The 144,179-nt window shown below is 40.7% G+C and overlaps 1 protein-coding gene across 1 annotated transcript; it reads left to right on the top strand.

Moving 5' to 3' along the window:
• Positions 1-60,868: 60,868 nt before the first annotated feature.
• Positions 60,869-138,222, top strand: PELI1 (pellino E3 ubiquitin protein ligase 1). Its single transcript, XM_070732549.1, is given in 8 exon segments — positions 60,869-61,319; positions 116,426-116,567; positions 118,938-119,020; positions 119,023-119,066; positions 128,892-128,993; positions 133,974-134,171; positions 134,269-134,457; positions 136,714-138,222. Coding segments are annotated over 7 exon segments (1,254 nt in total). The 5' UTR covers positions 60,869-61,319; positions 116,426-116,496; the 3' UTR covers positions 137,281-138,222.
• Positions 138,223-144,179: the final 5,957 nt, after the last annotated feature.

Below are 144,179 nucleotides of genomic sequence, written 5' to 3'. Positions count from 1 at the left end.
GGTTCAGAGAATGGAAAGGAAATGGCAAAAGAGCATCTTTTGTCTTCTCTGTTGTTTTTTAAAATTGCATTCTTCATTTATATTCTGACAGTTCAAAATTTGTGATCCCAATATCATTATTTAAATTGTGCATTGGACGTTACTGTATAGCATATGGTAGTTTATTGGAATCAAAATGTTTTCTTTATTCTGTTACATTACTGTACAATTATAACTACACAATAACTATACAAAATGTGTTACTTATCTTCATTGGAGTGGTCATTCTGTAATGGCGTTCCATACTTATAGAGGATCTTTATTTGGAGTTGCATGGTGGTAAACAAAGGGACTTCTTACGTAGTGGAACAAATACACTGACATTTGTTCAAAACTTTTCCAGAAAAGGATTGTTTCTATACATTATGCCAGTTGTTACGCTCCCTTCCCCCACCCTTTGCTATTGGCTGAGGCTCCTACTCTGCCGTGATTTCAGAAAATGTGGAACATGTTTATTGCTGGCAAAATTTCATCAGACAATGAAAATATTCTGAGTTGTTTCCAGTAAAGGGAATTATATGATTAACATCTTAACAGATGCAGCTCTAAAACAAAACTTACCAACTGGCAAATTCTGGAATGATGAAAATGATTTTTATCAGATTTGTAGAACTTTACAAAATTTAAATCTGCACTAGATTTCAGAAGTGTATGCAAAATCTTATGTAATGTTACATTGGTTTAAGACATTTGTGATGATTAATAATCCAGCCAAGGTACCATGAAGTCCTATTGTTTTGAGGAATGTTTTGCCATAGGATCCCCAGCCCAATACCTCTGGGCACCAAAATGTCCTGGCACTTCCCTTGGTACCTACCAAACTCTTTCAAAAGAACATATATGATTAAAGAGCAAGAAAATGGCATGCTACTCATACAAAGCACACGTTTCCGGCTTTACTTTTATTTCCAGGAATACTTCTGGATATCACTTGGGAACTACGACATTCTTAGAAAATAAGTTGGCAAAACCAGCTTCAATAAATGAATTAAGAGCCAAAATTTGCTCGCAGCAACTTTTCTTCATGTGGAACTCAGCCTAAAAGTGAAGGGACTACCCTATCAACATGACTATACTCTAACCATGTATTTCCAGCAATCCTGGAGAGATAAAAGATTGTCCTACTCTGGCATACCTTTGAATCTAACTTTAGATAATAGAGTGGCTGATTATGTCTGGGTTTCGGATACGTATTTCCTGAATGACAAGAAATCCTTTGTTCATGGAGTTACTGTGAAAAATCGAATGATTCAGCTAGATCCAGATAGAACTGTTCTTTATGGTTTGTGGTGCCCTTTTCCTTCAGGGGGCCTGCATGTCAAGACTTGAACCACTTTGCTTCTTTCAAACCTTAATGCTTTTCAACTTGCCAATGAACTTGTGGAAGGGACAGGAGAAATGGAAAGTGGAGAATATATGCAGAGTTCATGAGACCATTGAAGCAATCAATATCACTGCTGCAGGTTCTTGCGAAAGAGATGGACTCTTCCCATATCAAAACAACTCCTCATAATTGGACAATGTGATCATCCAGGGGCATCGAGAAGAAGAAAGTATTGTTTAGCTGGGCAAACATTGGTTGTGTTTCTTCAGTACCAATGTGGTGCATCCAATAAAGTTTTACTTTTAGGGAGGGGGGGAAGAAAAAGAAAATAAATTGGTGAAAGAGAGAGATTGGCGTCCCCACTTTGTTTGGAAACATATCCAGACAAGGAAGTGGTAAGCTATTCTGGCAACTTCAGGAATTAGTGGGGAACACACACACACACACACACACACCATAATGATCACAGCAGTGATTTTAAGGCCACCCACACTAAGATTCCATATGTCTACCAGTCTCTAAAAATTGGTGCCCAGTGCTATAAAAATCAGCCATTTGTAAGCTATACCTCTAGCTAAGGATCATTCTTCAGAGTCTCCCCCAAAACAGAGGAAATAGATTGAGCTCAATTAAGAAGATCCTGATTTTAGGAGGTAGCCCTAAAAGAATTCCTAAGGAAACACCCATAATGAAATTAACAGCTGTAATCTACAAATAAAAGTTGAAGCTGTGTCAACCTTTTCATAAGCCTGAGGAAAGATCATAAATCCCATGTAACTAGATATTCTTTGTTTCCTTAAGTGGCTCAGATGAATGTGTGAGAGCTACACCTTACACAGACAGTGAGTAAGATTCAAATTGCAGTTTTAATAACTACTTCAATAGTTTGTTGGAGAGGGAGACATTGCCACCGCTGTTTTCTTCTTATTAGTTAGCTTGCATATAGAAATCAAGGTTAGTGTGTGTTGGTTGATGGTATGTCCTGCCCAAAATTCATTTCAGCAGAGTAAGCAGGTCCCAACATATTGAAATGTCATTGTCCAGATATATTATAACATATTATATGATAACACCTTCATAATGCATGGTGCTGCATTAATCCCTTTTATTTAAAAGAAAATGAAAGAATTTGGAATTACAGTAATCCCTCGCTACTTCACGGTTCATCATTCACGGATTCGCTATTTCACGGGTTTTCAAAGGGGGCTTAAATCCATTAAATCCATTAAAATTTTTAAATCCATTAAAAATTCGTAAAATTCTTCTGCAGTACTACTGTACTCTATTAAAGAAACTGGTGGCATATCACATGTAGTTCCAGCTGAGAAACATTATAGAATGACTTTTTAATGCAAAAGGTGGGTTTTAAAAGTCCAAATACTCGTTAAATACATTAAAAAATATCTTTCCTCTACTTCACAGAAATTCGTTTTTCACAGATGGTCTTGGAACGCATCCCCAGCGAAAAACGAGGGATCACTGTATACGTTTGACAATATGTAACAGTAAGACGCACTGAAGCAGAATAGATGCTGAGAAGCACAGAATAGTAATTTTAATTCATTTAAGAAACTCAAGGTGCAGATATAGACGAAAAATGATTCAAAGGGGACAAAAATAATCCAAATAAAAACATATTTAAAATATGTTGGGTAGGAAATTAAATATGATTCCTACCATGTGCACAGGGCGCGTTGAAACAATTTGAAGCTCCAATGCAAGCAGAGATTTGGATTCCTGCCAAATTGGACATTATAGCTATGAATCCAAAACGAATATCCATGAGGCATGAGCTGAAATTTAAAGATGTACCCTTCAGGATTATTGGATACAAATTTTAAACAGCAACTCTTTTAATTCTAAGACAAAATCTTTTCTTTTTCCAGCAAGTGAGATTGGAGAGGGCCATGCCTGGCTTTTGTAGCAGGATCTCCAATGGCTTTGGCAAGCATGCCCAGGGTGGCAGGATGTCTTGGTAATTCCAATAGCTGGCAAAAAAAGGTGATGCCCTGCTTAGTGATGCAGTGGGAACATGGCCGGGCATTGTCCAGACTGGTAGCAACCACAGAGCTAGGGTTGCTAATAAAATATTCCTCTCAGCGATGGGTTGCTACCGGTACAGCCCGGATCTACAAACTGGTAACGGCGGCAGGAAGTTCCGCCCACCTGCCCTGGATGCTTCTGTGCATGTGCATAAGTGTCGCACACTCGAGTGAACTAGAGATTACTTGGGTTCCTTTTTTAAAAGCAGTAAGCAAATTTAAACTTAGTTTGCCCCAAAGTCCACACTTAAGCAGTCAGTATATTCTATGCTAAAGACTTTGTCACACAGCTATATGATCATGTAACATATAAAATTATTCCAATAGCTATTTTTATTTATTTATTTACACGGGCTTTATTATTTTTATAAATAACTTAATGTTCTCTATGGTGAACTAGGTGGGCAGGAATTAAGGTGAGGCAGGTTGTGAGGAAAAAACAACCTTTATTACTAATGGCCAAGAATGAGGCATCTCCGAACGGCAACACCAACACGTGCCGTCTGACAGCTATTTATATATGAGCTCTCAGACAGGCAGATCAAAGGTGGGGCAGTAGTCTCCCACCAGCCAGCTGTATGCGTCTCGACCAATCAGGATGCCCTGCAGTTGGCAAATCTTCAAACGTCAGCATAACCCCAACTACTTAACACTTAAGACAGCACACATGCCTAGTACCCAGTGAAGGCCCTGCATTTTCAACATCTTTCAGTGCAAAATGGGTGCTCTGGGGTGTAGCTCCATTTTCGCTACCCGATTGCATTTGGCCCCATCCGGGCGGTAGCCCACCCTTACCAATACTCCTATGTCAGTTTTCTCCACAAAACCCCTGTGAGGTGAGTTGGGTTGAGAGAAGGTGACCAGCCCAAAGTCACCGAGCTGGGTTTCATGTCTAAGACAGGGCTAGAACTCACTGTCTCCTGGTTTCTAACCCTGGTGTCTAACTGGATCAAACTGAACAACAGATGGATCGGCCTTGCTTAATGAGGCGCCTATTTAGGGACCTTCTAAAGCACAGGTGTCAAACTTGGTCACATTGCATAACGTACCACAATGTTTTTTGCCTTTGCGGAGCTGAGAGGGGTGTGGCCTGCACGTGACACATCCAGCTCACAGACCACCAGTTTGACATGCCTGCTATAAAGTTATAACAGTGCTGAAAAAGTGACTATATGATTTTTCCTTACATTTCCATTTTGGAAAAATTATAATAAAATTATTTTTAAAACAACGACAAGAGTGTTCACATTACACTAAGTACCGTACAGCTGGCTTGAAAATTTTCTTCTGACTGTATGCCTACCTGAAAGCAATGGTATCCATTGAAGGCGTTATGTGGCTTATGGAGACATCTACCTATCTGGAACTTATTATTATTTATTTGACTCCAAATAATTCCAAATAAATAAACTTCCTCGAAGCCTCCAGTGGGTTTAGATATGGAAGATGTGGGAGATCAGACACTTGTTACAGGAGGACTTATATTATCAGTTATTGCAAATAAGTAAATAAGTATTTTTGAGCTAAATCTTGTAATTGGCTATGTTTGTGGCAACCAATAATGTGGTACATGGGAAGGCATAGACATAACATGATCATTTACAACAAAGGATAAATTTCCAACCCATAGGTGTGCAAAAGCAGGCAATTTAAAGTGTCAAGATTATAATTTCAGGATGCCCCTATCCATTTAACCATCCATGAGATGAGATGGCACCTGACCCACCTCATAGAATTTGGATTTAGAGGACATTAGATTGAACTCTGGAGGATTAGCTCCAGTAGGCGTGCAGCAAAATTGTTCCAAACAGCCCCTTTCATGAACTGAAAGATACAAACAAAAACGGGCCTAGCACTTAAGTTTTAGAATGGGGGACACAAATGACAAAGGTATTAATCAGCCAGGGCAGGCGTTTGCTGACCTTTGAATCCTTAACTGTCATCTCCTCTCTCTGCTGTATCTCCAGTTTTAAAAGATAATGTAATTATTAAGTACTGCCAGCTCCTACTAGGTGCCAGATTAATTTAGCTGGAGGAAGAAAGAAAGAAAAAAGAACACTGGAGTTCTATGAAAAACCCTGCTGCTTTTTCTAGCATTTTAACAGCACTCAAGGATGACTCACTCACAAATATATACCCCATATTATGCATTAGCAGTTATAAATGACTAAGGAATCTGGGAAATTAGCACTTTGTTTCTTCAGATGGTTAACCGAATGGTGTCCTCACATCTCAGCATCATCCACCTCCACGTTGTGTGGGCTGCCTGAAGAGAAAATTTTTGGCCTTGAAAATTAGGCACATGCTGATTTGTTCTCCCACTTAGTCTTGCATGGGAATCCTGTCCTGTATGGTTACATACAAGGGTGGGTTCCTGCCAGTCCCGGATGGACAGACCAGTAGCGACCCACTAGTGACGTCACGATGGTGTCACAGATTCAGTTCAGTCAGTGCCGGTCCATGAGTGCTGCCATCTTCTTTTGGGAATGTTTACTGTTTTGGGTTTTTTTTCTCTGCTGCTGCTTGAAAAAGGCCACTCCCAGTCGCCCCCTGGGTTTATACTACCTTTATTCTTTTGCCCAAAGCAGAGCTGATCAGCTCCTCAGCTGTTTTTTGGGGGGGCTGATTCTAGCTACTGAGCATGCACGGAAGCAGAATTGCACAAGGGGACATGCGCATTTGCGTGAGCGTATTGAGTGAGCACATGCAAAATGTCGCAATGTGAACTAGTGGCAAAGGTAGGTGGAACCTGTAGTAAACTCGACAGGAGACAGCTCATTGGAACAAAACTGTTTTATTTGCAGTCTGTTGGAATGGTAGCTCTGCAAGTGCTCTAAGCGATTAGGCACAAATAGCTGGGAGAAAGTGCGGGCGGTTGTAACTATACTTTCTCCTTTCTAGTAGGCTTAGAATAATGTGGCCAATCAGCGCCCGTTATTCAAATCCTAAACTTTGGGTGACCTTACCCTTTAACATATTTACATAGTCAACAGAACCCGTCCCTGGTTACATATGCTTAAGTAGCATCAGAGCCAAAAGAGGGCAATTGTCCTACCTTCCTGTCCTAGTGTCTCCAGGTATGTTGCTACCCAGTTTCAGTTTCAGTGTTATTGGCTGAGAATGCTGGGAATTCTAGTTTCCTAGTGCATTTTGAAAAGTGCCAGGATAGAAGCGGATGCTCCAGTGGCCCAACCCTGCATTGCAAGGGAGAACGGAGAAGCAAAAACCCTTACAAAATATATTATAGCCCCATGAGAGTAAATGTATTTAACTATATATCTTTTAAAAAGGCAAAAGGTTTAAAGAACAATAGAGTTTGGTTAAAATTGTCATTATTTTTTTGTTTTTCAAGTCATTGTTGACACCTGGTGAACACCTGGGCAAGTCCCTGCAGACTTTTGGCAAGGAGAAAAAGAAAAAGAAACAGAGATGTCATTAGCCATTGCCGCCTTCTTTTTAGAGCTGAGAACGAGTGACTGGCTCAAAGTCACCCAGCTTGCTTTGTGCCTTAGGTAGGACTAGAAGAACTCTCACAGTTTCCTCATTCATGAAAGCTTGGTGCCTTAATTATTACTCCAAACTGATTCTCATAGTTAAAATCTGAGCAGATAGAAATATATAAAAGTAACACAGAAACTGATAGAAACATGTATTCTATGTCTCTGTCGTAATGGTCTGATTCATTTCCTCATATCCCAGATTCAGAAGCTCTTACATATTGTCAAAACTATTTCCACTCATGTGAAGCCCCAAACTGTGTTTGAGATATTTTTCTGACTGTTATTATTATTATTATTATTTATTAGATTTGTGTGCCGCCCCTCTCCGTAGACTCGGGGCAGCTGTGGATTGGACCCTGCAGTATCTATATGTAATTGATTTGGTGGTTCATTTCTTTCCTTTGTATGATGGCTGGCAATGGGATATTTATGAGTTTTTTGTTATTTTAATTAATTTCAATTATTTATATGATTTTTTTTCATTATTCTTTTATTTGTGAAGTGCCCAGAGTCACTTAAGTGTCGTCAGGCATGGGGGAACTGAGATATTCCCTTCCCACTAGGCTTATAAAATTTATGCATGGTATGTCTGTATGTATGATTGGTTTCTTAAATTGGGGTTTTTTACATTACTTTTAATATTAGATTTGTTCATATTGTCTTTTTACTGTTGTTAGCTGCCCTGAGTCTACGGAGAGGGGTGGCACACAAATCTAATTAATAAATAATAAATAAATAATAAATAATCAAAATAAATCAATCACCCTGGCATCTGCAGCATAGGCACCTTAAAAAAAGAGCCAGGGACAAAGCGTTCAGGATCCTCTGTCTTGTTCTTGGCTGCTGATCGCTTTGCCTAATGAAAGGGCCTTTTGACTTCTTTTGCATATGGAACAGTCAGGCTAGAAAACCTTCCAATAATCATTATTTTCAATTTCATTTCATGGTCAAAAATATATTTTCTACAGACAACTTTCTCATATACTTGCTGACTTCTTCAAATTGGCTCCTGTTTCCGCTTGCTTTAAGAGAAGAGCATAAAAAGGAAGGGATGGATGGCTCAATCAGAAAACATTCAGGAATGTCTAATTTGATAGGGGGCTGTGGGACAAGTTTAAGCCAGGCATACACAGCATTTTGGGGATAGGCAGCATACAAACACAATTAATTAACTAACCTGTATGGTAGTCTCAATGCAGCATGTTGCCCTTCCCATGCAAACTTGAATGATAATTTCCAACATGCTTCCAGAAGGAAGATTCAGATTATTTTCTAATAACAGAAATGAAAAGATATTAAGTTTATGGGAAGTAATAATCTGAACTTTACTCCCCTTGATTAGTATTTTAAATTGCATTAGAAGTAAGTTAAATGCATTTCCTTTCCTTACTGTTTTCATACAATGCAGTAAGTGGAGAAAAAGTACTTGAGGAATTAGGCTTTGTGTTGAAAACAACAGACGCTACACTTCATAGCACTTGGGAAAACATCCTAATGAGTGAATTCTCATTTTAAAAAAGGGATCAGATGTCTGGCAATTTGGAAATTTTTGAAGTCCTCTGATTGGCATATTTTCATTTTCTTCTTTAAAGTATATGAAAGATTGGGTAACTCAGCCTTCTCTGCCACTTTGCTAAAGTTGTTATTATAGATCGAAATCCTCCCACACAAATCCTTAAAAAAAACACCTCTCTTTTATGATGTTGGATTGTGAGATTCGCTCTGCATTTATTAAGGGAAAGGCAAACTTGTCATCTTAAAATTTGAAGGAAAAATGTTCTAATTAATCAAACCATTTAAAAAGTTGGATTTCCAAGGTAATCCCTTACTAGGAGCCAGAGCAAGAATATTTCAGCAGACCTAAGTTACATACTATATTGCACCAAAAATAATGCATGGTTATTGGTTTTATGGGACCTACTATCCTTTTTCTATTCCATGCCACCTATGAAAACAATAGATGCACTAAGAATCCATTTGAAAAAATCCTGCTTCACTATTTTGGCACTTTAACATCTGACCATACAACCAATTTCTGGAAATGAGCATAATGGTCATTGTGAACAGTTATTGAAGAAATTCATGATTGCCCCCTCTTAACCTCCAGAAATCTGGAAAATCTGTGAATTCCTTAACATTCTGGCATCCCTTATCATTGCACAGAAGAGCTGAGTATATCACAGCTGTAATACAAACACGAGCAATAGAAATGCTGCAACAAAAATTCAAGAAAAGCCAGGTGTCCAATCCACCAATTGCATCAAAAATCAATATAATCCCCTAAATGCCACCTTTACAATTCCAGGAGTCAGACTAGAGTTTGAAAGCATGATGAATTCATTTCATATTCACAATAATCTGATCCACAAATGGTCGGGCAAATTGGTGCCGGATAAGAGTCAATGGACTTCAAGGAAGGCTGGTCTTAGTCTCTTCTGGTGACATAGTGACTCCAACCTGATGATACATTTGACCCTGCTCTCAGGCTCAGCATAGTCCTCTCCTACAGGGGTGGAGAAAAAGCCTGCTTTGGGATATGTGTGTCACAATGTGGGCATTAGTAAATCATTAATCTTTTAAATAAATCAATACTACATTGCTAAAGTTAGTGGTGTTAAATCAGTGGCTCTTCATACAATGAAGAATCACAGCTATTTGAAGCCCCAACCATTCTGAGCAAAGATAAGGGATGCTGGAGGTTCACAGCATCACTTATCAGGCCAATATATGTATATGTATCCAACGAGGATCAGAATTTGTTTCATTTTTTTCATTGGGTTATTAAAATATTTTGATAATCAAAGGAATATACGGTGCTTCGGAATATCTATTTTTCTTGAAGAATGATCAAAACAATATCAAAGCATGCAACAACATTTTTGAAAAGAAAACCCTAAGAGGGCAAAACCATCAACATAGAAACAAAATACCCCAGAACATTACCATAATTTTGGGAGCTTTGAGTGTTAATGAAAAACCAAAATGGAAAAAAGAAGGAAGAACAACTGGGAGAGGTAACAGATGTAGTAGAGGACTGGTAGAGGAATTTGCAGGGACTCTGAAGAACAATCCTGTTGGAAAGTGATGATTCAGCTCAACATTTTGTTGATGGCCCATTTGTTAAGAATTGGATAGAGAGGGCTTGAAATAAAATGCCATATATTCCAGTGCCTTGATGTAATAGTGCTATAAAGCAGCAGCGTCATCTGGAATATTAATAAAGTATATACTTAGGTATATACTATAAAGTATACCTCTGGTCTTTCCGTTTCTAGCAGGAGCAGAAAAAATGTACAGTAATCCAAAAATGTAATCCAAAGGATCAAGAGCATCTTTAGCAGGAAATGCTAAATCATTTTACAGCTTTTTTATAAGTCTATAAACGAGAATATTCTCAGAGGAACTTGCTTGTGGTTTACAAAAGTATAAACAGTACAGAGTACAGAAATGTTTTTCTTCACTTACAAAATTAGAACTTTGGAACAGCCAACGAAAATAATTTGTGCAGATTCAAACTAGACAAATTAAAGAATGTCATACGATATACAGTATAACTGATTCGCAGAATTTACTGCCACAATTTATAATTGACTATATAACTGCCTACAGATTATGTACAGTGTAATTTTGGAAACACACCATGCTGGCCATTATTTTATGATTTGTCAGTAAGTGGTTGAAATTTCAATTTTAACCATTAGGATCCCCCCCCCCCCGTTTTTTGAACACCTCTTTGTTGATATCCTGTTGCTGAACTCCCACCAAAATTGGAAGGTTTTGTATGACTCACTCCAATAATGTTGCTATCACTTAATAGCACAGGGAATGTTCACACACAGAACAAGTTTTATGGATTAATTGCAACTGTGGATATTTTGAAAAATCTTGTAGTAATGTAGGTAACTGTCAATGGTATTCAACATATACAAGATAAATTGCAAAAATCTTTTCATGCCATACATATGTTTCACAATATTTTAAGAGTCATTGTGACATGCAAAATGTAAAATCCATAAAAGGAACCCACAGTCATGCTATATATTTTAAAGAAATTTTAAAAAGCAAGATTTGGGGCCAGTACGGAGAATAATAAGGCAAAATATCAATGTCAACTTGCCATTATTTTGAAATACTGTAGCTATAGACATTAGCACTCAGGAGAGTGCAATGTACATATCTCACTGTGTTACTTATTATCTGTGCATAGATTAAAAGCAAACATGAAGTCTATCACCTTCTTTTATTGCCTGTATTCCGACTAATGGCTTTCATGACCCAGATCTACATGAGGGTACCCTCAACAGACAGATGTCAGAATAATCAGATAATCACTAAAGATGAAAAAGTCATAGAAAACCTTTGATCTTTGTTATACAGTGAAAACAATCTTTGATTTTTGTTATACAGTGGTACCTTTACCTAAGAATGCCTCTACTTAAGAACTTTTCTAGATAAGAACCAGGTGTTCAAGATTTTTTTGCCTCTTCTTAAGAACCATTTTCTACTTAAGAACCCAAGCCCGGAAAAAATTCCCAGGAAATTTGAGAGTGGCACGAAGGCCCACTCAGCTTCCTGCCATTCTCCCATTAATCCCTGCCATCTTGGGCTTTTCTGGGCTGCCAGAGGAGCCTTTTGGTGGCACTTAAGGAGGTTTTGGCAGTCCAGAGTGTAGTGTATTTGCCTAGCAATAAGCCGCTGTCATATTATTGGTTGCCTCTGGGTGGCGGGAGAAATGCGGTTATTCTATTGGTCTCGTAAGAGTTGGTGCCGGGTATAAAAATCCTGTCAGTTACCTTGTTCTACTTCTTGTTGTGTATTGCCTTCCGACTAATAAACATCTTCCTGTTCATCCGCTCCGGCTCCAACTTAATATTGGCGACAAAGGATTTTGTTCCCCACGCCGTGTCATATTGCCTATGGACAATTTAAAATTGTAAGCGCAATGTCCACCCAGCTTACGTTCGCTCCTTTCGACCCTCAAGGGGAAACTTGGGACTCCTACGTGGCCAGGTTCGATTGTTTTCTTATCTCCAATGAGTATGCCGAAATTTCGGGGGATTGGAAGTGGGCTTACTTTTTAAGTTTCTGCGGTACCGAAATGTTCGAGACTGCACGGGCTATTTTTGCTCCTACTCCTATTCATAACGTGCCATGGGACGAATTTCTCTCAACTTTACAAGACCATTATGCCCCCGCCCCCTCCCATTGTGCTCGCCGTTACAAATTCTTTCATCGCAACCAACTTGACGGCGAGTCTATAAATGATTTTGTGGCTGCCCTCCGTCGGGCTGCCCTTTACTGCGAATTTGATAATTTAGAGGACTATCTCCTTGATCGGTTGGTTTTTGGCGTAAAAGACGGGCGCCTGAAGCGCCATCTTCTAGCCATCCAGGATTTATCATTTAAAGTTGCCCTCTCAGAAGCGAGGGCTTTTGAAATGTCCACCCAATCCTTGGCTGCGATGGATGTAGTTGTGAACGCTACCTCATCGGCCCCGGCTAAGCAACTCATCAGCTGCCGCAGGACCTTGAAAATGCTTTGGCTCAGGAGGAGGAGGTTTGTCGCCTGGCTACCTCTAGGCCCCGGGAAGCCCCTCCTAGCCGGCCCCGCCCGCCTCCTTCTCCGTGTAGGGGATGCGGCGGCGATCACTTCCGTGCCGCGTGTCCTTTCAAGGATGTGACATGCCGCCGTTGTGGAGGCTGGGGACATATCGCCCGAGTGTGCAGGATTCGCCGTCCATACTCCGCCTCATCCACTTTCTACAAGGATCAGTTTCCTGGGGGTTCCTGAGCTCCACCGAGGGACTCTACTTATCGGCGTTATGATTGTAATGCCGTTTATTCCTCAGTTTCCTCATCCGGCAGCGGTCGTCCATCCGGAGCTTCCATCAAGATTGCCGCTACCAGCCCTTCTAGTGAGAAGATTTGCATTTCCGTCACCCTTGGTTGAGCCCCATGCTCAATGCAGGTAGACACTGGCTCCCCCCATTCGTTGGTGCCTTGGACAACTATCAAGCGGTGTTTTCCATGCCTGTCAAGACAGTCTCTTTCTTCATGCCCACTGAATCTCCGGGATTACCAGGGATCCCTGATTCCAGTTGTTGGGCAAGGCCATTTCCTGGTCCGTTTCAAACAATTCTCTGGTCATTTGCCGCTTATTATCGTCGATGGACCTTTTACTAACTTGTTGGGCCTGGACTGGTTTGAATCTTTGGGTCTTTCTGTTTCAGGGGTTAATTTTGTGTCTGGGGGAAAGGCATTCTCAGAGTTGGCATCACAATTTCTGGATGTGTTCGATAGCAGTTTGGGGTGCTACAAGGGGTCCCCTATTTCTTTTGGGCTAGATCCAATGGTACCACCGGTTAGAATTAAGCCTCGCAGGGTTCCTTTAGCCTTACGCCCTAAGGTGGATGCCGAATTGGACCGCCTTGTGGCCCAGGGCATTTTAGAGCCCATTGACCAGGCCACCTGGGAGACCCGTATAGTGGTGGCTGTAAAGGCGGGTGGCGGAATAAGGATTTGTGGGGATTATAAGTGTACTATCAACAAGGCACTAGCCCACCATTCCTACCCAGTTCCGGTCGTGCAACATCTGTTGCACTCATTGGGGAATGGCACTGTGTTTGCAAAACTTGACCTCTCCCAGGCATACCAACAGCTTCCCGTGGATTCCCAGGCTGCTGATGCACAGGCTATTACTACTCATAGGGGAATGTTTAGGTGTAAACGTTTGCAATTCGGGGTCTTCATGGCCCCTGGGATTTTTCAAGCACTCATGGAAAGGTTGCTATATGGAATTCCTGGCACGGTTGCATACTTTGATGATGTGCTGGTCTCCGCCCAGTCCGAGGCGGAGCTCCTCAAAAGGGTCAAATTAGTCCTGTCAAAGTTTAAGGAGGCGGGTCTTAAAATCAAAGCTCATAAATGTATGTTCGGAGTGCCACAGGTGGAATTTTTGGGGTTCATCATAGATAGGAAAGGAATCCATCCCACTCCTGAGAAGACCAAGGCCATCTGGGAAGCTCCCACCCCTAGCTCCAAGGCTGAGCTTCAGGCTTTCCTGGGGCTGTTGAACTTCTATGCGGTCTTCATCCCTCATAAAGCGTCGTTAGCCGAACCTCTACACCGACTCCTTGATAAAAATAGGAAATGGGTCTGGGGACCCCGGGAGGCGGGCGCTTTTACGGCCATTAAAGAGGTACTCACCTCTAACACTGTTCTAGCCCAATATTCCCCATACTTACCTTTGATCTTGACCTGCGACGCGTCCCCATATGGGGTGGGTGCCGTGCTAAGTCACAAACTTCCAAACGGGTCCGAAGTGCCACTGGCCTTCTTTTCTAGGACCCTGGCCAAGGCCGAATGAAATTTCGGCCACATTGACCGGGAGGCTCTGGCTCTTATAGCCGGGGTTCGACGGTTTCATGACTACCTCTATGGCCGTCCCTTTGATCTTGTAACCGATCACCAGCCTCTTTTAGGCCTTTTGTCAGGGGACCGCCAAAGTCCTCTTATTTTATCACCAATAATGTCCCAATGGATCGTATTTTTAGCCAATTACTCATATAGCCTTCTTTACCGACCAGGTCGGCACATTGCCCATGCTGACGCTCTTAGTCGTTGTCCATTACCACAGTTACTCCTGGACCCTGCCCCTGCGTCCTCTGTGCTAGCTATCACGGATCAACCCTTAGCCCTTTCCGCCTCCATTGTGGCCGAAGAGTCCCAGAGGGATCCATTCTTATCCACCGTCCTACAGTGGGTTCTGCGAGGGTGGCCCCCGGTAGTGCCCTCCACTGACTATATTCCGTTTTTCCATTGTAAAGATGAGCTTTCCGTCATTCAGGGCTGTTTACTGTGGGGCTGCAGGGTTTGCATTCCTCCACGCTTAAGGGACAAGGTACTTTTTCTCCTGCATAAGGGACACCCAGGAGTAGTTAGAATAAAAGCCCTGGCAAGAGGTTATGTCTGGTGGCCAGGCCTTGACCGGGACGTGGAGACCCGGGTATCCCAGTGTCTACCCTGTCAAGAGCATAGACCTTTACCTCCTCATGCAGTTCCATTAACCTGGGAACCTCCTTCGGGCCCTTGGACCCGGTTACATATTGATTTAGCAGGGCCGTTTATGGGGCATTTATTTCTTGTAACTGTGGATGCTTACTCGCGATGGTTAGAAGTCAACCTGTTACACTCGGCCACTTCCCTTTCAGTTATTGAGGTCTTGAATTCCCTTTTTGCTACCCACGGTTATCCGGATTTAGTAGGCTCCGACAACGGCCCTCAATTCACTTCGTCCCAGTTTGAGGGGTTCCTTGCAAGGGCGGGCATTTGCCACGCCCTCGTAGCCCCATGGCACCCGGCCTCCAATGGACAAGCTGAACGCATGGTCCGGACCACTAAAGATGCCCTAAAGAAAATGTCCCGAGGTACTTGGCAGGAAAAACTTGCAGAGTTTTTGTTCTCACAACACTCCATGCCAACTACCCCAACGAACAAGTCACCGGCTGAGCTGCTCATGGGCCGAAAACTTAGAATTAGCTTGGATAGATTAAACCCCATCTACTCTCGTGAGCCTCCATGGCCTGCCCCAGGTCGGTCTTTTTGTCTAAACGCACCGGTTTTTGCCCGCTCTTATAGCGGTGGGCCCCCTGGGTTGCGGGAAAGATCACTGTGATTAAAGGACCTCGGTCTTACGAGGTGGAACTCCCCGATGGTCGTTTATGGCACCGCCACATAGATCAACTAAGGCCTCGTAATTGCCCAACTCCTCCAGTAAATCCTAACTTAGACTTAAGTCCAAATGGGCAAGGGTTCGACATCCCTCTCTCACCTAGAGTAGGTGCCCCGCCTCCTACCGGTGCTTCCGCAGAGAACAGTTTTACAGCCCCCAGGGACCAGAGTGAGAGTTCCGACGATCGGCATCACTCAGGAGAAGAACCTCCCCTACGCCGTTCCGAGCGGGTTAGACGTCCCCCCATTTATTTACGGGATTACAAAGTCTCCAACTTAAGGGGGAAGGAGTGTAGTGTATTTGCCTAGCAATAAGCAGCTGTCATATTATTGGTTGCCTCTGTGTGGTGGGAGAAATGCGGTTATTGTATTGGTCTCGTAAGAGTTGGTGCCGGGTATAAAAATCCTGTCAGTTACCTTGTTCTACTTCTTGTGGTGTATTGCCTTCCGACTAATAAACATCTTCCTGTTCATCCGCTCCGGCTCCGACTTAATACAGAGCGAATGGAGCATTTTCCTTTTTCTGGGCACTTGGACAGGGAACAAACCTTTGCCAGTACCCAGAGAAAAGAAAAGCGCCCTTCACTCTGGGCAGCCGAGGAATCACCACAGCGAAGGAAAGGTGCTGGCTACAAATTGAGCGAGCGAGAGGAGAGGAGAGCCCTTCAGTATGGGAAGGAAGAGGCAGCAGGTAGCAGCATCAGCCAGTGTATGGGAGGCAATGTATGGGAGGCAGCCTTGCGACGAGCGTATTGGAGGCACGTGCTCCTCCTTACTGCCTCAGAGTTCCTTAAAGTTTTGGATTTTTTGATTCCCCTCACTTCACCTTCTTTCTTCGGCAGCAGCTGTCCTCCTCCTCTTCTTCTTCCTCCTCCTCCTCCCACCCAGATTCCGAGCTTTTATTTCTTTCCTAATGGGTTTCCACGCGTTATTTGCTTTTACATTGATTCCTATGGGAAAAATTGCTTCTTCTTAAGAAAGTTTCTACTTAAGAACCTGGTGACGGAACAAATTAAGTTCTTAAGTAGAGGTACCACTGTATTTTCAAAAATCATGGTTGATTTGTTCCTTTTTAATGCAATCTTGGGTATGTGCTGAAAGTGGGGGGGAATCACAATAGTGTATCTGCAGCTTGCCCCTGACATTTGATCAATTGGACTGAATTGTTGCTGTATCTTCTTAATCAGTGGTGGGTTGCTCCCAATTCGCCCTGGTTTGGCCGAATTGGTAGCAGTGGTGGAGGCTCTGCCCACCCATGCAGATGTCTCTGCACATGTGCAGACGTTCCATGTGCGCATGCGCCCAATACTGAACTGGTAGCGACGGAATTTGAAGCCCACTACTGAGTTATTAATCTTTTCCATTCATCCCCTTCCCCTTCTGGGTGTTCATGACAGTGATGGATTGCTACTGATTCACCCCAGATTGGGCGAACCAGTAGCGGCAGTGGGAGGCTCCACCCACCTGCCCGGACATCATCATGGACGCATGCGCAGAAGTGCCATGTGTGAATGAAGCAAGCACATGCATGCAGGCATTCACAGTTCCAAACCGGTAGCGAAGGTAAGTAAAACCCACTACTGGTTCATGATCCTTCATTGATGGCCACTACATTTGGGCTACAAAAACTCGAGTGACTCCAATCTAGTAGCTGTAATTCACTATCTTAACAATACTTGTTAGACATTATCCTGGCAGAATTAAAAACCTGGTAGGCAAAGATCCAGACACAAATATTTCATTATATTTATACAAGAGAGCTTGAAGAAGAAACCCAAGCAATTGCCAAGTATAAAATGCAAGCCCTACTCATAATATACTGCTCAAAAAAAATAAAGGGAACACTCAAATAACACACCCTAGATCTGAATGAATGAAATATTCTCATTGAATATTTCATTGGCACAACTATTCCATTTGCACAACTGCATGTGAAATTGACTGTCAATCAGTGTTGCTTCCTAAGTGGACAATTTGATTTCACAGAAGTTTAATTTACTTGGAGTTATATTCTATTTTTAAGTGTTCCCTTTATTTTTTTGAGCAGTGTAGAAACAATGTTTTGGTTCAACAGCTAATGCTCTTGGGAGGAGGATAATGGTTATTACGGCCTTGTTTTGGGAGAGTTGTCTTTGAAGGAAATATTGGACTCAAGGAAATTCTTTACATTGTTCTTTCTGTCCTTCTTATTGAAACCAGATCTTATTGCCTGAAGGGCAAAGGGAAGACTTTTCCTCGTTAAATGAACCAGTCAAGCAGTGAGTGTCTTAAAACAGTGTTTCTCAGCCTTAACAACTATAAGATAGATGGACTTCAGCAAGGCTAGCTTGGGAATTCTGGCGGTTGAAGCTCACATATCTTAGAGTTACCAAGATTGAGAAACATTGGTCTAAGGAAAATCAAGGCTTAACTCAGATTGCCTTGGAATCACCCTTGCTACTGATACGAGATGGTAGAGCATCTTTCTTCAAGCTGGCACCCAGCAAGCATGAATCCTGAGAGTTGCAATCCCATATGCGGATGGAGGATGTTACATTGGAGAAGGCTCTGGCAGATAATGGAGATAGTGAGGAAAGCAAGTGGAGGAGAACCACAACAGTTTATCTACACTTGGTGCGTATATTTTTACTTTTCTAAGTTTCAAGAAAAAGGCTTGGAGAAGAATTTTTAAATCGTATGCACAAAGTTTTGCTGAGAATAAAAGGGGCTCAAGATACTTCAAAACAAAGTAAGAAGGCTAGGAAATACTTGGAGTCTTATTAAGCTACTAGATCTGTTGCTGCAGGAAAGAGCTAATGAAAACTCTCTTTGCTGCTAATGGCTTTGAAAGTTTTGCAGCCTAAATCTAGCGTGCTTAGCTGTATGCTAAAGAAAGAAGCCACAGAGTACAAATGTAACAAGGGGTTCCGAAGCTGCTTCTAGTTTCAGATTAATATCTTTCCTATTGTGGCCCTATATGTTCTTCCCAGAACAAACAGTTTTTAAAAAGAGAATACCACACCAGATGACATATTACAGATTGTTCCTTTTAGCAGTGCAAATTACATCAGATGGCTGTACAAGTATTTCTCTCATTAAATATTCCCACTATTAAATTTGAGTGATAAAAATGAAACCTTGTGCCCGATTCTTAAGAAGGCATATTTGAATTAAGGTGCTTTTCACCTGAATGGTCTGAAATTTGAAAATATGTTCAAATTTACAGCCACATGAAAAGTTTATTTGGGAATAAAACAAACAAATATCTTGCATATCAATCCACCAATTGGGCCAAAGATGGGATTTTAGATTTGAATGCCCTCTCACAGTCTAGAACAATGATGAGGAACCTAGGGCATGGGTGCCACAGGTGGCACACGGAACCATATCTGCTGGCATGTGAGCCATTGTCCTAGCTCAGCTCCACCGTGCATGTGTGTGCCAGCCAGCTGATTTTTGGCTCGCACAGAGGCTCTGGGACAGCATTTTTGGCTTCCAGAGAGCCTCTGGGAGGAAGGGAGAGGGCGTTTTTACCCTCACCCGGCTGCAGAGAAGCCTTTGGAGCCCAGAGAGGGTGAAACACGAGCCTACTGGGCCCACCAGAAGTTGGAAAACAGGCTGTTTCTTGCCTCCAGAGGGCCCCTGGGGGGGGCGGGGAAAGCTGTTTTTGCCCTCCCCAGGAATTGCATTATGGGTGTGGGCACCGCTAAGAGCAATAGCATGTTCTTTTGGCTCCCAAGGAAAAAAAGGTTCGCCATCACTGGTCTAGAATAATAGAACTAAAACCGTGGTGGAGAAACTCAAGGACAACTCATGCTTGATGCCCGTACTTGCAGTAAAATTAGCAAATCTTCAATGAAACATTAACTCTGAGAACTTTATTTACTCACCCACATTAACACCAACTTTACATTATGGGAATCTGTGGATAGTTTTCAACTCACATTGTAAATTCCTAATGGGAATGTTGTGTTTCAACAGAACTTGCTATTCCTCTACTAGTTAACATGATGGCTAAACAGACGTAACTGCTAAAGAAAAGTCCATATATGATTATGTTATGTATCGGTATGGTTTACCACTGCTGAAGGACATTCAGTAGTCCTCTGGGGAACATACAACATGAATGCTTGCTGACTTCAAAATTTACAGTACACATTGAATCCGTCGGAGCTTCTTATTCTTAGAGGGTTTGAAGAGAACAGCAAGTGAGAAAGCATATTTCAAACAAAGAAAACCTGAAGTCCCTACCTCTTTCTCTATGAGCAAATGCTTGTACTGCACTGTTTATTGATTGATTGATTTGGATTTATATGCTGCCCTTCTCCGTAGGCTCAGGGCTACTGCACTGTAGGTAAATTTACCTTGCAGTCATAATTTAATTTTCTTAATTTAAATTTCTTAATTTAAAAAGGAGATCTTCTAAAGATTTCTAGTCACTTGATAGCTGATGGCTGCCTGCCTTCATGTCTCTCCACATGCAAGGAACAATTGCAAGAGGGGTGTTTATTTCCATTTTCTGCCTATTGTACAGGCCACTGTGAAAAAACAAAATGCTGAATTAAAATGCTTCCACAGATCTGTTTTCAGTATCTTTGACAGTTGCCTAAAAACAAAGGGTGATTATTTTCAAAGTAGGATTCTTTCTCCAACAGATTCTCACAGAATTTATTTTACCAAGATTTGTTGAGATGAATTGTATCAGCTGAACTATGAATTTACAGCCAATGTATTACTATATGCTTTAGGATGGAGACTTCCTTATTTTCTATCTAAAAATCTTCCAGGTTCCTGCCTTGACAACAAAGAAGCTTGCAGTAGCTGTTTACATATTTCTTCTGAAACTTTGAACTCACTGAACTCAACTTAACCCACTTTCACAGCTATGAAAAGTCTTATATTTCTTTCTTCCTCAGCCTATTTATTTATCAAGGTAACTTCACCAGGTATCTGGAGGTTAGTTACCTTCTCCAATAAATAATGCAGTATCTTCCTGAATAATTGTTTGCAACATAATCTCATATGATGGTATCAGAAGCATGTCAGTAAAACAAAGCTGCTAAATTCTGCTATTAAACAGCTGGCAATTGACTCTGCATGCTGGAAATAAATTGTTTACCAAGTAGAGCAAATATTGCAATATAATCTACATTAGAGCCCCTTTTACAGCTTGATGGTTATATCTTAAAGAAGGCAAATACAATATTTGCTATGTATGAGATTCAATAAAACATACTCAGTGCAGTGTCCTCTACAGTGTGAATAAAATCACATTGGTAAACACATGCCATAAGGTACCTGTAGCACATATATCATTTTAACCATAGGAATATCTTTGTTTGCTATTTATGGTCTTATCTTCTATATCACGTAACTTCATGAAAGCTTCTGCTGATTAAACATTAAAAATAAAGATCGTGTATTCACAGTTGTGCAGTTGTAACTGTACCCCCATAGGAAAAAAGATTCTGACAAGTTTAGTTTTATTTTTCTGATGTTAGAAGAAAAAGGGAAATGTAAGTAGAAACTTGGTCCTTTAGAACAGAGGTCCCCAACCGCCGGTCCGCGGACCAGGACCGGGCCGTTGGGGGTTTTCAGCCGGTCCGCGGCGCCGCTGCCCTCCCGGCAGAGAACATTATGCAGGACGGGGTGGGGCGTCGGGCGGTGACGCAGCCCTCCACACTTCTCCACAGGGCGGGGAGAATCAGGAGGCTCCTTTGGCGGCTGGGGGCTGCCTGGCTTTGTGATTTTGGCTGGGGGGGGGGAGTTAGGAAGGTCCTACTTCTCCTCCCCCAGCCAAAAATTCAAAGCCTATCTGCTGGATACGGGCGATGAGTGGGACAGAGCGGCGCAGAAGCCTCTTGCAGCAGCTGCCACAGCCACTGGCTTCGGCGCCGCTCGTCCCGCCCATCGCCCGTATCCAGCAGAAGCTACTACCCGAGTGCTCTTGGTCGGCGGGATTCAAAGTGCTGGGGTGGGGGGTGTCCTGACAGCCCCCCCACCCCAGTGCTTCGCCTCCCGCTGGGCGGGCTAGAGGCGGGCAGCGGCGGGGGGCGCGATGGATGAAGGTGCGCCGCTCCCCCGAGAAGCGCATTCGGCAGAGGAAGACTCCGCGAATCCCTCGCGGCTCTGTCGCGAGCGCGTCCTCCTGAGGAGGAAATGGAAGCGAGGGCAATGGAACGGCTGTTCGTCGCGGCCCCTGGTGAGTTATGCAGGGCAGGTCAGGGGCGTCGTTTGCCCGCAGTAAAGATGGTGGTGTTTCCTGTTTCGGGTTTTTTCCCCTCACTCATGAGAGAGAGGAGTCCCACGATTCTGGCCGCTCTTTACTCGCCGGCTTTTTGCCTGTCCCTGATCTCTCTCTCTCACACACACACACATACACCCCTTGCAGTGTCTTTGGGACACCTCCGTCTCTCCTTCCCCGAGCTGCTTCTCCTCCCCCCCCAAACCTGCTGCGTCACTAAGCTCCACCCCTCCATAACCCCACCCCCATATGACCAAAGCCCCCCCCCCCCACCGGGCCGTGGAAAACTGGTTTAACTTAAAGCCGGTCCCTGGTGTAAAAAAGGTTGGGGACCTCTGCTTTAGAAAATGGTCATTCTAATCCAAGATAAAATAGTATTCAGATATATTCATTCTGGAAGTTCACAAATTGAACAAAGGACAAATAGCTCTTTTCTTGGTCATTATTAGCTCATATTTAAGGTATTCTATCTGTGATAAGACCAGTAACTATTGAAAACTTTGACTTCCATGTTTTTCTATAGAAACGGCCTGTTTCCCAACTTCTGGTGGGCCCAGTAGGCTAGTGTCTCCAGGCTCCAAAGGCTTCCCTGGAGCTAGGGGAGGGTAAAAATGCTCTCCCCCAGTCCCCTGGAGGCTCTCTGGAAGCCAAAAACATCCTCCCAGTGCCTCTGTGAGCCAAAAACCAGCTGGACAGCATACACATGCACATTGGAGCTGAGCTTGGGCATCAGCTTGGGTGCCAGCAGATATGGCTCCATGTGCCATTTGTTGCACCCATGCCATAGGTTCGCCATCACTGGTTTATAGCATTTCTTATTAGGATGTAAGATGGGCAGTTTTGCTATTGTTGAGAAGCCTCATTGTATCCTGACTTCTGGTGATTCCCCCTTCCCTCCTATATTCAAATCAATAAATTTATTGTTAAAGCCATAGGTTGTAATAATGTGAAATGGAATGAAATTAGTAGCAAGAACAAGGAAGGGGGGGGGGTGATAAAGAATGGAGAGAATTAAGATGAAACCAAAAATACTTAAGCATTTAAAAGTTTAAATGCAAATTAGCAAAGATGGAAACCTAATTGTTAACATTTGGAATCACACCCATAAGAAGATAGTCCAATCATTCAGTACTCAAACCCTTGGTTGTATATCATCAATATTGGCCCCCTGATTTCATCATGGACAGAGCATAGAGAACATAATGAATAATGCCCTTTATTTAGCTAGCACTACAGGGCTCGGAGACGCTGTTTCACTGGATATTTACAAAATCTCCCTTCAAGGGTTGCTGAGATCATGGTTGGTAAGCAGAAAGATGGAAAAGTCTTTGTCAATGAATTGTTAGCACTGTTAATCAGATACTTGGAGAAGCTTCTATGTTTGTTACAGTTGTGATACCAAAGATGAAAACTTTGAGGACTATACTGCAATAGCATCTCTATGTGAACCTTTTTGGAAAGTTTATTTCTGATGTTGTCACTGCTCCAGGAGCTTGATTTTGCGTTTTTTTTTTCTGTCCTTTATCCTTCTCACTGTGAAATGTGCTGCTTTGGTCTTTACACAATGTCCAACAGGGGCTTCCTCCCATCTTTCCTTTAATTGGTAAGGTAAACAGTGCATTGTAAACAATGATGGTGTATAGCTTTCCTATGGAGAAGAGCAATGCTATCAATTTGCTTTGCTTTGTTTTCCTTTCGTTCAGAGTAAGCATTAATTAGTTTGCATTCTTTGCATTTTTTTTTAAATTGGTCAGTGGATGAAGCACTGATTAGCTCAGAATCAGTAAATGTAGAATAGGAACATATATTTGGTTCTGTCCGCAAAGGGTGGATAAAAAGAGACCACCCGAATCAAAGAGGGGAAATTTTTTTAACTTTAAGGCAAAACCAAATTCTAGGCTCAATCTTTGCTAATCTATTTCATTCAGTCTACCGTTTATTCATTTTATCTTCAAAATGTAGTCCTTTCAACATCTATTTACTTTTCATATTAACAAGATACAGTGTATGGCAAATTAAACACACAATGTTTACTTACAGTTATCTTCCACATTAATTAGAAAGCTCACATTATAGACTGTCATTCAAGAATAGTTGAGCATGCTGAAGTGTCATTGAAATTCATGGAAATGTGTTTAATTTTACTCCATACTCTGATACGGTTACTATTAATTTCAGTGGAGATTGCATTGAGTTTCCTAGTCTAAGATGTGTCATTTCTAACAATCAGCACAACCTGAATGTATCTCTTTCTCTCTTTTAAAACATACTGTTTCTGTTGACGGCACACAGCTTCCTCACTCCTACACAAAGTGCATCAATTCTAAATAGGTCTATTGAGGTATATTGCTCTTATAGTTTAGTGTACATCATAACATGAAAATATTTGCTTATGGCTAATTTTTGCTTGCTAGCGCCTCTTTACAAGTTAGTCGCACATTTTAAAAATCATTAGAATGAATGAATATATAAACATATAATCAATTTCTATAGTTATCCTTAAGTGTACAATTTCCTGGAGGTTTTGTTATTAAGGAAGCAGCTTTTGAACACAGATTGAGTAACTGGGAAAAGATATCAAGTTATTGAAAACGTATTTAACCTGTGCACCTTCACTGCATTCTGGGGATGTAATTTTCACAAGAGAAACATAGTATGTACATAATATTATATAAATATGCACGATATATTTATGTATTACATAAATACAGTGCATTCAGAAAGTATTCAGACCCCCCTTCACTTTTGCCAATTTTATTATGCTGCAGCATGATTCTACATTTGTTGAAATTCATTTTGTCCTCATTAATTGATACTTAGTACCCCATAATGGCAAAGGTAAAACAGAATTTTAGAAATGTCCAAATCTCTCATCCCTTTCTCAGTTGATCCTAAAGGGTTGGAAACACAGATTAAAGGTCATTAATACTGGAATTACAGACCTCAACTTTCCTATTATCATGCTCCCTTGTTTTTTTTAGGGAGAAAAAAGAATGTTAAGACTCTCCGCATATTTGCATTTCTAAACTTAATTCAGCTAGTTTGTTTATACAGGGTGTTCCTTGTTAGACATTCATAGTCAATCCATCTTTTAACAAAAATATTAGTTCATAATTAATGAACAGAACATTCTACACTTTTTAATTTTGCATTTAAAATACATACAAATGTTTTATTGTATAATAAATTTAATGAAAATGCAATTTAACATAAAAGCAAGATGAATTTGCCTTCCGTTCCATCTTCCTAGCCCATTGGATTATTCTCTTGATCACCACTACATTTGTTTACAGCTTTAAAGCCACACACACACACCAAAAAATTTCATAATATCTCATTCCCGCCTGATTTCTCCATGGCCTCTGTTTGGGCCCACATACTCCAGTGTGAGAACTCTTGCTTTGCAGAGAATCATGACCCTTGGTGACCCTTCCCAGGAATTTTTTTAAATGCAGTTTAAACAAATTCATTATGAATAATATTTGAAAAGTGGGGTTTAATTTTATAATAGAAACTGATCTATTAATAACAGTACTGTTTGTGTATGTACAGTTTTTGCATATGTCTATGGAAGTTTATTCAAAAGTAAAACCTATGTTCCATGGAGTTCTGAGTTTTTAGGACCTGTAGCCTTGGCATTGTTCAGTTTATAAATATTAATTCTATTTTAAATTAATTATATTTTCCTTTTCTTCTGGTAAAGTTTATATTTCCTTTCTGCAAATGTTTATGTAGTTAAAAAGATAAAACAACTAATACAAATATAACATAAAAAAGAAAAATAGCAAGTTCAGAAAAGAAAATATAAGAAAGAAAAAGTAAGAATATAGTGAAGAAAAAGAAATGTGTAAAGAAATTATTTCCCTCTTCATCACAAAAAGTATGCCAAATACTTTTAAGCAAAATATCAGCTTCTTTTAAAATGAAACAAATGAACTTTTCTTCCATATGCCATCTCTTATTTATAAATAAATCTTTAAAGCTCTCAGTTTCAATCCTGATCAGCAAAAGACCATTAAAGATTGCAGAGATAATGTATCTATTTTAAATTTGATCCAATAAACCAGCTTTATATTCTTTCCTGCTAACAATCCTGATATTTAGTCCCTTTAAGCAATGCCTTAGAACTTGATTTTTTATTATTATTATTTATTATTATTTATTAGACTTGTATGCCACCTCTCTCCAGGGACCCGGGGTGGCTCACAACATATAATGCAACAATAAGTATACAAATCTAATAGTTAAAATATAGACTAAAAACCACTTAACCTAAAAAACAGTCAATTTACTCAATTACACCACACATAAGAATTAATGGTCAGAACAAAAGGGTGGCATATACTAGTTGCCCCATGCCTGGCGACTTAGATTTTTTCTTTATCTCTTCTCTGAAAAATCTTCAAAGCTTTAACAAATCTTTTTTTGTAAATTTAATGTAAGAAAGTTATTCAGGTCATTCTGTTTGTTTTTCATATATCTCTTTAATAATTTTAAAAAACACATAAACCAGTTTATTTTGTATGTCCAGTGTAGCATCTTTTTCCATATCATTCTTGGAACCTGTCATTTTTAACAGTCTTAGACTGTTCCAGATCAGTCTTAGCCTGGTCTAGTAAAACTTGTATAACATCTTTTCAACATAATATCTATAGAGTTAGACCCTGTTAAAATTAACTTCAGAGACCATTGTTCAAAATTGTCCTTCAGTATATCTAATTTTATTCCTTGTGTGTCCAATCACACTTGGCCAATAAATAATTCTATTCTGTCTTAAAATATTTTGCTCCATTCTGTTTTGGCACAAAAATTTTAACTGTTCTACTTCTTTAATTGTAATCTTTAGTTCCTTCTCTAGTTCCCTCCAACCTTCAAAATCTAATCCTATCATTTATTTAAAGAGAGATCAAATCAAAAATATTTTCCCATGGGACGTATTCTTTTAATTAATTCCAAAATCTTATTTCAAAATCCATCGAGACTCTTGGTCCATTTATAACTTTCTAAAATCAAAGTTCTAACCATCATTTTGTAAATATAACTTTTTTCACTAAGGATTGAAGGAAACTGACCCAGAGACATAAAATCATATTTTCTTCCTCAGAAATACTCCTTTTAAGCATTTTGAGCATTCCGTATAAACTTTTAAGTAGGGTATCTTCCTGACTAATGAAGACTATATAATATATTGCAGAAGATTGTGTAACAGTTGTGAATATACTTTGGGTTAACTAAGGTCCCTATTAGAATAGCAACAGAAAAGACACATCATGTTCTTTGTTTTTCCTTTTTTTGTGTTTTGCCACCACTCATAGCAAGGGAAAGAAGTAGGCTGGTTGCTAGGGAGAACTGGGAAAGTGACCCATCATGTATCATCCAGGGTGTCTAGTGTCTAAATTTAGGATTCAGCAGTGCCTGAAAATCAAATCAGGCTCAAATACTGTTAAGTAACACAAAATAGTTCTGCAAGAAGCTATTGCTGGGGAAACATTCAACTTCCCTCAAGTGCATGTTTATGGCAACGCATATTAAGCTTTGTGGATTTTGTAAATTGCTAAAGTAGTGAATTGAAAAAGCTTCCAAGTGACCAGTACATTGTTTAATAGCTTGTCCTTGAAGAACTAAACTGGAAAGTGGATTTCCCATTTATTCCTTTATTCAACCATGCCTCAATATTGAAAGTCGAATCTTCCTGTCTCTCTAGACCAGTGATTTTCAACCTTTTTTGAGCTGCGGCACATTTTTTACATTTACAAAACCTTGGGGCACATTGAGGGGGGGGGGGCGCGGCTAAAAAAAGTTTGGACAAAAAAATTCTCTCTCTCTCTTCCTCCCTTTTGCTCTATTTTTCTCTCCCTCTTTCTCTCCCTTCCTCTTTTTTTTCTCTCTGTCTCTCCATCCCTCTTTCTTTCTCTCTTCCTTCTTTCCTTTTTTGCTCTCTCCCTCCCTACTTCCCTCTATGTCTTTCTCCCACCTTCCCTCCCTCTCTTTCTCTCTCCCTCTCTCTTGCTTTCTTTCTCTCTCTTGTTCTCTTTCTCTCTCTCTCTTTCTTTCTTTCTCTCTCTTGCTTGCTTTCTCTCTTGTTTTCTTTCTCTCTCTCTTGCTCTTTCTCTCTTTCTCTTGTTTTCTTTCTCTCTCTGAGCTTCGCGGCACACCTGACCATGTCTCGCGGCACACTAGTGTGCCACGGCACACTGGTTGAAAAACACTGCTCTAGACATTCAGTTACCAGAAAGCAGAAAGCCTTCACATGCAAGTTCCCAAATCATTTGTGACCCGCTTAGAAAGGTCCTCAAGGGAGAAGAGTTTAAAATAATATTTTTTAAAAACATCAGTAATATTAAAAGCTATGAGACTGATTGCCTTTGCCCTTGGAAGTGTTTAAAACAAGTATAAACAGGACAATTTACATGGATACAGTCACCATAGCAGCATGGTAACAGTAAAAGCTTGTTCTAAACATACCCAGAAGAAACTAAAAATAGTTTGATAGTGTCAAATTATCTCTGAGTGAGTGTGTGTATGTACAAGTATGTATGTATATATGTGTGTGTATATGTATAAACATAAACACACACACACACAAATCACACATGCTAGCTAAAAGAGACATGTCACATACTAAGGGTATGGTTTTTTTGGCAGTCCATTCGACTTAGCAGTTAGTGGACTCTACGATTTTTATCAGCATAAGCAGCAATGTAGATTATTCAATTCTTAATCAACAAGTACCAGTAAATTTGCTTAGGCCACCAGAGACACTATGCCTTTTTCCCGATGTGCACCAGTAGCGATAGTGGAACACACACTTGAATATCAATAACAGTCCAAATTAATGTCACTCTGGTATGAAGCATCCAGGAGTGGGTTCCTACCGATAGGGATGAAGATGTTGCACTGTTAGTAAAACTGGAGCTGCGCACACAGCATCTGGTCTCTGCATGAGCATATGTCCCTGTGTGATTTTGACTCTGTGCACGTGTGAGATTTCGGCAATTTTTTCCTCCTGCGCATGCTTCTCTGTTGCCCCCGAACAGGCTCACCCGGGTGCATGACGCATGTCCTCCCTTTCCTTGGAAAGTATTTGGGGGGGCGGGGTTTTCAGGGTTCCAAATAGCATCAAAAATTAAATCAGAGTCCAAGGCAGTGTATTTGTCAAAGTTCCAATTTATTAGCAGAGCCATGTTGGCACATCTGGGAGAAACCCAAATTTGATGTCCCAGGGGTTTCTCTAGCCATTTGAAAGTTCAAGCCCTTGTCCCCACATACCCCCAGGGCCATCGTGTTGACCAATCTTCATCTGCCAACTTGGCAGCAACTTTTTTGGAAGCATCTCTTTCCGTGCAGTTGCCGAAGGGTGAAGACAAAGGATGACCTTGACCCTCTAGAAGGAATTTGTTATGGCTACATGCAGGCATCCTTCATGCAATTACCTCTCCCAGATTCTCACAGCTAAGCATACATTTTAAAATAGTATAAAGTGTGGCAGGCCAAAGATCCCAACTAAAATGCTTCAGCCTTATTTTTGGGGTGGGGGATGGCTTATTTCAGCACATGCCCTGAAAAGTCCTGTTGGGCTTAATATCAGGACATGCCATGTTTTCAGGGGGACATGGTAATATTTATGGCTTCAGGGCTTTATGTACTGTATTTCTTGGAGTACAAGACACATCTTCTCTGTGGCGGCCCCGACCCTCTGGAACCAGCTCCCCCCAGAGATCAGAATTGCCCCCACCCTCCTCACCTTTCGTAAGCTTCTTAAAACCCACCTCTGTCGTCAGGCATGGGGGAATTGAGATATCCCCCTTCCCCCAGGCCTATACAATTTATGCATGGTATGTTTGTGTGTATGTTCGGTTTTTTAAATAAGAGTCTTTTAATTATTTTAAATATTAGATTTGTTATATGTTGTTTCATTATTGTTGTTAGCCGCCCCGAGTCTACGAAGAGGGGCGGCATACCAAATAAATAAATGAATGAATGAATGAATGAATGAACGAACGAACCAACCAACCAACCAACCAACCAACCAACCAACCAACCAACAAATAAACAAATAAACAAACAAACAAACAAATAAATAAATAAGACACACCTTAGTTTATGGGAAGCAGCATGAAGGAGTCAGCACAGCAAAGTGGTTTATTCCCTCCCCAGAGAAAGGAAAATGTTCCATTCACTCTGGGCTGCCCAGAGCAAAGGGAGCGTTTCTTTTCTCTGGGTTCTGGCAGAGGTTTATTCCCTCCCCAAGCACTCAGAGAAAGAAAAATGCTTTGTTCGCTCTAGACTGCCAAAGTCTCCTTAACACCACCAAAAGGCTCCTCTGGCAGCCCAGAAAAGCCCAATATGGACAGTATTAAAGGGAGAATGGCAGGAAACTGGCTGGGCATTCGAGCCACTCTCAAATTTCCTGGGAAATTTTTCCCAGCTCGGGTTCGTAAGTAGAAAATGGTTCTTAAGAAGAGGCAAAAAATCTTGAACATCTGGTTCTTATCTAGAAAAGTTCTTAAGTAGAGGCGTTCTTAGATAGAGGTACCACTGTACTACAATATTTGGTAAGTCTTGCTTGGCTCCTCCTATTCACATAAGCCAAACACCTAAGGAAACCTCTGTCTACAGTTTGTTTAATATTGCATGTGAACTAGGATCCTTGGCTTGTTCCTTTCTTAACAAGCCAAACTCATATGACAGAGTTTATTTTTATTATATGCCAACTGGAAGTGTGCCATTTTAAACTTTTCTTTCCTGACAGTAACAAGAGAATCAATTTCCTATGGAGAAAAGTTCGCATTTGTTCTGAGCAATATTTCCTTTATGCTTCTTTTGTTTCTATCTATTCAGCTGTTGCTGTGGTGATTATTATTATTTTTTTGCTACTAATATTATTTCAACTGATTTTTTTCTGAGTCACATGTAATGGTCTCCAATATTGCTGAGAAAAAAACAAGGGAAAACTACTTAGTCCAAAGCGGAGTAATCTCTGAATTCTGTTAAGAGTGTAGCAATGATTGATGAAAGAATGTCAAATTAATTTAAAATGTATTGGTTGAGTCTGTGAAGGTCACAGCTAAGTCCCTTGCTTAGCTTAAATCAGAATTCTTCCACTTGAGTGCCCTGCAGATATATACATCAGTTCTCCAAATTCTCCAACCAGTGTGGTCATTACTGAAAAATACAAAAGTAGAAGTCTTCTCAAATTTTGGATGGCAGGTCTAACCGTTTTTAAAAAAATATTTCCTTCTTATGTATCTCTGTGTACAGTGATCCCCCGGTTATTGCGTCCCCGACCATTGCGAACAGGGTAATTCGCGATTTTTCAACCCGGAAGTCAAAACACCATCTGCGCATGCGTGCCCTTTTTTCTATGGGCACGCATGCGTAGATGGTGCCCGGCAGATCAGCTGCTGGGCGGCTTCCCTGGGTCTTCCCCCTCTTGCTGGCGGGAGAGCGAGCAGCGGGCATCAGCAAGGAGTTTCCCCACCGCCCACGCAAACTCCTCGCTGCCGCCCGCCCTTCGCCCGCCCACACCGTTCATTCTCGCCGCTTTGGAGCTGAGTCCTGAAGCGAATTCGCTTCAGGACTCAGCTCGAAAGCGGCCAGAGCGAGCGCGGACAAGCCGTTCGCTGGCACTAGCTCTCGCCTGCCTGCCTGCCCGCTAGCGAGGAGCCGCCTGCCTGCCCGCTAGCGAGGAGCCGAAGATTGGGGGCGGCGCAGCTGTTTTAAAATGTCGCCACCGGCATGGGGGGCTTGCCAGCACCCCCCGGACCCCCAACCCGGGTTTGGGGGGCTGCTAGGAAGCCCCCCATGCCGGCGGGGACGTTTTAAAACACCCGCGCGACTTTCCAATGAGTCCCGAAGACAAACGCGTTGTCTTCGGGACTCATTGGAAAGTCGCGCGGGTGTTTTAAAACATCCCCGCCGACATGGGGGGCTCGCTAGCACACCCCCAAACCCGGGTTGGGGGTTCGGGGGTGTGCTAGCGAGCCCCCCATGTCGGCGGGGACATTTTAAAACACCCGCGCCGCCCCCAATCTTCGGCTCCTCGCTAGCGCTGCGGAAGTAAAAACACCATCTGCACATGCGCAGATGGTGTTTTTACTTCCACAGCGCTACTTCGCGAAAACCCGCTCGTTGCGGGGGGTCCTGGAACTGAACCCTCGCAACGAGCGGGGGATCACTGTATCTCCTTTTTATAAGCTCCTTAAAGGAAAGCAAGGATTCAAATACAAAAAATGGATAAATATAATGTTATTACACAATAAATTAGTAGGAACCTCAAATTACATTGAAGCAATTTATTGGAGGTTTTGCGGTTATTTTGAAAATACTGTCTATGCATTGATTTGTATAACATGTTGAAAGCTTTATTTTTTAAAAAAAAATTATTAGTTTGTTTGTTTGTTTGTTTATTTATTTATTTATTTATTTATTTATTTATTTATTTATTGTTGTGGTTAGTTCTGGCCCAGCTCCTGCCCCAAGGAATGTGCAGGTGGATGTGGGGGAAACATCCACATGCCGCAGGCCTGTTTTGCTCCCGATGGAATCTTCCGACCTGTTTTGCTCCCGATGGAATCTTCCGACGAAGCCTCCTCTGACCAAAGAAGCGTGAGTGACAGGGAAGAGGGGAGTTTGGCAGACAGCCCGGGAGGAGATCAATCATTTGTATCATCCTTGGATTCTGAACAAGAATTAATGACACATCCACGCATGCGTAGAGTGATGCATAGGAGACAACAACTGAAGGATTATTACAAGGGAAAATGAGGCCACCTGTGGTTGGGTGGGGCTGCTGTAATTAGTGCTACAGATAAAAAGAACAGCATGCTGGTTTAGCCCTGTGGCAGTTTATCTGATTCATAGTTTCGTCAAAATCGTGGTTTGTGTGCTGTTCAAGATTGTGTGTGGACTCTCTGGACTTTAGAATTGGACTCAATTTCCCAGTTATTGGATGAGCAATTGGATTGCATTTAACCTGTGCCTTGTGTGTACCAGAAAATCCCTTTGACATTTAAAAAGGGAGCTGTTTCTGTTTTTCTGTTTATAAAAACTTTTGGATTTTCCTTTCATCGTGTGGTGTGTGTCTTCCTGGACTAATTACTCTGTAATTATGGGCGGTTGAAACACGCCGGCAAAATATTATTTATTTATTTATTTATTTATTTATTTATTTTTACTTACATACTTACTTACTTACTTACTTACTTACTTATTTATTAGATTTGTATGCCGCCCCTCTCCGTAGACTCGGGAAGTGATGTACATAAATTGTATAGGCCTGGGGGAAGGGGGATATCTCAATTTCCCCATGCCTGATGACAGAGGTGGGTTTTAAGAAGCTTACGAAAGGCAAGGAGGGTGGGGGCAACTCTGATCTCTGAGGGGAGCTGGTTCCAGAGGGTCGGGGCCACCACAGAGAAGGCTCTTCCCCTGGGTCCCACCAAACGACATTGTTTAGTCGACAGGACCCGGAGAAGGCCAACTCTGGGGGCCTAACTGGTCGCTGGGATTCGTGCGGCAGAAGACGGTCCTGGATATGAAGGGCTTTATAGGTAATAACCAACACTTTGAGTTGTGAACGGAAACTGATCGGCAAACAATGCAGACTGCGGAGTGTTGGTGTAACATGGCCATACTTAGGTAAGCCCATAATTGCTCTCGCAGCTGCATTCTGCACGATCTGAAGTTTCCGAACACTTTTCAAAGGTAGCCCCATGTACAGAGTGTTACAGTAGTCGAACCTCGAGGTGATGAGGGCATGAGTGACTGTGAGCAGTGACTCCCAGTCCAAATAGCAGTGACTCCCACCAACTGGTGCACCAGGCGAACCTGGGCAAACACCCACCCACCCCGATGTCAAGCAGCATGTTAAGATAGATGAGTTCACCCAATCCCTTTTGCAAAGTCAGTTGTACTGAAGAAAGTTAGCACCAACCCCTCTCATAGAAAAATGAAATATACTAGGAAATATTGAAAAGGAAGAATATGTTTCCCTGGATGAGAAGAAACATGTTCTAAAGACAAAGCAGCTCCCTGCCCCCCCCCCTTCAGCTCCAGGGTGATGGGATTAAGACCTTCATCTTTAGGACATGATAGGATTAGCCCTCTACCCATCTCACCATATGGCACCTGGGAAGATTGCATCAGCCAGCAAGGCTCAAGCAAACTTGGACTCAAGACAGCATACAGAGTTGCCCCTGCATGGCCCCATGGGAGTCTGACAGTCAATCAGAGTGCATTTCTTGCACAGGAGTGGTAGGCTTGGGGCAAGGCCCAGGAAGGTGTCAGGAAATAAATCTGAAGTAATATAACAAGTACAGTAGAAGTAAAGTGAATGCTGAGTCATGGTGCTTCAGCAGAATGATGCAATCTGTTCTATGATCTCATTGGTCAGTACATGTATATAATGTAATACACCTTTTGTGTGGGTGTGGTCTGGTTTAGTGGTTTAGTATAGTGTGATCTGATAGTGGTTGGTTGGTTGGTGGTTTATTCTGTTATGTACTGTGAGTAAAGTTATTTTTTGCTATTTTTTGCTTCTGAAGAAAGAACTCCCACTGTCATATCTTTATTAAGAAAACTACCTTGTTCCTGGTATCCACCAAGTTTCCAACGCAAATTCAAAATAACTCTGACAGAGGGGGTAAAACCAAGGGACTCTCAGCATCTCTGCCTTTTGTTCTTCAGCCAACATCTGGAAGCATATGATCCACCTTTTCTCTTCAGGAGCTCAAGCCATGTGCTCCTGTCCACCATTAAACCTTCTTTCCAAGCAACTTCCATGAATCCATTGTATTTTTCCCCACTTGGAACTGAACCCAGAAGGATATTCCTTACAACAGTGCTTTTGGTTGATTTCCTATTACTCAGCATCATTGAATTACTTGAGATCCTGACTCTGCTAGAAGAGAGGGAATCTCTTTGGTATTTCCAGATACTGGATTCAGACAGATACTGACAAATCCTGTCAGCTCCTTTCATTGTGCCCTGTATAGTGGTAACCTCTCTTTTGCTTCTTAATTGTTCTTTTGCAAAAAGAAGAAAGATAGATAGAAAGAAAACAAAAGAAACTTATGACAGGAAATACAATCTTTAACTGGAGGCATATAGTTTTGTAAACTTTGATCCCATGCCCCATTGTGTCCTGTCAAGAGCAAAGAACATAAAAGTCTTGCTGGCCTTTGGCAATGATGAAGCTTTGGTTTGATTTGAAAGTAAAACTGCAAAAGTCTACTCACTTTCCCCTTGTGAAATCAAGTTGAAATTAGGTGGCTTTTGGTTTTTATGAGGGACTAACAAATGGCTCTCAACTCCTGTCTATTTGCTCAATTCACAAAAGCCTGCAGCAGTTCTCAAGTCTCTGCAAGAAATCTCAGAGACATGCATGAATACCAAAACCATTCTGGAAGAGCGGATGATGTCATATGGACCTTCTTAACCAATCATCCTACTTCTGAAATTCTGTATTCTTAGTGGAAACCTATCGCTATGCACAGTTCTTGGAATTCTATATATGGAGATTGGAGGGTGAATGTTATTCAGGCTAAAATACCTTTCTTGGGAGGATTTAGGTTATTAATACTTACCAGTAATGTAGTACAGTCACATGTTGTTGTTTTTTAAAAAAATCTTTCTGTTGGTTTCTCTCTGTTTTGACCTGGGTTTTATGTTCGTTTCCTTGCAGCAGAAATGTTCCGTCTAGAAAAAGCCACCAGGACATACCTGAATAAAGTTTGCTATCATTGCTGCTGCTGCAGAAAATAATCATGATAACAAATGAAGGAAGAAGTTTTTAAAAGGGAATTCCCCCCTCCCAAATAAAAATGTCTTCTGTCCTAAAAAAGAGACAGAGAAACAATGACTATCAGATGATGGTTTTCCCCCTCCCTTTATTCTATTTCCTACTACCGTAATTTTTGGAGTATAAGATGTGTTTTAGAGGGAGGTAAACAAGGGAAAAAAGGCCTCTGCCTCACAGCAATCTGCCAAACAGCAAACAGTGCAGATGATATACACTGTTTGCTGTGTATTTCTGTGCATATATGCCTGACCCATAGAAATAGCAAAACATTGGAGAAATGTATATTATGGCAGTATATTAATCCCAGAAAGTTTTCTTAAATATAATCACCCTAACTCCTCCCAATTATTTAAGTAGATCTACTGCGAACATGACTAACTGAAGGTTTAACTCAGCTGCCTTATCTTAACACTAAAAGAGGACACTGTTAGATTTCAGATTATACTTTTACAGATCTTTAAAATTGATGTGGCTTTCTGGAAGTATTCTCTGCTATTTAAAAGACGATACAATAGCACCGAGCCTTTTCATATCAAGCATTTATTTTAAAAAGCTTTTTCATTTTCTTAAGTTAATAATAAAGCAGTCCTTAAAAAATAAGTCTAATAATTTGAACATTCTGTAGTATTGACTTACCTCCTTGCAGCAAAAAACAACCATCTAGTTTCAGCACAGTCTGATTCTTCCAGCAGTTTGCGTCCAGGCAGCTTTAGTATCACTTTCATTTTAGCATGTGGGTTTGCTGGTAACTTCAATCAATCAGCTGAGTGTCAGAAGGCAGATAATCAGTGGCTTGTGCTAAGCAGACTCTGTTGCTGTTTGCTGTGAGGAGGTAAATTGCTGGCATGAAGAGACCAAAGATAGGTGGATGGGTGAGGCTACATTCGGTGTATAAGACGCACTCAAGTTTTTACCCTCTTTTGAGGGGTAAAAAGATGTGTCTTATACTCTGAAAAATATGATATTTGCATTCCTTTTTAACTCAGAGAACCACGCTGAACAATTTACCTTGAGAATAGTTAATACAAACTTTACCAAAGATACATTCTTCTTAATTTCTGTATTAAATGATAGTTATACTACTTAGTCTTAAATTTCCTACATGCCATTTTTGTGTACACTGGCAGGGTACACAAAATACAGACAAATTAATACACCAAAATACACTGTGTACTTATTAAGATATACCATCTGCGAGCAATCATGACTTAAAGCAATCACGCTGAATATTTTCTACGTCACAACTAATATTCCAGAAACATTCAATGATTTATAGCCAAACTTAGAGAATATCTAAGAACACATGAAGAGTAAACTTGTCATCAAGCAAAGGATTTTTGAACAGAAGGGCATGGATGTAAAACGTGTGGTCTAAGGGCTTTACAGATGTCCCTTCTGAGGCCTCTTCAGAGTCTCTCCAACTAGAATCATGGGTGTCAAACTGGTGGCCTGAGGACCAGATGCATAGGCCACGCCCATCTCAGCTCCATGAAGGGGAAAAGGTTATGAAATGTCACATGATGGTAACATGACAACGGAACAGAAATATTGTATGTTTGAGAAATGGAAGGAGACTTTAAGGGGGAAGATTCCTGATCCTGCAGATATTTTAAAAATTTCATTTTATCCTTAAAGTGTCTAACCTGTTTTTTTTCAACTAAGCCCTGATCCCACTCACTCTGGGAGAGCAGTCTTCAGCCTGTCATTGTTTTGCCTTTAAGTGGACAGAATTGCCCAATTTTCTGTAACAGAGTATAAGATGCTCCCAGTCACCCCCACCCTTTGGCCTCTGCCTCCCAGCAACTTACCTCCTTGCAGCAAACAGTGCAGAGCCTGTTAAGCCTAGCAACTTATTATCAGCTTCCTAACCCTCAGCTGAGTGAGATAGGCCAGCTGGCCAGTGTTGTGGTTGGCTTCAGGCCAGCTCCTTTGGCTGCTGATTTTGACGCAGAGGAGTGGGGGCCGTCTGTTCACAGAAGACCAGTCTGGCTGGAGGATGAATCAGACAGTGAACCAGAAGCAGAGACAGGGAGAGAAATGGAGCAGGAAGGGACTGGAGAGACAGAGAGTGGAATGGAGTCAGTCAGATCTCCAGCCAGAGGTTCATCTGAATCAGAAGGGGAAGAGTTAATGAATAACCCTATTCTTAATGCTCAGGTCTATTGTTTAATAAAATACCAGTGTAGCAGAATAATTTTTACAACCATGTATACTTTTTTAAACCATGTACACTTTTTACAAACTTCAAACTTGACAGCTTCAAGACTTGTGGACTTCAACTCCCAGAATTCCTCCACCATGCTAGCTCAGAAATTAGAATTGATAAACCTGAAATACTCCTTAAAATGAGTGTTTCTAGAGCAGGGACCTCCAACCTTGTGAACTACAACTCCCAGAGTTCCTCAGCCACCTTTGCTGGGAGTTGAAGTCCACAAGTCTTAAAGTTGCCCAGGTTGGAGACCCCCATTTTAGAGCACTAAAGATTCAGCTAAACTCCCATTTTCCTTGGGAGAGAAGGCTTTAACAAGCCGCAAGATTTACCTGGAAGTTATAAACTGGGAACACATCTTATCCCCCCCCCCCCCTTTATCTATTCTGCACTGCCGGCTCCAGCATTGCTTATTAGAGGTAGCTATTTGCATCTTTCCGTTCCGATGATGATTCAATTTTTTGGTTGGGCCGCTTGGGTTAGAAAACTGGTTGGCTTCAGACTGGAAGTGCTTGGAAGCTTTGAACTTTTCTCTATGGCGGTGTGAAGTTCCCTTTGTTTTCTTCTCTAAGACTTTTCCCCTTGGCTGCCTTTCCATGGTGGGAGTGGCGGCAGTGGTGCTCTGGAGACTGGATAAGCCCGTCCCCCAGGACCTGTCACTGGCCATGGGGTTACTGGTGGCTCTGGCTAAGGGAGAGTGGGCTACAACCTGCCCAAGTGGCTTTCTAGTGTTGACTGTATGGCTGGCAGGGATGAAGCTTCAGCCAATCCTCCTTTGCTACTGGAGCCGCCTCAGAAGTTGCCGCCAGTCGGAGGCCCCGGACAGCTGCCTGGAAAGCGACGTTTTGCTGCTGGTGTTTAACCTTGTGCGTGGCAGAGCTGCTCACCCAAGTCAATTTTCAGCCTGCTAGGAGGGCTCCTTGTCCAATGCCTGCCGGTCTCCCGCGGGAGGGAAGCTCGGGAATTCCAAAGATGGCGCCCTCTGCTGTTAACACCCGGCACCCTGCCCATCTACGGGGCTGAGCTGCTGGCCTCCCATCAAGGGCTCCTAGGCAGCCTCAGCAACATCCTATGTATAAGACGCACCCAATTATTAAGCACTTTTTTGAGGTAAAAAGGTGCGTCTTATACACCAAAAATAGGGTAACTATACTTCCAGAAAGCCACATAAATTTTAACTGCATCTGTACATGTATAGTCTGAAATGTAACAGAGGTAAAAGATTATTATTAAGATTTAGTATTAAGATTACTATTTCTTTTATGCATACTCCTTACTCCTTTAACTTTTCTCCTTACTCCTTCAATTTTTTTAGATGCGCTTTTATTTTGATTTTTGTTTAAAGAAGGATTTAATCATGTGAACCCAGCCAAAAAAAAAGGTCTTGTGTAACCTAGATAATCAGTTTGTTTTCTTAGTAAGAACTGTGCCAAAATCCTGCATACCAAATGCTTTTTGGGGGATTGGCTTTTTACAACTGTCTAGTAAGAGAGGGAGTTGCATTTTCTATATTTAAATTATATATTTGGATTATATTATTCTGTTTTTCAGCTAGTAACGCCTTTGAACAGATACAGGTGAGGATATAAGGACAAGACCAGAGGAACTGACTGCTGAGTTCCCCTCTTTCATCTCATAAGTTGCTCTAATATTATTATTATTTTCTTATGTTGCCTGAGGACCTTATTATTCCTCCTATGACTTATGTTGCCTGAGGACCTTATTATTCCTCCTATGATTTGCCCACGGAGCTAGAAGCTTCACCTAGGAATGCTAGCTATGGCTCATGGCACATGTTTATTCCTAGATCTGTCTTGTGGTGACCAAGTGGTCAGAGAGCTGTGCTTCTGAATCACCCTTCTGCACTAGTATGAGTATGGCATGAGATAGATGTGAAGTATGTCTGACTATATGATAAGTCAGATAAGATTAAGATACGTCTCCTGAGAAAAAACACTGCCCTTAAATAAGATCCACTTATCACAAGAGCAAAGATAAGCATTCCTAAAAAAGAAAAAGCAGCGGATAAGCGAGCTGTTCTTTGATCTGCTCCCTTATACTTTGAATATTTCGTGGTTTTGGTAGTCGTGAAACATACAGTCGTTTAACTTTTTGTGTGTGTCGGTGCAACCCCATAGCAGTGAAACGAATCTCCTTGATGATTGCTAAAGGGATGTAAAAGAACTCTGCCAAAAAATATTATGGGAACGGATCTGCCAAAATGGACTCTTCTCTGGTATAAATAGCAGCCCTGAATATGGTCTGCCAAGACTCATTAAAATCACTCTGCGCTGGGAAAACATTCGTAACATTTCTATTCAGTGGCATTCAGTTTTGTCACATGAGTGGATGGGAAGATTATGGGTAATGTAGTTCTTGTAGTCTCATATGTTCCCCTATGTATTGTCCCATCCTCCTCTTTTCACCCCTATTTATCCCTGGTGGGCTCTTTTCTTTTTCTTCCTGGTACCCATTCCCATCATTGTGTTTGCTCATATCTACCCACAATACATTCCAGCTCTCCTCCAAGATTCTCCTTGTAACCTTTTCCTCTCTGCCTTCCAGTAGCCCTTCCACAGTTGCCTGTCGACTTCATCCCTTGTGCTGATGTCGTCATCTCTACTTCCTTGTTACTCAGGCTTTCCCCCTTTTGCTCTAAAGCTCCATAAGTAATAGAGAAAACAAACAACGCAAAAATAGAATACAATAGAATGGAATGGAATAGAATAGAATTCTTTATTGGCCAAGTGTAATTGAACACACAAGAGATTTGTCATTGGGGCTTATGCTCCCAGTGTACATAAAAGAACAGATACATTTGTCAAGAACCATGAGGTACAATACTTTATGATTGTCATAGGGTACAAATAAACAATCAGGAAGCAATCAATATTTATTTATTTATTATTTATTTATTAGTCAGATTTGTATGCCGCCCCTCTCCGCAGACTCGGGGCGGCTCACAGCAACAATAATACAATGTAAACAAATCTAATCTAATTTAAGTTAATTTTTAAAAAAACCCAGTTTAGAAACCAACCATACATACTAGCATACCATACATAAATTTTATAAGCCTAGGGGGAGGAAAAATGTCAATTCCCCCATGCCTGACGACAGAGGTGGGTTTTAAGGAGCTTACGAAAGGCTAGGAGGGTGGGGGCAACTCTGATATCCGGGGGAAGTTGGTTCCAAAGGGTCGGGGCCGCCACAGAGAAGGCTCTTCCCCTGGGTCCCACCAACCAACATTGTTTAGTTGACGGGACCCGGAGAAAGCCAACTCTGTGGGACCTAACTGGTCGCTGGGATTCGTGTGGCAGAAGGCAGTCCCGGAGATATTCTGGTCCGGTGCCATGAAGGGCTTTATAGGTCATAACCAACACTTTGAATTGTGACCGGAAACTGATCGGCAACCAATGCAGACTGCGGAGTGTTGGTGTGACATGGGCATATTTAGGAAAGCCCATGATAGCTCTCGCAGCTGCATTCTGCACAATCTGAAGTTTCCGAACACTTTTCAGAGGTAGCCCCATGTAGAGAGCATTACAGTAGTCGAGCCTCGAGGTGATGAGGGCATGAGTGACTGTGAGCAGTGACTCCCGGTCCAAATAGGGCCGCAACTGGTGCACCAGGCGAACCTGGGCAAACGCCCCCCTCGCCACAGCTGAAAGATGTTTCTCTAATGTGAGCTGTGGATCGAGGAGGACGCCCAAGTTGCGAACCCTCTCTGAGGGGGTTAGTGATTCCCCCCCCAGGGTGATGGACGGATAGATGGAATTGTCCTTGGGAGGCAAAACCCACAGCCACTCCGTCTTATCCGGGTTGAGCTTGAGTCTGTTGACACCCATCCTGACCCCAACAGCCTCCAGGCACCGGCACATCACTTCCACTGCTTCGCTGACTGGACAAGGGGTGGAGATGTAAAGCTGGGTATCATCTGCATATTGATGATACCTCACCCCATGCCCTTGGATGATCTCACCCAGTGGTTTCATGTAGATATTAAATAGTAGGGGGGAGAGGACCGACCCCTGAGGCACCCCACAAGGGAGTAACCTAGAGGTCGACCTCTGACCCCCCACTAACACCGACTGCGACCGACCAGAGAGGTAGGAGGAGAACCACTGAAGAACAGTGCCTCCCACTCCCAACCCCTCCAGCCGGCGCAGAAGGATACCATAGTCGATGGTATCGAAAGCCGCTGAGAGGTCAAGAAGCACCAGGACAGAGGATGAGCCCCTGTCCCGGGCCCGCCAGAGATCATCCATCAGCGCAACCAAAGCAGTTTCCGTGCTGTAGCCGGGCCTGAATCCTGACTGTTGAAGACCTAGATAATCAGCTTCTTCCAAGGACCGCTGGAGCTGGAGCGCCACCACCTTCTCAACAATATTACTATGTATTGTAAAGATACAAGCAACAACTTACAGTCATAAAGTCATAAGTGGGAGGAGATGGGTGATGGGAACGACGGGAAGACTAACAGTAACAGTAATGCAGCCTTAGTGAACGTTTTGACAGTGGTGAGGGAATATTTGTTTAGCAGATGTGTGATATGGTCTGAGATCCAGCCCAGGATTGTGTGTTGGAACGCCTTATCCCTGAGAGCTGTGGACAGAGCCAGAAGGAAGGCTAACAGTGCCATTGGCAAGACCGTGCAAGAATTGGGGGGCATTGTAGTAGCACACTCCCATATCAAATTTGACACTCCCTGGCTCCACAGAGCCGACGGCACTCACCTCTCAAAGGAGGGGAATGCCATTTTTCTGGAGGACCTGCAGAGGTGCTGCGTGAGCTGGTGCAGGGTTAGGGGGGAGTCAGGGGGCCAAGATAGAGATCTGCCCCCCTCCTTGGCAGGTAAGAGGCTGAAAAAGGGCAGTATAGCAACTGTATGTTCTCCTTTGGGCAACTTTTAAAGATGCAGGGCAACCTCTTGCTCTGGACGAAAGTGCTCCCAGTGAAGGGGCTGCGAGAGGGGCGGGATGGGCGTTCCCAAAGCGCTCTGCAAAAACACTCACAGCGAAGCGGCTGAGAGAGTGCTTTCTCCGAGCACTTCGGGAACGCCTGCCCCCGCCTCTCCTGCAACCCCTTCGCTGACAGCCCTGGATGAAAGCTCTGCCAGTGAAGGGGCTGTGAGAGGGGCGGGGCGTGTGTTCCCGAAGCACCCAGAGAAAACCCTCTCGCAGTCCCTTCGCTGGGAGCGCTTTCGCTGAGCCAGCATCTTCGCTGACAGCCCTGGTACTGAGCCCCCAAACAATGCAGGGGGCCTCCCATGACTGCCCCACTGCTCCAGCCTCACCCTCCCAAAGGGTGGGGCTGCCACATCCTGGTGGATTCCATTCCTCTGGCCAGGACAAGAGGATACTGGCGGTGGCAGCGGTGGTTTCCCTTTGAGAAGAAGCAGCAGCACCAGGAATGTCACATCCACCCCCCTCCCTGCCCCCCATCCCTGAACATGGATCCAAATGCCGGCAGTAATGGCCAAAAGGGGTGAGTTTGGGGCTTGCACTCATTATTCGCTTTTCTATTGATTCTTATGGGAAACATTGTTTCATCTTACGAACGTTTCACCTTACGAACTTCGTCCCGGAACCAATTAAGTTTGTAAGACAAGGTATTACTGTATTTTCACTTCCAGCAGCATAACAAAATCTGATTCTCATCCTTTCAAATATATTATCTGAGTTGTCCAATATAAGTTTGATTCATTTTTTATGAATCAACCTTAATTTCAGATGTGTTGATACCATTTTAACATTTTTAAGAATATGAGTGCATTGATGTGACAATATGGGACGTTCCAGTTCTTTAATTCATGTCTGAAATATCCCAGGAATGTCCACTTTAAAAATATTTTTAAGCCTTTGATTGAGATGTCCTATAGGTTTTAATTCTGTCGTGGATTCCATTAAGAAAGTAGGATGTTGTTTAATCCTATTATGAAAAGCAACATTATGGAACCAGTCTTGAATTCACATTATTGTTTGTATTATTTCCCATGAAATAATGAGGAATCTATGCCATTCTTGATGATATCTAGTATTCTACTACCTCTGGTCAATGTGTGTACTTTCTGTGTGAAAACTCTGAAGATGTACCACCAAGCATAACCATGAGATAGCCATGAGATCTAATCAATAACCAAGAAGAAGAGAAGTGTCCAACACACTCTCTCTACATGGGGCTACCTTTGAAGAGTGTTCGGAAACTTCAGATCGTGCAGAATGCAGCTGCGAGAGCAATCATGGGCTTCACTAAATATGCCCATGTCACACCAACACTCCACAGTCTGCATTGGTTGCCGATCAGTTTCCTGTCACAATTCAAAGTGTTGGTTATGACCCATAAAGCCCTTCAAGGTATCGGACCAGAATATCTCCAGGACCGCCTTCTGCCACATGAATCCCAGCGACCAGTTAGGTCCCAGAGAGTTGGCCTTCTCTGGGTCCCGTCGACTAAACAATGTCATCTGGCGGGATTTGTTCTATGTTGTTTTATTACTGTTGTTAGCCGCCCTGAGTCTACGGAGAGGGGCGGCATACAAATCTAATAAATAAATAAATAAAGTTTGTTTGTATGCCATTAATCAGACTCTAGTGTTTTTCTTGACACTCAGGCAATCAAAGCAAGAGCTTGGAGCCAAAACACTGTTCTGCTAAAGATGATGAAATCATTAGATTGTTTACATGTTTGGATAACTAATGAACCTCAATAAATGTGTGCATTAATACAAGGATGTGCTATGGCTCCTAGGCATGTGGATGTGACAGGTCATTGCTTATTTGCTGCTTTGGAATTTCTGGAGCAGTGCAAAGGGGAAAAAAATCCATAACCCTCACCATCCTTATAAAACATGCTGAAGAAAAAAAAAATGATATGTAGAAAACAGCATAGACTTCTTGTAACAGGCATTTCCCCACTGCTTTCCTGGGCAGCTTCTACCATCCCATGGAACTCCTGCAAATCCATCCCTTGTTCTGTGAGTTGGTGAAGGGCTAGCCGCTCTTGCAGCAGAACCTCTTCCCCCCAGCTCCAGCCACAGGTTAAGAAGAACAGTGAGTAGTTGAAAATCTGCAGAGCAGTGGTTCTCAACCTGGGGGTTGGGACCCCTTTGGGAGTTGAACAATCATTTCACAGGTGTCGCCTAAGACCATGGGAAAAGACAAATTTCCCATGGTGTTAGAAATTAAAGCTTCAATTCTGGTGCCTTGGAATGTATTTTTACAATCCAGCCAAACAGGCGTTTACAGTGGGGATGTCCTTCTGACCTTCCTGCCAATCATCTTAAAGCTCTGTTGGGAGAATTGGAGCTAGACTTAGGGATAGGGGTCACCACAACATGAGGAACTGTAACAAGGGATTATGGTATTAGAAAGGTTGAGAACCACTGCTGTAGAAGTTCTCAGTTATCCAAGTCATGGTTGTCCCGTGACGTGGATTACTGAGAATCTCTACAGACTTTTAGCTATATAATTTGGGATGAATACCCTTAGAATGGTGTAGGAATAGGAATGAATTTCCAGGGGAAAGTATTGCAGACTACAGGACCAGAACCACTATTCAGGTGGCCCTGAGGACATAGATATACTGTAACTCCAAGTGTTTCAAGAGCCTCTAAAACAGTGTTTCTCAAGCTTGGCCGCTGGAAGATGTGTGGAGCTAGCTGGGGAATTCTGGGAGTTGAAGTCCACACATCTTCCAGCGGCCAAGGTTGAGAAACACTGCTCTAAAAGGATGCAAATATCCAGCTGTCTGCAAGGAATGTATAAATCCTTCCATTCCCACTATCCTGTCAGAACTGAAAAAGCTTCTTGGATGAGAATTGAAACAGCTTCACAAGAAAAAAACAAGGAAGTCCAGTTGCCTCCACTGTCCCTCTTTGGGACAGTGAGTAGTTGCTTTTTCTACCAGCAGATTATGATTAACGGGAAGAGAAATTCAACCAGGAGGAACTCCCAGTTGGTAACTTGCAGGCATTAAAACTGTAATAATAGCACCTCTTGTTGGGCTGATTACTGAGGAAGAACAGAACTTTGCATCATGGCAGTCACTTTTCCACCAGTGTTTTTTTTTTTTTTTAAATGGCTCTAGGACTGATGCGTTGCATGTTAATGTGGTTGTCGAGTTGCATCCTAAAGTAATTTATTATACTAGGCAAGAGTTTAGAATTAATTCTGGATATGCTTAAAGCTTTGACCCATTATTTTCGTCATTATTTTCCCGTAAAATTCAGTCTCCATTTTGAATAAACTTCTCTATTTTCTTTAGTTTAGTTTTTGAGTCCAGTCCTCTGTTTGTAAACTGAATATTCATCTATGTTTCTCTTCTGCTGTTGCACAGAGGAATAAAGGAAATTCTATTTAAAACATCTTTTTGATGCCACTTTGTGTCCTGGAGAATGTGCTCTGACAACATGTCACAGATATCTATAAACTTATTACCAGTGGGCTTAGATTAGTTTTTCTTAACAGAAAAGAGTGAAAGACTTCAACTTTCTGGCTGCCTTCCTCTTTGCTTTGGGGGGTGGGGGATGAAGAAAGAAGGTGGCAGCACAACCAAAGAAAGAAGCTCTGACCACATTCATCCCAGCCTGTCCTGGTTGGGTGGACAATTCTGATGAGTGAAACATCTTACACACCCTCAAGTCATTCTTTTTAGTTAAATATAATTTGCATTATATTAACTTTAAGAACATTTTAGATAAAAATCATACAGGTAGTTATCATTTAGTGACTGCCTCCTATAGGGACCATTTGCAGTTAAAAGGGATGGAATGTAACTTTGCAACCAGTCCATGCTTTTACAACCTTCACGAGTCTATAAAGCAAAAGAAAATGGCAGTAAAATTGTGCTGTTTCACTTAGCAACAGCTTTGCCTAAGGACCAAGTTGCTAATGCCAATTTGTGGTTGTTAAACAAGGGCTAGCTATAATAACTGTTCTCTTTCTAAACATTGGCCATGGCTCTGCTGGTCTTTCGTAAGGCACTAAAGATTTCATTTTCTGCCCAGGCCTTGAGCCCCATGTACATGAAGAGACCCATCACCTGGTTCTGTTAGTAATTTCTGTATCTCTCTTATTTTTTATGTGCTTTAAATTTGGTAGATGTGATTTTAAATATTGTTCCCTAGCGGGAATTGCTTGCTAAGAAGAGAGGCATATAAGTTGGCCAAATAAATAAATAAATAAATATTAGTTAAACCTGTGAGAAATGGTTTCATTTCTACTGCTTGATTTGGTAAATTGATATAATAAATGTCAAATGTATGTATCTGAAGCTTCCTCCATGGCTGTAACAACTTCAACGTTTTAGCAAAATTGGCCAAATAATTATTTTCAGCATTTGTGTACTTACTGTGTAAAAGCCTTCCATGTCTGTAAAAGCAGACATTTTTGAAGAACTGAGTCTGCCAAAGTTGTTGTTGTTGTTGTTGTTGTTTTGTTGTTATTATTATAATTATTACTGTTGTTGTTGTATGCCTCCCTTCTCCGAAGACTCGAGGCAGCTCACAAGAAACAATATAAACAATGCAACAACAAATCTAATTAATTAAAAAAATTACAAAAGTTGACTGCCATGTGTTAACAAATGACTTGAGTTAATTTTAATAGTTCTTAATAATTTTACAAGGATAATAGATTAAAGTAGGTTGATGGCCCAGAGGGGGGCAGTAGGGGAAAGAAAGGGACGGTCTGTGGGATGAGAGGGCAGGTGCACGTGTGCACACTCAGGTCACAAGCAGGGGTGGGCTACTGCCCGGACGGGGGGGTGGAAACCCAGTGGAGTAGGAAAAAATGGAGCTCCACCCCAGAACACCCAGTTTGCATTGAAAGATGTTGAAAGAAAATGCAGGGTGTCCTGCATAAGCCACGCCCACAGTGTGGTAGTAAAATTTTTAGTAGCCCTTCACTGGTCACAAGTGTCCATAACACCCATTCAAGTGGGGCTGCAAACACTGGCAATGCTCACACGAGTTGGGCCGGGAGCCCCACAATGCTTGCATGAGTGGGGTTGTGCATATGTGTGCATGCGTGTGCACCAGCCAGCCACTCATGTGGCCCAGTTGTAAACAGACAGATTGGGGACTCCTGGATTAAAGTTAAGTCAAACCTGGTGTATTTTCCATGTTGAATAACTGAATAGCTCATTGAACATTTTTGGTTGTGTAAATATTTTCTTCTTTTCCATGTGAATATATTTAAATAAGAGCTGAATGTAGACTGTCTGGAATGGCAGTCTACATTCAGTCACTACATGTATTAATGAAACCACTAATGTATTAAGAAAAATACTTTGATACTTTAAGAATCAGCCTCTGTGATTGGGACACCTCTATTCATTTATGAATTTGTTCATTCATCCTTTCCCTCTGCTCCTCTCCCCCCCCCCCGCCCCATTTTTTTCCTCCCCTACATTACACCTGTACATATTTAGATAAAAGCACTTGAAGAATAAAAGCTTCCCTTTTTTTCACTGGTACTATATTGAAAGCATCACATATAGGGGTGATAAGATATAACATCATAACTGACAACGGATTGCCTTTTAGATTGCTTGCCTATGCATCAGACTGCAAACCTGCATTAATTCATCAGCTCATGATTATTTCCTTTACATTCTCTTCACATGCCCTGACATGATTAGCATGTGAAAGAAGTATCACTGGATGTTACTAGAACTTAATCATGCAGCTACGTAAGTCTGTGCAAATTCAGTTCAGAGGACATTAACACGCAAGGAACTACGCAGAGGGGACATTAAAGTTTATTCACCTGGTCTTGAGCCACCAAATGGCATAAGCTAAAAGAAGATTCTACTGTACTTCTACCCTAGGTGTAGCTTGCATCCTTTGTCAATTTTAAAGTTAATTTTTCTACTAATATTTATTATTTTAATATTGCAATGTTTTATTTTGTTCCTTTTACTTGTTGTAAGCCCCTAATTTGCCTCTTGGCAGGGATGAGCTGCATATACATTTCATAATAATTTTTAAAAGCCCAAAATTTTCTGCCATAATCACTGAATCTTATTGTCTCACTATAATGAAGATGGCCACATGTGCTGTTCTTTACTTTTCATTGCATCACAACCAGTGATAGGCTACCCAAATTTTTACTACCACACTGTGGGCGTGGCTTATGCATTTTGTTTCAACATCTTTCAGTGCAAATTGGATGCTCTGGAGTGGAGCTCGAAATTTTGCTACGGGAACTGCGTTCCTGACCATTCCCATACGAGCCCATCACTGATCAGGACCACATAAAAATGGTGAGGTGTGTTAGATTCTATCCACAGTATACAAGGGTTATCCAGAAAGTAAGGATATAAGGCACGTAGCTCTCACGGGGAATGTTCTTGGGAGACGTTGGTATTACTATAACGTAGTGGGAAGTCAGTGGAAGCGAATGAGCATTGCCAGTGGTCACTGGCATTGTGGTGAAGGTTAGAGATGAGCGTACTCATTCCGTTTCCCACCAAGCACAAAGTGCGCACTGTAATACACTACCTGAATGCTAAGGGCATGAACGCTGCTGCGATTCGTCACGAAATCATTTCAGTTTATGGAGAGAATGTAATGCCAAGACAAATGCATATGACAAAATGGATATGGAATGTCAACTGAAGGAACACCTTGGTGGAAAACACTTTTCCGATGACGAGGTGAAAATCGAAGTGACAAACTGGCTGAAAAAGGCAGCGGGAGACTTCTAGGACACAGATATCAAAAAACTCATCCCACAGATAAAAAAATGTATTGAATAGAATGGTGATTATGTAGAAAAATAATGTAATACCTGTTGAATATGCATTGGGGTAATGTAAATAGTTGAATGTGGATTGCTACAATATGATTGGTTAAGAAAGTGACAGTTGTGTTTAAGCGGGAAAATGAAAGTATAAAAGAGGCGAGCTGACACTGTTTTCAGTCAGTCGCGTCTAGAGCTGAAGTCACTATTGCAATGTTCTTTTCTGCTGCCGAGAATAAAGAATTTTAAAAAGAGCTGACTGCCTCAGTATTCTTCAATACCTATGCTACAATTCATGTAAATTTTATTACAATATATTCATTCTTTGTATTTTAAAAAAATCTTGTAACCTCACTTTCTGGATAACCCTCATAAATTGCTCAAATATTTGTACTTGAAAACTGGAACTGCTAAATGAACTTGCCTCTGCTATGGACTGGAGATGAGACAAAGGAATAGGCATTTAAAAAATAGAGATAAGGGCCAGTTTTCCCAAAATTTGGGAGAAATGAGGGTGAGTATAAAAACTGTTTAAGAAGTTTTTCTGTGTTATTCTTGTTTTAAATTGAGGCCAAATATAAAACCAAAATAGATATGATTAAACCAGATATCTCCTGGTTCACACTGTTTCTATAGAAGCAGTAGCCAACCACTGGTAACATCACAGAGCTGGTTCTGTCAGTGATGGTCCATGGACGCTGCCATCTTTTGAGAGGGAGGTTGGGAAAAAATATTGATTTTGGGAATTTTTTGCTTATTTTTTTCTTCTGAGCATGCGCACAAGCCAAGTGACCGGCAGTGTACATGTGCTGTCATGTATTTAACTTTCTTTTTTTTTAAATGCAAATTTTTGACACTGTACATGTATGTGTGCATGAAGTGTGGCCACACGGAACAGCAAGAAGCAAAGCAGTGGCAAGGTAAGTTAGAACCCACCCTGGATTAAACCTGATACATTTGCATACTGACATAGTGATTAGAATGCAGTATTGCAGGCTAATTCTGCCGATTGCCAGCAATTCAACCGGCTCAAGATTGACTCAGCTTTCCATCCTTCTGAGGCCAGTACGATGAGGACCCAGATTGTTGAGGGCAATATGCTGACTCTGTAAACTGCTTAGAGAGGGCTGTAAAGCACTGGGAAGTGGTATATAAGTCAAGTACTATTGCTATTTGCTTATGTTCTTAAAAGCTCTTCCCAATAGATGCAGCTTTATAGAAAATGAAATACAAAAGCAACATAGTAATTAATAACCATCCTGGACAATTTTCAGCCTTTTCAAGAATCATTATTTTTATCAATATCCTAGATTTGTTGCTTAGAAATATAAGCATAAAGTTTGATGCGAGATTGTACAACTAGAAAAATGGGATAGAAACACGGATTATCAAGGGAAATACACATCCAATTTACAAAAAAAATATGAGAGACGAGATTTACAAACCCAGAAGGACAGGACAAATAACCTATAAAGGAAAACATATCATAGTCCTTAAACAGATTCCAAGAAGAATTAGAGAGAAATGAAGAGATTTCCAATACCTCACAACCAAATTGATAAGAAAAGAAATCCCATTTAGATGTCGGAGGGACTCCTTATTACGTGGAAAGATAAAAAGACAAAAATAGATACAATAGAGAAAGCCAATCAATTTATTGAGCAGTACCTAGAACAAGAAGGTGAGAGCAGTATAGAACTGGAATTGCAAAGCCAAGAAGAACAAAGTAGAAGAATAAGGAAATACAGAGAGAGAGAAAGAATGAAACAAAATCCAAATAGAGATTCGAAGCGGAAGATTAATGAGAGCAACAGCCAAATAGTAAAATGGAAAATGTGGTTAAAATCCTATCAGTCAGCATAAATGGGTTAAATTCCCTGATTAAAAGAAGACAAACATTTAATAAATTCCAAAACCAAAAATTACATATAATTTGTATACAGAAGGTACATGTTAAAAAAGAACATAGGACCTCCAAAACTAGGGAAATTGTTCATGTCATTAGATGAGTTTAAGAAAAGGGGGGCTGCAGTATACATTAAAAATTGGTTAAAGCCAAAACAAATATACCAAGATAGAGAAGGTAGAACACTTATTATAGAGATTCAAATAAATCAGAAAACGATATTACTTGTAATTTATGCCCATAATAACCAACAAAAGGAATACTATAAGGAACTTCATAAACAAATAATTAAACTAGAAAAAGAAAGTACAGTACTGTATATATATAGTAGGGGACTTCAATGTAATAATAGATAATAAATTGGACTATAGATCAGTAAATAAAAAATTATGTGAAAGAAAGGCAGTACCATGTTCCTTCTTTGAATTGGCAAGGGAATTTAACCTTCGAGATGCCTGAAGAGAAAATTACCCTGATAAGAACCAGTTCAAATACTACTCTGTCCCACAGAATTCATGGTCAAGAATAGATATGGGAATAGGTCTGGACTGATGTTGTAACATTAAACAATATACAAGAAATCAAAATAAAGCCACATATATGGTCTGATCACAATCCTGTCACAATCCTGAGTCTACAGAGAGGGGCGGCATATAAATCTAATAAATAAATAAATAAAGGGGGAAAAGAGATATAATAGATAGATTATGAATCAAGCAATAATTAAAGAAAAGAACTATATTAACTATATGGAAAAAGAACTAGCCTTTTTTATGAAAGAGAACTGGAACCAGGAAACTACAACCCAGAATCTGTGGAACACTACCAAAGCATATATCAACAAAGTCAACGAAGCAGTGGAAGTGATGACTCAAACTCAACCCTGATAAGACGGAGTAGCTGTGGGTTTTGCCTCCCAGGGACAATTCCATCTGTCCATCCATAACCTTGGGGGGGGGGAATTATTGACACCCCCCCCCCGAGAAGATCCGCAACTTGGGCATCCGCCTCAATCCACAGCTTACATTAGAGAACCATCTTTCAGCTGTGGCGAGGGGGGCGTTTGCCCAGGTTCGCCTGGTGCACCAGTTGCGGCCCTATCTGGACTGGGACTCACTACTAACAGTCACTCATACCCTCATCACCTCGAGGTTCGACTACTGTAATGCTCTCTACATGGGGCTACCTCTGAAGAATGTTCGGAATCTTCAGATCATGCAGAATGCAGCTGCGAGAGCAATCATGGGTTTCCCTAGGTATGCCCATGTCACACCAACACTCCACAGTCTGCATTGGTTGCTGATCCGTTTCCAGTCACAATTCAAAGTGTTGGTTATGACCTATAAAGCCCTTCATGGCATCGGACCAGAATATCTCCGGGACCGGTTAGGTCCCACAGAGTTGGCCTTCTCCGTGTCGCATTGACTAAACAATGTCGTTTGGCGGGACCCAGGGGAAGAGCCTTCTCTGTGGCAGCCCTGACCCTCTGGAACCAGCTCTCCCCAGGGATTAGAACTGCCCCCACTCTCCTTGCCTTTCGTAAACTCCTTAAAACCCACCTCTGCCATCAGGCATGGGGGAATTGAGACATCTCCCCCGAGCCTATATAGTTTATGCATGGTATGTTTGTGTGTATGTTTTTGATTTTTAATAAGGGTTTTTTAGTGATTTTTAAATTATTAGATTTGTTGTACATTGTTCTATTGTTGTTGTGAGCCGCCCCAAGTCTGCAGAGAGGGGCGGCATACAAATCTAAATAATAATAATAATAATAATAATAATAATAATAATAATAATAATATATCAAGCATCTAACCACAGCATATAACAGAAAGAGAAATAAGAATAAAACTAAGCAAATTAATGAACTGCAAAAGAAGATTGGAGATCTGGAATATAAACAACAAATGGAACCTTTAAAAGATAAAATAAGGGAAGAAAAGGAACTTGTTAAACACTGAATCAATCTATATACAAGAGGAATTGGCACAAAAAACACCCCAAAAGATCTAAACAGAATTACTTCAATCATGCAAACAAACCGGGCAGGTGGTTGGCGTACAAACTAAGAATAGAAAAAGAAGAAAAATTCATACATCAATTAGAAGATGGAAGGGTAATATGAAAATAACAATAGAGGGGGTGAAAGACATAATACGTAGATATTTCAGTGAACTATACAAAAAAGAGGAAATAAGATAAGAAGATATAAAAATGTATCTACAACAAACAAGTGTATTATCGATTATATAATTAAATAGAAACATATTAAATGAAGAAATAACAATCTTAGAATTAGAAAAAGCAATGCAAAAACAAAGAATAATAAAATACCAGGGTCAGATGGTATTCCAGTAGAATGTTATAAGGACCTACTGAACCCATTAAAAAAATTAATATTGGCAACATTTAGTGAGTTTTAAACAAGGGAGAATTACCTAAAACTTAGGTAGAATCAACAATAATATTAATCTCCCAAGATAAATCAGAAAAACAAAAGATACAAAATTATAGGCCAATCTCGCTGTTGAATGTTAACTACAAGATATTTGTGACAATTAATGGCTGAGAGGTTTAAAAATATAATCAATAAACTTATTCTGACCAAAATGGTTTCCTTCCCAATAGGCACATCAAAAATAATATGAGAATGATTTTGGATAGACTAGAGTACTATGAAATAAATCCAAGAAAACCTGTAGCTCTCACAGTAATAAAAGAATATTAATGCTCGAGGGACATGATCTACAGATTATATGGCATGGGTTCCTATGGGACAAGAAACATAAAAAACACTCTTATTTCCAAAATCATAAGATCAGAAAATCCCTACATATAATTTGAGCTAAAATAAAACATCAACACTATAAAGAAATTCCGACATTGTTTTCAAGTATGGAAGCAATAATTTAATAGACAAACATAAAATGGTTAGATACGCAGAAATTTTGGACATTCAAGGATATTTTAAAGACATTGAAACTCTAAATCAACAAGGAATCAAAATTGATTGGTGGCCATACTATCAGATTAAATCTAGATTAAAAGAAGATAAAAAGAAATTTGGAATAGCAAAAGAGAAATCATACTAAATCAGAAATCAGATTCTATTGGGTACTAGGGGAAAATGATAGCAAAAAATTATAAATATTTACTAAACTATAAAATGGAGGAAGAAATTGTTAAGGGTTACATGATTAGTTGGGCCAAAATTTTGGATATAACATAAATTTGGATCAATGGGAAAAAATCTGGAGTAAAAATTATAAACTGACTAAGGCAGCCTCATACAAGGAAAATCTCTATAAAATGTACTATAGATGGCACCTATCACCAGCGATACTGTAGAAGTACCTAGGACAGTGATGATGAACCTATGGCACGGATGCCACAGGTGGCACGCAGATCCATATCTGCTGGCATGCGAGCCATTGCCCTAGTTCAGCTCCAACATGCATATGTGTGCCAGCCAGCTAATTTTTGGTTCACACATAGGCTCTTGGAGGAAGTTTTTGGCTTCCACAGAGCCTCTGGGGGGATGGGGGGAGGGTGTTTTTTACCTTCCTCTGGCTCCAGGGAAGCCTTTGGAGCCAGGAGAGGGTGAAACACAAGCCTACTGGCCCACCAAATCAGGCCGTTTCTGGCCTCCAGAGGGCCTCTGGGGGGCAGGGGAAACTGTTTTTGCCCTCCCCAGGCATTGAATTATGAGCATGCGTGATAGCATGTGCACACGCTCTTTCGACACCCGAGGGAAAAAAGGTTCGCCACTACTGATGTAAGAGGTTTTATACGTATATTTTGTAAATGTATTGTTTGTTTTGTTTGTTGTTCATTTGTATTTTGTATTTTTATACCTTTTTAAATGTTAATACTCAGTAAAAAAAAGAATTAACGGTGCGTTGCTTCTGTTTCGGAACGATTTTTAGAACCGGTAGTGCCACCGGAGGGAGGCTCTGTCCACCAACCCGGGGCGCTTCTGAGCTTGTGCAGAAGTGTTGCGTCTATATGCATGTGCAGACACAAATCAGTGACAAAATGATTTACAACCCACCACTGGATAGAATAGCTTTATTAAAGTGATTCTTTAATAATAAATAACATTCAGGGCAAAGGACCAATTATAAGAGATACTTGGAAGCACCGTTCCCTGTAAGTTGCGCCCGTGAGCAGGCGCGCACCCCCAAATACCCCCGCGCGCGCCCTTTTCCATGGGCGCGTGCTCCCCATCCCTCTGCCAGCCCACCGGGGGGGGGAGGTGCGGCAGTAGGAAGAAAGGGAGCCGCGGTCGCCCCTGCCTCCCCCACGGTGCCTCCAGCCAAACACGCCCCTGGCTTCTCAGCCCTGCCCCCCGCCCGCCCGATCCGCCCCCCTCTCCTCCTCCTCCGCCTCCTGCCTTGGGGCGCGACTTCTCTCGCGGCGGTGGCGGCTGCGGGATGAAAGCGCTGCCAGCCAGCCAGGGAGCTGCGAGAGAGGGCTTTCTCCGCGGGCTTCGGGAATGCCCGCCCCGCCCCTCTCGCAGCCCCTTCGCTTGGAGCGCTTTTGTCCCAGACTTCCAGCAAGGGGGCTGCAGTAGAGGCAGGGCAAGCGTTCCTGAAGCGCTCGGAGAAAGCGCTCTCGCAGCCCCCTCGTCGCCTCACAGCTGATCACCCTGCCGCTGCCCCAGGGCTACTGCCCAATGCCGCTGCTAAGAGAGAGAGAGAAAGGGGGGGGAGAGAGATAGCAAGAGAGAGAAGAGAAAGAAAGCAATAGAGAGAGAGAAAGAAAACAAGAGAGAAAGAGAGAGAGAGAAAGAAAACAAGAGAGAAAGAGAGAGAGATGAAAGGGAGGAGAGAGAGCTAGCAAGAGAGAGAAGAGAAAGAAAGCAACAGAGATAGAAAGAAAGAAAGAGTGAGAGAGAAAGAAAGCAATAGAGAGAAAGAAAGAGAGAGAGAGAAAGAGAGAGAGAGAGAAAGAGCAAGAGGGGGAGAGAGAAAGAGTGAGAAATGACTCTTGATTTAAAGCATATGGTAAAAAGCACCCAAATAATAACAGAGAGAAAAAAACCCAGCCGTTTGTGTGTGTGTGTGTGTGTGTGAACTCTTGAACCATTTCCAATAGCTCACCTCTAATTGGAAATGGTTCAAGAGTTCACACACACACACACACACACACACACACACACAAGGGGGGAGGAGACAGGGATGGAAAAAGAGAAGATAATAATAGTAATAGATTTTGGTTTTGTTTTATTATTAATTTCTTTTAATAAAAAAAGAAGGGAATGTTTTTCTTATTTACTTACTTACTTACTTACTTACTTACTTACTTACTTACTTACTTACTTACTTACTTACTTACTTACTTACTTACTTATACTTCTATGCCGCCCAGTCCCAAAGGGACTGTCACTTAGACACTATACTTTTCTGCCCACACCGGGGGGAAATTAGAGGGAACATTGCTTGGAAGGGTAGACACCTGTCTTCAACATGTGAAGTTGAAAGTTCTAAAAGTTAAAACTTTTCTTAATCAGAAGTCTGTGTCTAATTTTTTTTTACATTTATTAAAGTAAGGGATAGGCACATACAATGTTACATATGTTTTGGTCTCACAGCTTGGGACTCCTAATTGCAAAGCTCTTTCTTCAGATTTGATTTGCTGAGTCTCTGAGCTTTCTCTATGTGTGTTCCCATAGACCTCCTGGTTTGTATGCTGGCACGTCTGTGAAATTTGGACTAAATCTACAAATTTGACATAAGCCTGATAATTTATTAGAACCATAAGTAAATAAACATTGCCAGTTTAAGAGTTTTGGGTAGTAACTGCTTAAATGAATTTATAAACTTGTACAAATTTAGAAGCACAAAAAATAAAATATAACCATATAAATCTTGAAAAACTAAGATTGCTGTTTTTTCTAAGATAAACATTATCAAAATAGTTACATCCTGTTATAACTTTCTTGTTATTTATTTGATCTGTATACCTCCCATTTATTCAAATATTAAACACATCTTGCCTAGGGCAAGATCCATTCAATCTGTACATATATGTACAATTTTAATTTTGTATTTTAAATTTTATGGCATATAATATGCCTTATTTTAATTGTGATGTTTCTGAATGAATAAACAATTCAAATACTTAAGGTGGACAACTAACTACCAAAATGCAAAATATATCTATCTTCCAATTCCTATAGTAGAAAAGATGCTATAAAGTAAGAGTTAAAATGTAGGATACTGTATATGGGATTAATGAGCTTGCTACTAACACACTTCCCAAGAAAGTCAAAGGCTGTATAAGCAATACAGAACTGAGATGTTATACACAATAATTTAGTCTTGAGCTGCTAGGAGTTTGGATAGCTTGAAGCTGACCTGGCAGCAATGCTACCACCAGTTCACAATATATGTGTAGCATGGCATCCCAACTGATCTCATACTTTATTTATTTTATTTTATTTCTTTTATTTTTCGAATTTATAGGCCACCCTTCTCCAAACGGACTCAGGGTGACTTACAACAATAAAAACAATTACTTTTGAATAAAAAAACACTATGGAAATCTAATCTGGTGTTTGCAAATGCCTAAAACACAACAGCTAGTCTGTGTTTTCAAAAATATATAAGGTATTTGAGAATATAATTTCAAGAATATATACAGTAAGGATATACAGTATTCTTGAAATGTATCAAATCAAATAAAATGCTGGATCCAGGAGCAACCCCAAACTGCAACTTTGTTCAGAAGTGCTAGCCAGAAAAGAAGAGATTCTCTTAATTTTGAAACCTGGAATTGCTCCTATTTTCAGTTTTAACATATTAGACTTAATAGTAAGTATCTTGGAAGTTGGATCACTGATTGAACTATATAAACCCTTCTTTCACACCATTTAAAAATAATTGAATTATGATTACTAAACAATATCAAGTACCAGTAACTAAATTACATAAATCTATGATGCATAAAGAAATAAGATACAAAAAATACAAACAAATGTACTAAAAAGTAAGCACGGTAAAAAGACAGATAAGCTACAGATTTATCATATTATCATCTTGCTATTAAAATAATACTATAACATCCATCCAAATTTGATACACTTATAGTTCTTGGCTCAGATGGTCCCTTATTTTAATTTTGTTATTTTTTTAATGTAGTGTTTGAAAAAGCCTTATTTATCTACATCGGGTTCTCAACCTTGGGGTCGGGACCCCTTTGGGGGTCGAACGACCATTTCACAGGGGTCGCCTAAGACCAAGGGAAAAGACAAATTTCCAATGGTGTTAGCAACTAAAGCTTCTATTCTGGCATTTCGGAACATATTTTTACAATCCAACCAATCAGGTGTTTACAGGGGGGTGTCCCTCTGACCTCTTGCCAATCAGTTTAAAGATCTGTTGGAAGAATTGGCGCTAAACGTATAGTTGGGGGTCACCACAAGATGAGGAACTGTATTAAGGGGTCGCGGCATTAGAAAGGTTGAGAACCACTCATCTAGAGTTTTCCAGTGTTGGGCACTTTTTTTCAGTTGCTAAAATTGAGCAGACAATAAATTCCTTATTTTTAAGCCTGAAATTCAGTCCTATAAATAAGTGCAGTAAATCTAAGTTTAGAAGCGTTCAATTATTTGTTTAGCAATAATTTGTAATTATTATTCAGTAATCTCCAAAAGTTTTATGCAAAAGTAATTTACCTCCTTCCAGCAAGCAGCCCAGAACTTAATTAGCACAACCCACTGATTATAGGCCTCCCAACGCTCAGCTGATTGATTGAAGCTGCAGGCACCCCCACCTGCTAAAATGAAAATGAAACTAAAGCTGTATGGAGGCAAATTGCTGGCAGGGAGAGGCAAGGCAGAATTTTATTTTCTCGTGCTAATCAGACTGCGCAGAAACTGGCTTTTTGTTGTTTGCTGCAAGGAGGTAAGTCAATAACTATAAAAGCCTATAGAATACTCATATTATTAGACTTATTTTTTAAAGACTGTTTTATTATTGTTCTAGACAACTTAACAAAATGAAGAAACTTTTTAAAATAAATGCTTGATTTGAAGAGGCCCAGTGCTAATGTATCTTATTATAAATAGTAGAGGATTATACTTCCAGAAAGCCAAATCAATTTTAACAAGATCTGAAAAAGTATAAGCTGAAATGTAGCGGTGTCCTGTTTAATATTAAGAAAAGGCAGTTGGGTTATAGTGATCCCTCATTTATCATGGATGTTACATTTCAGGACCACCCATGATAAAGGAAAATCCGCAAAGTAGGGACGCTATATTTATTTATTTATACACTATTTTAAGGCTTTATAAACCCTCCCCCACATTTTTACGCTACATAAACCTTTCCCATTCCCTTAATAACCATTCCCACACTGTTCTGTGCATGTATTGTACCTTTACACTTCTGTAAAATGTTTTGAATTCCTAAACCTGCACGATGAAACGATGCTCCACATGAAATGGCCGTGTGTAGGAGCAGACTCAGAGATGGGGAAGCTGCGCACAGACGAAAAGTAAACAACGCGCTACTGTACTGAGCCAATCAGGTTCTGGGATACAAAGTAGCACTCTCTGATTGGCTACTTCTCCATCAATCAAACAATTGTGTGTTGTTTACAATCTCATGTAGGTAAGTAGCGTCTCAGATCGAGTTCAGCAGAAAACCCGCAAAGTAGCGAAAATCCGCGATATATTTTTTCCATTAATATTTTTTAAAAACCCGTGATGAACTGAATCTGCAAAAGATGAGTGTAATTTCTAATATAGAGCATTCATTCTTTGATATTATATTCTCAAAATGGATATGCTCCATATCTCAGTATCCCTTTTACAACATTGTTATACAAAATACAAGTAAGTCCTGCCTTCGACCACAACGGAACCCCAAATTTATGTTGCAAATTGAGAAAATTGTTTAGTGAATGTTGTCCTATTTTAAAAAATTTCTTGCCACATTTGTTAGCTGAATCAGTGCAGTTGTTAAACTAGGAACACCGCCATTAAATTAATCTGGTTCCTCCATTGACTTTGTTTGTTAGGAGGTCACAAAAGTGGATCGCATGACCCTGGGATGCTGCAACAGTCATAAATGTGAGTTGGCTATTATTATTACTACTACTACTACTACTACTACTACTACTACTATTTGGCACACACTTGGCCAATAAAGAATTCTATTCTATTCTATTCTATTCTAGTGGCTAAATTCACGTTTAAAGGCACCTGCCGCGGTTCACGCTGGACGCGTCTATCCAGCCCCAAAGAACTACAGTTCCCAGACTCCTTCAGAGGGCGGTGCGTTTTTATGAGGTCACCATAACCCCGCCCCCTTTTATGTATATGTGTGGCGGAGCTACCGCTGACCCAGAGGGCTAGTTCTAGACTCGAGGTTTGGTTGATCGGGGAATTATCCTCCTTCCGCCTCGTTCCCAGCCACAAAGGAGGCGAGCTACTTTGTTCCCCTGGCGCGCGCTCGCCCACCCCTACCCCCCACCAATCCCCTTCCCGGGTTTGCAGGCGCGCGGCGGCCGCTTTGGCGTGAGCCCCTGGCCAGGATTGACTTGAAAGCTCCGCTGCAGAATTGGCTCTGCCGCCCTGCCTTGCCTTGCCTTGCCCGCCTTTTGGGTGAGGGTTGTTTTTTTCCCCCTGGAGGTGATTGATTTATTACAGCCTTTTATTTTCCTCCCCCACCCCTGCCGTTCTGCGGGGAGCAGCGGCGGGGTCTTGTCTACCTGGGTGTTAGCAGAGGAGAGCTCAGTACAGAGGGACGCCACTAGTTCATATCGGGTCACTATCCCGGCTCTCGGTCCGTACAAGGTAAGACTGTATTGGTTTGACCGGGGAGGGGGGGAATAGCTTGGGGGGGGGAGCGAGAGGAAAATTTAGAGCAGGAAGAATTGCCTTCCCCCGCCGCCGTTTTCTCCTTCCTTGTCCAAGCCCCCCCCCCCAACACATACACACTCACACGTTTGTTTTTAGCCTCCCGTGTTTCTGTGTAGGCTTTGCGTTTGCATGTTCTTTGTCCTCTTGCTCCAAAAAAAAAAAAGGATATTGCTCAGGCGTCTTGAAGTGAATATTTCCACATCCTGTCTTCATCTTCCTTTAGCCAAAACAACAACACAACCACCACCACCCAAAACCCTGGTGTGTATGTGAGCTGGGAAGGCATTGTCAGAGGAGCTTTTCGGCTGGGAAATTGTCTTTGTGTGTCTGGGTGTGTGTGTCTTAGCGGCGTGTGAAAGGTCACGAAAGATACGTGCTGCTTTGAAACTCTGAAATACGTTTCCTAATTTGCCCGAGGTAAGCGAGCAGGCCGCTAACTGATGCTAACAGGGGTAAAACAAAGGAATCCGACTCCTTTGTGCTGATGGGTAACAACAGCTTGATTTCTTCGCTATGCTGGTTTAATCTTTTCCACCGTCCTTTTTTTTTTTAACCATTCAAAGAAATACATTTTCCCCCCGATAACGTGATCTTTGTCCTTTGTTTTAGGATTTTTTAATTTTCACTGCCATTTATATTCTGTAGAATATTCCTAATCCGATGGGTTGATAAGAAATCTTTCCTTTTTTAAAAAATTTAACTGATTTTCCTCAAAAGCCTTTAGCTTGAAATGGCTAAATTACTGCAGGGAATATTAGTAATTATTAGTTTTTTCTGCCTTTTCCCCCCCATGGAAGATGAGGTTGAGGGTGGATTTTTTAAAAAACTTTCAATATTAAATCATTTCGGCCTCCGAAGAGACCACACTTTTCCTTAAGAAAGGGTACCTTTGAGGATGGTAGCTGCTAATTTGGCTCTTAATTTTGTATTGTTTGGTTTTTTAAATCTGCAGTTACTCATTGTAAAGCATAGTGTATTTTCACCAGTAGATGCATGTAATCATGTACTTTCCAATGAAGTGTATTGTTTACAGACAGCCTGTTTTGTCTTTGGCTGCTGGTTACTTTTTGCAGTCTTTGTGACACTGTAGTAATTTTCTCAGTTCCCTACCAACAATTTTCTGAGTTATACAGTAATAGGTTTAGCTTAATATTTATGTTGAATTTCTACAGGAAGGAAGGAGCAAGAAACCTGTTTCTCTGACTTTAATTTGCATCTCATAAACATAGACATAATGTATTATGTACTGCTGCTTTAAGTCTTGCTTTGTATCTGGTATATGTTACATTTGGGCTGACTTGCTCTCTCCAAAGATCACGTTGTAATTTATGGATACCTGAGATGTCATAATCTCATTTCATATTAATATTTTTCTGCTCACTTCAAAGCTAATGCTAAAAATATTTCTCTGAAATTTGTTTTATTTTAAAAGTAATGTTTAAAGTAATGCAGCTTTTAAGTAGCCCCTAATATTTTAAATTAAGGAATATGAAGAAAATATTGACAATTTAAATCTGCTTGTTACTTCAATTGTTTTGGCAAATTATAGCAGAAGTAACATGTTTTCTTTGGGGTTCCTTAGTGACTTTTGAAATCAGTCTGTTAGTAAATTTGATTCTGCAATTAATTTGGTATTTCAAGGTATCTGAATACTTTATCTTCTTAAGTGAAGGCCATAAAAACACATTTAAACACATTAGAAATTTCTGTGGGGTTTTTTTTGCTATTACTGTGCCTGGCTTTTCAATTGAGACTGAAAAAGGAATACTGTACCTTTAAGGCAAGGATAGACAATACACTGATACTGCTTAGCAGCAGGACCTACCCTTTTTAATAAGAATTTCTTATAATACACCTTATCACTGGAAGCCTAGCATGGATAACATAATTCTATATCTTCTCCCTTTCATGTTTTGGCTTAAGTTTACAAGAGTTCTGATTGTGTTCATTGGTCCTAAGTAACTAGAAACTAGGCTGGATCCTGCGCAGGGAAACATGTTTGGATTAGAGTATTTGTTGTGAAACACTAGCATTTTAAGCTCAGTGAGGTTGAAACTAGTTGCAATATAGGCAGGCTATTTAAGAGTGTAGATCATATGATGCAGGATTCTCTTGTAAACCATGTACTGATGTTAGTTATATAAATAAGGAAATGTGTTCCATTTGATTGATCAAAGCTGGATATACCATGGGATTATATTTCTAGGAATTTGTTTCAGCTACAGAAATCTTGGGCAAAAAGAAAAATGAGCATTAGTTTTGTTTTGATTCCTGTGTTAGCTATAGTGAATTACATTTCATGAATGGGGCAGCCATATAAATTGTATAAATAAATGCCATCAAAACAATTGATAAAATTGACAAAGTTTTATAGTATTGTGTAAACATAGGACTTCTTCATTGTATGCCAAACCTTGCAGAAGATCCCACACACTAGATTAGCAATATGCATAAGAAGATATTAATGTTATTCAGGTTGCTGTGCTAAAACAAATATCACTTCCTGTTGTTTTCCCCCAATCTACATATAAAGCAAAGTGTGCAAGAATTATAATACTGATTCTGTTGTAGGTTTGTAATGCATATAAAATTATTTTGGCAGTAAATCTTCAAACTCTTCTATATGGTTTGTGGACTATCTTGTCAAAAATATAGATCAGCTCTGTCTAAAGATGTTTCCTAAGCAAAAGTATGCATATTTATCACAATATTATCATGCAAGTAAATACAGCCCTATGTTAATTCATAACATCTGCTTATGTTGATCATGTGTTTTTAATTCTCTACTTAAATTTTTTTTACTGTACAATAACAATAGAACTTAGACTCACATACCTCTTCACTATACTTTACAGGCCTCTCTAAGCAGTTTACAGAGTCAGCATATTGCCCCCAACAATCTGGCTCTTCATTTTAGTAGCATGGAAGACTGAGTCAACCTTGAGCCCCATCGGAACTGAACTCCCAGCAGTGGGTATACTTTGTCTGCAATATTGCATTTTAACCACTGCGCCACCATGGCTCCTTCTGTATTATAAGTGTTAATAGTTTCATTTTATTAAAGATAAAGTCTACAGCCCTGTATCCAGTTAATATGCCAAAATTTTAGTTGCCAGTTTGACTTCATAAATTGTCCACTTAATGCAGTATTACGAGACCCACAAAAAATGCTGTAACAAAGTCTAAATGGCTTTCAATATTGATTTTTTTTAATGCAGCTTTTGGATGATTCATTCAATATCAAATAAGGAAAAGAAAAAGAAAGGAGCAACATTCAGAAACATTTGACAAATTTACCTTTGCTTTATTTGAAACTTGTTTTATTCTTTGATAAACTATTTATCATAGTTATGCATATTGCTTGAGGAGTTAAAAGGTGAATTATATTATATAACCAGTGATGTCCCAGTCAGACAGTCGTGTCTGGGCCGCTTTAAAATCAAGAGTTAAACAAGATCAGGCCTGGTTAGGGTTGAATGGAAGATCACCAAAAAGTTCAAAGGCTTTGGACTAGAATGAGAAGTTGAAAACACATCCAGGAAAAGATATGTGCAATCCATTTCTTATTTTTGCTATGAAACCTACACATTGTTCATCTTGACTGGAGGGAATTCTCTCTTTTTTTTAATCAGTCTTATAGGCTCACTATATAACATCAGCTTATGTCTCACCAGCAATATCTAGACTCTTCTTGATATGTTTAATTGGTTGTCTTTATTTTACAATATTTAGCTTGCCTAACTAATTAAAACCATATATATATATACTGTTGCCCTTGAATTCTCTGATTTCTGCCCCTTCACAACTGCATGTTGAAAAACAAAAGCCAATCATTTTATCCTGGAAATGCATATATGCCCACGCTAGATCATTTGTGTTTCCCAACACTAAAAATAGCACTAGTTGCCTGGTACTTGAAACCATAATGTTTACATACAGTACATTTCTTTATTTTGGTCAATGACCAGACCAGCATAGTAATTACTCTGTTTTGAGGAACACTAGGACCTCACCTTGTTGGTTTCTAATATGCCTATTCCACAGTTTCTAAATGCACAAATATCTCCCAAACCAGAAATGCTAACGAAGTATTGATGTGTCAAGTAACATTAAATGCTGATAAGTAATATCTATAAGGGAAGAAAGCTCACAAACTTTCTTTTGATTCACTGTCTTATATTTAATTTGATAAGTTGCCTTCTACATTCAATCTCAATACCCATGTCACAATATATCTTCTGAACTGGTGCACTGAATTTGTGAATTACTTACAGAGTAAACTTCACCTATTTTCCCTGACATCTTGATACATGCAAGCTAAGACTTAACTGTATTCCGTTGCTTTCTATACCTTTCCTGGCCAGAGCGATGGAATCCTAGAAATCACAATTTCAAGACATATGGGGAGAAACGGATTGGGAAGACTGCATTAGATGGGGTTCAGATAATCCAAGCATTTTAAAGTACCGTAATAGTAATGGTTTGATCACTTTTATGAATTTTCTTCTTGCTTTTGGAGGGTGGGAGTGGAAAAGAACACTAAATTAAAGTGCTTGTGAAGTAAGTAGTAAAGTGTTGTGTTATTTTTCTTAATAGGGAAATGAAACATTTGCTATTATTTTGAATACATGCATACATTAATATTCAAACACAGTTCAGAGTGATGGGTTATATCTCATTGATCAACATGTGGACCTCAAGATATAATTCAGTAGCATAAATATATTCTGATAAGGAATTTATAATGATAATTGATATATAAAAAAGACCTTGCTGTTTTTATGGATATGCCACCGATTTTGTCAATATTCTTAATGTTTATTTTATAAGCAATGGTTTTTAGGATTATAGGATAAATATTAATATAAAATGTATTCAGACTAAGACCCTTAGTCCTATACAAAGATACAGTGTTTTGAACAGGTGAATCTTTAAAATGAAATTAGCATTCATACAACTCAAGTGATCATAATTTTCTATATTTTCTAAGTTTTCTATCTTTTTTTATGTTTTGGAAAACATTCATGAAATATTTTTGGAATTAAAGAGTTGGAAAACGTGCAAGTTTTCTACACAGTCTAAGAGATGCATGAGGCATTTCAGTTAATTTATCCAGTCAGTGAGTTTTGATTGTATGATAAGATACAAATATTCAGTTGATTTGCATATGTCGGGATACATCTTTCCTCTTTGAAGTTTTTCTTTACTGCTGACAGGTGAAGCAGGCTTGCAAGTTGAAGAGTCTGCCTTCTACACCTCCCACATTCAGACACAATAAAAATCTGATTCCTTAGTTGAGATTATGGAAATACAGTGATCCCCTGTTTATTGCGTCCCCAACCATTGCGAACAGGGTACTTTGCTATTTTTCAACCCGGAAGTCAAAATACCATCTACGCATGCGTGCCCGGGGCACGCATGCGTAGATGGCAACCGGGAGATCAGCCGCTGGGCGGCTTCCCTGAGTCTTCCCCCTCTTGCTGGCGTCAGCGAGGAGTTTCCCCACCGCCCACGAAACTCCTCGCTGCCGCCTGCCCTTCGCCCGCCCACGCCGTTCATTCTCGCCGCTTTTGAGCTGAGTCCGGAAGCGAATTCGCTCCCGGACTCAGCTCGAAAGCGCCGAGACAAGCCGTTCCTTGCCGCTTGCTATCGGCGCTTTTGAGCTGAGTCCGGGAGCGAATTCGCTCCCGGACTCAGCTCGAAAGCGCCGAGACAAGCCGTTCCTTGCCGCTTGCTATCGGCGCTTTTGAGCTGAGTCCGGGAGCGAATTCGCTCCCGGACTCAGCTCGAAAGCGCCGAGAGCCAGCGCCCCCGGACCCCCAACCCGGGTTTGGGGGGCTGCTAGGAAGCCCTCCATGCCGGCGGCAAACAGCCGCGCCGCCCCCAATCTTCGGCTCCTCGCTAGCGCTGTGGGAGTAAAAACACCATCTGCACATGCGCAGATGGTGTTTTTACTTCCGCAGTGCTACTTCGCGAAAACCCGCTCGTTGCGGGGGGTCCTGGAACGGAACCCTCGCAACGAGCGGGGGATCACTGTACTCTGAAGCGATTCCACTATTTCTTGTTTGACCTACACTATTGAGAAATTATTTACATGTGTGGATGAGCTGTTATTGATTCAGCCCCAGGTATAACAGTTTCAAATTATCAACTATTGTCATGAATGCACTGTTTACATTACAGCTGACTTAAAACCAATTGTGAAAATAATGGAATGAGCTTGGATTGAAAAGCTGCAGTTATTTCAAACTTATCAATATAAATTGAAATCTGAGTATTCAAACGTGTTCAGTCGTAGGAGAAAGTATGTTGAAATAACACATAGCTATACAAAATAGTAATTTGGCATGTACCGGTAATTTAAAAAGCATCCCACATATGGGCTTACTAAAAAAATAATTTCCTTTTGGTTCCTCCCTGCTTTTAAACTGATACGTGAAAATGTGTGTTTCCTAACAGATGTTGGATGAAATTTTAGTAATTAAAGTGCCTGCTTCGGAGTTCTCTTGTATTTTATGGAGGTAAAAAGATCAAGGTAAATGTTGTTAAACCTTGCCTAATAACCTCAGAAGCATGTATATTATTTGGCATTAAATGTGAACTTCCCTTGGCTTTCAATTCCACTTTGCTCTACAGCCCCAAATTGTGGCATTTTATTTTCCTATTGTGTTAAAGTTGAGAATGCATTCAACAAAGTATCATCCCTCTGTTCCAAATGGACACCTCTGCTCATGTGAAAACAAGAGAGATTAATTGTGATAAGTCTATATCAGAAATGAGGGTAACGACTTGGGAAAGGTTTATGGTACCGCTCAGCCATGTTACAGAATATCTCCGAGACCGCCTCCTGCCGCATGAATCCCAGCGGCCGATAAGGTCCCACAGAGTTGGCATTCTCTGGGTCCCGTCGACCAAACAATGTCAGCTGGCGGGACCCAGGGAAAGAGCCTTCTCTGTGGCAGCCCCGGCCCTCTGGAATCAACTCCCGCCAGAGATTCAAATAGCCCCCACCCTCCTCATCTTCCGTAAAATGCTGAAGACCCACTTTTGTCGACAGGTGTGGGGATAATTACCATCTTTCCTCCTTTTTTATTATGTTTTTGGCCTTACTGTATGATAGATTAGGTTGAACGTGTATGGCTGCATAGTTAGGGGTTTTATTATGTTATTATATGCCTTTTTAAATGAACTTAATTTTTTATTATTAGATTTGTAATGTATTGTATTACTGTTATGCTGTGAGCCGCCCCGAGTCTTCGGAGAGGGGCGGCATACAAATCTAATAAACTATAACTATAACTACTTGTGTGCATTTGAATGCTCACAAACTGATATTTATAAACAAATTAACCCCATGAAAAACACAAGTAGCAGTTCAGTGCAAGACTCAGTTTGATAAATCAGAAGTTAAAATAACTGCTTCCTGTTAAATCTATTATTCTTCAGCTGGCCTGTATTGTGACTTAGGGGCAATAGGCCTTCTAATGCTGTGCATCTCAATGACATTAGGCTACAGAAATTTACTATAGTGTCACATGACAAGAGAGGGTATGATGATGATGTCAGAGATTGTTTATGTGATTTAGGGTAACAGTGAATTTTGTAAGTTTTAATAGCTTTTTGTAACCTCTGTGGCTATTCAGAATCACATTTATTAGACCTGTTAGCAGTTTATATACAGCATTTCATAAAGCTTGCCAGATAGCTCTAATGTTGTAATGTATATTTAGAGAATATATTGTATTTGTGATCTTTTTTAGAAAAATGCTTCATATGGAAACAATAAGAAGGCCTGTTTTGTTCTTAAAATCATAGTTGGTTTATTATTGGTTCTTGGCAGACAGTATCTGCAAGCATTTTATACTCAGTAGGGCTGCGGCCAGATTTGTATTGTACATACTGAAAACATCCAAATCAGAACTTGTTCAGTTTTACATTCGGCATTTAGTGCTATTGAATGGCCTGCATTTCCACTGTGGGGTCCTGGGGTCCTCTGCCCCTTTATGCAATACAGTGTTCCCTCGATTTTCGCGGGTTCGAACTTCGTGAAAAGTCTATACCAAGGTTTTTCAAAAATATTAATTAAAAAATACTTCGTGAGTTTTTTCCCCTATACCACATTTTTTTCCTGCCCGATGACATCATATGTCATCGCCAAACTTTTGTCTTTAATAAACTTTAATAAATAAACGTGAGTAATAATCTAAATGGTTGCTAAGGGAATGGGAAATTGTAATTTAGGGGTTTAATGTGTTAAGGGAAGGCTTGTGATTCTGTTCATAGCCAAAAATAGTGTATTTACTTCTGCATCTCTACTTTGCGGAAATTCAACTTTCGCGGGCCGTCTCGGAACACATCCCTCGCGAAAATCGAGGGAACACTTTATAGGAAGAAACCAAGCCTGTCTCTTAGACAAAATGTAAAATAACCTTAATGGTATAGAAAAAGGGGGAGAAGAACCTATCTCTCTCAGGGCATGTAAATTCTACTCTTGGATTGATAGACACTGTTCTGTTCTGACCTAGGCTTGAAAGCATGAAACAAAGTCTTAGTCCCAGCAAAACCTCTTTTATTTACACGACCGTGAATTCCTTTCATTCACAGTCTGCAAGGTTTGGCAAACAGTCTTTCAGAGGAATATATATCAACCACAAACCTTATCTCAATTGGAACACTGCCAAGATAACTAATTTCCAAGTGCAGGGCAAGACATAACTTGGCACAGAGTCTATTAGAGTCATAAACATATCTTTCTACTCTTAAAACAACCAAATGAACTAATTGGTTCCTGCAGAAGCCCACATCCCATTCGCTCCTCTTTTATTGCTTGTAGGAGGGGCCAATCATCTCCAATGTGTGGCTTTACTCCCAGGTAGATCCTGCTTTCTTAATTGTTCTTGTCTTCTGGCAGCTCTGCGCATGAGCACATTGGGAATAGGCTCCAGCTGTTCCTCTGCCTTGCTGATGTCTGACTCCAGATGCCCTCATCTCCCTCTCTGCCTCCAACACCCAGTTCTCATCACAGCCTTCCCCAGGCTCCAGGACTGGTCCATGTTCCTCCCCAACCTCATCACTGTCCAAATCTGCTGCCAGCTCTGCTGGTGGGCCACAATGTGTTCTAAGGATTAAAAGTCTCCTTTAAAATGGTAGAATGTATAGGTAGATGGCTCTTGTAAAACATCTGCTTGAATCACTCACTTAACTTTGTGTTCTGTAAAAAAAACACACCCTAATGTTCTGTTCCCGGGTCTATTTGACCCGGACCGCAAATTGTTCATTTTAGGTACTTATATTTGGGTCTTTTTGAAAGCTTTTTTCACTTGGAAACAAGTTTGAACATTTTGGCACAAAATGAAATGAAAATTGAAATGAAAAAATTAATGCTTATTGGTTTATTTTGCTCATAAAATGCGCTCCCCCATTTTTGTGAATTTTTTTTCAATTTATAGATAGTTTTGCCTGCAAAATGCGTTCTATTTTACTAAAGTTGGTGTGGGATTGGTAGCTTGAATATTTCTGAACATAATGATATGAAAATTGAACTGAAAAAAATGGTGCTTATTTGTTTATTTTGCTCATAAATGCCCCCCCAACTGTGTTCAATTATTTCAATTTATATAAAATTATGCAGTTAATTTCAAAATTACATATTTTTTTTTAGTAAAATGTATTTCTTTCATAAAATCTGTTGTCTGGCTATCATGTGCCTGCTTTTCAAAAGGATATTCCAAATATTTCTAGCCAAATCTATATAAAAAGTGAAAATAATGGCACACAGCAAGGCCGAGGGGGTGGCCCATTTGTGAGCAAAATAAACAAATAAGCATCATTTTTTCAGTTCATTTCTATTTTTCTTATGTTCAGGAATGTTCAATTTAGTATATCAAAACTTTTGGGGGGAAATTCTTAGAGATTTGTAGCCTAAAAAAAATAAACTGACACAAAATGCTGAAAAAATGGGGGGTGGCTTTTTGATCAAAATAAAAATATAAGCATCAATTTTTTTCAGTCCAATTTTCATATCATTACATTCAGAAATGTTCAAACTAGTTTCCCAGTGAAAAAAGTTTTCAAAAACACCAAAGTTAAGTACTTAAAAGATTTGTTTTGTTTCGGGTCAAATAGACCTCGGAACAGTACAAGTGTAAGTAAAATTTGGCCCAGAAAAAAGTTAGCCCCCACCTCCAAAAATATTTTTATGATGATCAGCAATGTTAAATTGAGTAAATCAGTGCTCAAGATATTAAAGCTATTTCGGATTTGGAGCCTAAAAAAAAATCTAGAATGAAAATGGCTGCAAGCAGCAGGGGGGAAGGCCTTATTTCTAATTTTAAAAAACCAATAAGCATCATTTTGTTCAGTTCATTTATATTTTTCTTATGTTCAGAAATGTTCAAACTACCAATCCCACACCAACTTTAGTAAAATTGAACGCATTTTGCAGGCTAAACTATCTATAAATTGAAAAAAAAGTTCACAAAAAAGGGGGGCCGCCTTTTATGATCAAAATAAACCAATAAGTATTATTTTTTTCAGTTCAATTTTCATATCATTGTTTGCAGAAATGTTCAGACTACTTTCTAAGTGACAAAAGTTTTCAAATTGACCAAACATAAGCACCTCAAATGAAGAATTTTGGGGCTGGGTCAGGGTATTTTTTTTCAGCAAGAAGCCCCCTACCCCCCAAAAAAAATTCTCATAGAGAGAACCCCTGAAATGATGCAAAATCATGAAATTTCAAGTTTCAGATATGCAGGGAAAATTTTTTACAGGATCTCAAACTTTGATTTTGGGTCTCACAGACCCGAACAGAACAGCAGGGAAGGAATCCACTAAATCAACCTTGATGTGTCCTGTACTTACTTGAAAACTTCCAATGAGAGGGAGTCCATCCCTGATTTAGGTAGTTCCCCCTCCCCCCATTATTTTAATAGTCACCATACATCAAATGTGGTGTCCAAAATTGGGCATAATAATGACGTATAATAAATTTATTGCTCCCTTGTTTTGAACCCAATAGTTTTGTTAACAAAGCCCAGTACTGTATTAGCTTTTTTCATTGTTGCATCGCTTGTTCATGGTGGGGATATGCTAGAATTTCTAAATCCTTCTCACATATACTGCTTGTCAAGTCAAGTCCTTTCAATCTGTGGTTTTGTTTTGTTTTTTCTATTCAGATACAGGACCATTTATTTGTCACAGTTAAGCACTCTACAGAATTGCATTTCATCCAGTGAGCAAACTTGTCAGGATCATTTTAAGTTGTGCTTTTATTCCTTAAAATATTATTATATATAAGTCTGATGACCTTACCTTCTATTCCATTCTCTAGGTCATTTGTAAAGATGTTAAATAGCACTGAGATGAGTATGGATCCTTGGGGGACCTCATGTGTACAGTACTGTCTTCCAAGGCAATGCTACATCATTTATTAATGACATTTTAATATTATATTACTGTATTGTCTAACTTGTTATCATGAAAAACCTTACCACTTTAATGGGATCAAGAAACATTACATCTATCTTAATCCTTTTGTCAATCAAACTAGTCACTCTAATACCCCCCCCAAAAAAGAGAAAGTTTGTTCTTGATTTCTTGAAGTAAGATAATAAATTTGAAAGGCAATAATGTGAAATGTAATCAAACTCCAGAACAAGAAACATATAATTTGTTTCCAGAATTCTCTGCAGTGCATAAGAAAATGAATAGTCAATAACATGGCAGAGAAATGTCACAGACTGGCTCAATGTATATAAACTGATACCATGAAAAATAAACAATTTATAAATATTGATTTTGCCTTTGGACAAACTAAAGGAAAAGCATTTGTTTAGTTTTAATAGCGACAAGATATTTTTGTTGGGAAATTATTGGAAAATGCCACTAAAGTCAAAATGGATGTCAAGCTGAAAGTTGTTCAAAACACCCTAATGTATTTTTAGAAGCTGTGTTCCAGATCAATATTTCAAAAATTCCTTTTAAGTGTTTTAGTATCTAAAATATAAGGATATATATAGTAAATTTTAAATGAACCAGAATTAAAAATATATACGGCAGATCTTTTTCTAACACATATTACATTCAGAAAATACTTGAGGTGGCTATAAAAACCTGAGTTGAAGTTATAAAGAGTTTTACTTTAGAAAAATAATGTTAATTAGAAGGGGATCTGTATAAAGAAGCTGAAGACAGAATCACTGAATATAAAATGCAAAACGTATGATCACCTAAGTATATCAGAATAAGGAAGCTTATTGAACAGGTGCGACAGCTGCTTATCAAAGAGAATGGGGGTAGGGAAGATAATTGAAAGCAAGACTATAAATTAGTTCTGTATTGGTGAATTTCAGCCTAGGTGTATTTTGAATTTTGTTTTGTTCCACTTTTCAACCACCTAAGCAAGTCACAAAGATTTTTTTTACACCCTATGTGCAGTTAATGGGAACCTGTTGATCCAAGAAAAAACCATATCCAAATTACAGAGAAGGATTAGCCAGATCCAAAACAATTGAGATGTATGTGTGTAATGTAATGTATGTTTTTCTGTTGAATCACCCTGGTATACCCAAATATGGGAGGATGCATGCTGCTTCCTTTTGTCTCTCGGCCCCTCCAGGGGCCATCCATGCAGTTGCTATAGATGACAATTTTCTATATGTGTAACATATTTTTGCTGATAATAAAAATGAAGGGAGATCAATTTTAAGCTATTTAGCTCTCATCAGCTAGCCATATACTTACTGGGATTTGAACCTGGGCAGCCTGCCTATAAGGCAGTCGCTTTAACCTCTAAGTCACAGACTCTCCTCCTGTATCAGCTTTGTACCAGGGAAGAGTTCATTTTCACTATAAGCAAAAATATGTTATATTTTTGCTGATACATATATTCATACATACATCCATAGCCTTCAGACGTACCTATGTACTATTTATTTATTTATTTATTTATTTATTTATTTATTTATTTATTTATTTATTTATTTATTTATTTATTTATTTATTTATTTATTTATTTATTTATTTATTTATTTATTTATTGGATTTGTATGCCGCCCCTCTCCAGAGACTCGGGGCGGCTAACAGCGACAATAAAACAGTGTACAATAGTAATTTGGTATTGATGATTAAAAATCAATTAATATAAAAACCAAACATACATACATACATACATACATACATACATACATACATACATACCATGCATAGAATTGTAAAGGCCTAGGGGGAAAGAGGATCTCAATTCCCCCATGCCTGGTGGCAGAGGTGGGTTTTAAGTTGTTTACGAAAGGCCAGGAGGGTGGGGGCCGTTCTAATCTCTGGGGGGAGTTGGTTCCAGAGGGCTGGGGCCGCCACAGAGAAAGCTCTTCCCCTGGGTCCCGCCAGGCGACATTGCTTAGTTGACGGGACCCGGAGAAGATCCACTCTGTGGGACCTAACTGGTCGCTGGGATTCATGCAGCAGAAGGCGGTCCCTGAGGTAATCTGGTCCGGTGCCATGAAGGGCTTTATAGGTCATAACCAACACTTTGAATTGTGACCGGAAACTGATCGGCAACCAATGCAGACTGCGGAGTGTTGGTGTAACCATGATTGCTCTCGCAGCTGCATTCTGCACGATCTGAAGTTTCCGAACATTTTTCAAAGGTAGCCCCATGTAGAGAGCGTTACAGTAGTCAAGCCTCGAGGTGATGAGGGCATGAGTGACTGTGAGCAGTGACTCCCGGTCCAAGTAGGGTCGCAACTGGTGCACAAGGCGAACCTGGGCAAACGTCCCCCTCGCCACAGCTGAAAGATGTTTCTCTAATGTCAGCTGTGGATCGAGGAGGACGCCCAAGTTGCGAACCTTCTCTGAGGGGGCCAGTGATTCTCCCCCCAGGGTAATGGATGGACAGATGGAGTTGTCCTTGGGAGGTAAGATCCACAGCCACTACGTCTTGTCTGGGTTGAGTTTGAGCTTGTTGACACTCATCCAGGCCCTAACATCCTCCAGGCACCGGCCCATCACTTCCACTGCTTCATTGGCTGGACATGGGGTGGAGATGTATAACTGGGTATCATCGGCGTATTGATGATACCTCACCCCATGCCCTTGGATGATCTCACCTAGCGGTTTCATGTAGATATTAAATAGCAGGGGGGAGAGGACCAACCCCTGAGGCACCCCACAAGGGAGAGACCAAGAGGTCGACCTCTGATCCCCTACTAACACCGACTGCGACCGACCAGAGAGGTATGAGGAGAACCACTGAAGAACAGTGCCTCCCACTCCCAACCCCTCTAGTCGGTGCAGAAGGATACCATGGTCGATAGTATCGAAAGCCGCTGAGAGGTCAAGAAGCACCAGGACAGAGGACAAGCCCCTGTCCTGGGCCCGCCAGATATCATCCATCAACGCGACCAAAGCAGTTTCCGTGCTGTAGCCGGGCCTGAATCCAGACTGCTGAGGACCTAGATAATCGGCTTCTTCCAAGGACCGCTAGAACTGAAGTGCCACCACCTAGTGGCTAGTAAGCTAGCTAAGCGCGTGCAATCTGCCTTCTACCTTTTTACTCTCCTTGCATTCAGAATTGCTGAAACAAATGGCGCAAAGTCTCCCTGCTCCACTGGAAATCACAGGGTGGAAGAAAGAGGCCTTGTGGCTTCCTCACTGCCTTCTGTGAGGTGGAGGGTGAACTTATCCATTTCAGTTGGAGGACCTTTCCGCCACTCTGTTTTTAGAGCAGGTTTCCCAGCAGCAGGTAGTTCCTTCACCACATTTTTTTGTGGATTTAATTACAAGACAGTGGGAATGTCCAGGGTCGATAATGGCCCCTAGTGGCATGCGTAAGTGCATGTATTCCACTGAGCGGGAATTAAAGGAGTGTTTGCAGCTTCCAGTCATAGATGTTCCTCAAGCCAGTTTGGCTTTATCAGCTCTCCTCACTTCGACACAGCACAGGGACTAAAGGCTGAAGACAGGAAGACAGAGCTGTTTCCTCGCAAGACTCATCAGGAAGCTGCTTGAGCTATTAGATCATCCACAGCAGCATCATTTTTCCCCAGAACTTCTCTTTTATGGCTGCATCAGATACAGGCCAGGGCCCGCCCTGAAGATGTTGGTTGCAGCAGGACATTAATAATTAATAGCGGCAGCTGAATATTCAGCGGATGCAACCATCAATGCCGCTAAATTTGCTTCCAGGGCCCTGGCTTTAAATATCGTCTCCAGACATCTTTTGTGGCTTCGCCAGTGGCAAGCCAATGTCAAATCCAAATGGAGACTAGCTTTGGCTCCCTTTAAGGGCCACCAGCTTTTGGGAGACATATTAAAACCAATCTTAGTTGAAAGGAAGTTCAGGATCTGTCAGCTGTCTTACATCCGATGAATATAGGACAAGTACTTGGGGTCTGTCAATTGTCCTACAAGCGCTACTACCACTCACCACTATGAGCGTCAGGCCAGACCTGCTCCTCACCACATAACAGCACATGCAACCAGAAGGGCAGCTGTCATGGGCGGTATGGGCTATTTCTCTATCCTTGAGATTTGCAGGCCTTTGCCATCACCATATTTGCCTTGGCGGATGAATCCTGCAACGGGTTCTATCAGCCGAGGGGACCCTGGACCAATCTGTTTCCCACCCAACATCGATTTAGCTTGGGTATCCCATGCTTGGACTCTCCAAGAAGCTCACAGGAGAAGGAAAGTTGTCTTACCTGAACGTTGCTTCTATGTGGACTACGGAAGAGTCCAATCCTGCTCTGGTTCTGGTATGGTCCAGACTCCTGGAGTGATTGATGTATCAGATGGACATCTTCTCCAGATCTGGGTCTTCATTAAAAAAAACTGGAGCTTGGCTGGAGGAAGAGGTGTGGCCAAAGAAATTACAACTCAATCCTTGGCCAATCAGATGAATTTATAACCCATGCTTGGACTCTCCTGCAGCATACATGCAAGCAATGTTCAGATAAGACAATGTTCCTTCTCTCTGTGTTTTTAAAGTTTACATCTCATTTAGGTAAAGGTTCCCTTCATGCACATTGTATGTGCTAGTTGTTCCTAATTCTAGGGGGTGGCGCTCATCTCCATTTCAAAGCCGAAGAGCCAGTGCTGTCCAAAGACGTCTCCGTGGTCATGTGGCCAACATAGCTAACAAAGGCGCAAATAATGCTGTTAACTTCCCACCAAAAGTGGCCCCTATTTTACTACGTGCATTTTTCAAACTGCTAGGTTGGCAGAAGCTGAGACAAGTAACAGGAGCTTAGGCACAAGGGATTTAAACCGCTGAGCTGCCCACCTTTTGATAGACAAACTCAGCGTATTAGCCACTGAGCCACCACGTCTCATTTACTTCTATATTAATTGGAATGACTTGTCTCTACCTAGTTAGTATTTGGATGGGAAACCACCAGAACATTCAATACTTTAAAGTTACTATATTGGGAAACTGGAAATGATTAGGAGTAAACAATGACAACTTCCTTCCTTATGGTTGCCAAGAAAACAACGTAGACATGCCCATGTTGGCATCAGGAGGTGAGCTAGATTTAAGGGACAGTTTTACCTACCACTGTGCATGTAACTCGTCTTGAAAATTCTAGAGCCTAATCTTGTATCGCTTAGGCTACAATTATGAAGATGTTGAATTTAGAAGTATTATTTATTTGTTCGTTTGTTTGTCATACAAATATAGTATTGTATTGTAGTATGTTTAACATAAGACGGAGTGGCTGTGGGTTTTGCCTCCCAATGACAATCCCATCTGTCCGTCCATTACCCTGGGGGGGGGGGATTATTGACCCCCTCAGAGAGGGTCCGCAACTTGGGCGTCCTCCTCGATCCACAGCTCACATTAGAGAACCATCTTTCAGCTGTGGCGAGGGGGGCGTTTGCCCAGGTTCGCCTGGTGCACCAGTTGCGGCCCTATCTGGACCGGGACTCATTGCTCATAGTCACTCATGCCCTCATCACGTCGAGGTTCGACTACTGCAATGCTCTCTACATGGGGCTACCTTTGAAAAGTGTTCGGAAACTTCAGATCGTGCAGAATGCAGCTGCGAGAGCAGTCATGGGCTTACCTAGGTATGGCCATGTTTCACCATCACTCCGCAGTCTGCACTGGCTGCCGATCAATTTCCGGTCACAATTCAAAGTGTTGGTTATGACCTTTAAAGCCCTTCATGGCACTGGACCAGAATATCTCCGAGACCGCCTCCTGCCACACGAATCCCAGCGACCGATTAGGTCCCACAGAGTGGGCCTTCTCCGGGCCCCGTCAACTAAACAATATCGGTTGGCGGGCCCCAGGGGAAGAGCCTTCTCTGTGGCGGCACCGGCTCTCTGGAACCAACTCCCCCCAGAGATTAGAACTGCCCCTACTCTTCCTGCCTTCCGTAAACTCCTTAAAACCCACCTTTGCCGTCAGGCATGGGGGAATTGAAACACCTCCCCCGGGCATGTTCAATTTATACATGGTATGCTTGTGTGTGTGTCTGTTAGTATATGGGGTTCTTTTAAATCTTTAAATATTTTAAAGTTATTTGGATTATTTATGATTTGTTCTATCTTGTTGTGAGCTGCCCCGAGTCTTCGGAGAGGGGCGGCATACAAATCTAAGTAAGTAAGTAAGTAAGTAAGTAAGTAAGTAAGTAAGTAAGTAAGTAAGTAAGTAAGTAAGTAAGTATAAAGTATAAAGTATAAAGTATAAAGTAGAGATAGAAAAGATAAAAAGACATTAGGACAGGAATGGTAGGCATGAAGGTGCACTTATGCACACCCCTTACAGACTTCTAAGAAAAGGGGAGAGGTCTATTGTAGATAATGTAAGGTTGAAGATTTTGGGATGGGGGAGAAAACAACAGAGTTCTGTAGTGAGTTCCAGGCACTGACCACTCTATTGCTGAAATTGTATTTTCTGCAGTCTAGTTTGGAGCAATTTACATTTACAGTGGAACCCCGACATAAGAGCTGCTCTACTTAAGAGCAACTCGAGATAAGAGCTGGGAGGGGAGAGATATTTTTGTTCTACTTACAAGCCCAAATTCGAGATACAAGCGCCAAGGAGCTGTCTCCTGAAGCCAAACGCTAACTTCCGCGTTCGGCTTCAGGAGACAGCTGCGAAGCGGCGCGCGTGTTTTAAAAGGTTGCAGCCAGCCTGGGGGGCTCGGGGGGGGGTGCTTGCAGCTTTCTTTCTTGCTCTTTTTCTTTCTCTCTTTTACCTTCCCTTCCTCTATTTCTTCTTTTCTTTCTCCTTCCCACCTTCTTCCCTCCCTCCCTCCCTTCACTCATTCCTCTCTTACTCTCCCCTTTCATAAGTTTCCTTGCTTCCTTCCTCTGTTCCTGTCCCTTCCCCCTTTCTTTCTTTCTTTCTTTCTTTCTTTCTTTCTTTCTTGCTCTTTTTCTTTCTCTCTTTTACCTTTCCTTCCTCTATTTCTTCTTTTCTTTCTCCTTCCCACCTTCTTCCCTCCCTCCCTCCCTTCACTCATTCCTCTCTTACTCTCCCCTTTCATAAGTTTCCTTGATTCCTTCCTCTGTTCCTGTCCCTTCCCTCTTTCCTTCCTTCCTTCCCACCCTCCGTCCATTCATTCACCCATTCCTCTCTTGATCGCTTAAATCCGGTCCCTGGTGCAAAAAGGGTTGGGGACCTCTGTCCTACAGGATTGGGTGGCAGAGAAGTTGAACATATGTAAATTTAAAAGTTTAAGAAAGTTTACAAGTTAAGTGAAAGAAACTTCATTATTCATTTATATGTACATGTACATTTCTTCATTAAAAACATGTCTTTCTGCATAATTTAGACTAACTTTGTGAGTTTTTTGAGGGCTGGAACCAATTAAAATTATTTACATTAATTCCTATGGGGAAAAGTCATTCGAGATAAGAGCTGCTCGACTTAAGAGCCCAGGTCCGGAACGAATTAAACTCGTATCTCGAGGTACCACTGTAGTTTGTATCTATTATGTGCTCTTGTGTTGTTGTTGTTGTTATTTGAAAGTATTTGAAGTACTTTTCAGAATATTCTCATAATAGAGTTTTCATATAACTGCTTAGGAACCTTTTCAATTATATTCTTGGTATATGAATCAGCCTTTAAGATGGTAAATGATATGGTAATAGTTATGGGGTTGGAATATTTATATTATTTTAGCTGCCTGTTTTCAAGGAAAAGAGGCTTTCAGTGATAGCTTTTGTTGATACCCATATTCAGTGACTGATCATTTTCTCACTAAAGTTTATACACTTAAATACCATGTATAATAGATTTGGATGTAGCAGGTTTATTTCTTGATCATGGGAGATCAAAGTGACAGGGAGAGAATTAACTCCATCTCTTCTAGTTAGAGAAACCAAGCTGAAATCTCTTCCTTGGTTATTCAACCTATATGCTGAATATTGGAAGTAGTTTAGCATGATTTAAAATTGTGGAAGAATCATCAATAACCTGCAACATGCTGAAGCCAAACAGAAAGAGTATGGGCATGTTTGAATTTTGTTTTTGGAGAAAATTCCTGAGATTATCATGAAAAACCAAGAAAACAAATAAATGGATCATGAAACAATCCAGATTTCTCAGTGGATGCATGGCCAAGTTCAAATTATCCTACTTTAATTAAGTTTAATATTATGTGATCCTTAATTAACCAGTTAAATTCTCCACTTAGAGTTAGATGATCACGTCGAACAACCATTGTGTCTACAGAATCCCACGGGACAATAGGACGCTTTCCTTACTATATGATTATGTATCTCAGAGCTCAGTTGTCATACTCTTGTTTCCAAGTAGCCGAGGGAGAGTAGAAAATGGCCCATGGAAAGCAAATTGTATCTTCTACCTATGGAACTATGGAATCGCTGGTGATAACTATCCAGAAATATTCTTAACTGTCAAATTCGATAATTCTGGAAATATCAAAGGTGCTTGTAGAGCCCATTTCGTAAGCTACTTAAAACCCACCTCTGCCGCCAGACATGGGGGAATTGAGATTCCCTTTCTCCCTAGGCCTTTACAATTTTATGCATGGTATGTTTGTATGTATGTTTGGTTTTTTATATTAAGGGGGTTTTAATCATTTTTAGTACTGTATTGGATTATTATTGTATGCTGTTTTATGATTGCTGTTAGCCGCCCCGAGTCTTCGGAGAGGGGCAGCATATAAATCCAATAAATAAATAAATAAATTGAGCAGAAGAGAGCTCAAGAATGCAGCTATTTCCTCCGTACTCCCATTACTGTGTTCAAATTATCTCTTCTTAGAAGTGTTGATTGACAATTAGCTCCTAAGAGTTGATATCAAGAAACATGCCAAAACAAAATTGTGGTAGATAGAGACTACAGAGCAAATGAGATCAATGTTGTAATGGCACCATGATCCAAAGGATTGCTCTGTTAAATTCCTGGGTTTTTTTCCCAGTGCTATCTAAGTGGAACATGAAATAAGATGCACAGTGGATAAGTGATTCATTCTGGCCTTGGAGGGCTTGATTCATCACACTAATGGACAGACATGAGGGAGGAACACCCATGCCCCTTCCTGAAATGACAAAGCATCCTAACCCAGGGTGCAACAATGCATCCAAACTCAAATAGCTGCAACTATTATATGTCTGAAAATTGAATCCAGCAACTCCTGAACACAAGATCTTCCAAATTTGTAATACTGTATAGTCTAATCTTAATCCCAAGGAACTAGTTCTGTCAGTTAACTACGTGCATTTCTGAACAGTGGTACAAAGAGGAAAAACTTTTGGATTTTCAGGTTTCCTGAAGGTAGGGCTGTATAAAGAAATACAGAGGAAAGAATGCAAAAAAAAATTGAGCAGATTGTCTCAGTCTCAAGAAAATAAAAAATATGAGGGGGAAAAAAGAAATCACTCTGCCTTCATTCTGTTTGGTGTGACAGGGAGTAGAGGAATATTCCATAACACTTCCAAAATGCTGCTGTTGTTACCTATAACAATAAAATGGAGTTCTGAAAATAATTGTGTTATCTGTTTTGAGGTTGGCTTATCTCAAAGGGCTTATCTCAAAGGGCTGAAGAAGGGGATAAAGGGCATACCTGCTGCATAGACAGGCAGTCAGTATACAAGAATGGTGGAAGGTCTTAAGCATAAAACGTATCAGGAAAGACTTAATGAACTCAATCTGTATAGTCTGGAGGACAGAAGGAAAAGGGGGGACATGATCGAAACATTTAAATATGTTAAAGGGTTAAATAAGGTCCAGGAGGGAAGTGTTTTTAACAGGAAAGTGAACACAAGAACAAGGGGACACAATCTGAAGTTAGTTGGGGAAAAGATCAAAAGCAACATGAGAAAATATTATTTTACTGAAAGAGTAGTAGATCCTTGGAACAAACTTCCAGCAGACGTGGTTGGTAAATCCACAGTAACTGAATTTAAACATGCCTGGGATAAACATATATCCATCCTAAGATAAAATACAGGAAATAGTATAAGGGCAGACTAGATGGACCATGAGGTCTTTTTCTGCCGTCAGTCTTCTCTGTTTCTATAGACCAGAGGTCTTCAAACTTGGCAGCTCAAACTTGGCAGCTTCATGATTTGTGGATTTCAGCTCCCAGAATTCTGGGAATTAAAGTCCACAAGTCTTAATGTTGCCAAACTTGGGGACCCCCAGTTTAGACTCTGTACTCCTTGAGGGGCAAAGGGCAGTATATTCACATGCAGCATTTCCTTAAGGGTGTGTGCTCTTCTCGTGTCCAATGATTCACTGTTTCTTCACATGTGACTTACCATGATGTCAGAGCCTCAGTTATTTCCATGCTTTAAAACTATTAGATCTCCATTACAATTAATAGAGGACAGCTTTCTTGGTGTAATCTTGATTTGGAGAGTTTAAAAGTTAAGGGCTTAAGCATATCAGGAAAGACTTAATGAACTCAATCTGTATAGTCTGGATGGCAGAAGTGGTGATATGATCGAAACATTTAAATAATGTTAAGGGGTTAAATAAAGGTTCAGGAGGGGAGTGTTTTTAATAGGAAAGTGAACACAAGAACAAGGGGGCACAATCTGAGGTTAGTTGGGGGAAAGATCAGAAGCAACATGAGAAAATATTATTTTACTGAAAGAGTAGTAGATGATTGGAACAAACCTCCAGCAGACGTAGTTGGTAAATACACAGAATTTAAACATGCCTGGAATAAACATATATCCATCCTAAGATAAAATACAAAAAATAGTATAAGGGCAGCCTAGATGCACCATGAGGTCTTTTTCTGCCATCAATCTTCTATGTTTCTAAGGGCACCTTTGGCAATATACAGTTTACATGTAGGTCAATTTGGGCAAAATGGTTTTTAAAAACATTTCCCTACTTCATGTTCAATTCCAGTTTCACTGAGTACAAGAGATTATGCTTCACAGCTTATCTTAGATTCAGTCCTCCCTAGAGGTCAGAGGTGGCTCAAGATAGAGGCTTGGAAGATTCTGACCATCTACTTCAAATATACACTGAAAGGAAAAGCAGGAAATAAGACAAAATGAGGTTTTCTGCTTCACAATTAGTGGATCATTTGAAAAATGTCAACTTCTTCCACTGTGAGAGTTACTTTCCACACAGTTGGAGGAATATAATCTGCTACCAGATCTATTTGATACCAAAATAAGAGATAGATGGAAACTGGGCCCCCGCTTAGGGCAGAGAAAAATGAGCCAAACTGTGAACATTGATATCCCTATAGATAAGATTTTTTTTGTTTGAAATGTAGCAGCTACTGCAATTCTGTTATAATGGCTTCTCTCCAAAAAGACCTCGACTTTGTCTCAGATTGGTCTAATACCTGGCAACTTCAAATATCAACCAACAAATGCTCTACCTTCCACATCGGCAAAAAGAATCCAAACCTCATATATAAACTGAATAAACAAAATCTCACAGCCAACCCCCACTCAGTAAAAGACCTTGGAATACTAATATCAAATGACCTAAGTGCCAAAGCCCACTGCAACAATATCGCCAAAAAGGCTTCTAGAGTTGTTAACCTGATCCTACGCAGCTTCTGCTCTGGCAATCTCACACTACTCACCAGAGCCTACAAAACTTTTGCCAGACCCATCCTTGAATATAGTTTATCTGTCTGGAACCCATACCACATCTTGGACATCAACACCCTCGAAAATGTCCAAAGATACTTCACCAGAAGAGCCCTTCACTCATCCACTCGAAACAGAATGCCCTACGAAAGCTGACTATCAATCCTAGGTCTAGAAAGCTTAGAACTACGACGCCTAAAACACGATCTAAGTATTGCCCACAAAATCATATGCTGCAACGTCCTGCCTGTCAATAACTATTTCAGCTTCAACCGCAACAACACAAGAGCACGCAACAAATTCAAACTTAATACTGTATTAATCGCTCCAAGCTTGACTGTAAAAAATATGACTTTAGCAATCGAGTTGTTGAAGCGTGGAACTCATTACCGGACTCAGTAGTGTCAACCCCTAACCCCCAAGACTATCCACGATTGACCTCTCCAGATTCCTAAGACGTCAGTAAGGGGCATACATAAGTGCACTAGCCTGCCTTTCATCCCCTGTCCAATTGTCTCTCCTTACCTCATATCTCATATATCTTTTCTTCTTTCATATATCTTCTCTATTTTTATATCTTCTCTTTATAATACTTCATGTCTATTCTCTTCAATATGTATTGTGTATGGGACTAAATAATTAAATAAATAAATAAATAAATAAATAAATTTTCAACAATGACACTTCTTATCAAAAGTTTGGGATTACAATGTTCTTGTTTAATTGGTTCCAGTCCAGCTTTCTAGGAACTCAGTATATTGAACATAGAGGTTTCCTCCATAGGACAGTTAAGTTGCTGTCTTTTAGCTTGAGGAGATGAAATTTCATATTGATTCCATCTTCTAATGACCAGAAAACACATCACAGAAGTCCAGCTACTATTCACACTTCGTTATGTAGAAATATACTTAAGACAAACAGCATAGTTTCTTGATAGAGTCATTCATATAGTAAGTATACTGTGCTATTTGGATGAGCAACTTTGTCCATGTGCTACAATTTAAGTACAGATTGGACATCATGCTTTACCAGCAGGGAGCTCATAAAATTAATGAGGGAAGTTCTTACTTAAAACTGTGAGGAAGGAGGAAACAGACTTTCTCAGTCACATAGATGTACACACACACATTTCACAAACTCATTCCAGAAATAAGTTCCTCAGGTTTGTCATAGTGAAGGTGGGATTTCAGCTCAGATTGCTTTTTGAAGGACACACTGCAATAGAATTAACTTTCCTCCCTGAACATAATAGTGATATACTTGGGGATTTAATTGAAGCTAAGGGATTCTGGTTTTCTAATTTTTGGCTAAAAGAAGAAGAGGCTTCATGTTAGATAGGGTGAATGGAAGAGGCAGACAGAAGTGGCTTCAAAACAACAACTCTTTATTTGGCAACTACAGTATTTACAACACAGCAAAGGCTCTGACAGCCAGCCCTTTTATAGGGAGCTGCCAAACAGTCTAGCCAATCAGCAATCAGCATTTTCCCTCCAGAATGGAGGACCTGACTGAAGCCTGTGTGCTTCAGTCTGAAAATGTTTTTTTTTGTCTTCCCCACTGCCTTCTATTATAGTAAAATAGTAAGTTCGATCCTTTATACATCTGTTTCTATTAAGAGCCTCATCCAAAAATCCTGTCTAGTCCAAAATTATTCTTCTGCAGTGCTTAAAAAATGCAACCCCCCTACTCACACCCATTTTACTCTGTATTCCTTGCCATTGGGTAAATATGGAAAAGTAGAGGGTCCCCCCCTCCCGAGGGGCAAGGTTTGTCTTGAGTGTTTTCCAAGGCTACTGGTAATCCTTGGCCTATTACCACAGTTGAGACCAGAACTTTCATTGCTGAACAGGACAATTGTTAAGTAAGTCAGACCCTATTTTACTAGTGCTTTTGCCACAGTTGTTAAGGTAGTTACAATGGTTGTTAAGTAAATCATGAGGTTGTTAAGCCCATCCTTCTTTTCCCATTGATTTTGTTTATTGGAAGGCCTCCTAGGAAGTGCATAAATGGTGATCATGTGACCCCTAGGTTGGTGCAGCTGTTGTAAATACCTGCCAATCGCCGAGCGCACAGATTTTGATCACACGACTAAGGGAATACTGCAATGGTCATAAAGGCGAAGACCAGTCATAAGTCACTTTTTCCAGTGCCATTGTTAATTTGAATGGCCATTAAACAAATGGTCTTAATTAGTGGATTATCAGTGTTAGTTTATTGATTTTGATATTTGGGGTTACTTTGATCGCTGATACCTCCACTTTGGGTGTACATTACAAGCAGAGTGTAGCAGGGAAGACATGAATCCGTATTAAAAGTATTAGAGACAATAATTAGATTTGCTTTGTGAACTCCATTGGGATCAAAATCTCTTAATTACTTTCCAAGCTTTTTACTTGAGAGTATGTTTTATGTGTTTCATTATTTGTTTTGCTATAGGTTTACCTGGAAAGTACTGTATGTTTCTTTGTATTAAATGGACCTTTCCACAGAAAAGCCTAGTATTATAAGTGTTTGATTTTCTATATTTAACTATCCTACTATGGTATTGTGAAATATATTTAAACACACACACACACAAACTTTTTAGTGCAAATTGATTCCTAATGATTGTTTGAAGATGTGCTAGCAAATTTCATCTAAGACGGAAGTAAGGGGTCTTTTTTCTTGTCCAAAACATTCCCTCTGCTGTAATCAAATAACTTTGAAAAAGGTGGTGATGTACCACTCCTAAAAAGGCCTTTTTTGGTTTTGGTTTTATTTAAGGCTAGAAAAGGTAATTGAGAAAGTGGTAGGACTGCAATTACACAATGTCCTAGTATAGTGATGGCGAACCTATGGCACGGGATATCTGCTGGCATGCGAGCCGTTGCCCTAGTTCAGCTCCAACATGCATGTGTGTGCTGGCCAGCTGATATTTGGCTCACATAGAAGCTCTGGGAGGGCATTTTTGGCTTCCAGAGATTCTCCGGGGGGATGGGGGAGAGCATTTTTACCCTCCCCTTGCTCTAGGGAAGCTTTGGAGCCTGGGGAGGGAGAAACATGAGACTACTGGGGCCCACCAGAAGTTGGAAACAGGCTGTTTCTGGCCTCCAAAGGGCCTTTGGGGGGCAGAGGAAGCTGTTTTTGCCCTCCCCAGGCCTTGAATTATAGGTGTGGGCACTCATGCATGCGTGACAGTGCACACACACATACTCTTTCAGCACCCAAAGAAAAAAAAGGCTCACCACCACTGTCCTAGTAGGTGGTTTATCTTGACCCCTATCAGCCGAAAATGTTCCATTCTGATCATAGGTTGGAAATACCATTAATTGCTCTAGCTGACAACCTTCATAGGAACTTGGCTGAGAGTTTGCATCCCTCTTGGTCCTTCTAAATACAACCATCAACCAGAGCAATAAATGATGCAGAGGTTGGGAACGGACTATAGTAACTTGTTGAACCCAACCTTTATGGATCTTCACATCCTCACCATTCCTCCTGCTTTGAGATAGTGGCTTGGTAGTTCCCACTGTCACCATCTTATCTTCCAAGGGACATTTTACATGGCCTCCCTCCCATACTATAGGCATAAAGTAGGTTCTGAGCTGGAGAAATAATTCCATTTTGGGCACTTCTTTCTTTATCAGTTAAAAGAATGGCCCTTTATTCAATCTACATAGAGGCCATGGTTAAAGGGTTGAGAACTTCCAACCTTAGCATATTGGAAAATAAAATGGCTTCTGAAATGTTTCAGTGGCTGAGTTTTTTGTCACCTTAATCCTTTTCTCCATTCAATAAGTCTGAATAAAAAAGCCTCTATGAGAACTTTATTTTTTGAGGTATACATACAGTGTGTGTGTGTGTGTGTGTATTTGTCTGTACATGTATGTGTGTGTGTGTATATATATTTATTTATTATTATTTATTTATTTGATTTTTTAATGCTGCCCTTCTCCTTAGACTCAGGCGGTTTACAACATGTTAGCAATAGCACTTTTTAACACAGCCAACATACTGCCCCCACAATCCGGATCCTCATTTGACCCACCTCGGAAGAATGGAAGGCTGAGTCAACCTTGAGCCGGTGGTGAGATTTGAACTGCTGAGCTGCAGATCTAGCCGTCAGCTTTAGTGGCCTGCAGTACTGCATTCTACCCACCGCGCCACCTCAGCTCTATATATGTATATATAGTCTATGTATGGGATGCTCAGGGAGGGGTAGCACCTCTGGTGTAGGATCATGTTGTGTCCTTTTAGGGCAGCTCTTTTAGGGCAGCTCATTCACCTTTCGTCCCCACCTGTCACTCAGCTCTCACCTGTGGCTCCTAGTAGCTGTAGCATGTACAGCGGTCACACCCTGGGCAACAGCTTCAACAGGCTGGCCAAACGAGGCTGAGAGTAGCCGATGGGTTATTGATCTTCGGTGAGATAGGGACTTGTCTATCCTGAGCATGTGAAGACAGATTCCGGCGGACTGAGCGAATGAAACCTGCTAGAATAGGTCAGCGGTCCAGGCCGTCTCTGCAAGTGATGTGGTACGCTAAGAGCACGGCAAGACACAGAAGACACCCTGGTCAACCACTAGGAGAAGGGAAACTCTGACTGCAAACTTCCATTGCCGTGTGGCTATATCCATCATCGGAAAAGGCTTCAGGGGTAAAATCCGGAGCCGGAGTCCCGGAAGCAGTTTGTGACTGTGTACAGTCACGTTCTGATAACTCCTGCCATGTAGCTGGAACCAATCATATTGGCCTTTGCCATTCCATTGGATTATTTCAGAGACATGGGGGGGGGGGGGGGGAATCTGCTACATGGGTAACAGTCTTTCCTCCATACTAACCTACCAAGCTTTGTGCTCTGGAGAGTCCAGAGCATGATACCATGGTCTTTGGAGACCGAAGGAAGCCAGTGCGCATACCGTAATGACAACAGAAGTCTTATAATCTGTGCTGTGATTCTGTTGATTCAAAGTAAGCTTGCCAAAAAGTAACATTTTAATAGTGTAAGCCCCCGACTGTGTAGTACAGAGGTATGTGACTAAATGATTCAACCCTTCCTTGCTTCCTTGGCTATAGAGCAAAATCACCAGAGATCAACAAATCAAGTCTTATTAAATAGAAGAAAACATACTACATAAACCTCTTATTAACAGAGTATAAAACTGCAAACATTCAAAGGGAAAGAGAACAAGTTCCAGAGCTGTTCCCATTCCAGTAAAACAGTTGGTTAAAAGAAACATAGAAAAGAAAATGCAATGCTCCAGGCAGAGCACAAGATTAGACTAGTTTCCTACAAATTATTAATTATGTGCCTCAACATTTCATAAAATGATGATGGATAGAAGTTTCAAATTAATGTTAGCAAATACAGTAAAGTTTATAGAAAATTTGTCTCCATATACAGTCTGATAAATGGGGGGAAAGGCTGCGGTAGCATGCTTAATTTCATAATTTGTTCAGAGGACTAAAAATATTAAATCAACACAGCGCAGAATAAATTAAGGCCCTGATGCAAGTTCCTGTCTAGACTTACCTATTTCTTCTGAAATAACAGTACTTATATTATAGCATCAATTTCTCCGTTTCAGTTTTCCTGGATTTCCAAACTGTGGGAAATTCCAAATTTTAATTGGAAGCTGCCTTGAGATGCTAAACTTTACTCATTTCCAGCTTCAGCTCATAGCTTTGCTTCTGATTTAAAGAAAAATAAATCTTTATTCTATGTTCAGCAGAAGGAGGGGCTGTGGTAATCTGATTTGATATATGATTAAGAGCCAACTCTCAATTGAGAGAATGTGAATTGAATATCTGAGCCTGTCTAGCAAACAAATTGCACACACAGCAGAGGCACTACAGTGCTTCTGCTTTTCTTTGAGTGGGCAGTTTTAGTTGTTGGAAGGGGAGATTAAAGCAATAGTTACTGCCTTTTCATATTGTAAAAAGATGTTATAAAAGGGTAACACATTTTACTGAATAAGACAGACTGATCTGACAGTGGATTTTAAAATGGCAGGCTATAAGAATGATATGGAAAAATATGTTATGCTCAACATAGAAAATAAGCTGGATAATTAAAAGGGATGTGCAAATAACAAACCGAAAGAGTGACCTGAATAACTTTACCAGGTTCTATTTACAAAGATATTTGTTGAAACTTAGAAGAATGTTGTAAGATAAAGAAAAAAAATAAAAGAAATCTAGGGCTATTTGAAGGAACTAAAGCTCCAGATTGTTCAAAGAAAAAGGAAGGAACATAAAGTTGATTTATTTGATCAAGGTTATCTCTGGTAACTCTTAAACAACTGTTGCTGATCAGGACTGAAATGATGTTTTAAGGATTTGTTTGTAGATAAGAAATGTCATGGCCCCATTGGAGCTCGGTTCTGAGGAGAAGGAGGGTGCAGCCTCTCTGGCCCTGGAGGAGGTCCGGGTCCCTTGGATGTTGGAAGGGTTGCCAGAGGGAAAGAGAGGGTGCAAAATTACTGAGTGAGGTGGGAGGAGTGTCGGAGCACCAGAGATGAGCAACTGCCTCCCCTGCCTGATCTGCAAGTGCAGACAATAAACAAAAGGTAGTGTCAGTGCAGGCTCACCTGGAGACTAGGATTTTAGGGAGACATCATGGGGAGGGGTTTGTGTTGAGAACAAGTGTTGTACTTGCCAGCAGTACTTGTCACGCTTCGAGAAGCCTTGCCATTACTGACAATTTGCTGCCTTGCCTTGCTTGCCTAACCTTGCCGTTGGTGAGTTCACAGTGACACAGCTTGTGCCGTGTTCTGGGTAAACTCTGGGCTGCGAAGACTCCTGTGGCTAAGATTCCTAGCCTAGGTTTGCTCTCAGAGCCTGTGCCGCTCCCTTGGACTTCTCACATCCAGAAACTGCTTGAGGCGTGTGTGCGCGTTAGAGCCTTGCTCGTGGACTGAAAGTAGAGAATTTAGAGAAAGGTTGGTTCAGTAAAAGGGGATAAGCCTAGGCATTGCCTGTGTTGCTTACGCGCCCAGCCCTGGGTCATAACAAGAGATGGTATCTAGAAATAAGAGATCATTTGTTGTATTTTAAGAGAAGGTGATATATTTACCACAATTGTTTTCATTTGTGGTGATGGGAGAAATCATGTATTATATACCGTATTTTTTGGAGTATAAGATGCATAAATGGAGCTTCAAAAAAAAAGCCTCTGAAATGGAGGTTTTAGAGGCGGGGGCGGGGGAAGCAAGGCATAGAGCTCACAACCAATGAACCTATTGCTAAAATTCACTTCTGAGAATAGCTGATTGGGAGTATTCTGGGATCCACCCACCAATCAGCTTTTTTCTTATTTTCCTCCCCCAAAACTAAGTTGCCTCTTACACTCTTGTTAGTCTTATAGTCCCAAAAATACAATACAGTGGTATCTCTACTTACGAACTTAATTTGTTCCATGACCAGGTTTGTAAGTAGAAAAGTTCGTAAGTAGAAGCACTTTTTCCCATAGGAATCAATGTAAAAGCAAATAATGCGTGCAAACCCATTAGGAAAATCCAAACTTTAAGGCTTTAAAAAAATGAAGTGTCGGGCGGACAAAGTGAAGGCTAATGGAGTGGAGACGGACAGTGAGGAGAAGCGAGGAATGGAGGTCCTAACGAAGGCTAATGCCAGATGCTTCCTATGCCACCCCAAATCACCTCCAAAATTACCCCTCCAAAAGCTTCCTATGCCGCCCCAAATCGCTCCCCAAATCACCCCTCCAGATGCTTCCTATGCCATCCCAAATCCCTCCCAAAGTCACCCCTCCAAAAGCTTTCTATGCCACCCCAAATCACCTCCAAAATCACCCCTCCAAAAGCTTCCTACACTGTTCCAAATCGCTCCCAAAATCACTCCTCCAGATGCTTCCTATGCCATCCCAAATCCCTCCCAAAATCACCCCTCCAAAAGCTTTCTATGCCACCCCAAATCGCCTCCAAAATTACCCCTCCAAAATCACTTCCAAAGTCTTCCAAAATCACCTCTCCTTTCAAACTGCCTCGATTCTCCTTGCTGTCTTTCTTCAATCCATTTGCCTTCGTTAGGACCTTGATTTGGGGTGGCATAGTAAGCTTTTGGAGGGGTGACCTCCTAGATTCATGGTTACTGGACAAGCAATTGGTTAGTTTGGTTTTTTTCAGCTTTAACTAGTATGCCTTGCATGAAGTTGAGATTCTGGCATTTGTTAGCCATGACTGTATGGACTTCTACTATAATGCAATGCATACTACATTAAACACAGCTGATTTTCAAGTTGGCTCAGAATGCAGCAATCTGTCTATGGGTGAGCAAGAGTTGCCAGAATCACGCACCATCCAGTTTGTTTCTGAATTTTTGGTTTAAACCTATATTGCTTGTGGACCTGATATCTTCAGAAACCACCTCCTTTTAAACAAATTTCTCCTTGAATGTGTTAACATTTAGAACTATTATACATGTTTTATAGTATGATAGGTTTTTTAAAAATATGTTGAACAAATCTTGGTAATTCGTTCTGTATGTTGTAAGAAAGTATTTCAAATTCTATTTCATGCTCATACTATTATCTAGATGAAGGCAGTAATACAAACATTTGATAATACATAGTAGCGTTACTATGTATAGTGTACTAAACTTTTGGTGTGTGCATTTTCTTCAGTTTATAATCTTGTCTGCAATAATGTAATGTCAATGTAACATATTCATTGAGATGTAGAAAGCATTTGTTTTCCTCTCTGTCAGGTACATATGGAGGAAATAAGCAGCATAACAAAGTGTTTGTATAAATTGAGATAAATAATTCATCAAAACAAACTAACCAGTGACCCAATGAACCTGATTTATTGAGTTATTAATTAACTTGAAAACCAGTGAATTAAAAATCATAAATTTTTAATTCACTGGTTTTCTAGGATTGGATATTACGCAAAAACTATAATTTATCAAAATATAAGTACAAGCTTCTGATTGTCTTGTTAAAAAGAAGAGCACTGTAAAAGAAATCTTGCCCAGCTTCATTTACATAGTGCTAAATCATACTTTTGCTTTATGTTTCAATAGAGCCATTGATTTGTTATGAAGATTGGGTTATAATAATATCTGATTTTGATTTAGTCCATTGTCTAAGTCTGGCCAATTTTTATTCAATAAACCATAGTTTGGCAAACTATGGCTTAGCGCAGGGGGTCAACAACCTTAAAAACTCAAAGAGCCATTTGGACCTGTTTTCCAGAGAAAACAAAACACCTAAGCCATAAATCTGGGTGGACCTGGTGCACTTGACATCACTCCCAACAAGTCACATGACACCCCCCTCCAACTACGCCTACCCAGGTTTTGTGGCTCTGTTTTCTATAAGAAAAAGATATCTCTCTCTTTTCCCTCTTTCTGTCTCTTTCTTGATCTCTCTTCCTCCTTCTCCTATCTCTCTCCTTCCCTGTCATTTTTCTTTCTCTCAGTCTCCCCCTCTCTCTATTTCTCTGTTCCTCCCCACGTATCCCTCCCTCTCTCTCCCCTTCTCTTTCTGAATGCTGAGAAATGACCTCCATGCCCAGCTTCTCTTTGGGTGACCCTCCTCCCCTTCTCTCAACTCCCTGGCTGGCTGTGGCGTGCCCTCCTCAAGGTGCAAAGGCATGAGTGGGTGGCAGGCGGCTGCTCGCTTAAGGAGAGTCTTTGGACTCAGCCTCTCTCCTGTGCTAAGGTTCCGGCCATTGCCTTGCCATGTCTTGTCCCGTCGTCGTCCCCACAGCTCTTTGACCAAGTGGCGAGTTCCAGCCCAAAGCGGCAGGAAGTGAAGGCTGCCTTATGCGCAAATGTGGTGTGAGGGCAGCTACAGGTCATCACCTTGCCATGCACCCCCCTCCCCCGCATGAGAGGAGGAGGAGGGAGAAGGGTCACCAAAGCGAAGGCAGACTTCCCTTCCCGTCACTTCAGGCTGGAGCTTATCCCCACTCTGCTCGACTAAAAAGCTTCCGGGTTGGGGGGGGGGCGAACATGTCAATGCAATGGTCAGATCCTTAGGGCAGGAGGGGCTGCATCCAAAGAGTGAGCAGCCACACGCCCTCCGACTGCACTTTTGTTGTGCTTTGGCACTCACTTCAGAGTCTCCCCATAGATGCGCTCCCTCCTGGCCCCGCCACAGCCAGCCAGGGATTCACAAGAGGAGGAGGAGGGTTGCCCGAAGAGAAGCCTCGGGCAGGGTGACTATGTTCCTCAACCAGAGCCAGAGAATCATCTCTGTCGTTTTTCCATTCATGCTGTCACCCTTACCTTCTCAGGCCAGGTGAGGGAGGGGAGGGTGGAGCCAGCCAGTGATTGGACAGGGAGCCACAGCAGGAGGGTCAAAGAGCCACATGCAGCTTGGGAGCTGCGGGTTGCCGACCCCTGGCTTAGTGTACTGTATGAACCCAATGATTAAGGCTTTTATCTTCTTTCTAATAGTCTGTATCTTTTTAAGAAAATTAAAGCTAGAAGAAACATTTTCAAATTGCATTACAGCAGTTATTTACAATATATCAAAGCCTAAATAAGGATGGTTTGGGCTGAATGTGTTCTTTGTTTAAAAGCTGGAAGTTTGTGGAGTCTCTTACCATCTCTGGAGTGTACAAATAAATAAATTTGCTACTAATGCCCTTTGGCAAATCTTAAGCTACATTCCTTTGAAACCAGTGGTTACATCCAACAATGCACATCTGGGCTTTGGCTCTTGTTCTGTAATGAACCTTTCCTGTCTTTTCCTTGCTCTGACTTGCATGTCTGCAAAGTCTGTTGTGGGGTTTCCTGTAGCTCCAAAAAGAGGCTAAGGACTCTGGAAAGAAATTATGGAGAGAGAGAGAAGGAATCTGCTATGCGGGTAGATACTACTAGAATTATGCATGTACAATACAGTCACGTGCTACCTCCTTTTTTGCTTTTATCCTGTGGTGAGGAAGTCTTTTTCAACAGACTTTGGGAAGTCAGAAAATATATATAATTAATAATTTATTAGACTTGTATGCCGCCTCTCTCTGAAGACTCGGGGAGGCTCACAACAGCAATACACTAATAAAACAGTATTATACAAATCTAATAATTAAAACTATGACTAAAAACCCGCTATCTTAAAAAACAATCAGTACTGTACAATCACAACCACACATAACTCTTAATGGTCAGAGAAGGGGAAATATTAATATAACATATTTTGCTGATAATGAAAAGGAAGGGAGATTACTATAGATCTATTTCGGGCTTATTTGCCTTCATCAGGTAGCCACACCCTCTTACTGGGATTTGAACCCGAGGCCACAAGGCAGAGGTCTTAGCCATTAGGCTACAGGTTCATCTCCTATATCAACTTGTACCAGGGAAGGGTTATGTCTGATTTTTTTTGTCGAGTCACCCTGGTACATTGAGGGTATACAGTATACAGAGGGTATGGATTGATTGGTTGATTGATTGATTGATTGGATTTATATGCCGCCCCTCTCCAAAGACTCGGGGCGGCTAACAGCAATCATAAAAACAGTGTACATAATAATCCAATACTAAAAAACGAATTAAAAACCCCTTAATATAAAAAAACCAAACATACATACAAATATACCACGCATAAAATTGTAAATGCCTAGGGGGAAAAGGAATCTTAATTCCCCCATGCCTGGCGGCAGAGGTGGGTTTTAAGTAGCTTACGAAAGGCAAGGAGGGTGGGGGCAATTCTAATCTCCATGGGGAGCTGGTTCCAGAGGGTCGGGGCCGCCACAGAGAAGGCTCTTCCCCTGGGGCCCGCCAACCGACATTGTTTAGTTGACGGGACCCGGAGAAGGCCCACTCTGTGGGACCTAACTGGTCGCTGGGATTCGTGTCGCAGAAGGCGGTTCCTGAGATGATCTGGTCCGGTGCCATGAAGGGCTTTATAGGTCATAACCAACACTTTGAATTGTGACCGGAAACTGATCAGCAACCAATGCAAACTGCGAAGTGTTGGTGTAACATGGGCATATTTGGGAAAGCCCATGATTGCTCTCGCAGCTGCATTCTGCACGATCTGAAGTTTCCAAACACTTTTCAAAGCCCCATGTAGAGAGCGTTACAGTAGTCGAGCCTCGAGGTGATGAGGGCATGAGCGACTGTGAGCAGTGACTCCCGGTCCAAATAGGGTCGCAACTGGTGCACCAGGCGAACCTGGGCGAATGCCCCCCTCGCCACAGCTGAAAGATGTTTCTCTAATGTGAGCTGTGGATCGAGGAGGACGCCCAAGTTGTGAGCCTTCTCTGAGGGGGTCAATGATTCTCCCCCCAGGGTAATGGACGGACAGATGGAATTGTCCTTGGGAGGCAAGACCCACAGCCACTCCGTCTTGTCTGGTTTGAGTTTGAGTTTGTTGACACCCATCCAGACCCCAACAGCCTCCAGGCACCGGCACATCACAGCTTCCTTTTTGCCTCTCAGCCTTACCAGGGGCCATATTCCAAGGCAGATAATTTTTTTTTATAGTCGACAACTATAATCTATAGATGTAACATACTGTATATGTATATCGTATAACATGAAACTTAGAAGCTGTCTGTTGATTCGGGATACCATTACAGACATGAGAATTTTGTCTTCCTGTTAAAAGCTGTGCTACTTTTCTCCGTCTTGATCCAAAGGATGCTTTTCCAGCTAGTAGCAAAAGGAACCAGAGGCACCAGCCTCCAGGGTTCAGGAATGAGTGGGAGTTCGTACTGACGAACAGTCTTGAAGCAGGTGGTGTGTAGGCCTTTCCTTCTGTGCAGTTGCTGGGGAAATTTTCTGTCAAGATACTGAAGAAGTGGGTGGAGAGAGCTGGTGGAAATAGAATTGTGGGGAATGATTAACCTATGCAGTGCACAATTAGGGATCATTTGTGCTCTTTTGGTCTTGCGAATTGTTTGGATTTCTCCTAAAGCTGAATGCATAGAGCGGGCCATGTCAAGGAGGAAAGCCAGATACCAATGGATTTTTCTATAGGTAGGGCTGTTGCCTTTTGTTTTTAATTCTTAAGTTTGCACCTGGTGAGAAGGGGATTGAAAAGAGTTTTATTTCTGGCTGTATATCACCCACAGATTATTAAGGTTGGGTGGGGAAAAGGTTGACTTGAAAGGGTTTTGCTTCTCAAAATATCGGTTTCCAGCATTGTTGTGTGAGCATATCCATGCTGAAATATGTTAAGTTGCTATTCATATCCATTTCAGCTTCTAATTTAATTTTCATTGATTAGGGTAACTCTTGATCTGAGCAATCTAAAAGTATGGGGGAAGGGTGACAAATGTTCCTTTTTTAAGGGATGGGTATCAGTTGACGGAGGGGAATAATTGTTGTTTGACACTCGTGAAACAAATAAGTCAAATCAAATCAATTCAGAATTCTCACTCAAGACACAAATGACCAAGTTTAAATATTTATATTTATATATTTGTTTCGATTTATATTATATTTATATATTTGTTTCAATTAGGATTATTTACAAATAAAATAATTTTATAATTATTTATAAAATAATCCTAATTCTGATACTTTGTACAAAGTGATATCTCTTTGGAGAAGGATCTTATGGGGCGTACATAAGTGCACCAGAGTGCCTACCGTCCCCTGTCCTATTGTCTCTCCTATATCTCATATATCTTCTCTTCTCTTCTATACCTATATATTTTTCTGCTATTCTCTCATAGTTATATTTCACTCCTTTATTTTCTTCTCTATTCCCCCTTTAATACATTTTACCTGATTATATTCTCTATAACCCTCATTGTGTATTATTGTGTATTGGACAAAACAAAGAAATATAAATAAATGGTGGGAAAGGTAGAAGAAAAGAGAATAACCAGCAGGCAAGTGGATGGAATCAGTACACAGTAGCAATGGGTGAACTGTTGGAAGATCTGAAAGATCATAATAAGAATATAGATTATCATGGCAGAAATCTTATTTATGGGTAGTCTTTGACTTACAACCCTTAATTTAGTGTGAAAAATAAACTCCAATCACTCTTTTAATAATAACAAATGCAAAGTAGAGCTAAGGAAATAAAAAAATATAAATTAGTAAATATTTGAAACCCCCACAATTGGGGGTGGTGGTGGTGGTATTGTCATTCGGGTGATGGGCACATGCACTATGCACTGTTTTATGTTTGTTTATGTAACTTTATGTGTGCAAAACCAATAAAAATATATATTTAAAAAAAACCCAAACAAACCCCCTTAATTTAGTGACTATTCAAAATTACAACAACACTGAGAAAAGTGACTAAACTGGTTCTCATACTTTAACCCAAAGTAGCATCCCACAGTTACATGATCAAAATTCAGGTGCAATGGCAAGTGGCGTGTATTTAAAACAGTTGCAGCCTCCTGCCATGATGTGAATCACCATCTTCAATCTTCCCAACCTAGTTTCGGCAAGCAATCGATAGTGGAAATTGGATTTGCAAATATCTGCATGATTATCTTAACAGCCATGGCAAAAAAAAAAAGGTAATAAAATTGGGCATGAGTCACTTAACGACAGAAATTCTGATCTCGATTGTCATGCCAAGGATATTGATTTGATAGCACACAATTATACTGCCCATATACTGTTGTGCTTAAAAAAAAAGTACATGGATCAAGTTTAAATGAGAATGTAAATTACTCTGCTGTATTGTTCCAGGATCCATCCTGTTGTTGCAACCAAACTGGCCACCTGTTTCTGAGAAGCCTCTGACAGGACATGAAACCTGCTACTCATTCCTGAAATTTTCCCTTTTCTAATATTCAGAATAATGCTAATGGTTTTTATGGCTGATGTCCATAATTAGCCATCATCAAAGGGGAAAGCTAATACAAGTGGTCTATGCTTAGTGACCACTGTGGGAAGCGTCCCCTTAGTCATGCGGAAGAGTCCCATGGCCACCCGCAATAGTCTTCAGATACTTTATATCAAAGGGAAAAGTCTGGATTAATTTTCCATAGTTTAGGACAAAAAGCGATACCAAAAACTAATGGTTCTGGACAGGGTTTGTCCCACCAGACCCAAATGGCTAGACACACTTTACATTCCTTCTATTAAACAATGTTGTTTTTGTGTTCCTTGTTGGTGGTACCTTCTCTACAGAACAGCACCTGAGATCTGGAAGACCCATCAGGGCTCTCTAGAGCAGTGTTTCCCAACTTTGGCAACTTGAAGATATCTGGACTTCAACTCCCAGAATTCCCCATCCAGCATTCGCTGGCTGGGGAATTCTGGGAGTTGAAGTCCAAATATCTTCAAGTTGCCAAGGTTGGGAAACACTGCTCTAGAAGGCCATGAAGAACTGGCTTTCCTCCTAGGTTAGACCAGAATGTTACTTGAGCCCATCTGAGGTGCATTTCTGCAGTAAATCTATTACAGTATTGTTCTACAGTTACTTTTAACTGCACTTTGTGATTAAAAGTTTTATTGCATCTTATGTATGAAAGATGGGTAGTTACATAACCTATCTAAATTAAGTACATAAAGTTTGGTTAGCTGGGATGGTCAAATTCCTTGACAGCAAGTTTGGCATTTGTTCTGAATAGCACATATTATTTTAGATATTAAGTATCGGGTAATAAGGAAGCTTGCATGCTTGCAATAAGATATGCCTCTCTTTTTTTCTTTATTTCACTTCCATTGAATTTGATTGTTCTCATTTTCCTACAGTGTAAAGAAGGATATTGCCATGAAGTTGATAAGAATGAGAAAGGTTGTGTGCCTGTCTTTTTATAAGAAGACAAAAAGTATTTTTTTGTCTTCTTATATTGTATTGGCAGTTCTGTGTTTGTATTGGCAGTTCTGTGTTAGCAAAAACTTCAGAAGAGAAGGATTTAGGGGTAGTGATTTCAGACAGTCTCAAAATGGGTGAACAGTGCAGTCAGGCGGTAGGGAAAGCAAGTAGGATGCTTGGCTGCATAGCAAGAGGTATAACAAGTAGGAAGAGGGAGATTGTGATCCCCTTATATAGAGCGCTGGTGAGACCACATCTGGAATACTGTGTTCAGTTCTGGAGACCTCACCTACAAAAAGATATTGACAAAATTGAACGGGTCCAAAGACGGGCTACAAGAATGGTGGAAGGTCTTAAGCATAAAACGTATCAGGAAAGACTTAATGAACTCAATCTGTATAGTCTGGAGGACAGAAGGAAAAGGGGGGACATGATTGAAACATTTAAATATGTTAAAGGGTTGAATAAGGTTCAGGAGGGAAGTGTTTTTAATAGGAAAGTGAACACAAGAACAAGGGGACACAATCTGAAGTTAGTTGGGGGAAAGATCAAAAGCAACATGTGAAAATATTATTTTACTGAAAGAGTAATAGATCCTTGGAACAAACTTCCAGCAGACGTGGTAGATAAATCCACAGTAACTGAATTTAAACATGCCTGGGATAAACATATATCCATCCTAAGATAAAATGCAGAAAATAGTATAAGGGCAGATTAGATGGATCATGAGGTCTTTTTCTGCCGTCAGACTTCTATGTTTCTATGTAATTTTGAATCCTAAAATTGCCTAATGTTTACTTAAATACTGGATGTTCTAATGGATATTCTAATGATTAAATGATTTTGGGGAGAAGAGCCTAATGTTTAAGGAAAAAAGAATGTAGAATTTCTAAGATACACAAAATTGTCATGTATCATCTAATTCATTTTGAATGGAATCTCTTATCCTGCGCAATGTAAACTCAGCAAACTGAGATCTAGTTTGAATGACAATAAGTCTTAATTCCACTGTTGGAAACATACACTAGGCAGCAAAAGGGAGCCAGCCAGCTGGCAACATAGGGGCTTTTATGACAAAGGATAAGCTATGCTGTGCTGTTATTCATAAGCATCTTGTGTGTTCCAAGTGCTATGTTAATACAAAGGGATTTTCTTTATTGTAGGACATGTAGTGAGGGAGGCACTAAAGTTTGGTACTGTGGAAACAGTCCTGGGTGTTTTTAAAAGGGTGCTGCATAAAGTCGATTAGCTTGCCTGGGGCTCCCTGGTGAGGTTCACAATTATTTGATTTGAACCTTTATTTTCCACTGCCCCGAAGCCACAGCATTTTCACTGGAACTTCACATTGCTCATACAATAGTACATTTATTGACTAATGTTGAAACAGAAAACGTGTCAGACTGGTATTTGATATGTATCTGCAAATGATGTAAGTTAGTTTTTCTGGAAATGCTGGTTAAGCTAGTTTAGTGGTGGGTCATTAACAGCAAGGTCTGTTGGAACTGAAGGCACTAATGGAAATTAACCCAAACCTATTTTTGTGATATATTAAGCCATAATGACTCTAGCCTGAAGAAGTTTTCAAGCTGCTCTAACAAGAAAGCAAATGCTTCTAGATATCTAATTTCATAATTGTAGAGCACATAAAATGGTTATAGCTAGTAAGTACATGAACAGAATTCAAAGCAAAAAGAACTGGAAGATGGCCAGTAAGCTCTCTATGGAATTTGGTGAGGTTTCAGAATAATTTGGAAGACTTCTCCTTTCATTACAGAAAAAAACTTTGGGGTTGGAGGAGAGGAATTAAAATTTGAAAGGGAAAATCAGAGTAATTTAGATTTTAACCTTTTGACTTGGCTTCTAAATGTCAAATAACCAATCAGAATTACTAATAGTTGTGTGTCCATTTGCTGTGGGTGTTCACAATTTATCTCATTGTTGCATATTTTCAGAGCCGGCACTAGACATATTGATGCTTAGCAAAGTCATATTCTGGCACATACCCCTCCCCCCACCTCGCTGGTTTGATTCATCATCCAGTGTTGCTAGAATTTCAAAAATGTGTCCCTTTGCTTCTTTTTTCTTTGAATTTTGAAGCTTTACACTTAAGATTTTATCCTGTACATTTTTTCTTTCCTTGCATATTTTACCCTGTTTTTCACAGTAATTAATTTTAATTACCTCAGCATCCATTTTTGTCATTTGGCAACCATTCCAAAAATTGTATTTAACTTTACAGCGGGTGCATTAGCTTACAGAGTATGCTGTGATTGCTTTTCGCTTTTTAATGTGTATTTTTCTGAAGTCTTTTCCATTTGGGGAAGCCTGTCCCCCCCAAATTTGCCATCCCTCAGATATTGCAAGAGCCTTGCACGAGTGTTGCTGAACCATCTGAATGTCCACCTGGAACAGGAGCTATTACCTGAAGCACAGTGTGGTTTCCGCAAAAACCGTGGCACTGTGGACATGATCTTTGCAGCCCGAAAGCTCCAAGAGGAAGTGTCAAGAGCAGAATCATGAATTGTACACCACCTTTGTGGATCTCACTAAGGCTTTTGACACTGTCAGTTATGAAGGCCTGTGGCAGATCATGTCAAAATTTGGGTGCCCTGATAAATTCATCCTGATGGTACGTCAATTTCACGAGGGTATGATAGCCCGTGTGCTGGACAATGGAGAAGCTTCAGAGGCGTTTTCTGTCACAAACGGCATCAAGCAAGGGTGCATGTTGGCACCGACTTTGTTCAGCATAATGTTTTCAGCCATGCTGTCAAATGCCTTCCAGAACAGTTCCTTAAGAGTTTATTTATTTATTGGATTTGTATGCCGCCTCTCTCCGTGGACTCGGGGCGGAGTTAGCCTGAGATACAGGACTGATGGGAAACTATTCAACCTGCGAAGACTCCAGGCTAAAGGAGATTGTGCTACGTGACCTCCTCTTTGCTGTGCCCTGAATGCTGGATCAGAGCAGGAAATGCAAACCAGTGTGGATGATTTTGCAACAGCATGCGACAACGTTGGTCTCCTTATCAATATAAAGAAGACTGAAATGATGCATCAGCCAGCTCTGAAAGCCAAATACCAAGAACTCACCATCACAGTAAAGGGACAAAGGCTACAAGCAGTGGACCAATTTACATACCTTGGCAGCACCCTCTCCTGTGCAGTGACAATTGACATTGAGATCAACTGCAGAATCTCCAAGGCAAGCTCTGCATTTGGCAGACTAATGACCAATGTGTGGAACTGCCCTGAAATAAGCCTTGCTACCAAGCTCAAATTCTCCTGAGTAGTGCTAACTACCCTGTTGCCATGATAGGCTGCTGCCAGTGCAGGCTACTCTATAGAGTGGAGGTAAAATCGAGGATGTGGGTGCGTGCATGCCCCTGCCAGAGATTTGGCTACTGCACATGTGCAGGAAGCCAAATATAGCGTGAGGATGCTCGCCCACATGATATTTTGGTGATTTTTGCAGGTTTTTTTGCAGGAATTGGTGAATATCGCTGAAAACTCACACGCGCGAGCAGAAAAGCCGAATGTCACACTGATGCGTGCCTCCTGATACACCGGCTTCCGGGAATGCACCAGGAGCTCCAGCAACAGGCAACCCTTCACTGCCCTATCGTATGCCAGCAAGACTTAGACTGTATCCAGGGGACATGCTGGGCAATTGAACCCCTTCCACATGAAGTGGTTCATATGATTCTGAGGATCCAATGACAGAATAAGGTGCCTGACACTGAGGTCCTCTCCAGAGCAGGCTTGCCATCAGTTCCCACCCTGCTGATGAAAGCCCAGACATGCTGGGCAGGCCACGTTGCTAGGATGCCAGACCATTGCATCCTTAAACAGCTCCTCTATGGTGAGCTGTCTCAAGGAAAGCAATCGCTTGTGGGACAAAGGAAGTGATACAAAGACACGTTGAAAGCCCCCTTCAAGTCCCTCGATATCAACACCACCTCCTGGGAAGCCCTGGCACAAGATCGACCAACATGGCGCATGCTGATCCTCCAAGGCTGCTGGACATTCAAAGCCAGGAGAACATTCATAGCAGAAGAGAAGCGAGCACTCCACAAAGCCAGGGCTGCAAATGCTGCGACAATGGTGCCCACACATGTCTGTCCAATGTGTGGCAGAACATTTTGTGCCCCTATAGACCTCACCAGCCACCTGCAGACACATCGCGTACAGCCCACAAATCCATTAGATGTCAAAGTATTCTTTGAACACAATGGACAAACATCATCATTTACTCAAAATCATTTTCAATATTCTTACAGTCTGCAGTCCTGCAAGCATTACAAAACATTATAAAAGTAAGTTAATGAACAGTGGATTATATTATCCTGATAAATTCATAGTGTGACCTTAGGTTCTGTCAATAAAAATAATCCTTTACGTTTTTACTTTACTGCATATTCAAAATGAAGCATGCTTGATTCAGTTTTCTGGCAGTGGGACCACAGATTTGTCTGTTTGGAAAATTTCACTAATTCCCGCTTCTGATGACAGCTGAACAGCATGCCATTCAGTTGCTATGCGAACATAATAGTGTGATGATGGCATGTAAAAACTTCCATACAGGTCAATAGAACTGACCTTCATGAAATTAGTCTAACCTGTTATGCTCCTCTGAAACATTTTCATAAGACATTCTGTGTCACGAACTCAACTTTTGTAATACTCCAGAACATTGGAAATGATTTTTTTTTGGCTTTTAAATTGTTGTAAAATGTCTTAATTTTTAAAATGGGATATATTCATCTATTCAGTTACCTTTCCACCACACTGGTAAGTGCAGACTTTCTTTCTAAGTCTCCAAACGGTTCATTTTGAAAGCATTATTTTATTGTATGTTGGTGTTCTATCAAGATCAAATACATCAAGTCATATATCTATTTTAGTCTGTTTCTCTACTGTTTTGATCAATACATCTACATTAATTGCATGTAGTCAATAGTTACTTCCATTGTGATTTAGGCATTTAGTTCTATTGCTTAGGAAAGTATTGAGTATTTTGAGAAGGATGATAAGGATTTTAAACACTGAATTAATGATAACTAATGTAGAATAGTTCTTACTATTCTCCATATTCTTACTTCATTTATACTTAAAATTAGCAGCAATTTTTCTGCCCTCACTATATATTTATGTAACTGGTCAAATACAGTAGTGAAACCCGGGAGAACCAGACTTAGAGACCAGTAGTGAGTTCTAAAACCTTTTACTATCAGTTCACGCGCACAATGTTTCTGCATATGCACAAAAGCATCCTGGGTGGGTTGGCGGGGCCTCCCACCATCAATGATACCGGTTCTTAGAACCGAACCAGGAACAAGCCACCGCTGTTAGAGACCAAGGCTAAAGCTTATTGAATTGTCCCGATTTATTCTTTAAAATTAATGGGATGGAACTGGAACAAAGGCAAGAAGAAAAATAAAGGACATTGAGTTCAGAATTATAAAAACACAATGATTCCTCAAGGCTTCAAAAGGAATCAGCAGTAAATTTCTAAGGTTACTGAAGTAGCAACAATTCTACTCCCCTGATGCTCCATTCAATGCCAAGTAATGGTTTTGATACATAACACTTGAAAGTGTACTGTAAGTCTGAGTTTTATATACTTTCAAAAATTATCTCCTCTATATTCTACTTTGAATCCTATCAATTTAGAGACCACTGTTCAGTGCTGGAATTATCTGAGACCCAGTCATACAGAATAACAGAGTTAATAGGGACCTTGAAAGTCTTCTAGTCCAACCCCCTGCCCATACAGGCAACCCTATGCCATTCCAGACAAATGGCAGTCCAATTTCTTCTTTAAAACTTCCATTGATGGAGCACCCACAATTTTAGAAGGCAAGACATTACTCTGATTAATTGTTCTTACTGTTAGGAAATTTCTCCTTAGTTCTACATTGGATCTCTCTTTGATAAAAGTTTCCATCCATTGCTTGTTATTTTACCCTCAATGTACCCAAGGTGCTTTGGAGAATAGGTTGTCCTCTCTTCTTTGGGACAGCCTCTCAAAGATTGGAAGATTGTTCTCATGTCATGCTTAGTCCTTCTGTTTGTTAGACTAGACCAGGGGTAGGCAAAGTTGGCTCTACTATGACATGTGGACTTCAACTCCCAGAATTCCTGAGCTAGCATGATTGACTCAGGAATTCTGGGAGCTGAAGTCCACAAGTCATAGAAGAGCCAACTTTGCCTACCTCTGGTCTAGACCTATCCAATTCCTGCAGCTGTTTATCTTGTTTTAGCCTTCAGATCTCATCTTTGTTTCTCTTGTCTGTACTCTTCCCAGTCTATGGAGAGGGGCGGCATACAAATCTAATAAATAATAATAATAATAATAATAGTAGTAGTAGTAGTAGTAGTAGTAGTAGTAGTAGTAGTAGTATCTTTTTGTATCAAAACTGGACACAGTATTCCAAGTGTGGTCTCAACAAGGCAGTATACTGTATACCCATTCTGATACTTATTGTAATCTTGATACCATTCCTCTGCTGATAAGTCTTGGGACTACAAATACATTGGCTTTTTTGGCAGCTACAGCACACTGCTGGCTCATATGTAAGTGGCTGTCCACTAGTATTCCCAGATTCCTCTCACAGTTACTGCTGCTGAACCAGTACCACTTATCCCATCCCTGTTTCCTTGCCTAAATGTAAAACCTTACTGAATTGAATTTTTGGGGAGGATAGGACTCAGTGTTCAAGTCTGACAAGATTCTTCTGCATTTTTATCAACCTTTTAAAGTTGGCTATTCTCCCTAGTTTCTTAAAGTCAAGTGTTTTTTAGTAATGAAGTGTGGATTACACATAGCTTCTGATCACTAGGTGTGTATATATTTATTGAAATGGATGAATGTTACATTTCTGTGATTCGAAATGCCTGAGGTGCTTTTGCCTTTTAAAAATATCTACTCTGTAAGTGTCATTGATGATGTGGGAAGTAAAGAAAGCTCGTTTGCCTAGTAAATGCTAAATCATGTAGTGTGCAGTGGTACAGTTACATAACACAAACTGCCAAGGAAATAGAAGAGTCTAAGAACATAAGAAGAGCCATGCTGAATCAGGCCAAAGCCCATCGAGTCCAGCATTCTGTGTCACACAGTGGCCCACCAATTGTACATGGGGTTCTTGAGCAGAAAGAGAAGGCAAAACCTTCCCTTTCCCCTGACCCCCAACAAGTGGTACCCAAGGGAATCCTGCCTGTCTCAACCAACATAGAGGCGGCACTTGGACATCCGTTTCAATAGCCATCTATATGCTTGGCATCTCACCAGCATTCCAATCCTGACAAACTACTATGTCTTTAGAAAACTTGTTTTCTACACCCTCCGCTTCCTCCTTTTCCTTTTTGGAGTCTGAGATTAATTTTACGAAAGTAAGCAGAATGCTACCTTTGATCCAGATGAGTGAAATTTTCCAACATCTAAGTGTTTACTCAGCTTGCATAAATCAGACCAGTTTTCTTTTCAAGTCATTGTGTATAAGCCCAGTAGCTAAAGTAAAAGACACAAAGAATGACTGGAGCTACCTGGAACATACCTGAGGATTATGTAAATTCTATCTGTCCTTTTCATTATTTTTACATGCTTGACTTCCCCTTCCACTCCATTTTTTTTCAATGGCACAATATAAATATTTTATATATGGGATAAGCAGGAATATAGTAGGAAAAGCCAAAGAACTCAGTACAAGAAAATTTCCTGACGTTTGCTCAATGATCCTGAACAAATTGAAAACATTACTGATTGTAAAAGATATATGAACACAGGGGCAGATTTTATCTTCCCAGTTTGTGTTCTAAATCAACGATCCCCAATCTTTCCAGCTCCATGAACCAGCAGAAGTGGTGATGGGAGCAGGGGATGGTTGTGTGTGCATACACACCCCTCTTCACAAATGGAGTGTTCCATCCTCACCTTCTGCTTGTGTGGCCCAGTTCCCAGTGGGTTTGAGGAACCACAGCTTGGGGACCAATGTAAAATGAATTTTAAATATTTTCTAGAGTTACAGCTGTATCCTTTGGGGGCAAACCTTTTTTGGCTTGCGTGACAAAAGGGTGTGTGTGGCGGTCCCGATCCTCTGGAATCAACTCCCCCCCCCCAGAGATTAGGGTTGCCCCCACCCCCTCTAAGGAGAGGGGCGGCATACAAATCTAATAAAATCCTTGCCTTTCGCAAACTCCTTAACACCCACCTCTGTCGCCAGGCCTGGGGAAATTGATTCCCCTGGGCCGTTTCAGCTTTACGTATGGTTTGTATGAGATGTATGATTGTTTTTTATATTAAGGGTTTTAAATTGTTTTAACCATTGGATTTGTACTGTTTTGTTGTTGTGAGCCGCTCCGAGTCTGCAGCCCTGTTTTCAGTTTCTCTCCACTGTAACATTTAACTATCTCAAATCCAACCATTACAATATGTCTTGCTCCCCAACTCCATCCACTATTATTTCGCAGAGGTAGTACATTTTTAATCAAGTGTTAATGTAATTATTTCAGTTTCATGACCACCCAACTCCAGTGATGGTGGATGGCTCACAGTTAAAAAAGAATGTAAAACAAAACTATGTATATAGCAAAGAAAAGGTAATACAGCTGGCAAAAAGACCAACCCTATAATAAAAAAGACCTTAACCAAAGCCTGGGAAAAAACAATGGAAAATAATAGAAAAATGTATTTGTGCCTACACTTTCTATCATGTTGCTGATGTATGATGTAATTATATTTTGCCAGAGATTTTTTGGAAGCTTACACGAATTATTTCCAATCAATTATTTCAAATTTAAACCATCATTTTCAAGGGGCAAATTAAAACCCTTGTTTTAGTAAAATTGATTCCCAAATAGAAATGCATGTGGCTAAATTTAGTGATGTGTAAGATCAAATGCACATTTGATAGCACAATAGGGAAAGAATGGTGCTTTTTGAATGGTAACTTCATAAATTAACCAATATAGATGTCATTCACATGACCCAGATAGTTCTAGACATATGACCATTCACTTAACAACTGTTCAGAGCTGTGCCAGTGATTTACGAACACACCACCATTGCAGTGTCTCTACAGTCATGTAATCAGAATTTGGGCACTTTGCAATCAATATGCACTTATAATAGTTGCAGCATCACTGCAACTGAACATTTGCCAGGGTTTCTGGAAAATCAGTAGGGGAAGCTGGAGTTGCTTAACAACTACATGATTTGCTTCCTGTCTGTGGCAAAAATGGCCATAAAATCAAACACCACAAGTCAAGCAGGTGCCCTGAGTCCTTCGGGATTGGGCAGCATAGAAATTGAAATAAATAAGTAAATACATACATACATACTTACTTACTTACTTACTTACTTACTTACTTACTTACTTACTTACTTACTTACTTAACTTACATTTGTTTGTTTGTTTGTTTGTTTATTCATTCATTCATTTATTTATTTAGTCCAATACATAATGCACATTGAGGAGAATAGATATGTAGTAATATAAGTAAAGAAAAGAATAGAAGAAAAGATATAAAAGCATAGGTGAACATATTTGAAAGGAAGAAAAGATAAATGAGATAAGGAGAGACAATTGGACAGGGGACGGAAGGCACACTGGTGCACTTATGCATGCCCCTTACTGACCTCTAAGGAACCTGGAGAGGTCAATCGTGGATAGTCTAAGGGAAAAATGTTTAGGGTTAGGGGTTGACACTACTGAGTCAGGTAATGAGTTCCATGCTTCGACAACTCGGTTGCTGAAGTCATATTTTTTACAGTCAAGTTTAGAGCAGTTAATATTAAGTTTGAATCTGTTGCATGCTCTTGTGTTGTTGCGATTGAAGCTGAAGTAGTCATCTTGTGGGCAATACTTAGATCGTGTTTTAGGCATCGTAGTTCTTACTTGTTTAACTAGACATCACTTAGTGATGGAGATTCCAGTCCCAAATATTTATATTGTTTGAAAAAGAGGACTCTTCTGTAGAATTCTAAAGAACTTGCATTTATTCAAGAAAATAAGTTCAAGAATATTGTTTGAAAAAGAGGACTCTTCTGTAGAATTCTAAAGAACTTGCATTTATTCAAGAAAATAAGTTTATTCAAGGTGCAACATAGATCTTTAATGAGTCCGCTGGTCAAAGGATTAGACTGTCTCATTATTGTCACATGCTCAGGTACTGGGGAAATAGAACAAAGGAAAGATCCCTTGTTTCAAGAAGCAATAATGGACTCTGGAACCAAAAGAATTTTTATATTTCTTAAAGAGAGCTGTATGGACAGCCTTAAGTCAGTTGCTCTCATTCAGTAATAATTGTTATTTGTTAAAGCTCTGAAATCGCTTGAATATGTATGACTGTTCAAAGACATTGTTCATCCAAGGATGGGGCCTGGGGTGGAATTGAAGCATAGTAGGTAGCCATACCATTCTGACGCAAAAAAATTAAATTTACTGGTAGATGATAATAGCACACTAACAAATTTAAAATAGCCTTTCTGTGCAAAAAATATGTGTAATTCTGAAAATCTGTGTGTGGGAGGCTGAGAACATCACATATAATATATATGATGATGTGTGGTTTCCTCAAGAGGATCAGCTGTTGCTCTTTCATAATTGGAAAGTGTTCTGTGGCTTTTCTTAACACAGAGTTTTTGTCCTAGTCACTTCCTGAAGTTAAGGCTGATTTTAATATTTAGAATACGTTACTATATATTATAAACCAAATATGGTTATAAGCTCCCAGAACCATTGCCCTAGCACAGTGATGGCGAACCTTTTTTTCCTCGGGTGCCGAAAGAATGTGCGTCACGCTATCGCGCAAGTGTGAGTGCCCACACCCATAATTCAATACCTCGGGAGGGCAAAATATATTCCCCCACCCCCCAAAGACCCTCTGGAGGCCAGAAATGGCCTGTTTCCCAACTTCTGGTGGACCCAGTAGGTTCGTGTTTCACCCTCCCCAGGTTCCAAAGCCAGGGAAGAGTAAAAACGCCCTCTCCCATCCCACCCCCGAAGGCTCTCTGGAAGCAAAAAACGCCCTCCCAGAGCCCCTGTGCGACCCCAAAATCAGCTGGCCGGCACATTGGAGTTGAGCTAGGGCAACGGCTTGTGTGCCAGCAGATATGGCTTCATGTGCCATCTGTGGCACCCGTGACATAGGTTCGCCATCACTGCCCTAGGTTAAGGCTCTTATATTGATTACTTTGAAATAGCGAGGTATAACTTAAGGAATGCTATTGTCTCTTTCTTAATTGCCATAAGGAATAGGGTAGTTTAGAATAGAATAGAATAGAATTTTTATTGGCCAAGTGTGATTGGGCACACAAGGAATTTGTCTTGGTGCATATGCTCTCAGCGTACATAAAATAAAATATACATTTGTCAAGAATCATGTGGTACAACACTTAATGATTGTCATAGGGGTCAAATAAGCAATGAAGAAGCAATATTAATAAAAATCTTAGGATATAAGCAACAAGTTACAGTCATACAGTCAACATGGGAGGAAATGGGTGATAAGAATGATGAGAAAAACTAGAATAGTAGAATAGAAGGTGCAGATTTAGTAGAAAGTCTGACAGTGTTGAAGGAATTATTTGTTTGGTGTTCGGGAAAAACTGTTCTTGTGTCTAGTTGTCTTGGTGTGCAGTGCTCTGTAGCAACGTTTTGAGGGTAGGAGTTGAAATAATTTGTGTCCAGGATGTGAGGGGTCAGTAAATATTTTCCCCGTCCTCTTTTTGACACGTGCAGTATACAGGTCCTCAATGGAAGGCAGGTTGGCAGCAATTGTTTTTTCTGCAATTGCTTATGTACAGGTTTATGTACAGGTTTATGTAAAATTGTTTATGTACAGGTAAAGCCATTTGTTTATGTACAGGTAAATTGTTTATGTACAGGTAAAGCCATTATATCAGCATACCTGGAGAACTCTACATTGTGAAAAATTATAGCAGATTGCTTCCCAGCCTCTCATTCATGTGGCCTGCTGAATTCAGAAACCAAACTCTCTGTCCCTGCTTGCTTTTAAATGAGTACTGCCATTTTTTCAAAGCTCTGTAACATTCAGCATCTTTGCATGCTTAATTTTTGCATACCTAATTTTTGGGTGCTCAAAGTGAAGAAAGCCCTAATTACAATGCAGTGTACCTCTACTTATGAACTTAATTCGTTCTATGACCAGGTTCTTAAGTAGAAAAGTTTGTAACAAGAAGCAATTATTCTCATAGGAATCAATGTAAAAGCAAATAATGTGTGCGATTGGGGAAACTACAGGGACGGTGAGGCCCTGTTTCCTCCCAGGAGATTCCTAGAGAGACCCCACGGAGGCCTCCCAGGGACCTCCCCCATGGCACCTCCATGGTACCTTACTCTACAGAGGAATCATTGAGTCTGTCATCTGCACCTCTAAATCTGTCTGGTTTGGTTCTGCAACCCAACAAGACTGACATAGACTTCAGAGGATAATGAGAACTGCAGAAAAAACAATTGCTGCCAACCTGCCTTCCATTGAGGATATTGCACGAGTCAAAAATTATTATTTAGATTTGTATGCCACCCCTCTCCGTAGACTCCATAGACTCCGAGGACAGGGAAAATACTTACTGACCCCTCGCATCCTGGATACAAACTGTTTCAACTCCTACCCTCAAAACGTCGCTACGGAGCACTGCACACCAAGACAACTAGACACAAGAAGAGTTTTTTCCCAAACACCATCAATCTACTAAACAAATAATTCCCTCAACACTGTCAGACTTTTTACTAAGTCTGCACTTCTATTTCTACTAGTTTTTTCTCATCATTCCTATCATCCTTTTCCTCCCACTTAGGACTGTATGACTGTAACTTGTTGCTTGTATCCTAAGATTTTTATTAAAATGGATTGTTTCTTCATTGCTTATTTGACCCCTATGACAATCATTAAGTGTTGTACCACATGATTCTTGACAAATGTATCTTTTTCTTTTGTGTACATTGAGAGTATATGCACCAAGACAAATTCCTTGTGTGTCCAATCACACTTGGCCAATAAAGAATTCTATTCTATTCTATTCTATTATTCTGGGACTTGCTTCACTTTCCACTTAACCATGTGTCTAGAGTTATGATGGCAACTGAGATGCAGTCACTTAACGTTATGCTTTACAATTGCGTTGGTTAGCAACACAAATTCCTTGTCCCAACTACAGTTCTAAGTCAAGGATTAGTTTTATTAAGTTTTAGAATGTCTTTTTAACAATCTTTCATCATTTCACTAAGACGGCATTCTGATTCAGTCTAGTCTTAGTTAACGGAATCTTTAAGGCGTAGATCTAGCAGTACTAAATATACAAATGCAGATAATATAATAAAGATTTTAATTTGGTACATTGCACATCTAAGCAAGATGTCTAGAGACGTTTTTTCTTGGTATGGTATTAATGTGAGTTGACTTACCCATTCCACTGTGAAATTGAGTGGCACTTTTGCAACAATTTTGACCTAGCTTGCTTTTGCAACAGTGGCCATTCTCTTGATCCTAAATTGACTTTATTACTTTGAAGGGTATGTAGCAGTAAGACTGTAAAATTTTAACCCGCTGTTCTAATGGTTAAGTGATTAAGATCTGATTTTAAAACATTTTGGGGGCGGGGGTTCTGATTGTTAATGGACATAGAAAGTCATACAATTTACAGGTGGCTGAAATGTTTGTTTCTCTTTGAGCCACCAGTAAAACAGATTGTAACAGTTCAAGCTTGGACTGACTTGAGATATAAAACCTTTGGAGGAAAGGTGGGGTGTAAATTGTGACCACACATGTGAATCACATGGTATGCATTTATGTCAAAAGGCTGCCTTCCCCTTGCTAGGCTTTCATTGTGCACAGATTTTAGTTTCAGAGCAAAAGAATGAAAATGCTTATCTAAACTTAATGTTGTGATTTAAAGAACTACTATACTTCCAAATACATGAGAGTAGAAACATGCATGCTGAATTAATGCTTGTTTATTATATGTTCTATCCTGCACAGTCGAGTTAATGCTGATAGACATTAAGTATGAAAGAAAAACTATGTTGGAGTGTTTGAGAAAAAGTAAAAACCGCTTTGGCTTTTAAATTGGCATATTTTCTGGGGTGGGGTTTTTTTGTTTTGACATTCATTGAAACACAGGCTGTTCTTGACCTACAGACATAGTAAGAATTTTGGTGGCTAAGCAGTTACAAAGGAAGGCCTTCTGCCGCACGAATCCCAGCGACCGGTTAGGTCCCACAGAGTTGGCCTTCTCCGGGTCCCGTCGACTAAACAATGACGTCTGGCGGGACCCAGGGGAAGAGCCTTCTCTGTGGTGGCCCTGACCCTATGGAACCAGCTCCCCCCGGAGATCAGGACTGCCCCCACCCTCCTTGCCTTTCGTAAACTTCTTAAAACCCATCTCTGCCATCAGGCATAGGGGAACTGAGACATCTCCCCTTGCCTATGTAATTTTATGTATGGAATGTTTGTGTGTATGCTTTTATATAAGGTTTTTTTTAGGTTTTTTAATGTAAAATTGTTATTTTAGATTTTAATATTAGATTTGTTATTGTATACAGTGGTACCTCGAGATACGAGTTTAATTCGTTCCGGACCTGGGCTCTTAAGTCGAGCAGCTCTTATCTCGAACGACTTTTCCCCATAGGAATTAATGTAAATAATTTTAATTGGTTCCAGCCCTCAAAAAACTCACAAAGTTAGTCTAAATTATGCAGAAAGACATGTTTTTAATGAAGAAATGTACATGTACATATAAATGAATAATGAAGTTTCTTTCACTTAACTTGTAAACTTTCTTAAACTTTTAAATTTACATATGTTCAACTTCTCTGCCACCCAATCCTGTAGGACAGAGGTCCCCAACCCTTTTTGCACCAGGGACCGGCTTTAAGCGATCAAGAGAGGAATGGGTGAATGAATGGACGGAGGGTGGGAAGGAAGGAAGGAAAGAGGGAAGGGACAGGAACAGAGGAAGGAAACTTATGAAAGGGGAGAGTAAGAGAGGAATGAGTGAAGGGAGGGAGGGAGGGAAGAAGGTGGGAAGGAGAAAGAAAAGAAGAAATAGAGGAAGGGAAGGTAAAAGAGAGAAAGAAAAAGAGCAAGAAAGAAAGAAAGAAAGAAAGGGGGAAGGGACAGGAACAGAGGAAGGAAGCAAGGAAACTTATGAAAGGGGAGAGTAAGAGAGGAATGAGTGAAGGGAGGGAGGGAGGGAAGAAGGTGGGAAGGAGAAAGAAAAGAAGAACTAGAGGAAGGGAAGGTAAAAGAGAGAAAGAAAAAGAGCAAGAAAGAAAGCTGCAAGCACCACCACCACCCCCGAGCCCCCCAGGCCGGCTGCAACCTTTTAAAACACGTGCGCCGCTTCGCAGCTGTCTCCTGAAGCCGAACGTGGAAGTTAGCGTTTGGCTTCAGGAGACAGCTCCTTGGCGCTTGTATCTCGAATTTGGGCTTGTAAGTAGAACAAAAATATCTCTCCCCTCCCAGCTCTTATCTCGAGTTGCTCTTAAGTAGAGCAGCTCTTATGTCGGGGTTCCACTGTATTGTTTTTGTCACTGCTGTGAGATGCCCCGAGTCTGCGGAGAGGGGCGGCATACAAATCTAATTATTAATAATAATAATAATAATAATAATAATAATAATAATAATAATAATTGTGTGATCATATCACTTACTGACTGCAAATCCCCCCAATTCCCAGAGCAAATTTTACCAGTCATTAGCCAAATAGCCAACCAACCCTAAGCCATTCCAGGTAGAATGGAATGGAATAGAATAGAATAGAATTCTATATAGATATTTGATCTTTTTATTTTTATAAGAGGCCCCTGCAGAGGGTGATATACAAGGCATCACAATGTTATCTATATTGTATATGGCCTCCTGAAGGGTCATCTTCTTAAAGAGCTCAAATCTCTATATACACCATCAAAACAGACAGAACCAAGGCCCCTGCACCCAGCTGACACTATATGTATAATAGGTACTGTGTTAGAGTGTCATTTTGTATCATTTTGGTTGCTGGTGTGCCCCAGGATTTTGTAAATATAAAAAATGTGCCGCTGCTCAAAAAAGGTTGAAAATCACTGCCCTATAGCATTGTTTTGAGGGTAAGAGTTGAAACTTGTGCTGATAAGTATAGGTGAGCTACCAAATGGCCAATATAAATGTGATCTCTGTATCTAATAAGTGATAACGAAGTACTTTAGGAATCTCTGCTGAAATCTGTATAGGGCATAATAACTTGTGGATTTTGTTCAAATAATACCAGATTCTAAAATGTGGCATTCTCTCATCATATTTCTTCCCTTTTTGTGTAGGAAATGACAAAAGCTTGCCAAGATTCTTGATTAGAGAAGTGGAATTTGAGAAAAAGGATCTAACTAGGCTCATGTTTTCGCCTGATCAAGAAAATCATCCATCAAAAGCACCAGTGAAGTATGGTGAACTGATTGTGTTGGGGTAAGTATCTGGCATTGACATCAGAACTTCTAAAAGAGCAACTTTAGTTAATCCTGCAATCCAAAGTGGGTTTTTTTCCCTAGTGTTCCTTGTTGCCTTGAAATGTGGTGCACTTTATTTTATTTTATTTTTTTATTTTGTCCAATACACAATGAGAGTTTTAGTGGGTATATATATACACATACTAAAATACATGATGAAGGTTATAGAGGAGATACTCAAAGTAAAATATATCTATGAAAGAATAGAAAGATATAGTAATAGAACATATCAATGAAAGAATAGAAGAAGAGATATAGAAATAGAAGAAAGGTATAGGAGATATAGGAGAGCAATAGGACAGGGGACGGAAGGCACTCTGGTGCACTTGTACTCGCCCCTTACTGACCTCTTAGGAATCTGGATAGGTCAACCGTAGATAATCTAAGGGTAAAGTGTTGGGGGTTTGGGGATGACACTATGGAGTCCGGTAATGAGTTCCACACTTCGACAACTCAGTTACTGAAGTCATATTTTTTACAGTCAAGTTTGGAGTGGTTAATATTAAGTTTAAATCTGTTGTGTGCTCTTGTGTTGTTGTGGTTGAAGCTGAAGTAGTCGCCGACAGGCAGGACGTTGCATCATATGATCTTGTGGGCAATACTTAGATCATGTTTAAGGCGTCTTAGTTCTAGGCTTTCTAGGGCCAGGATTGAAAGTCTAGTCTCGTAGGGTATTCTATTTCGAGTGGAGGAGTGAAGGGCTCTTCTGGTGAAGTATCTTTGGACATTGTCAAGGGTGTTTGCTTTAGCATCCTGATTTCAGACTGGCATGAGCATCAGTCTGAAATGTTCCAACGTCAGCATCAGATGCATCAAGGTTAGATCATACCCACATAATCTTTTGAGTTGGATGTGATGCACCCAAGCATTTCTAAGCTTCATCAAATTTTGCTAAGAGAAATTTGTGTGCAAATCCCCCCCCCCCCCATGAAATCACTAAGGCTTAACTATAGAATGGCATTTATAACATTTGTATATTAGTATTACAATAGATTGTGGCTAAAGTACTTGTCAGCCCAGGAGATGATTTATTCTTAAAATAAAGGTAAAATAAAAGAGTTGGCTCAATTTTATCCATGCTACAAATTATACAGGGCATATAATGAATGAAAAGTAATTGAAAATGGTACAGCATTCCTATTATTTATCTGTCTGTCTGTCTGTCTGTCTGTCTGTTATTTATTTATTTTATCTATTTATTTATCTAGTTATTTAATTTATATGCCGCTCACTCCAAAACAGACTCAGAGCGGCTAACAACAATCATAAATACAATAGTAGTAAAAAAGCAATAAAAATACAACAATAAAATCAACAATGCAATAAAAATAATAATATCATAAGAAAAATCATACATACTTGCAGTCAATCCTAATTCCAGGTCTGCTGGAAGAGCCAGGTCTTAACGGCTTTTTGGAAGACCGATAGAGAGGCGATCTCTGGGGGCAATTGATTCCATGGGTCGGAGCTGCCACAGAGAAGGCTCTTCCCCGAGGTCCCACCAACCGACATTGTTACATTAGGCAAATATCTGATTTCTGCATTCATATACCCTGACCTGTTTGTGATAAATCATAGGAATGCATAAAAACTTCATATTTTGTAGATTTAACAAAATACTCATGTAAAGTATAAAGGTTTTGATTGGTCCAAGGTTTTTTACAGTAACGTCACTGGATGTGAACCATCAAAACAATCTATATCTGATTTGGATGCTAAATAGAAAAATATATAGTTGCAATTCTGCAATACAAAGTGCTGCATACATTTTCCTATTTGGCTCCTAAAACTGCATTTGAAGTAATGTTTTGTAGCTTGTTGTTTGCCTGATTTTTTTTTCTTTAGAGATATGCGTCCTTACAATCTTTGTATTCTTTTATGGGCTTTAAATTATATATATGTAGATTGTTCTGAGTTCGGGTTTTGCCCCGTGTAATATTTTGAGTGTCTGCGACGTTTCGATATTTACAGCAGCACGAAGCTTATAACTTCAGCCTGATGATGGTAAATGTGATTTCACCGAAACGTCGCATAGACACTCAAAATATTACATGGGGCAAAACCCGAACTCAGAACAATCTACATACATATACCCGTGAAAATCTACGAAAACAAAATATATATGTGTGTGTGTGTGTGTGTGTGTGTGTGTGTAATGTTTTTTTTTCTTTTAAGCTGAAATTTTAAAATTAAAAAATTAAAATTTAAAATTATTAAATATTTAGAAAGTTAATTCTGCAACATTATGGAAATGTACAAATTAATTCAGAGTCTTTATCAGCCTAATAATTCCCCATCTCATCAATTCTTCCTGCATTGTTTTCCACAGATATAATGGCTCCCTGCCAAATGGAGATAGAGGAAGAAGAAAAAGTAGGTTTGCTTTATTTAAAAGACCTAAAGCAAATGGGGTGAACCTAGTACAGTGCATATTGCCTGTACACCTCAGGCAGCCAAGGTAAGCTTGATTAATGAGATAGCACTCTTATATGTCTTGATCCACCACACTAAATTAACAGCAATGTCTATCAATGAAATTGTGTGTATGTGAAATTATATGTGCTTTTTAAAGATGGCATCAGGCAGGCATTATGTTGAAGCTGATAGTAGATGGTTGTTTGGTCAGATGATGATGGATAAATTGATATATAATTGGTAAGTGCAGTGAATTAATAGAAATTCATATTTAATTGATTACCCTGCCTCATAATATAGAACAGGCAGAGTTTACTCCTAGGAAAAAAGTACTCTCTGGAAAATTGTTAGTCTAGAACTAGATCATCTAGTGTCCCCTAGTCATCTTAACGCAGTGTTTCTCTACCTTAGCAACTTTAAGATGTCTCCCAAAAATCCACACATCTTAAAAGTTGCTAAGGTTATGAAACATGTCTTAAACAGTTCTCTCAGTCCTTTCTGATGCTTAGGTTGATAGGCAAACCGTGAATTTCTGGAATGCTGAAAGCAAATAAGCCCATTTTTAACTGTTGACTGAGTACATATTGCATTTGAATGTCACTGTACCTTTCTTTTATTGAGATTAAATTAGGCCTAATTCTCTTCTTCATGAGGAGCAACTGAACTTTTGTTGAGCGTGGTTCTGTTCAACCTCAAAAGCAGTGGTTAAACAGTTTAACCCTTGGTTTATTAAGATAGCTGTTTCTAATAAAGCAAACTTTGATGAGCCATGCTGGTACAGTGGCTAGAGTGCCGTACTCGTTGATGGGATTTAAATAATTTAACAACCGTTCTATGTTCTATGGCAAGGTGGGCATTATGGTGGGCATGTGACTGGGCCATGTGGCCAACTCACTATCACTCAAATCAAGGGACACCTCACCCATCCCATCCCATCCTTGTCACACCAGGCCTCAGCCAGCCTCAAAATATCTATAATTCTGTTAACAAAGTTGTTCACCTTTTTTCAACTTTATTAGCTACATCTACATACTATACTACATATTATAGATGTACTTTCATGGGTCTCTGAAATGGCTCACATGCTTTGCCCAAGAGTGTGATAGATAGGTCACAAAACAGGCTTTTGAGGGGCTGCCACAAAGAAGGGGGGGCAATGTATTTTCCAAAGCAGCAGAAGGCAAAGCAAGAAAAAATGGTTAGGAATTGAACGAAGAGAGAAGCAACCTAAAACTAAGTACAGTACAGTGTTGCCTCGCTTTTCGCGGGGGATGCGTTCCGAGACTGCCCACGAAAGTCAAATTTCCACAAAGTAGAGATGCGGAAGTAAATACACTATTTTTGGCTATGAACAGTATCACAAGCCTTCCCTTAGCACTTTAAACCCCTAAATTGCAATTTTCCATTGCCTTAGCAACCATTCAGATTATTACTCACCATGTTTATTTATTAAAGTTTACTAAAAAAAAATATTTATTAAAGGCAGACGAAACTTTGGCGATGCCATATGACGTCATCGGGTGGGAAAAACCGTGGTATAGGGGGGGAAACACGCGAAGTATTTTTTAATTAATATTTTTGAAAAACCGTGGTATAGACTTTTCGAGAAGTTCAAACCCGTGAAAATCGAGGGAACACTGTAGAAGCTTCCTGACAGTGAGAACAATTAACCAGTGGAACCGCTGGTCTCCAGAAGTTCTGGAATGCTCAATCACTGGAAGTTTTAAAGAAAAGACTGGACAGCCCCCCCCCCCCCCCAGTTCCTTTTAAGTGTTATACTGACACTTTTCCCAGGTCCTCCACTCAGATTTTGGCATCCTCGGTTTTCCTGCCTGAGCAGGGGGTTGTACTAGAAGACCTCCAAAGTCCCTTTCAACTCTGTTATTTTGTTATGTATGAGTTAAATAGCTATGACCCTCATTGGGACCCTCTATCTTTGCTCCCTCTGGACTAATGAGTTAAAGAGCTGCCTTTAGACATTCGTTTTAATAAGAATTTTAGAGACCTGCAGTTGAAAGTTCTTCATGTCTCCTTACCCTGAAATTCCAATTTCATTTGGAATTTAATCGCAAACTGATTGCCCCTGTAGCATTTCTCAACACTTCTCCAAAATGCACCCCCAAGAAACCATATTTCTCCCCCCTCTTTTCACATACACACACGCACACACACACACACACACACAATGGATCGGATATCTCTTCCCCCTCCCTGCTTTAGGCAGGCTTAGAAAGTCTGCCAGTTCTCTTCCTCTTTTGGCAATGCTTAAGGAAAATTAGGGGCTAGAGACAGTTGACATTTTCATCTCTGCTACAGGTGAGGCTGTCAGAAAGACTTTTTGGCAGGCCTGCAATGCCTTCTCAGTCTCTCAGGCAGTAATGAGAGATGCGACTCTGCTGTCCAGGGGCTGCAAAGCTTATCATTTTGTACACACAATCCACTGCCAGTGGATACGCACTTATGAGCGGTGTGGGCGCGGATGTTCTGCCGATAGCCCGGCCCAAGCCATTTTCCCTACGGGAGGGGTACCGAAATGGGAAGTGCGTCTGTGCCTGCATAACTAGAGGGAGTTTCTCTGCCCCACAAAAACCAATGGCTTGAAAGCGGCTCCTCTGCCGCCACCACCCACATTCCTCCTCTGCCTTTCCCAAACACCTTCTCCCATTGCAAACGCAACAGGCCGTTTAGGTGGGAAATGCCTGGAACAGACTCAAACTCAACCCTGATAAGACGGAGTGGTTATGGGTTTTGCCTCCCAGGGACAATTCCATCTGTCCGTCCATAACCCTGGGTGGAGAATTATTGACCCCCTCAGAGAGGGTCTGCAACCTGGGCGTCCTCCTCGCTCACATTAGAGAACCATCTTTCAGCTGTGGTGAGGGGAGCGTTTGCCCAGGTTCGCCTGGTGCACCAGTTGCGGCCCTACTTGGACCAGGACTTACTGCTCACAGTCACTCATGCCCTCATCACCTCGAGGTTCGACTACTGTAACGCTCTCTACATGGGGCTACCTCTGAAGAATGTTCGGAAACTTCAGATCATGCAGAATGCAGCTGCAAGAGCAATCATGGGCTTCCCAAGGTATGCCCATGTTACACCAACCCTCTGCAGTCTGCATTGGTTGCCGATCAGTTTCTGGTCACAATTCAAAGTGTTGGTTATGACCTATAGAGCCCTTCATGGCATCGGACCAGAATGTCTCTGAGACCGCCTTCTGCCGCACAAATCCCAGTGACCGGTTAGGTCCCACAGAGTTGGCCTTCTCCGGGTCCCGTCGACTAAACAATGTTGTTTGGCGGGACCCAGGGGAAGAGCCTTCTCTGTGGCAGCCCCGACCCTCTGGAACCAGCTCCCCCTGGAGATTAGAACTGCCTCCACCCTCCTTGTCTTTCGCAAACTACTTAAAACCCACCTCTGCCGTCAGGCATGGGGGAATTAAGACATCTCCCCCAGACCTATACAGTTTATGCATGGTATGTTTGTGTGTATGTTTGCTTTTTAATAAGGGGTTTTAGTGATTCTTAAATTATTAGATGTGTTGTACATTGTTTTATTGTTGTTGTGAGCCGCCCCGAGTCTGCGGAGAGGGGCGGCATACAAATGTAATTATTAATAATAATAATAATAATAATAATAATAATAATAATAATAATGTAATAAAGTCCACCCACTCACCTTCCACTGGCAGGCTGGCTAAAGGGGTGAGAGGAGAATCAGAGAAGCCAGAGGGGAGCCAATCAGGGTCCTCCAAAAGAAGGGGGCTGAGGAACAATGCATGTGCTACGGCATGCTGCGGATGTCCATCACTCGCCCTTTGCCTGGCTTCCCTCCCCCCCCCATAGTCTTTTCAGTGCTCGCTCACGCTTTCCCTCCCCGTCTAGTTGGATGCAGGTGGAACCACATTGCCCTTTGCCTGTTGTTGGTGAAGCTGGATGCTGATGATTGGTGGCTTTTTGCCCCCTGACAGCTGGACAAACCCAAGCAAACCCAAGCAAAGAGCCAGCCCTTCATTGACAGCAGGCTTGCAAAGGGCAATGTGGTTCTGCCTGCATCAAGCTAAACTGGGTAAAATGAGGACCCAAATTGTTGGGGGAAATATGATGAGTCTATAAGCCACTTAGATAGGGCTGTGAAGCACTGTAAAAGTCTAGGTGCGATTGCTGTTTAAGCAGTTTAGGTTTTGCATGCCATGTTTAAATATTACACGAGGGATGCCAGATTCCATGTGAATAGAGAAGGGAGAAATGTGTAAGTCTTGAAGGCCAGTGTTGGTAATAAATATCATCATGCCTACAAACCAGAATAGTTCAGTAATTAGAATTATTTCATATATAGATAAGAAATAACCCCCGTTATTATGAAAAATCTTCTTATACATTAATACAATGGGTACATGTCATATTGGTTGTACTCAGAAGTAATCTTTGCATATAGAAGGGCTAATTTTTATTAGCTTTGTTTGCTGAAATGTGGAATGAAGATTATTATTTTGGATAGTGACGCTTAAACTAAGCAAAGATTTGTTTCGTATTTCCTATGTAACTTTATTCATTTATCTTAAGATTTGTTCATTTATTTTTCCTAAGTTTTTTATGCCATCCTATGATCATAAAAGAGGCATAGATACTAATGTATACTATAATGGGGCTCAAACAATACGAGTTCAGTATTAGTGGTAAGAGGAGAAGACATTCTGGATGGCGCAACTCTTCAAAGAAAAGCTCAGTGTCATTTGCTAAAGAAAGAAGCCTTTGCTGGCTTCTTACCGCATTTTTCAGGCTATAAACCTGAGCTCATAGTGGCAGTGACCAGCTATAGATGAATCTGTGGTGGCGTCTGGCCAGCTGTAGATGAATCACAACATCTCTCACAGCCCAAGTCGCACAGCTTTAAGCTTTCAGATAGCTAAATCGGAGCAGAATACCTCCGGGACTGTCTTCTGCCTCACGAATCCCAGCGACCAGTTAGGTCCCACAGAGTTGGCCTTCTCTGGGTCCCATTGACGAAACAATGTCGTCTGGTGGGCCCCAGGGGAAGAGCCTTCTCTGTGGCGGCCCCAACCCTCTGGAATCAACTCCCCCCGCCCGGAGATTAGGATTGCCCCCACCCTCCTTGCCTTTCGCAAACTCCTTAAAACCCACCTCTGCCGTTAGGCATGGGGAAATTGATTCCCCTCGGCTACTCCGTTTTATGTATGGTTTGTCTGAGATGTATGACTGTTTTTTATACTAAGGGTTTTAAATTGTTTTTAATCATTGGATTTGTACTGTTTTGTTGTTGTGAGCTGCCCTGAGTCTTCGAAGAAGGGCGGCATACAAATCTAATAAAATAATAATAATAATAATAATAATAATAATAATAATAATAATTCTTTCCCCTCTTTGAGGGATTTCATTCATAATAGCACTTTTTTTTGTCTAATTAACGTATTGATCACCACATTTAAAAAAAGCTGTTTAACTTTAAAACATTATCTTTACCCCAGTGTGCTGAGAGGATGGGATGGAGGCAGTGTTGACCCATCATGTTCAGGGCCTCATTTTTTTGTGCCTCATTGTTGTGACATTTGAACGCCCCGAGGATCTTAATCATTCAGTGTGTTTAGCCCAACATATGGCTAACAGTAGCCCTGACTAATAGGCTTATCTCATAGCAACATATGTTCTGTTGTGGAAGATTAAATGGGACCAGTTGGGACTGTTTTCTTGAATACATCAGTCATGCGTTTTAAAAAAAGTTTCTCTACAGTTCATTGTTTTGAAGTGACACACCTGCACATAATTAGCATCAGTACGTTCAGAATTTCAGAAAGCTCAACAGGAGGCCGGTAATACTGATTTCAAATGCAAGCTTTGCATGTGGCTCTGGACTGGGAAATAATGAAAGGTCTTTATAGCAGCTTCTGAAAGAGCTGGGGCTCAAAGCACAAGGGCACATATAATACGCATGCAACATGTTTGTAATTTGTATAGATTGCAAACCCGTTTATTTGAAATCCTATAGCATGCCAGTCATGGGATAGATATAAAGCATGCAAACAACCTAAAGTAAAGGGGCTATGATCTTCCCAGCCATTGTATGAGCCTTTACCATTTATATGTTGCTGCCTTCTCATACTGTACATAGTTACAAATAGAATACTGTATAGTGTTCCCTCGATTTTCGCGGGTTCGAACTTCACGAATAGCCTATACCACGGGTTTTCAAAAAATATTAATTAAAAAATACTTCACGGGTTTTTTTCTACACCACGGTTTTTCCCGCCCGATGACGTCATACGTCAGGGGTCGACAAAGTTGTTCAGAATCTAGGAGCCAGCCAAAAAATTTAGGAGCCAGAATTTTTTTTAAGCAAACTTGGTTTTTTGCCGAGTCTCCACCTGACATCGCTTTCACCCCCTCCCCCCCGGCGCAGGCCTGGCTCCGCCGAGCCGGCTCTGCTGTACTCCCGTCGGGATCCGAGGGGAGACCGTTAGTCAGAAACCGAAACAGAGAAGAAGGAAAGGGAGACCGGGCCGGGGACGCGGGTGAGGGGGGAGGAGGGGTTACTGGTCGGAAGTCACCGCGCACGCGGCCGGAGGAGGAATGAACAAAACCTCACGCCGGGAGGGGAGGGGCTTCCGCTTCTCTCCGAAGGCGGGTGAGCGGCCAAGATCGGAGCGTCTGTGTGCGGTGGGGGGGAGTGAAGGGGTTCGAGTAGGAGGCGGAATGGAGGCAAGGGGGGGAGGGAGAGACGCACGCAAGCGCAGGGGACGCTGGGAAAGCAGCTCGCTCCGAGGTTGATGGGCGGAGCTACGGAAGCCAAGATGTACCATTTCTGGGCGTAAACACAAGGCGGGAAAAATATACTGTATACCAGTGTTTCCCAACCTTTTTTGAGCCGCGGCACATTATTCATATTTTCAAAATCCTGGGGAACACTGAAGGGGGGCGGGGCGGGCTAAAGAAAAGTTTGGACAAAAAAACCCTCTCTCTTCCTCCCTTTCGCTCTATTTCTCCCTCTTTCTCTCTTTTCCTTCCTTCCCTTCTCTCTCTCCATTCCTTTCTTTCTTCCTCTCTTTTTTTCTCTCTTTCTCTCTCCCTCCTTCCCTTCCTCTATGTCTTTCTCTCTCCCTTGCTCTCTCTCTCTGTCTCTCTTGCTATCTCTTTCTTGCTTTTCTCTCTCTCTTGCTCTCTCTCTCTCTTTCACTGTCTTGCTATATGTCTCTTTCTTTCTCTTTGCCTCTCTTGCTATCTCTCTTTCTTTCTCTCTCTTTCTCTCTCTCTGTCTCTCTTGCTATGTCTCTCTTTCTTTCTCTTTCTCTCTCTCTCTGCCTCTCTTGTTAAGTCTCTTTTTCTCTTGCTATGTCTCTCTTTCTTTCTCTCTCTCTCTGCCTCTCTTGCTATGTCTCTCTTTCTCTCTCTCTTTCTCTATCTCTCTTTCTCTTTCTCTGCCTCTCTTTCTTGCTCTGTCTCTCTTTCTCTGCCTCTCTTGCTATGTCTCTCTTTCTTTCTCTCTCTCTCTCAGCTGACTGCAAGCGGGAGCCCTGACGGCGGCAGCTGGACGTGCTGCTGGACACCGTATATGCCAGGCCCGCAGCGCCAGCAGCACGTCCAACCGCCACCGTCAGGGCTCCCGCTTGCAGTCAGCTGAGAGAGAGAGAGAGCTCCCTCTCGCCGCCGACATCTCCCTGCGACTGCCTGCGGCCGCTGCGGCCACCCCCCCCCCGCTCCCATCGCCAGTGCCCTCCCGCCGGGCCACAAAGGACACTTGCCGCAGGTCCAACCGCCACTGTCAGGGCTCCCGCTTGCAGTCAGCTGAGAGAGAGAGAGCTCCCTCTCGCCGCCAACATCTTCTCGCGACTGCCTGCGGCTGCTGCGGCTGCCCCCCCCGCTCCCAACGCCAGTGCCCTCCCGCGGGGCCACAAAGGACACTTGCCGTGGATGACAGAGAAGCTCCAGCTGGGCGGGGCGCTGCCGGTACTTCCGTCCCGGGGCTCCCGCTCGCAGCTGTCCCCCGGCTCCTGCTCGATGCCGCGGTTTTCGGCGCTCTCCTGCTGGGCTCCAAAGAAGGAAGGCGGGAAAAAGCCTTTTTCCCGCCTTCCTTCTTTGGAGCCCAGCAGGAGAGCGCCGAAAACCGCGGCATCGAGCAGGAGCCGGGGGACAGCTGCGAGCGGGAGCCCCGGGACGGAAGTACCGGCAGCGCCCCGCCCAGCCGGAGCTTGGCGGCACACCTGGCCATGTCTCGCGGCACACCGGTGTGCCGCGGCACACCGGTTGGGAAACGCTGCTGTATACATACAGTACAGCAGGCAACATTTTCTAGGCGCCAGACAACATTTTCTAGGCGCCACTGGCGACCAGGCGCCTGGGTTTGTCGAACCTTGTCATACGTCATTGCCAAACTTTCGTCTGCCATTGCTGATTGGCCGAAATCTCGGCCAATCAGCATTTTTATCGCAAAAAAATAATTATTGTTAATAAATAATTATGTTCATAAATATCAGGATCACTAAGTGTCTTATTCAATTGTGAGTACCAGTAATAATGGTGAGTAAATGGTTGTTAAGGGAATGGGAAATGGTAATTTAGGTGTTTAAAGTGTTAAGGGATGGCTTGTGATACTGTTCATAGCCAAAAATGGTGTATTTACTTCCACATCTCTACTTCGCGGAAATTCGACTTTTGCGGGCGATCTCAGAACGCATCCCCCGCGAAAATCGAGGGAACACTGTATATCTAATAAAATGGCACCATATCAATGTAATCATGCATTAAATTCCCTTTTAATAAATTCAAGTATGAAAACCTGAGTTGATTCCTGTAACACGTAAGGCATTTGAGCCTTACCTATGTTTTTGGCCTAAAATAGGTGTAGTGTTCCTACTTAACCGTAAATACAAGTTACCCAGATATACCCATTCAACAAGATCAAGCAATACAATAAGCACAGTAAGGGATAAATGTGTGAACTTACAGTCCAAGACCAGAAAGTAAAAGTTAAGAGAACCATGTAATGTGAGAATACAACAAAATAAGATTGTCCATTACTGTACTTATTGCAGTGTTTGGTCTGAATATAGTGAAAAATGTAACTATTGCATTGTTTTAGAACACTTATCATTTAGGAAAAAGGGCCAGGAGTCTTTCTATTAAGGGTTGGAATTTCTTGTAAAATCTACAACACAGAAAGATATCTTACAAAGTTACAATTTCACAAGGGCACAGTGAATAGAGTAAGGGAGGAAATGAGTAGGTAAACTATATTATTCAAGTCTCCTTTGTAATGAATAATGTGGTCATAGCTAGTGGCCACGTGGCAGTAATGAGAGTAATGTTAGTCATATTGCAGGGCATCAATTTGTGAGTGACTGGTTCACAGCAGGAGAACGGGGAGGGACCACATATTTAGGCTAGATGGCATTAGTAACAACCCAAATATGCTTAGTTAGCAGAATTGCTCAGAAGAACAGCTGCCTTTATGATGGAAAAGTGGGGGAGAGAGCCATGCAAAGAATTACTGGTTTTGTTGCATTACAAAAGAACAGCCACAAAAAGCTGAGGCTTAGCTACGGAGATGCTCTTTAAAAGTTTTCTTCCAAGAAACTGCCACAACTCCCTGATTAAATATCACAGTTCTTAAATATCACAGTTGGAGATAGGATCATAGGATTTTTATAGTAATTATAGGATTCAATTTAATTTTATTGATTAAAATAACATGTTCTTCTTACTTAACTAGGGGAAATAGATCAGATGAGACTAAATTTTCCACGTCAAATCATTAATTATTTCACCTAGTAGTATTGTACTCAATGTAATGTTTTATTATGCAATATATTTTGGGGGTTTATATTGCTGAAATAGCCTCTCTTTTCCATTTTTATTAGGCAATAAGCAACAAGGACCAGCACAGCATTTCTTATACCTTGTCTCGAGTGCAAACAGTGGTGGTGGAGTATACCCATGACAGCAACACTGATATGTTTCAGGTATTGTATGTAAAGTATTCATATGCTGGGAATTGCATGAATTAATGATGAATAATATGGATAAAATTGTATAAATGTGTGTTACAAACATAGTATTGTGGTTGCACTAATACCTGTGTTTTCCTATACTGCTTCATAGTGTTTTTACAGCCCTCTCTAAGTTACCAGAAAAGGCACCAGGTCGTCTTTGGGGGGGATGTCGAATTACTGACCTTGTGGCTGCACCAACAGCATTGCCCAGCAGGAGCCCGCTGCTGGCTTACTTCTGCAGCCGCTAGCATGCATTGCCCCCAGCCTCTGTTTCGCCATCAGAGGCCTTTTGAAAAGGCTTCTGCAGCTGAGAAATAGGCTACAAACTGATGCATGTGGCGCCCCCTGGCTTTTGTTTTAGAATAGAATAGAATAGGATAGAATTTTATTGGCCAAGTGTGATTGGACACACAAGGAATTTGGCTTGGTGCATATGCTCTCAGCGGACATAAAAGAAAAAGATACATTTGTCAAGAATCGTGTGGTACAACACTTAATGATTGTCATAGGGGTCAAATAAGCAATGAAGAAACAATTGATATTAATAAAAATCTTAGGATACAAGCAACAAGTTACAGTCATACAGTCCTAAGTGGGAGGAGAAGGATGATACGAATGATGAGAAAAAAGCTAATAGAAATAGAAGTGCAGATTTAGTAAAAAGTTTGACAGTGTTGAGGGAATTATTTGTTTAGTAGAGTGATGTCATTCAGGAAAAAACTGTTCTTATGTCTAGCTGTCTTGGTGTGCAGTGCTCTGTAGCGACATTTTGAGGGTAGGAGTTGAAACAGTTTGTGTCCAGTAAATATTTCCTTACCCTCTTTTTGACTCGTGGAGTTTACAGGTCCTCAATGGAAGGCAGGTTTTGCCTTCCGGAAAGCCTTCTACTGCCAATAACAGAGCTCTGGATTGTTCCAGAACTCTTATCGGCTGCAGATGCCTTTCTGGAAGGTGTCTGATGGCGAAACAGAGACTGGGGGTGACACACACGAGTGGCAGCCGCAAGTGGCCACAGAAGAAGTGGGCCTAAAAGGGGAGGTAGGTGTCAGGGTGTGTAAGGCCTGGTAAGTTAGGGCAGCACTACTATCCCCATCCTAACTTAATATTTACCCATGCATCTTGCTCCACCCTGTGCACCCCAGATTGTTTGGGATCGTAACTAAGTTATTTCATTTCTCATTTACTTGTAAAAAAAACCAACACAACATCCTTTCAAAACTGATACAATGTGTGCTTCTGAGTGCAATTCAAACTGCTTTATCCTTGGGACCAGACAATCTCTCTCTCAGGCTGTTTCTTCCTATCCCGCTGGTCCAGCAAGAGGGGCAAGAGTGTCATTTGAGGAGGAGGGCTTTTTCTGCTGTGACACCAGCCCTATAGGATCATCATCCACCCGAGATTAGGTTAGCCCTGACTCTCCTATCTTAAGGCCCTAAAAATTTGGCACAGCCACTTGGATTTGCTGGTGGTTGCTCATAAAGCTTGGCTACTGTGTTTTATTTTTGTTTTATCTTACGTTTGTTATTGTTTTTATCTGTTTGATTTCAAACTTCCCAATTCTATTGAAATTATGGCTAAAACAAATAAATAATAAATCCGGTTTCCCTCCTCTGTGCAGAGGGGAAGAAAAGGTTTTCTCTACTGCCTCCCAAACAGATTGAAATTTATTTTTCTTCAGCTTCCAATGAAGACTTACTGTATTTTTTCAGAGTACAAGATGCACCTTATTTTGGGGGGAGGAAAACAAAGAAAAAAGGCCTTCCAGCAATTTGCCAAACAGGAAACAGAAAACAGTACAAATGACTTTGCTGTGCATTTTTGTGCATGTGTATTCGACCCATAGAAATAGTAAAGAATTGGAGAAATGTATATTATGGCAGTATATTAATGCCAGAAAGTTTTCTTAAATGTAGTCACAATAACTCCTCCCAATTATTTAAATAGATCTATTCCAAACATGACTAAGTCAGGGTTTAACTTTATGATGTGGCTTTCTGGAAGTACAGTGATCCCCCGGGTATTGCGCTCCCGATGATTGCGAAACGGCTATATGGCGATTTTTGAACCCGGAAGTAAAAACACCATCTGCGCATGCGCGCCCTTTTTTTCTATGGGCACGCATGCGTAGATGGCGCCGGGCAGATCAGCTGCTGGGCGGCTTCCCTGGGTCTTCCCCCGCTCGCCCGCCCTTCGCCCGGCCACCCACCGTTCGCCCGGCTCGCCCGCCCTTCGCCCGGCCACCCGCCGTTCGCCCGGCTCACCCACCGTTCGCCGCTCGCCTGCCCTTCGCCCGGCCACCCGCCGTTCGCTCGCTGCTCGCCCGGCCACCCGGGTTCGTTTGGCTTTGGGACATGCCGGCGGCGACGTTTTAAAACAGGCGCGCGGTTTACCAACTGAGTCCCGAAGTCAAAGGCGAACTTCGGGACTCAGTTGGGAAGCCGCGCGGCTGTTTTAAAACGTCGCCGCCGGCATGTCCCGAAGCCAAACGAACCCGGGTGGCCGGGCGAGCAGCGAGCCCGCCCTTCGCCCGGCCACCCGCCGTTCGCTCGCTGCTCGCCCGGCCACCCGGGTTCGTTTGGCTTCGGGACATGCCGGCGGCGACGTTTTAAAACAGCCGCGCGGTTTACCAACTGAGTCCCGAAGTCAAAGGCGAACGTGGGCGTGGGCGGCGGGGAAACCCCAATCTTCGGCTCCTCACTGCTGGGAAGTAAAAACACCATCTGCGCATGCGCAGATGGTGTTTTTACTTCCGCAGCGCTACTTCGCGAAAACCTGCTCATTGCGGGGGGTCCTGGAATGGAACCCTCGCAATGATCGGGGGATCACTGTATTCTCTGCTATTTAAAAAAAGATACAATAGCACTGGACCTCTTCAGATCAAGCATTTATTTTAAAAAGCTTCATTTTGTTAAGTTGTCTAGAATAATAATAAAGCAGTCTTTAAAAAATAAGTCTAATAATATGCACATTCTATAAACATTTATAGTTATTGACTTACTGCCTTGCAGTTTCAGCAGTCCAACATTGCCAGCAATCCATCTCCCAGCAATTTGCCTACTTGCAGCTAGTTTGCCTGCCTGTGCTGAATCAGCTAATGTTCAGGAGGCTGATATCAGTGGCTTGTACTCTGTTCTGTTTGCTGCAAAGAGGTAAATTGCTGGAATGCAGAGACCAAAGAATGGGGGTGGCTGGGTGGGACTATTATTTATTTATTTATTATTTGGATTTGTATGCCGCCCCTCTCCGAAGACTCGGGACGGCTCACAGCTCACTACATTCGGCGTATAAGACGCACCCAAGTTTTCACTTTCTTTTGGGGAGTAAAAAGGTTATACTCCGAAAAATACAGTAATTCATATCTAGTGAGCTCCAGTCTGTGTATGGCCACAATTGTTATCCACTTCATTTAAAAAAACATTAAAGTTTATATAATTTCAGAATACATGCAGAGTGGGGGAAATGAAAGAGGGGATGATCTAAATGCTTTTTATGTAATGCCTCGCTTTCTTTTTTATATAATTTTTTCTTGTCTTATGATACCACATTCAAGGAAAAAAAGAAATTTAAATGTTTACAAAATATTTATTGCAGCTATCAGTGACTAGTGAGTTTATAGTATAATCTTTAAAGATGTATGTATGGAGCCAGTTAGTGTAGCAGTTAAGGTGTCAAACCAGAAACCAGAAGATGGTGAATTTAGTCCTGCCTTGGACACAAAGCCAGCTGGGTGACCTTGGGGCAATCAATTCTCTTACTAGTAGAGTGGAGAAAAAACCCTACCAAGTCATTTCTGAAAAGTGGAGAGAACAGTTTCCAGGAGTTCAAAATTACTTGAAGACACACCTTCCAAGTGTCTATGTGACATGCTACTTCTAGCTTCTATACTTTAAGAAATACATAAATATCTTAATATGTCATTTTTGCATGTATTTGCTTAATTATATATGTAATTATATATGTAATTAATTATTAGCATTCTCATATTATGGTGCAGAAATTTGTACTTAGTTTGAGAAAAGTTGCAAAAAAGCTTTACTTTCCATGCACAGCATATCAGAAATTAGAGGGATAAGTAGAAGGTGTGTCAATGATTTTCGTTACAGTTTGGCAATAGGAAGCTTGGAGGAAGCTCACAGTTGGGTGGTGGAGATAAAGAAGAAATTTGGGTTGGTTCCTTTTTACATATTAACTCTGTGTGTGTGTGAGAGAGAGAGAGAGACTGAGTTTTTAAGTCAGCATATGGTCTGCAGTATGTAAGGAGATTTAATGGCCCCTATTTAGCCTGATGCCATTATGTTAGAGTACAAACCACACAGTTGTCACCCATGATGATCTATGCCACAAGGGCTAGAAATTGTAGTTCAACGCATCTAAAGGACTTATTTATTTATTTGTTTGTTTGTTTATTAGATTTGTATGCCACCCCTCTCCGCAGACACCATGTTCATTTATTTTATCCATCATATATTGAAAATTGAGGTTTGCAACTGAAATTAAATATTGTGACTTAGTCTTGGATCACATTAACATATTTTAAAAAGTAACATAATGCTTCAAGTTATCAGCCAAACAGAGAAAATGTCCCTATAAATTCTATCTGGAGCTCTTTTAAGAATGGGATGTATATAAAATCTATAAACAAATGCCAAAATAATGAGATATTTTATTAACACAATCACCTCACCCAGTCCTGCTGCAAAAGAAAAGTCCTATCAACTTTACTTTTTTACTTTCATCCAGTATTCATTTCATCCAATGAATACTGGATGAAAAAAATAAATTTCTGCATTCTTTTAACTGGTTCCTAATGCTGAAATAACAGATGGGTAGTCTTCAGAACATTGGATGTTTGCAGTATATGTGTATAAATGAAAGATTGAATATTGGCTTGATACAAATATTTTATAATTACTTTAATAAACATATCTTATTCTATTTTATTTCTGCTAGATTGGGAGATCAACAGAAAGTCCTATAGACTTTGTAGTGACAGATACTGTTCCTGGAAGCCAGAGCAATTCAGAGACTCAGTCTGTCCAAAGCACCATTTCAAGGTTTGCCTGCAGGATAATATGTGAACGAAATCCACCTTTCACAGCAAGAATATATGCTGCCGGCTTTGACTCCTCCAAAAATATCTTCTTAGGGGTAAGGAGCTTGTCTCCCTCTGCTGCTTAAGGCAAATGTAACATTTTGGTTTGCTTTCCAAACTTCAAATATTAATGACTCCAGTTTCTCCCTGTAGGAAAAAGCTGCCAAGTGGAAAACACCTGATGGACAAATGGATGGATTAACCACAAACGGAGTCCTTGTTATGCATCCACGGAATGGGTTCACTGAAGACTCAAAGCCAGGGGTGTGGAGAGAGATATCTGTATGTGGGAATGTGTTCAGCCTTCGCGAAACAAGATCTGCTCAGCAGAGGGGCAAAATGGTAAGTATTGAGGAGGACAGTGGTTCTCAAGGAGGCCTTGGTGACTCCCTGGGAGATTGTGAGCCAATTGGTGAAGCAGGGGAGGCTTTTTCAACCTAACCACACAAAGCTGGATTATTTTAAGTACAGTGGTACCTTTACCCAAGAACGCCTCTACTTAAGAACTTTTCAAGATAAGAACCAGGTGTTCAAGATTTTTTTGCCTCTTCTTAAGAACCATTTTCTACTTAAGAACCCGAGCCCGGAAAAATTTCACAGGAAATTTGAGAGCGGCACAAAGGCCCGGCCAGTTTCCTGCCATTCCCCCTTTAATCCCGGCATTTCTGGCTTTTCTGGGCTGCCAGAGGAGCCTTTCTGTGACGCTTAAGGAGGCTTTGGCAGTCCAGAGCAAACAGAGCATTTTCCTTTCTCTGGGCACTTGGAGAGGGAATAAACCTCTGCCAGCACCCAGAGAAAACAAACGCTCCCTTCGGTCTGGGCAGCGACTGTCCTACCTCCTCCTCCTCCCACCCAAATTCCAAGCTTTCCTTTCTTTCCTAATGGGTTTGCACGCATTATTTGCTTTTACATTGATTCCTATGAGAATAATTGCTTCTATTTACAAACTTTTCTTCTTAAGAACCTGGTCACGGAACAAATTAAGTTCTTAAGTAGAGGTACCACTGTACTTGGTTCCAGATGTGATGAGAAGCCTTGTTTATTGGTTCAGTGCAGGAGTTGCAAGCTACACTGAAGGGAGTGGTTAGCTAGGTTGGGAAGGGTTGTTTTGCTTTTCCCGTTAGCTCAGTGAGTTTTGCACATAAGGGAGGTGCATTGTGTTCTTGCTGGTTGTTTGGGGGATTGCCTTCCTTGGGCTCTGCAGGGACTGGCTTTAGCAGGCTTTCTCACTGTTTTTGGTGGTGAAAGGGATGGATGCATCCAGCGAAATGATGATGAAGAAAAGTGTCTCCAGGGAAAAGAATGATCAATGAAGGCAGTGGAATGCTTACTTGCAGAGAAGCCCTTGCCTTTTGCTGACCCACTCCCTTCCAGGATCCCAGGAGCACAGAGTTATAAGAAGGGCGTTGCTGTCTTGCCTGGAGTGTCAGGATCCCACACAAAGTTTGGGTAAGGGTGGGGGTTGGTCAGAAATGCACTGGGGGATGAGAATTGCACCTTTGGCTCTTTGTGGCTTCTCTTCCGCTTCTCGTTTCTTCCCTGTTTACTGGAAGGCTGCCTGAATCGAAAAGCGTAATTTAGAATTTTATTTCATCTTTTAGCATGGTTTTGTTTTACCACAACCTCAAGTTTTAAGCAGTGCCACCTTCCCAAACTAGATTATTGGCCATGGGAGTTACTCCTCCTCTTTGTGGTGCTCCCTACGGCAGAATGGCTTTGCATGCATTGAACCAGAGCCCTGTATTAATTGGCGTTATTCTGCCTTAACAGGCCATGTGATCTCATTTTCACAGTGATGTGGAGCCCTGGGAGAATGATGGCTCGGTTTTGAAAAGCTGGATTGGTGACAGATGTCCCATTTTGTCTGTTCAAGCCAGCAATCACAAGGGTCCATTTTTCATGCCTAAGGAGGAACGACTTATTTATCAATGTTATATGCTGCTGTAATCACCCTACTACTGCAGAATTCTGACAAATAAGGAATGGAATAAGGAACCCATTGAGAACTAAACTGATAGCTGGAGAATTCACTACTGTGAAATGAAGCTTATTAATTTCATTTATGGAGGGTCACTCCTGCAATTATTCCCTTATTCTCTTAAATACTAGATCTTCGGCAGAGAAGCTTCTAGCTATTTCACTGTTTTTGGTGTCTTTATTTATTTATTTTTTGTTTGTTTGTGTGTGTGTGTGTGTGTGTGTGTGTGTGCATGTATTGGATTTGGAGAGGAGCAGCATACAAATCTAATTTATTATTATTATTATTATTATTATTATTATTATTATTATTATTATTATTATTTGTATGCCGCCCCTCTCTGAGGACTCGGGGCGGCTCACAACATATCTAAGAAAACAGCAATACATCTAGATCCAATTGATATAATTTAAAAAGCTAAAAGTACTAATATTATTAAAAACATTCATTACCTTTACCTGGTTTCTCCACTATTATTAGACATGATAGTTAGACATCCACTATTCATTTCTCAGGTTAAAAAGAAGAAAATATAAGAACAAAATTAACTAGCTTTTTGAAATAAGTTTAATTTTATTTAGAACGCTGCATATTTCATGAATTCTGTATTAATATTCCAGGTTGAAAATGAAACCAACCAACTCCAGGATGGGTCACTGATTGATCTCTGTGGAGCCACCCTTTTGTGGCGTACGGCAGAAGGACTTTCACGCACTCCAACAGTGAAGCACCTGGAAGCTCTCAGGCAGGAAATCAACGCGGCCCGGCCTCAGTGCCCCGTGGGCTTTAACACGTTAGCCTTTCCCAGCATGAAGAGGAAAGACGTTGTGGATGAAAAACAACCCTGGGTTTATCTGAACTGTGGCCATGTGCATGGATACCATAACTGGGGGAATAAAGAAGAGAGAGATGGCAAGGATCGGGAATGCCCAATGTGTCGGTCTGTGGGCCCATACGTGCCTCTGTGGCTTGGATGTGAAGCTGGATTTTATGTGGATGCAGGGCCTCCAACTCATGCATTCAGCCCGTGTGGACACGTGTGCTCAGAAAAGACAACAGCCTACTGGTCTCAAATCCCTCTTCCTCATGGTACCCACACTTTTCATGCAGCATGTCCGTTCTGTGCGCATCAGCTTTCTGGCGAACAAGGCTACATTAGACTTATTTTTCAAGGACCTCTTGATTAATGCACACGTGCTATTCAAGGACTGCGTCTAAATGCATAAGCTAAGGAATTGTGATTTCAAACGAACTGTTGTCTTAAAATCAACTATATTTCTTCTCTGGGCTTTGACAGTTTACTTTGAGATGAAGAATACTTTTATTAATATTATTATCATTATTTCAGTGGTTAAGTTCCTCTGTAGATAATGAAAGAAGTTGCTATGTAGAAAAGACTGGTGGTGGGTAAGTAGGGTAGATGGAAGGTAGTTCCAGGCCCCTCTTTTTTTCCTTTTTTAAAAAAATTGAATTGATAAAATTATTTGCCTTTATTGTAATGTTTTGAATAACATGCCTTTAATATCTAAAAGATATCTCTTTTTTTGTAAGTACATATCTGAGGGTAAAAGTGATCAGATCAGAAGGACATATGTTTACAGCTTGGATGCAAACATGTAAAATAGAGCAATCTGTATATTAACTCCTTTTTCTATTTAACTTTACTATGAGTAATTATCCTAGATGATTTGGATAGAGTAGCAGGGTAGTGTTGTTACATCCATTGATGGGATGTGTAGATTAGTTCTTGATGAGAAAAGTTAGAAGGGGAAATGGTAAAGGTTTTGTAAAAGTCTAGAACACTATTGAATTGATGGCTAAGCAGGAAGTTATAGAACCCAATCAAAGCATATTGCTTTTATATGCTTTTAAAAAAATCTTTTAATTATACATCAGATAATACAGCTAAACACTTTGGTGTTTCTTTTTCTCTGTCTGATGGAAATGTAACACCTGGTAACATAACATTTACCTGATACTTGGAATATGCAATTTACCCTCAATGAAGTTATTTTCTTCCTCTGTGTTAAATATTCTGTGTTTGTTTTGCTTTTAGTTTTTGTTTTGCCTTTTTTCAACTCAGAAGGGTTTATCTTTATTTAAATAATAAAAAAAAAATAACCAAGGCACTTGAGGCTGGGTTTTTTTTCTTCAATATTAGGGAAAGGGATATATGTAGTCAGTTTCTGTACATCATACTGTATAGGAAGCTGACCCATGTAATATGTTTTGATGATATATTGCAAATTTCCTCAAATATTTGGATTAGAATGGTAATATAATATAAATTGATATAAAAGTAAGTACAGATTAGGATAGGATTGTGAGCCGCCCCGAGTCTTCAGAGAAGGGTGGCATTACAAATATTATTATTATTATTAATAATTATATTATTATTATTATTATATAAAAATAGACTTAACGAACAAAAATACATGTTTTCAGTGCAAATCTTATTGAATTATATGTTTTTATATATAGTATATTGGCATATCTGAAAGACATTTCTAGAATTATTCATAGATATTATTCCAGATATAACAGTGAAATACAGAGATAGATCCTCGTTACCGAGTCTCCTCCTGTCTCCCCATGCAATCTCCCGCTCGAGCGGGGGATTGGACTAGATGGCCTACAAGGTCCATTCCAATTCTAATAATCTAATCTAATCTATGAGGAAAGCAGGTTGAGGAAAAAATGTTAACAAAGTTCCCTGGTACCCTCCAGATACACTGCTGACCATCTGTATCCAGCTTAACAACTGATGGACTCTTACAGTCTAACACATTGGCAAAGCAAGGTTAGCACAAATGTAGGCAAGCTGATTTAGAAGCAAGTTGTATTCTGTTCAGTAGGTCTGACTCCAGATGACGAAGTGAAATTTTATAAAAGAAGATGCATTCTGTTTATGACATTTTTCCATAGGTCATAATGAAGGCAATTCCAACCTGCAGGCTTCCTGCAACTCTACAGGATTGTAAACATTTAACATACAGTATGCTTGTAGCAATATTTACATACATTGAGTATAGTGTATATTTTATGTGTGGCCCAAGACCATTTTTCTTCATTCAATATAGATCAGACAAGTCAAAAGCTTGGACAACCTTGTTATGTTATATATAGCACGTTTGGCGGGCCCCAGGGGAAGAGCCTTCTCTGTGGCGGCCCCGGCCCTCTGGAACCAACTCCCCCCAGAGATTAGAACGGCCCCCACCCTCCTTGTATTTCGCAAATTACTTAAGACCCACCTTTGTTGCCAGGCATGGGGGAGTTAAGTTATCCTTTCCCCCTAGGCTATTAAGTTATGCATGGTATGTTTGTGTGTATGTTTGGTTTTTTATAATAAGGGTTTTTTAGTTGTTTTTATTAATTGAATTGTTCATGTTGTTTTACCACTGTTGTTAGCTGCCCCGAGTCTGCGGAGAGGGGCGGCATACAAATCCAATTAATAATAATAATAATAATAATAATAATAATAATAATAAAGCCAATGCAGCACCAGTAAGGCACAAGGAGCTGCTAAAACCCATCAACTTTTTGCTGTCTCCTTGTTGAATAACCCAATATTCACATAATTAAAGAAACGTAAGCCATTAGCATTCTACATAAATGACTGATAGCAGTGAAACCCTATCAGAATATATTATTATTTTTTCATTCTATTATTCATTAATTTATAGCACTTTTTAACAGAGCCAGCATAATGCCCCCACAATCCGGGTCCTCATTTTACCCACCTCGGAAGGATGGAAGGCTGAGTCAACCTTGAGCCGGTGATGAGATTTGAAATGCTGACCTGCAGATCGACAGTCAGCTTTAGTGGCCTGCAGTACTGCACTCTACCCACTGCGCCACCTTGGCTCTTAATTCTAAGGTTGCAGCCTACAAACAGAAAATAAGGGTAGGTAACAAATAAAATGAGATTCCCTAACTATGATAACTCACTATGGGTGGATTTCAGGTTTCAAAATCTCCAGGAACTGCCATGCCTGGAAGTATCTAAGCTGGGAAGACTAGTCTAGAACAAGTAGCAGCTGTGTAAGGCAGATGCTAGGTGAATTCCTGTAAATAGGGAATTCTCAGAGATGGGACACAGATAAATAAGGTTCGGATGAACATGTGTGTGAGGTTTCTTGAATTTTTCTTTTCGTAAGATTGGGTATTATGCCGGCAGAATAAAAATTATAAGCTTATTTGCTTAATGTCGGTCCCATTTAAATAATTAGAAAGCAATATATAAGACCAAAATTATGGAATACTTTGAGAGACAGGGATATATGCCTGCCAAAGAATAAATCACATTGCTTCTATAAAAGGACACAAAATCCTTCTTCGTATCTGAATTCCAAACCTTATAGTAAAGTTAAACACAAAGCTGAATATTAGAGAACTTAATGAAAAATATCCCATGTGAGAAAGGAAGCTTTTAATGTTCCCGTTCTGAAGTTTTACACCTTAATTACCATACTTTAACCCTCACTGAAACCTAGTAATACTGGTAGCTTTGTACTCTTGAACTGATCTTCAGTTTCCTTTGAACAATTTTGCCTATGCAATCAAAACCAGTCAAATTATTGCTTTTCAGTAGCCCACAAAGCACAAGCTTTTTGTTTCAGTCCTGATAATAATTTTGAAAAAACAAGGGTTTGAGTCATAACGCATGACTAGCATTTAAGGTGTGGTTAGAAACTTCAGTCAAGCAGATTTGCAAGAAGATTAGCAAAAACCTGCCTGCGTTTTTTTTTAAATAAAATTTTTGAAGAACTTAAAATAGTTTTTCATCAGATAACTATTTTAAGTACTTCAGAAAAATTTCAGAATATGGGTCAAAAGTTCAGTTATTTTACCACACACTTATTTTTTAAGTGAATACGTATGAAAGCACACAGGACACATAAAATCATAGCTATTTAGGTACAGTTGCATTTCATTTTTGTATTTTCATTTATTCTGGTTGTTCAATCAGAATTTTCAAGACTGTTTTCCTTAAAATGTGAACACTTAGTTGTCTTCAGAATTTGCCTAGTTTTGGCATGGCTACCGATAAGAATTAGAAATAAGAGCTCCTCACACAGGACAGCCCAGACAATGTAGGTATTGAATTGTTTTTCTCATAACTTTAACAAGAAAAGATAAAAACGAAGAGCATTTTCCAAAAATAAAACTGGAGGCTTCTGGCCTGAGTACTGAGTAATCAATGGAAACCAAGATGAATATTTTGGGAGGTTTTTCTTTCCCCTGTGAAACATCAGCCATATTAAAATTGTGCCGCAAATAATACTGCACACCAATGTGAGTAAATTTACTAGAAAGGAGAAATTATCTTCCATCACCATCCAAACATTGGAAAAAGTAAAAAGGACAATGTTATTGCTGACATCCTGGAGATTATTGAAAATCCTCAGCATTAGACATACATCCTATATGAACATGTTTAACAAGGAAGTCAAGCAAAGCATAGGAAGCAATAAGAATGCAATAAGGAGGATAAGAATATGAAAAGCTGGCCCAAATCAGGACAATAAGTAAGGAGGCCAAACCTGCAATCAAAATTATCTCTTTCTTTTTTGCACTTCACTCAAATTAATTTAAACCAACATTTTAAAAAAATTACAAGAAAAGTAGCAAACTAATTAAGGGTATTTTAACTATCATGACAACACATATAAGGAAAGGATACTGCAGAACTGTACAATTTTCTCTGTGTGTGGTCTTCAGTGAAAAAAACCACAGGGCAAGGCAAAATACCTTTGTGTTGAATTTCAAGGGGGAGGGAATCTAAAGAATGAAGGTTCTCAACTACTGTTTTGCAGTCCCTGGAGGCCCATCTCATTGCACCACCAAAATTCAGCAATGAGGTTTTCCAATAAAGATCAGTGTAATGTTTATAAACTACTATTTCTGAATGTTTTCTCAGTACGTTAATGAAAAAAATGTTCTGTTTACAATTATTTTTCTTCCAGTTGCCCTTAATTCTTTGGATTTCCCCCCCCCCCCCTCTCTTCTTCCTATTTAATATTGAGGCTCTGCTTATTGGTGACTTTGACCAGGATAGAACAAAATGTGGCCCAGCACTATTAAAAATAGTACCTCCCTGTTCTAAGTCTTTGGGATAAAATCATCATCATCATCTACACTGCTCAAAAAAAAAAATGGAACACTTAAACAACATAATCTAACTCCAAGTAAATCAAACTTCTGTGAAATCAAACTGTCCACTTAGGAAGCAACACTGATTGACAATCAATTTCACATGCTATTGTGCACATTCAACTTTGTACAGAACAAGGTGTTCCATGAGAATCTTTCGTTCATTCAGATCTATGTGTTATTTGAGTGTTCCCTTTATTTTTTTGAGCAGTATACTTGGCTTGAATAATACGGTATCTACCAAAAAAATCCTTAACGTTTAAGTGAAATTGCTGTGTTCAGTTACAGCAAAAATAGTCTAAATTCTGGTTTTGAACTTGAGTTCAAGTTCAAATGGGTACTTAACACCTGAGAATTTCTAGTCTTAACTGCAAGATAAACCAGTCAAGTGTTTAATATATGTAGAATGTGTATTCTATTCTTATAACTGATAATTAAAGGAAAGGAGAAATTCCATGTGTTTTAAAATACAGCATTGGACTGCCATCTGCTGACTTATATGAAGGTTGCTGGAGACCATATATTTTGTCTGGTATTAGGATTTAAATAAAATACCACGCTTTCACAGATATCCTTTATTAGAATATAAAAATGACATGTGCAAGAAGTTGACACACATTATGAACCAGTTTTTGGTTTTGATTTGGTAACCATTGAGAGTTCTATATAATTCCTGTTGTTGAAATCAAATAGTGTAATTTCACATAATTTTGACACAGGAAACATAAATTAGAGTGAAAATGTTTCATTCATTTATTATGAATGAAATAATCTACCTATGTTTTTGACATGATGTCATCTAGGTTATTGTGGGTGTGACTAAAAGTATAAAATCATAAAGCTGGTGATAGTTGCAAGCTGTGCTCTAAAATGGTAAGACCAGAAGAACCAGTGATGACTTCTGAGGAAAATGATGATGAAACATTTCATATGAATGCAAAAGAGAATTCTGGGAGTTGAAGTCCACAAGTCTTAAAGTTGCCAAGTTTGAAGACCTCTGGTCTATATCAACAAAGTGTGATTCCAGTCAGATTTATGGAGTCTGTTTCTTGACCAGGACTATCTCATAGGTTAGTATGAAGCAAGGGGAGTTATACTAAGTGGGATATAGGATAAAAGGTGCTTAGTGGAATAATGAAATGAAATAGAATGTAAATGGGGGAAAGCATGTCATAGAATGCTGTCATAATGATAATCAAATAAAGTTATATTGTGCAAAAGGTATGAAGAGAAAAAGATTATTGCAAAGAATATGATCAAGAAGAACAAGAATATATTAAGATAAAGAGAATAGAGTGGTTTTGATGGAAATAAAAGATTGTTTTGAAAGTCAGTATAGAAAGATAAATGAGCCTCCTGCAGACTGAATGGAATTTTTAAAAAAGTGATGACATCCTTTTCAATTACTTTTCTGTAATAAAAAGAAGCAGCTGAAGAAAGAACTGAATAAAGGAATTGTAATTAATCAAAATGAATGTTAGAAATTCAGTGTTAAAGAAAGAATGGGTGACAAAGGAAGTATGAAAGAGGGTTTTTTAATATTAAAAAATTATAAATATTATAACTGAAGAAATATTAAATAAGAATGCAGTTCTTTTACAGTGACTGTGTGATATTTAATATACAGTATTTACATGTATGCTGATTGGAAAATACTGTTATTGTTTCCTTATGTAAAAGAAAAGGAAACAAGTCTGAATACAAAAGCTACAGAATTAAATATGTTTGTGTAGATAATTGGCAGAAACATGACCGAAGAGACAGAAGAGTTATAAGAAGAGATATGAACAATATTTGTGAAATGCAGCATGTAGATTAGATTTTGTGCTATTACCTTTCATTGAGAAAATTTTGAAGGGGAAAAATATCATTTATTTTATACTTGTTGATTCAGAAGACGCACATAATCAAGTGAACAGGCTTAAATTATAAA

This window comes from Erythrolamprus reginae, chromosome 1 (assembly GCF_031021105.1).
Source record: "Erythrolamprus reginae isolate rEryReg1 chromosome 1, rEryReg1.hap1, whole genome shotgun sequence".
NCBI classification, from domain to species: Eukaryota; Metazoa; Chordata; class Lepidosauria; order Squamata; family Dipsadidae; genus Erythrolamprus; species Erythrolamprus reginae.
Note: the sequence above shows the minus strand (reverse complement) of the source record. Positions and strands in the feature narration are given on the sequence as shown.